Source organism: Semicossyphus pulcher, unplaced genomic scaffold (assembly GCF_022749685.1).
Source record: "Semicossyphus pulcher isolate SPU_LCO1_2020_fin unplaced genomic scaffold, fSemPul1.0.p SCAF_16, whole genome shotgun sequence".
NCBI classification, from domain to species: domain Eukaryota; kingdom Metazoa; phylum Chordata; class Actinopteri; order Labriformes; family Labridae; genus Semicossyphus; species Semicossyphus pulcher.
The window spans coordinates 16,137,735-16,273,146 of NW_027211670.1; the positions used below are offsets into that span (position 1 = coordinate 16,137,735).

At 44.0% G+C, this 135,412-nt stretch overlaps 1 protein-coding gene across 16 annotated transcripts; it reads right to left on the reverse strand.

Annotated features, from left to right (window-relative positions):
* Nucleotides 1–34,409: 34,409 nt before the first annotated feature.
* Nucleotides 34,410–121,637, reverse strand: tcf7l2 (transcription factor 7 like 2). 16 transcript variants are annotated; one of them, XM_069664557.1, is made up of 15 exons: nucleotides 121,131–121,637; nucleotides 120,906–120,972; nucleotides 120,600–120,724; nucleotides 90,794–90,895; nucleotides 82,864–82,923; nucleotides 50,984–51,116; nucleotides 48,594–48,696; nucleotides 47,611–47,697; nucleotides 42,833–42,958; nucleotides 42,582–42,744; nucleotides 42,347–42,454; nucleotides 41,635–41,683; nucleotides 40,851–40,901; nucleotides 39,770–39,842; nucleotides 34,410–36,627 (listed from the first exon to the last, which is right to left on the reverse strand). In XM_069664557.1, exons 1-15 carry the CDS (start codon nucleotides 121,317–121,319, stop codon nucleotides 36,171–36,173), a joined length of 1,893 nt encoding a protein of 630 aa, XP_069520658.1. In that variant the 5' UTR covers nucleotides 121,320–121,637; the 3' UTR covers nucleotides 34,410–36,170. The 16 variants fall into 16 exon arrangements, with proteins under 16 accessions (XP_069520658.1, XP_069520657.1, XP_069520665.1 ...); XM_069664556.1 differs by lacking the exon at nucleotides 39,770–39,842 and adding an exon at nucleotides 39,180–39,252 and having other exon boundaries at nucleotides 41,635–41,697; nucleotides 42,346–42,454; nucleotides 42,833–42,973; XM_069664568.1 differs by lacking the exon at nucleotides 82,864–82,923 and adding an exon at nucleotides 38,607–38,667 and having other exon boundaries at nucleotides 36,541–36,627; nucleotides 42,833–42,973.
* Nucleotides 121,638–135,412: the final 13,775 nt, after the last annotated feature.

The window sequence follows — 135,412 nt, forward strand, 5'->3', positions numbered from 1 at the left end:
AGCCGGTGACGCAGTAATAACATTGATTCACCAGCTCCATTCTGAGGCCTGCACTATATTATCACTCCTGCAGACTCTCTGTTAGAATACTTCACAAGGCACACTTGTATTTTTGATCGAATATGGAAAACACACTTTTTCGAGGCTTGAAATTTACTGCCTTCAAATTTACGATGTTGTTCCATCGTCCTTGCTGTAATTGTCATTTTCCGTCTTCTCGCTGCGGGATGGAATTCGTACTTGAGTAATGGCTTTTGCGGATGCCCTGATGTCTTTTAATTGACCTTAAATTTCTGTCTTTCTTTGGGCTCTTCGTGTTGCAACAGCACTATAAAAAGCAAAGTATAGAATCTACTCAATAATATTAAGGTAGAAATTTGCACTTTATTTGATTGAATACATTTTATTGTTTTGAGCTAAGATAAGGTCAATTCTACTTGACATTTCTCATTAGATTACACAACTAATAACTTAATAAAAATGAGTAATAATAACTGTTAACACATAAAGACAGACAACTTTTCACACTCACTCTCCTACGTGCAATTTAGAGTAACCAATAAACCTCTGTAGACTGTGGGAGGAAGCCAGAGTACCCGGAGAGAACACATGCAAACTCCACACAAATAAACCCCCTATGTCTGAACAGGGACTCGAACCAGGAACCTTTTAGATGTGAGGTGACAGCGCTAACCACTGCAGCACCGTGCAGCCTTTTGGGAATTCAAGATGCCCAAATAAAAATAAATTATAATTAACAACATTAGCCTGCTCGTGTTCCCGTAAAATTTGCCTTATAAGACGCACTTCTAATACTTTTTTTTTTTATCTAAAGAGTGGGCTGCGGCCTGTATACCAGTGCGACCAATATACCAGTACAAAATGCAGAGAGGGGTATTTTAATTTGAGTGGGTGGTATAAGCTAGCTAACATCACGACCGCCAGTGCAGCCGCTACCCTCACAACAATCTACGTCACTGTAGGCCGAGCTCAACTACCACACCGGGAGCTAGCAGGATTGCAAACTTGACATGGTAAAAACAGATAGGCTGTATTTTGTGTTTTGAATGTGTTTCAAATGAAAATAAATTGAAATAGTGTTGAAATAACTTGTTTTTTTTTATGAAAAGCTATAGAAAACCTTTCTTCCCCTCTGGGATACCCCTCAAAATAACAGTGGGACTTATATTCCAGATTTTACAGTAATTTACTAACTAATATTCAGGAAGGTCAGCCAGTGTAACCACCAAGACAGGGCTACAAATCATGTGGTATATCAGACTAATAAATATATAAACACTCATTTTATGATACACAGCAAAATGTCAAACAGGAATCTAACCCTTGACCCCGATGGCACACCGACACCGACGATTAAACCAACCCCAGCCCTGCAGCCAAGAACAAACGCTGACGTGTGTGCACTTTGCAGTACAGGCCCAATATATTTTATTATGTTATTTTAGGTTGCAGTTGTTACTGTTGAATCAATATATATCACTTTGTGACTTATATACTTTTAACACAATTTGCACGGATTTTATTTACTACCCTCAAAAGTTTTTAACAGTGAGCTAGATGCGCTTTGGTTTCAGGAAATTTACCTCAAATCTAACTTGCTTTTTTAGACATTTTCTTTCTGTCCATCACTTGTGTTTTTTGTGTCATTTTCTTGCTTTTTCAAACGTTCAAATTCTCATAAAGCTCTGCCAGAAAAATAGCAGGCAATGTGTCTGATCTCATCTCCTATTGGCTCTTTCCTTTTGGGTACAAAACTTCTCGGGAGCATCACTCTAACATGTCTCACTTCCCCTCTTATCCAGCTTCTATAAGATACTACTTAAGACCAGAGGTATAAATTAACTCGTTATTTCATGTCTTGTTATTGGGCTTGAGAGGACAACCTCAGACCTTTACCTCCCTGTGATTCATTTTAAAAGCACTTCCCCGTCATTTCGCTCGGCTCTCACTGCTTTGCGACACTGTCAGAAAGGGGCCACTTACTGAAGTTGCGGTAATTGTACTTGAGTAAAATATTTCTGCACTCTTCCACCTCTATTCAGCAGTTTGATATATGATAGTGGTGAGAGGCCATAAGCTCCTCTATGACGAGCAGGAGGCTCATTTCTAGAGGCAGAAAAAGGAGGGTGAAGAGGCTACAGCTGCCATTGCTTAATGGCTTGCTGGAGTGCACACGCGCGCACACACATACATGCACGTAAACACACGCACACCTATAAATATGGGGTAAATGAGGAAGCTTTGGATGTATGCATACACATTAAACCGCTCTTTTTCATGCACGCTCGATTAATGTGCAGGAAATGAGGAGAGCAGGCTTTGGATGTACATACACAAAGTGTGTGAATGCATTCCCCCTGCAGACATTCAAATGGAATCCCGTAAACACACACATTCGCTGGATTTGTACACAGATGTACACGCTCTCACACAACATGAATATGTATTCTTTAACATTCAGAAGGGAGTACACATGCAGCCGAACACACGGGTGGCACACACTGTATAGACACACCTTCACACGCGAAGCAATGCCTGTGACAGATGTTGGCAGGAATATTGCCAGGAAGAAAAACGCTTTCATTTCTTTTTATTCTCTGTATTTTGGCATGTCTATCTCTGAACACAGTGTGGCCATGTCACCGCAGCTTTTCTCTCTCCAGTTCCTCTGTGCATGTTTCTTCTCTCTCTTTTTTTTTTGTCCCCCATCATCATGAAATTGAAGTCATTTGTGCCAAGAGAGATTAGAAGCGAATCGGGGAAAGCGAGGGGGGACATTAGCAAAGATATTTTTGTCAGTAATGAGCTAACTCTTTGTTATGCGCCGGGCTAAGGAGGTCTAATGATGACGTTTGTACCAAGAGGAAGAAACCGAGTCTCCAGAGTCCACACACAACCAGAAACCACGGGGCTTTGGTGCAACTCTTAACTCTATTCAATTATGCAGATGAGCCCGTTGGCCGTCACTTTAATGATGACGTGGGTAAACAGACATCGCTTCCTTTTCTGTCTTTAGACTCCCACCCCACCTCCCCCACCCTTCTGCAAACCCCTTATTTCTTATTTTTGCACCCGCAAGAAAGTTAATTGTCTTAGTCATTAAAGAGGTATCAGCTGTCACGCCACTGACAAAGACATAAAGAGAAGGGAAGGAAAAGGAGAGGGATGTGAAGAGTTGAGAGCGATTTATTTTCTGCCTTCCAGGCTGATGGCAAAGAATCTCCTAAGATGCAATCACGATATTTTGATGCAGGATGAGGAGTGATCAACCTCTCCAGGCTAAAAAAGACTCTTTGGAGTCTCTGTTCTCCCAGGCGGCCACCGGGTGGCAGAAGAGCACAAGGAACAGGCCGCTCCTTTAAACGGCACCGACTTCACTCGTGAGAGGCGGCGAGGGGAGGCTTTTTCTTACTTGTGTGCAAAGCAAGTACAAAACAAGAAGTACCCAAACAGCCCTGGAAATTATTGTTAAACTTGTAGTCTAGTGTACAGATATGCTTCATGATCACATGACTGCTATTGTGCACATGCAAGTCCATTCATTTGACCATCCTGAGAGGGCCTTTTGTGCAGAAATGTGTGCAATAATGAAGCAAACAGACAGACGACAATCACATTGAAGCACATAGATTAAACTCAGTTGTGTACCTATATGATGCAGTACATTAATAAGATTAGAGGCTGAAAAGCACATGACTGTAGGCACGTACACTTTGGCTTGCTGGGGATAAAAGTGTGAAGATAAAGTGATGTTTCCATCTGGACATTTTAAGCATTTTTTTGCATTCATTCTGGTTGCTTTTGAAACATCTTACAGCCTATTTCTTCTTACATTTTGATGACAACAAAACATTACATGAACAGTGTGCACTAATAATTTATTGTAATATTACATTAGTCCTGTTATGAGCTGTTTTCATCCAGATATTTTACTTTGAAATGTGTGCACTTCCTAAAAATGTAAAGCTGTTTGCACATCCGACGACAGCAAAAATTGATGTTATATTGGCATCGCTGGCCTCTCCGATAGCACACTTCCTTTAGCAGCTGACACTCCGACAAAATGCAGCCTGCTCCCTCTCAGATACGGCAGATGTAACTTTATCCAGCACTCATTTATCTCAACAACATTTTCCTCCGCCTGCACGGGACCGGGCGTGTATCCAGGAGTGCAGGAATTGATTGATGCATGTGCGGATATTGCATAACATAACATAACAAGCACCGACTGACGCGTTGTCTTCATGGATCTTAACTTACAGTGTAGCCTTTAGGTGGGCACCGATCAACCGGCGTATCAAAGCGGGAACATTATTCAGGAAACATTTCCCTCTGTAGTGTTTCTTTGTCTTTCTGCTGATTGCACGCTGGATGCCCTGAGCACTTGTGACTGAAGACAAATTAACTTGGGAATGATTGTCACATCAAAGTCTCCCTCTCTCTCTTTCTCCGTGCTTTTTATTTAAGACTGTGGGCAGGGAGACCAAAGTTGGGTCCTCAAAGTGGTATAAAAATATCTTTGGCATGGGTTCTAAATTTTGTTTGTCGCGATTGTCTGCTCACTTGTATTTATCCGTTTTTCTCGGATGAGCCGTGGCCACTGAGCACCAACGGTCAAACCCTTTCTCAAGTATCCAAGGATCGAGGCTGCATTTGTTTGCTTCAATGGCTTTTTATATGACAGTAGTGTCACTTAAGGTGTTAGAAAGTGTTTGCATTGGTAGAGTAACCTCCTTGATCAGATCATATACAGCATGCCGATTCAGTTACTTTTTAAGAAGGGGCAATTTTGAAAGAGTCATGTGCCAAGGGGCCGGACGTTTTTAATTCTTATGTGGGACCTGTAAAGCAAGGAATGTCATTTATTTTTTAGCCATTTTGCCTTTATTTGATAGCTGAAGAGAGACAGGAAATATGAGGAGTAGAGAGTGGGGGATGACGAGCAGCAAAGGGCCAAGGGCGGGCGTCAAGCCTGCGGCTGCTGCGTCCAGGACTGTAGCCTCTGTTTAAGGGGCGCCTGCTCCACGGACTGAGCTAAATCAGCGCCCTGCATTCTTTTAAATCTTAAAGGACAAGTAGGATGTTGCTTTAAACATCTTTTTTGTTCGGGTTGATTCTTTGAAATTCCAGCAAAAGGCCGATTTCGGCCCTTTAGCGATCTCAGCTGAATAGGTCTGATGTTCAGGGAGGGAGTATTTTTCTATTTCTCAGACAACACGTTTTCCGTCTGTCCCGTCTGGGCAGCGATTACATCCTGAACTATTCTTAGTGTGGAGATGTGACACCATACCTGGACCCGCATTTGCATCACAACACTAGCCTCACAACAAAACAACAAACACGCATTAAGGTGACATCTTCTAAATCAGAACAACCTCCCCCCCTCCCGTCTCCCCTTCATAAAACAACCCTCCGGGGAACAAATACTAAGTGAAAGCATGTAGGTAAGCGAGACAAACTGTGCGGCAGAGACGTGACCGTCGTCGGTGTTTATTGGACGCCATCTTTCTTTGTGATGTGACAGGGGGGGTCCGAGCCTCATCTCTACAACCGAGCATCTCGGCGCACTCAGCGGGGAGGCTCTGCGCTCTCCTTTCTCCCCGGCGCCCACTGCCAGCCGTCTCTGCCGAGGTGGCGTGCTAATAATTTAAACAGCCCAATCAAAGGCAATGCGATGTTTCACACAAGGGAGAAAAAAGGGAAGGGAGGAAAGTGATTATTAGTGTTTGGGAGAGGCAGCCAGAGTGATTGAGCTGAAGGGGGACTTTGATTCTCGGGCCCTCTCCTTGTTTTTCACAATGGCATTGGGTTTAGCCGCCAGGCTTCAGGAATCCGGTGAGCTGTCAGAGTATGACGGTTAACTTTTTCTACTCAAAGCAACACACAAAGAGACACTTTTAATGGCTCATTGTAAGTCCATCCTTTTGGAGGGGAGAAACTAGGTGTTTGTCTTCTAGGGTTTGGTGTTGAAATGTTATATTTTATTGTTCTTATTGTTTTATTCTGCAGCGAATCAGAGGAGAAAAAGGATTTTGGGAACTTAAAAATCCCTTTTAAGGAGTAGTGGCATGTTAATGTTAAGGCTCAATTCAAATCATGATACAATATCTGGGATGAAAACATCCACACGCAGCAGACACACACACACAAGCACAAAAATCAGACACACATGCGGCACAGTGGAGATGAATCACCTTGGCTTGTCAAGAGGTTGGTTAATAGACACATTTGATGTCACGCAAAGCCCAATGGTGTTGAAAGGGTTTTGTTAGTCTGCAGATATCACCTCCTGTGCATAAAGCTCCACTTAAAACAATAAATAGAAATGAGCGCATCCAAAGCCCCTGCAGTTTAAACTATATCCCTTTGATATGGGATACCTATTACTGGTGGCTTTATCTAATGGATTGGATTCCCACACCTCATCCCTCCCGTGTTTCAAAGCAGTGAAACCTTCAAATGTAATGTGTTATCAGCACATTAGCTGCTCTAGAGCCGCCATCAATGGCTAATTTTCCTGCAGGGGGACGATGTCGCACAGTTTGAAACAGGGGAGCGACCTTTGAACTCGATGGATTCACATCGTTCGCTTTGCTGTTTGTCCGACTTGTTTGATACCAGAAAGACTTCTCAATTACTCTGTTTCATGAAGCAGTAAGTTCCTGTTTAGTCACGTTCCTAAAACAAGCAGTTCCTCGATACCTGCAGGATACAATCGCATTAGCTGCATCCCAATTCGGAGTGCTGCGTCCTTTGAAGGATGTATTTGAAGGCCGATTGCGTCACAGCGACGCGTCGAAGGCTGTCCCATTTCGAAGGCTCCTTCAGATGCGGCCGACAAAGGCAGACTCTTAAACGGCGAGGAATACACTTTTAAACACTCTAAAACGTTTTTGGTTTCAACTCAGTCGAATAGCTAGCGATACAATGTTAAAATAACAAAAGGGGCCTTCAAACTATCTTTAAAATAATCGCTTAAGTTACGTGAGGTTCGTTATGATAGCTAGTTGCTGTTGCTAGGCGACAGAAGCGGTGTTTAGTGGCGCTAGGGTAAGGGCGGGAACAGCTGGTGACGCAAACAGGAAATCCTCCGTAGACCAGAGCATTTCAGTTCGGCCTTAGCGTTCTACCAAGGCTACGAATGACTCATCCTTTGTAGCCCGCGTCCTTTGAAGGATGCAGCCCCTGAATTGAGACACAGAAGCCCAGTTACATAAAACAAACTTAAAAGTTAACATGATATAAATTGCTGGTTACTTTCTCCCATATGTGATGAGTCCGTGGGAAAAGATGAGAGTACAAAATGAGTCAATTGATCCATTAGAAAGCCTCAAAGTGATAGAACTGTAGTCAAATCCTGCTCTCCTAACATTTTCATGTACAGCCCTTTTTTCCAGTTCCTGTCTATTAACCATTTAACCAAACACTAGTTGTATCTTCTAATTTTTTAACAGCGCCTTTTAGATTACAGCAGCATTAAAACTGCAAGAGAGTTTAAAGAGAGTTTCCATCAACATCTACAAGAAGGCAGGTGGATTCACTGAGCAGCTGCAGCTTTCCTCTATTCTTCAACAGCTGTGTGTGGCTGGAAGTCAAACAGTAGCTTAGCTGCTGATGTAGTTAGCCCTAATCTACGGTTTGCTTTGTAAATGCATCCAGCAAACGTGACACATCAGGCTGTTGAATCGGCCTGTTTCCCTGATGTGGTATACATTATGTATTTGTTATACGTTCTTATTTATTTATTGGGTTAGGGTTATGAACATAGATTCGTTAGTTACAAAATACTGGAATATTTCTCTTAAAAATTTGGCTTTAATTAACGTAACGAAACACAAGCCTTTTCTCACAGGAAATTCATTCATTTTCACTCTTATTCAAACTAAATGATCTTCTTATTATTCTAACTGGTTTGTACATGTGTATCTAAGCAGGATATTACCATTATAAGTGGTTTTTACACCTCTAATACAAATCCAACCGAAGATAACTCGGAGCATCTTCTCAGTTTTCTCACTAACGCTGCAAAAATGAGTCAAATTCTGCAGAAAATTTTACCGTAATGTTCCCTGTCTAATATCTAAGGCCAGATTATAATAAAATGATTATCTAGTAGCACGTTGACTTCACTCATCACCGCACATTCCAGCTGTTTTGCTATTGAGCCGATTAAAACACAAGCGACCGTCTAACTCGGGCCACAAAAGCATTACAGTACACGGCACGCAGATTAAGCCGTCCACCACCTGTAATTTTCCCTAGAGGGAGGCAGATGTTTCGTATCCTGTCTGGTTTTGTCGTGGCGTACCACAGATATGTTTTGTTGAGGTGGCAGAGGAGGTTTCCTGTACACTTCTCTTTCCACCTCTCCTCGCTTTCCCTCTCTGTCCCTCTTCTCTAAAATAGAAAAGTGGCCTGACACACTCCAAGTTTAGCACCAGCTCGGTACTTTCGGTCAGCCTCAGCGGCCCGGTGATTCACTTTGAAATGATCCAATTAAAATAAAGGGCTAATTGTTAGTTAGCTCTACTGTTTCTCTGCATTTCTACCTTCTTGTTTTCCATCACACTGAAGAATCCTCTCTTCCACGTCTATAGGCAGGCACAGCTAAAATTACACGTCCGAATGTATGCCGTATATATGTTTATCCTCTTACTAGAGTTATCATTAGGAAGTATGCAGTGCATGTGAGGTCTTGCATGATAACAGGGTTTGCTGTTGTGCACTCTATATAGAGCGCGCCTGTGTGCGCTGTGCTGTGATTGTGCTCGAACGCTGCAGCAAAAAAAGCGAGCAGACATCTCCTGCAGCAGCCACCAAACAGCTCCTGAAGGGGCGGTCAGGCAGCAGCTGTTTGTTTATTTAGATCTAACTTGTAATTACGTCTGCGACAGACTGCACCACGTCGGGGAAAAAAAAAGAAGACATATTTGGCTCGGCTCAGCAGCCAATCGTCGAAGGGCGCTCGCTGTCCCTCTTGATTACAGTCGTGCGCTGTAGCCGTGCCATCCCAACGGCTCTGCGAGAAGAGAGCCACCGGGATCTTATTTAAGGAGCAATTGTAAGTGACTCAAATGTCCTGAATGTGTTTGTGTAAGTTAATAAGTCACATGACAGAGGGACACTTTAATTTCTCAGCATTAAAGCAGAATCTGAAAGTTTTTGTGCTTTAATTTCTTTGAAACGTGACAACACTTTCTGTCCAGGTCGCAGAGGATTTCTGCGTCTGATACAAACTATATGTAAATGTCCCTCTGCTCTCAAACATGCTTGCTGTGTTCCCTCATTTGGCATTCATAAGCAGTTGTGACGACCTCATCAGTTAGACGGCGCTGACTCCAAGACGAAGGCGACAAAACCGCAGACCTCAAAATGAGGTGAGCAGGAAGACAGGGAGTGAACTTCACAGGAAGCGTGCAAACTGAGCCAAATTCTCCCTCTCTCTCTCTATACCCCGTCTTTTCTTCCCTCCTCTTTCTTCCCTCGCTAGTTTAAAGTTGTCCTGGCTTTTATTTTGAGAAATATTAATTTGGTAGAAGAGTGGTGTCGTATCTGAAACACAACACAAAGAAAGAAAAAAGAGAGAGAGAGAGGAGAGTGAGGGAAAGAAGGGGGGAAAGAGGGGAGGAATAAAAAAGAGGCGCAATGCGTGCACATTTCCCTCGCTTGACGTTTTGCTGAAGTTTGTACGCCACTTGAGCCCGCCGTTTCCCTCGCTAATGATACCAGCGGAGCCTCTCTGGGGAATGGCGTCCGTCGTGCGCCTGGCTTTCACATTTCCAGCACCAGGTATTTTGGGATACGCAAGCGGGGACTATGAGGCACATCATTCCAAGAGCTCATGTGGCTCTCTCTCTCTCTCTCTCTCTCTTGCTTCCTCTCTCCTCTCCAATCGGCTTCACTCCTCTCCTCTTTCTTGTTGTTGTTGTACTTCTGCATACGCAGACATTCTCTGTCTCACTCTAGTTCTCTCTGTTTCTTTCTTCCTTCCTCTCTCTCTCTTACTTTTTGATTTGGTAAGGATGATTTCAAGTGCGGAGAGAGAGGGGAAAAAAAATGCGTGCACAGGAGAGGGAAGGAATCTTTTTATTAACTTATTCATTGTATGTGAAATCAAGAGATTTCTTCCTTTCTCCCCCTCCGCTGCCTCTCCCCCTTCCTCTTGGTTAAGGCAAATGAATGTTTAAAGAGGTAATTTACTGGGCCCTGGCAGGATCCACATTGTGTATTACACAAACAGGCAGCAACAAAAGGAAATTCTAATCTAGACAGTAACACGACTGCACAGAGGATCCTCAGCGGGGGGTCCAGATGAATTATACAACAATCTGTGTTCTCCCTCGTTTAATTTAAAGGTCTGTTTTCAAGGCTATCGCCGGCTCCCACTTCAGAGGAGAGACTTGGCCCGCTGAGGTCAAGCCCATATTGACAAATATCAAGAGGCAAGAAAGGAGCGCCCAAAACGCAGATATGAATAAGTAAAGGCGAACAGATAAGCAAACATAAAGCAATAAAGGAGAGGGGAGGCGGGCAGACAGGCGTACACACAACAACATCTCGTTGGCCATGAAACACGGGGGCCCAGAAGAGGTTTTCCAAGGAGCTGAAAGAAACATGAAAACTAAGCATGTGAAGGCACTTCTTTTTAAATGGGAAATAATCGTTTGTTTGATGGCGCTGCATGCCTGTCAGAGTCTCCTGGTCTCCTCACACATGTACAGTAAAGAAGGCGTCACGGCTGACACGGCGCTCGCGGGGCCCGGTGGACTTTGCCCTTGAGGTTTTTGTTAGCAGAGGAAGTGGAAATAGCTCGCACGCATAAATTTATCGAGATGATGCTTTCAGAAATAGTCCAAGGCGTTTTATGATTTTTTTTTTCTTTCGTCGGTTACATAACAGCTATGTGATTGTGCCAGGTACCTCATGGGGCTTTTATTTTTAACTTCCACTGATGTGTTTTCAAATAACTCTGAATGATGTCTGACTTCAGATGCTTTGAACTAAAATATTCTTAAAAGAACAGCCCCCTGCTGGACATATTTTCTCTCTCTCTCTTCCTCCCTTTCAACCTTCTTTTTTTCCCCTCAGAGTTTTAGAAACGGCGTGTCAGGCGGTGACAGAATCGCCCAGCCACCCCGAGCCACCTCTTGTCACCACTGATTTCCTTCATAGTTCACGGGAGCCACACACGCGGCGGCCTGACCACCATCGTACCTCAGACAATCAACAGGTCACAGCCCCCTAACCCCTCCCTGTGGCTCGCCACCAGCTTGCTTCTGACAGGATGAGTTTGACCTTTGACCCCTTGAGGAGACAGCTCAATCAGCTTTTTATGGCAGGCGTCACAGCAGAGAAAACGAGCGGAGCTGCGTCCTTTCTTCTTGTATCCCTTCCTCCATCACTTAGCGGCTCCTTTTTTAATTTGATACAAATCACCGTGGGCATTCACACCATCCTCACCTCCTTTATTTCCTCATGTCATAATCAGTGTTCTTTAACAACTAAAGCTTCTCCGGCTTTTATTTTGTTTGCCCATACCTGGAAAGTCATAACCTCACGCTGACGGATACGATTTGATTTTTATTATTTTTTTATAAAGGAGAACTCTGATGCAAATTTGGCCCCTCGCTCGCAGCAGCACCGCCACTGATGTTTGCTCCCATAAGTCCTCCGAGCTCCACCGCTGATTTAACCTCCAGGGATGAGCAGCCAGTGATCACAACGCTCAGAGGAAGTTAGCGGCCTCCTCTCTCCAGAGGCCAGCACTTCCTCTTGATTTCGCCTGTTCTGTCGAGAAAGAAAAGGAAGGTAAAGATAAAAAAAAAACCACCCCTGCTATGCTGTGTGTGTGGGCTTCACACAACTGTAAAACTGCGTCATCAGCACAAAGATAAAACTCTGAGTGTGTGTGTGTGTGAGCGCATGTGTGTGCATGTGTGTATTTTAGACAAGGTGCCTGCCCTGGAGCTAGATAATGTGAACAGAAGCAGATGGGGAAACTTAAACGCACACCCACTAGGGTATAGCAGAGCTGGCACAAAGTAAGAAGAGGTCTTAGAACATCTCCCAGCCCTAGTGGATGCCAGCACTGAAACGGGATGACAAAGAGAGTGAAAAAGAGAGCGAGAAAGAGAGTGAGTAAGTGAGAAAGAGAGAGTGTGTGTGTGTGTGTGCGTGTGTGTGTTTTGTACCGAGCCTCTATTTTTTGTTCTTTTTGCATATTTATTCTTTTATGAAACTGTCGGCCCTCTGTCCTTCTGTTTTGTATCTCATCTGTTGTGCGCCATCACTAAGGATGTCTGGGTTTTTGGAAAAACAGCAAACCCTACCGCCCTGTAAAATCCATATAAAAAACCTTGTATTTATATTTTCTGTTGTGTGTTTAAGATAACAAAAAAAATTTGCAGCGTTAGAAAAGGAGTGACTGGAAAGGCAGAGCAGTTTGATGCTGATTGTTCCTCATGTTTGAAATTCTACTCTAACACCAAATCATTTACGAGACTTCAAACACAGATGTCTGGCAGGAGTTTGTCATCAGCCTACTCGTTTTAACTAATATGCCTAAATTAAACTTACATAGAGGTCTTATTGGAAAAATTGTGTAAAGCGTTTTACAGGTAACACATAGGCCTAATCATTTTGGGGCTGATAGAGGTTAACCAATGACCTTCTTCCAACACCTTTACTGTTAAAAAATACCAGTGCTTAGCTAACAGCACACTGTGATGCTGTGTTTTCATTTACCCTAAAATACATACATGCTTTATGTATCGAATAATGGTAATCTAAATCTACTGAACTTCTTATTATTGCTTGAGAAAATTGGTGAGTGAAACTTCAACAGATTTCCCTACAAAACAGAATAAATATAGGCCGGCTCAGGATGTTTTTTGCTACCTTTTTTTCCCACTATTATTTCCTGTTAGCCTATACCATCACAAGATGATAACGACCACTCACAACTCAGAGGTCTCGGGGGCCCAAAAAACACTTTTGAAAGATGCTTTTGACTACACGATGTCCTTGCACATATGAAGATACTGCAATTGCATAAACAGTCTTACAGGTATGACATTTGGCAGGATGTATCCTGCAACTTATTGGAAAGTAACAAAATAAGATCCAGGAGCTTGCTGCCATTGTATTTTGAAATACTGCCCTCAACAACTTCAGAAAGACCAAAAAATTCTCATCAAAAATTATGATTTTTTCATTAAATTCTGTTCTTTCTGATTAGACGTACAATTAAGCATCTTGGTCACAGCAAGGGTAATTTAAAGACAGAAAGGTCATCTTGGGCTCAATTTGAAGCTTATGAACTTGAGTTTTGTACATAAATTTAAGACACTCATATTCAACAAAATGTGCTGAAAAATCAAAAAAAATGGTGAAACATAGGGGGGCAAAGCTAAGTGCTGCACTCTTGCAGATCCATCCAGAGGCTGTTGATCACCACATTTTATCAAATAAGCTCCTTTCTATGAATTTTGATGTTTCTGTGTACAACTACTTCTAACTGTATCTTTCAATTAGAGTTTAAGTTGTTGGTGAGGATGGTTTGACTCAAATCGTCATAAAGGTGTCCCTCAAGGATCGACATAGGGCCCACTGGAACTTCCACTCTGTACATACATCTTCTCAGAACTGAAGTGCCCATTTTTATGCTAATGATACCCTACTATATCCTTTTCCATGACCTCAAGACCTCCCTGTTTAATATTACCATAAAATGTGGTGTATAAGACGCACTTTTAATACATTTTTCATGATCGCCAGTGCAGCCGTCATTCCTCACAACAATCAATGCAGCAGGATTGCAAACCTGACATTGTGAAAACAGATGGTAGGCTGTAATTTTTGTGTGTTTTGAATGTGTTTCAAATGAAAATACATTTCAGAAAATGTTGAAATAACCTGTTACACGTTTTAATTAATAAATGGCTATAGAAAACCTTTTTCCCTCTGGGATACCCCCAAAACTAAGAGTGTGTCTTATATTCCACTCAAAGGTAGAGAAACTCTTAGAGACTTTCAAGCTATACAGCTTTCTAATAAGGTTTGTAGTTGTTGTAATTAGTGTGACCACGACTGCTTACCTTTTTCACAACCTATCTTTTTGTAAAGAAGTGCATGTGTTACTTTTTCTCAGGTTTTTCTTGTATAATAGATCTTAATCTCATTTCCTGAATAAACGAAGCATAACTAACTCTCACTGCTGAGCAATGCAAGAAGCACTTGCGCTGACCCCTTAGTCATACCTCACATTTTGCAAAGCATCCGAGTCACTTGGGACCAATCTGTTAGGCCCATAAATCAACTCTGGATCTCCACACGAGCCAGCCGAGGGGTGGGGGGGTGTGGGGGCAATGATTCTTTTCACAATGAGATGCACATGTTTCTGCCTGGTGGGTGGGTGCTGCAGAGGTCAGAGGGGGTGTGTAGGTTAATAATGAGGTGAACTTGATCTTCTCCAGTCACAGAGAAGACTGGTCGCTGTTTCTTCCCAGAGGGTTGAAGACCATTATCTCAACGGTTTACGTAAGAAGAGGATTGATTGAGAGTGATTTTTTTTAACCCACTGGGTCAAATAATGGTGAGAGTGTAGAAAAGGTGATTATTGGTTGTGCTGGTGATAACATTAGTAAAAGAGTAGATAAAGAAAACAGGTACAGTGTTTTGTTTGCAAATCAAACATTTTAATTGACAGTGTTTAAAAATACTCCTTCATCATTTCTCGCTCCGCCGAGTGGTCTGTTTGTCTGCCGGTATTCCCAGAGGTGCTCTCTGCCATGATCAGCCTGGTTCATTTATGAGCCAGTGGGCAAAGGTGATCCAAGTGCAGAGTTGCTTTTGTGCAAGCAGAGCCTGATCTCTTCAGGCACATTGTTGCAAAGCTTAATGGTCCTGACAGAAGAGACTTTTAACACACTTGACCTTCAGTCTAGACTTTGGAATGACCAAAAGGGTCTCGGTCTGAGGTCTTACTCACACAGAAGAAGCCTCTCTGATCTAATATTTATTCTAACATTAGCTCTCCACCTCATATGTGCTTTAATACTTGAAATATTGGATTCTCTATTTACTATCCAGTACCTGATATCTACTGCAGCTCAAAGCCTGCATTTGGGATGGGCTCAGTTGTAAGAATGATCCAACAGGTAATTTGTACGATGGAAAACTCTCCATCAATCATCTCCATGTGAAAGGCCCGGGGCGAACCATTCAGCACTGTTTGTGATTACCTTAAATGTATATTTAAGCAAAGAGTGTTTGCTGTCCAAATTCAACTTCTTTAATGGCAACCAACTCCTCTTGAATCTGCATGATTGAAGCTGAGACTAACGGCAGTTAAAATACTGTATGTTTAAAATGTGGAAAAAGTGGAAATGTGCCAGCGGCTAAGTAGCTGTTGATAGCAGATAAAAAGTTAGGACTGCATGCATTAAGCGGCTCTTTGTTGAATATAGCAGGGATAAAATCTACCGGTCAGTTAGAGAATCTTCTATAAAATACAGTATATTTAAGAGCCAAAGGCGCATTGAGTTCAAAACAGCTCAACAGCTGAGTGCTCTGAAGTTACTGATAGCAGTGCAGCCGGAGAGGCAGCAGGCAGCGTATAGGCTGTTCTGAAAAGACGATAAACTCCAAAGTCTTCTGTAAGCAATGTTTAAATTATACAGTATTATGGCTGCAGAGGGAATTAAAGTAGGTTTTAAAAGCGTGTGTTTAAAGATGGCGTAAGGATTTTTTCTCGCCGAGAATCGACGCCATGATGTTTCATTAGACTGTAAGTCTTACAGAGCAGAGGAGCTGATTGCTGCACTCTGTTGATGCCACTTAATGCCCCTCAGGTTACGTCTGCAGATTGCCGATGCTTCTCTGTCTCAAGAAGACACACATATGCAAACACACACACACACATATCTCACCCCCTTGTAACGCTGCTCAACTTTGATTGATGAGGAAATAGATGGCAAATTGCAGTGTCCATCCTGATGGATGACATCATTTGGCCCAATGTGCTGATCACGTACGCCAAAACTGAGGCCTGCCTCCCTCCCCTCTTCCTCCCATCCCTTTTGCCTACAATTGATCAGTGGGAGTTTTCGTACACCGGCCTCCTTTGAATTTAATGCATGAGGTGGGAGAGCAGTTGACGCGGCTCTTTTACCGCCTGTCCCAGTCCCTCGGCTGCCCCCCTTCCCTCCCTCCCCTCCGCTCCCCCATCCATCTTTATCTAGAGGGGGTCCGAGCCATGACAGATCCAGTAGCAGTCTGTTTGTTTACCCTGATACGCAGACAATCAGTCTGTGTTAAACGGCCCTTCTGCTTTCAGATGGATTATTGTTTACACAAGTTCAATTATAGGGGGTGGGGGTTTAAATGGAGACTTATTGAAGGGGAGGCTAAGAAAGATGGGCAGTGATTGTCAGTGCTTGATATTTTCCGTCACTGTTTGTTCCCATCATCAAACTAGAGCAAATATTGTAGTGCCTTTCATTTCTAGCCGCCTTGTTTGCCAAGGAATTCTATAAAAGCCTTTTTCAAACATTGTGTCAACATTAGAGGCTCATTTCTAAATTGATTTCTAAAGGCACGACTTTCTCAACCAGATTACGAGATAGACCTGACAGTGTGTAAATAAACGCGGAGTTTATCCTCTGTCTGGGGGTGAGAGGGGTTGTCACATCCGTTGGCACGGGAGAGCTCTGCATATTCCTCAATCAAAATCCCGACACGTGTAAACAGCTTTGCCAGGCTGTGTTCTCCCAACGGGTTATTTTGTGGAAGCCATCCAAGCGCCACCTCGTATTCAAATAGGCTGACAGGTGAAGAAGAGTCAGACAAGAGTGGGGTTAAAAAAAGAGGAGGGGGTTTTGATTGATGGGCCAATGGCACGCGGTGGCGGCTGAGTTTATGAGCCAGAGCAAATCTGAATATTGAGAAAGCGGCCATCGTGTCACACTCGCCATATTAAGAATTATTTGACAATGCATTATGTTGGAGATCTGTCACGCAAAGAAGATGAACATGCCCTCCCCCTGCGGCTGAAATTACAACCTGCGGTGCAGCGAGGAGTGCAGCTCCCCGCCCCACTTTGTGAATCCTATGTGGACGGCTGTGACACGGGGGCCCATTGACAGGGGCCCTCTTCACTTACTCAGAGTTAGCGACTGCCAGAATAAATGACACAAAACATCAGTATGCATGGATTCCCTCGCTGTTCTGTTTCTCAGGTTCGCTCTGCGCTGGTGAACATAACCTTAACTTTGCATGCATTTTAGTGCTCAGCAAAAGTCACTTTTACACTTTTTTATATATTGAATATTTATTGACATACTTTGAAGAACAACATATAAACCACACATGAATCAATGCCTAGAAAATGTTCATCTTTATTACATGACAAGGACGATATAGCAGAACATATTATTAAGATGCTATTGTTATGTATGAGTATACGTTGACTCAAGGTGAGTCCAAATATTTACAAAAGGGAACCCAAGTTTCTCCCATTTAATCCAACAATTCATGTAAACCCGCCTTCAAAATAAAAGCCCAAACCGAACATTACATAGAATAAATAGAAATGTTAAACCGTATATAGAGCTATTTGACGGTCAGTGTTAATCATCACATTTTGACATCTTTTATTATTATTATTTTAAATTGTTGGCTCTTGCCGTTATTGTATCGGACAGCTGAAGAGAGACAGGAAGTGTGAGGAGGAGAGAGTCGGGGATGTCATGCAACAAGTGATCGGCAGGCTGACCCCGAGTCGAACCTCCGATCAGTGCATCGAGGACTGTCGCAGGTGAATGGGGCGACCGCTCTACCAAGTGAGCCAAACCAATGACTATATGTAAAGGAAGACGTGTCTCCATCTGCTCTCATTGTACGAAATTGAAGCCAAAACCCCCGTGAGGGGCGCTGCCATCTTGCGAGTCAGAGTGGCGCAAAAATAGTCTGACTTGTGCTAACCAAAACACACACTTATGGCGTACTCAGCAGCAGAAGCAGACATTCACAGATGTGTAAACTTCAAAGACTGTAGTGATTGTTTTAGTTATGTCTCCTCTCGCCGTTCCTCCTCTGCTCTGCTAATCCGGAACAGATCGGCTGCAGGAGCCGGATTTGTCAACATAGCTGTCAATCATCATTTTGACAGCATCAAATAATTTAAACGTGTCAGAAAAATGGACACTTGGACATAAATCAGCATAATAAGAACTAACTATATTCTTTTGGCGTGTATTTGATTTTATAGTTTGACTCATGTCCCATCTGTTAACATTGAGGAGGTAGGCTTTATGAGCTATACTGCAGCCAGTCAGCAGGGGGCGACAGAGAGGTTTTGGCTTCACTTTACGTTAATTGTCATGTCGTCCATCTTAACCAGCTCCTCTAATTTTTGTTTCTGTCATTTTTAGGTCTTCACACTTTTACCCAACATATATTTTACTTTAAAATATATCGGCCTATAGACACGCCACCAAAGGTTCTTTTCCGCAGCTATTTTACGCTGCAAATAACATCGTGCTAACAAATATGGCTTCCACCTGGGCCTATTGGATAAAGATCATCCTTCCTGGCTCTACATTGTAGCTAATCTTAGCTTTCTGAGCATCACATGACCACCTTTTGACTATAACGACAGCTTCATCTGGTTACAGGCCTGACTAGACTGCTGCTAACGTGACGGATGAACAGGTGATCTTTGACTCCCGCGAGCAAAGCGTGTGCGTATGTGGGAGGATGTGTCATTACAAGGTGTCAACCTGTTTTGTATTTGTATTATAATTTAGAGAAATGAACCCCGAGGCTGTTTCTCTGCTCTTTGTCCACTAAAAACACACACACACGAATAAAATAACACTTCATCTTGTGTGTTTGTTTCCAGTGTGTAGCTTGCTGTGGTCCATCGACTATGAAGAGCGCGCCGTAATGACTTCAAGGTGTTAATCTGATATTCATTTAGATGTGAGCCGTGTTCCTCCAAATGGTGGAGGAAACAAATCATTGGCCCTTTAATAATAATCAATGCCTGATCCCCCACCCAGCATCACCCCCCCCTCGCTTCCCCCCCGCGCATCATCTGGTGTGCTGTTTGTGTGTGTATACGGTATGGTGTGTGGTGTTTCTAGGTGTACTCTGTGAGCCATGTTTTTTCCTCTGGGGGTCTCTTTGGCTGACCCCGCGACCCCTCTTTCTCTGAGGACAGCCAGCTAAGAACCAAGCAACATATCAAAGAGTAGGGGGGCACAGCCAGGCCACTGGGTTTCTGGCAAAATCATCTCAATAAATAAATATCACAAGACACCGCTGCAGGGAAAAGCTTTGATGTGGGGGGGTTGAGCCCCATTCTCTCTTTTCTCTCTCACTCTTTCTCAACTTTAATACCGGCGCTTCTCCTCTAGTGTCTTAACTCACCGCCAAACCCTCACCGCTTGCTCTGACAAAATGGCTCATGTGTGCTCCTGCTATACACATCTCTGCAGCGCCAAACGTTCAGGGGCTTGTAGTTTTCCTCTCAGAGGAGGTGAGAGTTGGAGAAGCACAGTTTTGTTATCAATAGATCCAGGGCGCCGGATTGGTTCTGAGCAGAGAAAGGCTTTTATTTTCCTCCACAATGTCGAGAGGCTCAGGTAAAAAACAAGCGCTTCCACTTTGAAAAGATATTTACCAATGTCTGTTTCAGTTCCGTTTTAATTGTTTCCACAAGGTAATATAACAAAGCATTATTGTGTGAGAGTGCCCTGTCAATCACTCTTTTGATTCCTTATATCACAAGCTTAACAATAGTGTGTGAGTAAGTGAGAAGTAGTGGGAATAATGTCCATGAAGCTTCTCCTTAACAATCATTTTCTTCGCCTCATTTTCTACAAAAGCTTTATCAACATTCATTCTGACTCTTATTAAATCATCATCCAGATAAATTAACCGTAATCTGCTCTCATGTTTAACAAGCAGCGCGGCAGTGTGTCACCGGGGAGCGTAAAAAAAAAAAGATAATAGTTGAAGAAAATCTCCTGATGTGAGTGTCCCAAATTTGTTCAAGGGAGTTTCAACATTTCCCCGGCTGTTGCCTCAGTCTGTCACTAAACAGATTTTTTTTTTAGAGTGACCCTAAGGGATGAATCGCAGCGTCTACTTTACGCAGGAATAAACACACACACACACACTGGACAGCACTAGGCTATTATGTCTTCTCCTTTGCAGCGTTGCCTCATGCCTGTGTCTGCAAACACTCCAGCTTGATCACCGAGCTCTGAAAATAGCTGACTGCTCTAAAACATATGTGGTTGCACTTTCCAGCAACCAAAAAAAAAAGATGTTGGGAAAAGTGTGTAATGTCAAACGCTGTGTGCGGGGAACGGCGAAGGCTGACGGCAGCATTGTCAGGTATTTAGTGTTGATGTGGAGTGAATATATACGGAGACTGTCTGAGGAGGTTCAGGTCAGTGCGTTATTTCTGTCCCTTTGTATTCCTTTAAAGATCATTTCTCCTCAACAAAACTACAACAAATCACCCATTTTATTGAACTGTTGACAAGGAAAAGACATTAAATATTTTAGTATTTCTTCTTTGGGAAGAATGCCGGTGGAAATCATGCCACAAATGCACAAAAGAAGTATTTAGAAGCCTCAGAGTACGCAGGCTTATTCTAATGAACTGGAAATCTCTTCAGGAGACGGAAACAGCAGCTGCCGTCCTTGCTCCAACTTGAGATTATTAGACACACACGTGTCCCCTGACAAGTTTACTAAAGTGTGGTCTCCATTTATTTAATATGGAAAGGACTGTTTGATGTATCAAGCCAGTTGACTGATGCTTACGTGTCTTCTTTTACTTGGTTATTCTCCATAACTGTTTCAATTTCACATCTTATTTATTTTATTTCGACTTTTTTTTTTTCTCTAATTCGCCTAATTTCATTGTTCTTCCTTTAGAGAGCGCTCTTGGTCCCAGGGGTGGGGTAATGGGGTGGGCACAATGTGGTGTTGCACAGTAGTTCAGACTGTAGAGTTCAGTATGTCTATGTTTTTTAAATCTTTTTTTGAACATGTTTAAAAATAACAAAACATTCAGGCAAACAAAGCAAACAGCAAACTTTCTATAAAGACTCGAAAAGGGTGTAGGATTTAAAAAACAGGGTGTAGGATGAAGTGGAACAAAAATTCGCACCTATTCCTACCCCTTTTTTTCTTTTTAACTCTATCAGTTGAGTTGAGGCTGAAGCAGTCCAAGTAACACCAAAGAATACAGATATGTAGCTAATCAACAAAAAGGCAACAAGATAAGATGGAACTTTATTAAACTCGAAGATAAATTATAGTACCAGATAGCTCCAACAATACAGCACAAAATGACTACAATATAAATAACACAAGGCACACAGTTAAAGGGATGTTCGTCCAGTTGAGCCCGTTGTTTAAACTTGCTGATTTCTTCACTACAGCTGTTCCACAGATTAGCCCTCTGTGTCGTGACACAATGACGTTTCACATCGGTCCCTCCTCTGAGATTGTGTTTACTTTCCCTCTGTTTAAAAAACTCCTGGATACTGTTTGTTCATTTTTTTACTCTGTACATGATTTGAATCGTTTTGTTCCTTAAGTTTTGGTCCAGGTCTGAGCGTCGGTTCTTTGGATTTATTTATGATTCTGATGGCTCTTTACTGACCGATGAAGATTGTGTTTGTTTTGTAAGTGTTCCCACACACTTCCACACAGCAGCTAATGTATATAAAGTGTTTATATATTTGACTTTATAGATCATATTAAGATCACATAAATGATTGCTTTTGTTGGATTATATTTCATCCAATTAGGGCACGCCATATTGATATATGTTAAAGCCTCAATAGTTGCAACGGCAGTAATAATTGATCAAGAATGTCGTCATTCATCAGTTTGAGTGAGATTGTAACATATGATAATATTGTGTTACAGTTTCACCAAAATCTGTATTTTTGCAAAGTGGAATTTAACACAAACCAAATAGTTTGACGCATATTTTGTGTGATATTTCACAAATTTGCCGTATCGCTATATTTTCAAAAAGTGGAAATATTCTTACTAAAACACATTATTTAAAATTATTATATATTTAAAGCAGATTAAAAGAAAGAAGAAACATTAAGATATTTCTAGAAAAAATCTCAAAAGCGTTGTTTTCAATCGAGCTAAATAAAGCCAATATTTATGTGTGCTAATCTCTTGAGTTAAATAATTCACCGTAATATCATCAGGTTGGTCTGCTCTGTAATAACTCCGTCACTGTCTCCCGTCACTGTAAAATTCCTGTTCGGTGCTGCAACATGAATAAAAACACAACATGACGACAGGATAACATGACAACGGGATGAAAGCGGGTGGAGGAGGTGAGAGTGGATCGCCTGGAGGGTGAAATGTAGGCACATTAGGCTCTGAAAATTGGTCAATAATGCTTCCCTCTCACTATTGAGAGGCTTCTGAGTGGAATGTGGATTGTGTGTGCGTGCTCTAATACACTCAGCAGTATGGGGGTTAAACTGCGTGTCTCCGGGGAGCACGTTATTGACTGTTGACCAGCCCAAATTAATTTTCAACAAGCCTCTTCAGGGGAACAATGGAGATGGATTATGGCTGCAAAGGGGCCTTGTGCGCTTTCTTCCAAAGTCCGCTAAGTGGATGACTGGCCTCTTAATATGCCTCCACCTCCGCTCAACTACACTGCTTTTGTTACCCATTGTTATGCTGTGATTGTGAGTAATATGCATCCACTTTGGATTCTAACACGGAGGTATGTTGACAGAAAATAGCTTCTCTTTTTTTCCGAGTCGCTGAGCGCAGTCGTTACTCCTAAAGTCTCGTCCTCGCGTGGATTTAAATGTGCCTGTGTAGTCGCTGCGCCTCTGCAGAGGGAAGTCAAGCAGCTGAGTTAAACAAGAGGCCTCATTGTTAATTTGAGCATCCTGGCTTATTAGTTTGGTTTTGATCTATCGGAGGCGGCTGGGTGTCATCCCATCGCTTGTTTTCCCTCTCCCACTTTGAATGGTACAAGTGACAAAAGGCCTCCCACACACAGTAGCTGGCGCAGTGTGATCACTGCACGCCGAGACACAGGGAGGTGTCAGCACTAATCTTCTTTAAAATGGCTCTCTTGTCTTACATCCCATGCTCGCAGCGTATCCCCGGCACTGTAATTGTGTCTACTCGATGAGACTTGCCGTCCCACTTTTTTTACGCCACTTTTGTTTCATACAGTGAGCGCGCCGCCACTGAAGTTGCGATACATTGCACTTGACTGAGGAGTTGAGAATCAAGCGAAATGTTTTTACCTGCTATTCTCAGCCACATCAGGGTGTCGTGTGCTTTCTAATCTCCCATCACTAAAAGAGGTAATAAGAAGTAATATGCAGTACAAAAACACAATCTGCTCCCATTGTCAGCCCCGGGATGAAAACCAACTTGTTAAACATACACTCAGGCAAAGTGATCGAGACTGTTGAATTTCACAGGGGCTTAGGGATGCTAATTGACGAGTGACGCTTCTTGGAGGCTTATATTCAGCACCTGGGAGGGAAGTAGGTGCGGGGTTTGAGGATTTATTTTAAGGACTACTTCAAGTTTTTCCTCGGGTAGTAAAGAGAGGAAGACTGCCGCCACTTTTAATTGATTACAATGAGGTGTTTGCAGCCAGTGCATCACTCCTTACTTCACTTTTAAGGCCTCACTTTGGCCCCTTTCTCTCCTCTAGTTCAGTAGCGGGCGCTTCTCTTTAAGGCCCTTCTGGGCCTGCTTATTATTCCTCCTAAATTGGAAGACCGTTTTGCTTTGGTGCTTTTAATTGAGTCGGATTAGATTTAAATTTAGCTTACCTATCGCACTGTTTCTTTAAAGGTGTCCTGTCCAAATAGAACGTCTACGTTACAAACAAGTCTTGAACTTTTAAGTGTTTGCTTCATCTTCCTCTTCCTTCTTTTGCAAATAACACTCAAATATTCTTGCAGCCGGATAGACAAAGAGGGCAGATCTTTCACATTGGAAGATGCCTGAAAGGATAAGGTCAGAGTTGGCGCAGTGACATCAGGGAAAAGAACATAAGCCACTCCATAAATATTATAATTAACAGAAGACAAAGATGCAGCCGTTTGGCATTTCTTCTCCAAATCCCCAAGCAGCGAGCATGGGCTTTTCTGCAGTATCTGTAAATGTGCGAAAAAGGCCCACAGCTGAGGTAGTTTTCCCAAGGTCACAGCCTGTGATGATGAGTAGCAGAGCTGACTTGATGCATCTGGACTTCATTAAAACGAGGCTGGAACATTCTCTGCTATCATTCCTGCTATCTGCTGAGGGAGATGGAAGACAGCCGCAGAATCCAACTTAGCAGGGGTTGTCTTCCATCTTCCCTCATGTTTTAGGGGGGGGGAGGTTCGCCTTCCATCTTCCTCTCATTTTCCCCCTTTTGTTATTCGAATAACTTCATCTTCATCTCCACGTCTGCCTCTGAAGTGCTGTGTGTTTATGCAAAACCCATGTTTGGCGTACTTGTCGAGACTGAAGTGAGCGTTGAAGTGCTCGTAGCTGCTTTAACTTCAAGTCTGCCTTGGATACTTGGATGATTCCCCCCCACCACCACCAGCACCACCTTCTCCTCTTATTCTTCCCCCGTTTTCACTTTGCAGAGAAAGTTTCTTCTTCCTCTCCCGTGCCTCGTTGATGCCCCGGAAAAGTCGGAGCTAAGTCAGAGCTCTCCTCCGTCTCGCCCCCAGGACAGAGAGCACCTAGCCACATGCCTTGTAGGCTCGCCAGGAGCTCAGCGCTTCTGAACTGCCTGATTACCACTCAGGAAAGCAAAAAAAAACCACCCACACTGTTGCCATTCCGGCGTTTGCTGTCGTGTGCGCAAACATGGCGCACATCAAAGCAGCGAATTCACTTACCCCCCGCTCCCCAAATGCCCCCCATGTACCCCTCCTCCTCCTCCTCCGTAGCTCATTGTACATTTCGCACGTGAAACGAAACGGACTAATTTTCATGTGTGTGTCAGAAGCGGTGCGCTGGACTGTGCGGCTAAGAGGAAAAATCAATGCAGCCCTAAGTGGGAGATCAAACTCAATATGTAGGTTCGAGATTGAGCCGTGGCGTCTTCATTAGTATCTATCATTCATATGGAGAAACACCAGGGATCCATTATTGATACCTGGCAGCTAAAGTTGCATCACCTTGAGAGTTCCGAAGGTGAAAAACAACACAGCACAACTGGGTGTTTTTTTTTTTCTTGTATTATTTCTTTATTTATTTCTGTTCCCCTCTAGTGAGATGTCACTTCAAAAAACTCCCCGACCAAGGAGTGTTATTGTGCTGAAAGAATGTCAGCCAGTTACAATAGGCTGCTTAATGAGGTAGTGTGGCAAACTTTCAGGCAGGCCATAATATGAATTATTTGTCATTGGCTCTGTGTTGGTGTGTGTGTGTGTGTGTGTCTTTGGAGAGGGCCCAGTGTAAAGCGGGATGAAGGCAGGCCTTGATGGAGAGATGTGGCACTAGCCTGGGGGCTCGCTCCACTGTGAGGGTAGTTAGCTCGCTGCACACCGCCATCATTAGGGACTAGGGCACTTGGTGCTGGGAAGGTGACACACAAGCCGGCATTCAGACAGCAGCGCATACACACAACACCTGTATATATGCTGCACCTCTTATCTGAGGCTCTCTCTCTCTCTCGGTCTCGGCCTCTTAAGTTGTTTCTGCTGAGACTCTGAGTCCACACATAGAGCGCTGTTTAGTGAAAACACAGAATGCGGTCCTTCCAGTACATTTCCAATGAAGGTGTGCTGAATCGGTGATATTGGATGCCTAACGAGGTCTGTATTAAAGTTAACAATCAAAGGATCTTAGTTTCTTCTTCTTTGGCAGCTACTGTGGCAGCAGGTGGGAAGGTTCGATTAAGGACCGCACTCCAACACAGATCTAACAAGTGTCCTTGCTGAAAGTTCCCCTTAATTTGATCAACAAATTTGTGTCATCTGCACTCATCGATCATTTCTTTGTTTGCGGGCGCAGTAACCATTTAGAGGCGGGAATAAGCAGGACTATGCGGCCGGATGATAGATACCGCTGATATTCCTCGAGAATGTCGCCTTGACAGCCTCTTTCTTATACCAAAGAATACTTCAGTGCAAAGGCTTTCTTGAACTCATTCAAGAAAATACACTGACCTAACAGACAATTGTTCAACTAAAATGTTGGGACCACTTGGGAGCAATGGAAACAAGCGCAGAACACAAGCTCGACCTTATAGAGCACGTCGCGGTTTGGCTTTAAGTAGCTTGCCGAGAGGTTTACAGACTGTGTACAAAAAATCCAACGACAATAAATGCTCCTTGAAAGCCTCTTCCCACTTCAGTTCGATCAAATGCACAGAATACACTCGATAATATAGAGTTTTGAAAAACTTAGATAGGGAGGAATTTCAACCAAATAATTCATTTGAGACCAAATACCAGGGCAGGTAGTGTGCAGTGAGTTTGTAGAGCATTTTTCTGTAACAATTGCAACACGGATTAATGGGAGTGACAACAATAAAGTGGTCGACCAGAAAGCCAAAACATTGAGCGAACCCAGCTAGCAGGGAACGTTCCCTTATTGGCTAACATTACCTACAAGTTCGTTTGAAAGAAAACATTTTAATCTAATATTCAAAGAACGTTTTAAGGATGTTTGTCATTTCAAATAAAGTTCTTGTAACGTTAAAACTTTAAGACAAAACGTTTTAACTGCGACCTCATGAAGATATTTTCAGGATGTTATTGAGGCCTGGGACAGCTTCTATAAAACATTTGCTCAATGTTACATAAAAACAGAGGTAAGAACGAGCTAACATTCTGAGGATCTTTTCAGGATGCTGGTACGGCCTGAACTATCAGAACGTGATTTATAAAATGTTCCTGAAATGCGATTTGAACATTCTCACTGCAACTTTCTGAAAATGTTTTCAGAGAACGTTCTCCTACTATTAAAACATCGCACGTAGCATTCTCAGAACAAAAAAATTCTAGCTAGGAAAGACACTAAAAAACTCCTTAGAACTAAGAACTACAGAGTCACATGATTATTATTTGTGGGTGCGACTCCACAAGTGACCCCTTTTTACACACAAATAACAATTTCATCCATTGTTTATATATAAAGTAACATGGTAGCAGCTTTATGTTCAAACGCCTTAAACAAAAGACCTCAGTCACATTCAGGAAAACCTATTGATATTTGTAGCATCGGCTAAACATTGAACATCCTCAGAACTAGAAACTACGGCAACTTGCGTAGTTCTGGTGGCAAGGTAACATTAAAGTTCCTGTGAGGAGTTTTTTGCTGGTCATGAAACAGACTGAAAATAATTCTGATTACTCTATATGACCTACAAAAGCAAACCAGACCATCAGCGACGAGATTGATTATTTCTACGTAGTTATTTTTAATGCCTGAAACCGCTGGCGGGGAGGGGGTAGGTGTCAGACGAAGCGGTTAAGCTGTTAAAACCACCACTTAAGTATGTACAGGACAAAATCAGCATAAGAGGTAAAAGTTTTTTTTTATAATAATATAATAATATACAAGAATATTATATTCGTCCATGTGTTGCTTTTTTGTCCGACCAAAGTCAAATCAGTTTAATCCCACGTTTACGAAGATCTATTCGATTATGTTCTTACGTACCTCCTAAAGAACGACTTGATTGATCGTCCCAATTGTTGTCTATGAATTTTCTGATAATGTTCACACTTGAGGATGCTCTGGAAGCCACTGCTTGAAATCATTTGAAAACATTAAAATCTCCTCTCCTTTCAGTTCTGTTATTGGATAACTGTCGCCCCTGTGCTTTCTTTACATCAGACGTTGCAGCTTTATTTTTTAAAGAGGACTTCAGATTTATGAGCGACCCAAACTGAAAAAGAAAAACTCTCCATGTTCTGCTCTTAATTGCTGAATATTTCCCTGTGATGGAATAGACCTCCAATCCCTGCAGCTTATTCATCTCCTCTGTTTACTTGAACGCTGCTTTCATTGTTCCTATTTTCAGAATCTATTGTTGTGCAATACACACAATATGGCCCTAATGGATCCAAAAATCTTTCTGATGAAGATGGCCTTGTTACTGGCACGCCGCAGGATAGTCCTTTAGGGAAAGCATTGTGCACCAAATTGTACCAAAATCTCCCTTGTGTGGTAGCCCCTATTTATTTCTCAGATAAAAGAAACCCTTTCATATCGCAGGACAGGAAAAATCTCTCAAAATACCCGCCTTTCATGTGCATCATTTTGTTCTTCAAGGTTAAAGGACAATTGTTGCTGAATAAAGAGTGGGATGATGTGTTCAAAAACTAGTTCTGGAAAACAGGAAGGTTTTTATTCTACAAGTTACTTAGTGGTGTGTATAAAAACGGATGAAAATAGGTATTGACAAGGGGTTTTCAGCTTCAAAGCTAATTAGATGAGAAAGTTACCACTAACAAGTCTAAAAACAAAATGCTTTACTTCACAGGATTGTGCCATACAGGAGTTTTTTCGTTGAACTGGAATATGATTTCAGAGTTTCATGTTTTCTGTTCAAAGTGCGTGCACCTTAGTTATTTGTATTTCTGAACAACAAAGTCTGTGGCAACAGATGGCAAACATGTAGCAGCATTTAAGAAAGGGACAATGTACAGTGAGCAGGTTGTTGTTTCTATTTCAGAATGGAACCCCTACAGGGTGAGCAGGTCTCACTCTTATTACACAGCTTTTTACTTACAAAATCAATTATCTGACACAAAATATTGATTTGGAAATTATTTTATTAATTTAGAAATTATGATCTTTACGTTTCCATTTAAAAATAGTCCGTTACACTCACAGTGAGAGCTGCGACCATAGCAACGGTTAACTCTGCCTTCTTAAAATAAGCTTACCTAGATGTTTTTACTCACATTAAAATGAGCTAACCTAGCTGTTATTACTCACATTAAAATGAGCTAACCTAGCTGTTATTACTCACATTAAAATGAGCTAACCTAGCTGTTATTACCCACAAATGAGCTAACCTAGCTGTTATTACTCACATTAAAACAAGCTAACCTTGCTGTTATTACTCACATTAAAATGAGCTAACCTCGCTGTTATTACTCACATTAAAATGAGCTAACCTAGCTGTTATTACTCACATTAAAATGAGCTAACCTAGCTGTTATTACTCACATTAAAACGAGCTAACCTAGCTGTTTTTACTCACATTAAAATGAGCTAACCCAGCTGTTATTACTCACATTAAAGTGAGCTAACCTAGCTGTTATTACTCACATTAAAATGAGCTAACCTAGCTGTTATTACTCACATTAAAATGAGCTAACCCAGCTGTTATTACTCACATTAAAGTGAGCTAACCTAGCTGTTATTACTCACATTAAAGTGAGCTAACCTAGCTGTTATTACTCACATTAAAGTGAGCTAACCTAGCTGTTATTACTCACATTAAAATGAGCTAACCTAGCTGTTATTACCCACAAATGAGCTAACCTAGCTGTTATTACTCACATTAAAACAAGCTAACCTCGCTGTTATTACTCACATTAAAATGAGCTAACCTAGCTGTTATTACTCACATTAAAACAAGCTAACCTCGCTGTTATAACTCACATTAAAATGAGCTAACCTAGCTGTTATTACTCACATTAAAATGAGCTAACTTAGCTGTTATTACTCAAATTGAAACGAGCTAACCTAGCTGTTATTACTCACATTAAAATGAGCTAACCTCGCTGTTATTACTCACATTAAAATGAGCTAACCTAGCTGTTATTACCCACAAATGAGCTAACCTAGCTGTTATTACTCACATTAAAACAAGCTAACCTCGCTGTTATTACTCACATTAAAATGAGCTAACCTAGCTGTTATTACTCACATTAAAATGAGCTAACTCACATTAAATGTAAACATTTCCACTGATGGTGAATATGACAGGGGAATGGGACAACATGAATCAGTGCAGCACCTGATTGAGGTTTTCTGTCTCGTCACTGTCAGAGTCTGTTGACATTTTCTTTTCTATTTACCATCTTTAAACACTGCCATATCCCGCAGTGTTCTGTTTAATGTTTACTTCATGTGCTGTCTTCAGTTTTGTAGATCTCTCTGTCGTAGCCTACAGTTTTTGCATCGTTTAACCTTTAATGCTTTCTTTCCGCTGTCTTTTCTTTTTTTCCCTCTGTAAACCAACTGACGTCAAATGTACTTCTTTTGATGGATTGATATGATTAAAGTTAGTCCTCTGGATTGTGTGATTAGAGCCGCATCCCTTGCAACAGTTATCAAGAAATAACAGACCTCAAATGCCATAATTAACCAATCAGAATCGAGTATTTAACACAGCCGTGTTATAATCCTGATTAATTCATTTGCAAACTTTTTTTAAATGACGATATCATGATTTCTAAGCCGTGCTATCTTCTGCTACTGTTTTGCGTTTATTTTTGCACATTTTCTTCAGGCCGAAAAAAGGCAACATCCACATGCACACTCTGACCTTTAAGTGATAGATTTCAGAGTTTTTATGATATGGTCATGTAGGCTGTGCTTTTTTATCCCAAAAATCTAAAAGATTTCCAAAAGGCCTTTAAATACCTGCACTGTTCCACTCTGAATTAACTTCTTTTTCTGCGAATACAACATCATCTGAAACACTCATGGCTCGCTGCATTGTATTTCTCTTCTCCGTCACCTTTGTTGCCCTCCTCTTCACCTTCGCTGTAGAGTGCCAGCTTGTAATAAGTATTGACGCTACCTCAGAATCCTTTACCTCTGTGTTTTTCTCCTACGTTCGAGCGAAAAAAAAAATCAATTTACTCCAGTTCATCCTTAGACACATGACTTAAATCTTGAGATCATGATGCACGGTCAAGAACAGCGCAAACAGGGCACTGGCTCCGTATTCCAATTCCCAAACAATTACTCAAGTGCTTTTTGAACCTATGAATTTTATTGGCCGTGCAGTGGTCTTCTTTAGGGAGCAGAATATCAAAGTGCATGAGGAATGAATGAAGGTTTTGCTCCTCCATGATGAAGGTCACAGCGGGGCTTTCGATGAATTGGAGATGGTTTCAATACGGTCTTTTGAACTCTCTGCGCAATTCAGGCTTTTTTAATTGTTTTGCTTCAAGAGCGTTATGAGAAGTCCTTTAACAATAAGAGAGAGAGCACCTTCGAAAACTCGTCTGCGCGGAGAAACCCAACAGTGACCCTCCGCCCGCTTTTCTTTTAACTTCATAATAAACCTAATTGGGGTGAAAAGGGGAATGTCATTATGGAGGACAATATAATTCTGTTAATAAGAAGCTGTGTGAAAATGTGCGGCCACTTCATCTCCAGCAAGGGAGATTGTAGGTGTTTATGCTACTCTGCAGCCATTTCTTCCACCTTTCAATTTTGTGATCAGGGTCAGCGCTATATACATCTCTGTTTTTGTTACATCCGAAACATTACCTTTTTGTGTCGTGTTTGTTGAAACGGAGGGGACGCATTTAATGTCCTACAATGTTGTCTGATTTGTATGCCCGCCTGCTGCAACGGCCTTCAACATTGTCCCTCCATGCCACGCTGACATCAAAAAACATAATTTCTTTGCTCAGGTATACAACGCCTTTCCTCCTTCCTCAAATGTAATAGAACCGTCATGGACACTCGCATGGTATACATCGCTTGTCTGACGGTTAAAGGTTCAAGGATAAACCCCACACAGATGCATTAAGTGTGTATGTTGTATACATTCAAAGGGAACAAAGAAGAGTCCCACATTTGCTTGATCACAACCAAACCCATCCCCCTGGTTTCACTTCTTCTTTGCTTGGTATTCAAAGAAACCGGCCTTGTTCAAGCACAACGCGCACGCTGTGTTCGGCTACACTTTAATACAGTTTTGTTGTTTGCTTGAATACTTCGTGGATTTAAGCAAACTTCAAATAAATAAGAAATCAATTCAGCTCTCCGAGGTGTATGCAGTGAATCCATAAAATGTTAAGAGTGTATGAAAACATGCAGACTGTTTTCTTGCAAAGCCGTTGTTGATCCATTGAGAACGTCACGTTTCGTGGAGACCAACCCAAACAACCCTGGCTGCTTTGACTGCAATGAAACGCCCGTGTGCTGTTTCTAATACTGAAGATTTGTACACAAAATTCCTGACATAGCTGCTGAGAGAACTCCACAGAAAACATGGCTCTTTAACCCAACCTAAAATGAAAACCCTGCCATGATAAACCAACCAAAATAAAGCAGTTTTGAAGTGCTAAAATCGACCTTATATCACTGCCAGAAAACTTTGATTCCTTCAGCAAAGACAGCTGCAGATTACACAGTTAAGTACAAGCCCCTTTGTCAGCAAAAGTCACCTTTTTAAGTGTAACTGAATCTCGACCTGCTCCAGAGGTTCTTCTCCTAAACTTTGACCTCCTCATAGACAGACGGAAGCAAGGGAACCAAGGATTTCTCTGCAGGGATTTGTCAGGTAGCACGTTATTATTAATTTAGAGCTCGGGGTCCATTTGCATGAGACACAGGTACGTGGATTACGGTCAGACAGCGTAGGAAAAAGGGGATTTGCCCTGTGCGAGATCAACTTTTTTTGTGCAATAATTCTCACATATCCCTCCAACTTACAGCCTGGTTCTGCCATCTACGCTGCACATTTTTTCCCCACAGTTATATGCACACTGTAGCCTTGTTTTTCGTCTTTAAAAAACACAGTTGATTTTTCTTCTGCTTACAACTTCAACAGGTTCAGTGCGTACCTGATGGATGTTAACAAATCCACACCATGATCCTCCTCTCTGTCTCTGTGTAAGGCCTTGTGCAGATTTGTATTCTGTTCCTTTCCTTTCACAGGCTCAACTGAAGTCTGTCTGAGATGGATCCAGACAATCTGGTCCTTATTAATATCTGGATACAGGAAAGATCTCTGAACAAGACAGAAAAATAGATGATAGATTGTAAGCTGGAGTGTTTTAATATTTGTTAATGGATCTCAGATGTACTCTTAAGCTAACAGAGCACACTGCTTTATCTCTACAAAGAAAACGATGAGCAGTCGTCACCTTGAAATTGTGAAAAAGATGAGCAGAATTAGATTTCCTGATAAGGAACAAACATTTACAGATAATAAACTAAACTATATTTTCTGATATAGGTCAAAACATTCTCTCCAGTTTTGTCCCCCTTTTTAACTCACATTTGCCTGCAGAAAGTGGACATAAATACACATTTAGATTGAGTGCATTCTCTATTATCACGTCTCCTTTAAACAGGCCGAGGCACCTCTTTCAGACAACAACTCCTCATTTCGTAAAGCTGGTGCACGTCCCATATGCAGAGGCAACAGTCCTCGATGCACCTCCCTGGGTTTGACCCACCCTCTGCCCTTTGCTGCGTGTTATCCCCACTCTTTCTTCCCCTGTTTCTGACACTATCCACTGTCCTCTCTCTCTCTGAATAAAGGCACAAAAGGCCCCCAAAAAAGAGGTTAGTAGATGGTGTTCAAGTGTAGGCTTTATTATTTTTATAATAGCCAGTAAATGGCATTTTGGGGTATTCTCTCTCGGAATGAGTCAACAAAAACTTGATAAGAACTCTGTTGTTAGCTTATTAGTTTACTAAATGTTTGTTGAGAGAAAGAGTGAGAGGCTGAAGTGTCCTGACAGGATTTGCTTGAGTTGAACAAAACTAAAAGTTCCTCTTTGTCTTAATTTTTTTTCTGTTTAACTACAAACAATCAGAGTGAGGACTCAGATGAGCATCTCACTGATCAGTGTTTGTGTTCTGCTTGTGCTCACACAGGTCACACTGTGAGGCCTCCGTTTACAAGGTTACTATGTTCAACTGTTGTCACTGTCTGGCAGAAACCTTGTATCTCCAGTTTATTATTATTTTTTATTACTACTACTATTACGACTATTTCCACCGTTTACGTCTGTGCATATTATGACACAAAAAGGTTACTGACTATACAGGCAGGCACAACAACAGTTGTGACAATGCAGTGTTTAATTATTTAAGTTGTTTTTTCCTGAAAAGAAGTGGTTTTGGAGATACAAGGTTTCCACCTGCAACGATATTAAAAAATTTTTTTTATTTTTTTTAATTGAAATTTGCTCTAAAAATGCAACCAAACGATTACAGACTATTACTTTAAAAATGTAATTTGAAGATGATCACTTGGTCATATTCCTCAGTTGTCACGGTAACGGTAAACTTTTTACCTGCTAATTTCACTGAGGTCGTTTTACCTGCCAGTGCCTTTCAGAATAAAAGGAGGACAAAAATGTGCACATACTAAGTTGCTTTTATTAATACAGAACTGCATGCTACAGAGACTGTACAGCATAAACATTTATTCATTACAAAAAAACATGGTTTTGGAACCATTTAAAATAACAGGAAAAAACAAACAAACAAAAAGATAAGAGCATAAAATAGAACAGGAACATCACAGCCGTTAAGGAAACATTCAAACTATTTATCATTAGCATCTTAATAAACCAGAGAAGAAATCGACAGGTTACAGTCGCGTCATGTCAACTACAATGGCACCGAGTGGATGATTCTCTTGTAGCTTTTTTTACAGCCTCTTGCAACATCAACATGCCTATTTTTTCTATCTACCTATATGTAGTAGTGTACTTAAAAGTGGCAGTTTGTGTATTTTTTTGTATTTAATAGTTTTTTTATGAACCTCCTAATATACATAATTTGGCCCTTGTGGGTTTATACAGTATGATGTCCGCCTTTTTATTAAGTTTAAATTTTAATATTTGACAATTTGCTACCAAACACATTTGTTATAGCAACATTTATACTACATACATAGCAATCTATGTAACGTCACAGCAAAGAATGGTATGGAAATGAAAAAAAAACAAACAACAACAGAACAGAACAGAAAGAGATCCCTACAGCGTGGTGAGAGAGGGGCAGAGAAAAAATTATCACAAATTTTGGCACGGAAAATCTGTACACGAATCTACAGTCTGAGAGATGTGACTGTGCAATAAAAAAGAAGGGCTTTAGACACGTTTCCAACTACTGAAGACACGGTACCCACTGCCTCTTGTTTCAAGTTTTTCTTCTTTTCTTCTTTTTGTAAAATGGCTTATAGACGCATTTCTTGAAATGAAGTTGTGCATACTTCTGTTCATGAGATCTACACAGTACACTGAGTGGAATCCGGGGTTTCAGCGCGGAAAGAAATCACTAACAAAAGATTTAGCCTTTTGAAAACCTCCTTTGTAAAAATGGATCATTCATATATAAGTCGCTTACCTTAAGAAAAAATATTTGTACAATGTATTAAGAAAAAAAAAAGGTCAAAAAGAGACACGTACAAGATACAACAAGCAATCTCTAAAGCAATAAATACTACTGGTCCTAGCGTTGTGACATTTTGAATTTAATAACCCTCAACCCTCCCACCCCGACCTCCCCTCAAGCCCACCCAACTTGCCTGACTCCGCCCCAAAGGTAAACAACAAAGAAAAAAAGACAACGCAGTGGAAGAATGCATATTTAACACAGTAATCCCCCCCTCCCCATTATTCTGTACATTTAAACAAGAACAAGTAACATCACAATTAAAGTTGTTCCTCAGAGAGGTGTCACCGCTAGCCTCATGCCCTCCGAGAGTTTGAACAGATGTCAGATGATTGGTTCGCGAGCTCGTATTTAATACAAATAAAGAAGGAGAACCAACTCTTTCAAGAAAAGGGCTCATTGAATAATCTAGCCTACCTTTTTATATCCGTCTTTTAAACATTTTGAACTTGAACTAAATAATTTTTTCTGTTTGCACTGTTGAACACTACAAAAAAGACAAAAACAAAAAAAGTCATAAAAATTTTGGCAGATTCACAAAGCTATACTACAGCTCATTGTATCATTTCTTTATAATAATTAGATTTTTTTGATAATGAAGGGTCAAATATTGACCAATGAACTTTAATAAAACAAGAACTAAAATTTCAAAGCCTTATGGCACAGAAACGAAAGAGAAAAAGAGCTGACGGTCAGTGAAATATAGCAGAGTGAGGGCCTAGAAAGGTGTGTGTGTGCAGAGCTAGAAAAGAGGAGAAGAATAGGGCAGACTATTCTATAGACTTGGTCACTAGCGACAGAGGCTGAGGGGCCGAGGAGGGGAGGAGCGAGTGGGAATGACACAGCGATGCCGAGGGCCGGGCCATCGAGGACGCCACAGAGGAGCCCGGCTGCCGCGAGGACGAGACGTCGCCGCCGTGCTCCAGGGCTCCGTTGTGGGAGGAGGCGCCGGGCGTTTTGCTGGCCGCGGCCGAGTTTTCCAGCTGAACCAAAGATGGCGGAGGCCCAGCCAGGAGGTGCGGGTGGTGGAGTGGCTGGTGGGCCGGTTTCATAGTCAGTGAGAGAGGTTGCATTTGTTCAGTCTGAGGTTTGGACTCTTTTGAGGAGGGGGAGGGGACCACTGAGGAGGGGGAGGATGGGGGGGAGTCTAGTAAGCTTCCGTCCGTAGAGGGAGGACTGGCACAGCTGCCTTCACCTTGGATGTAGCGAATGCACTTTTTTTTTCTCCTGAGGGACAAGGCGAGAGAAAGAAAACATTTTTTTAGCATCAGAGCGTCGGAGTGCATCGCTTCTTAGCACGTTTGCTCGCTTAAATGCACCTTTTCTTTCCAAATTAAAGACTTTAAACTGGTTTCAGATGTTGCAGGTGCATTTAAGAAGCTTTGTCAAAAATGGTGCTAAGAAGAAAGATGATGGAAATATCCAAATACAGAACCATCAGACAGAACAGGACAGACATGGAGGAAAGATCACCTGGACAGGAAGCAGCAGGGAAATGAAACGCACACATAAAGATAATGATGAAGATGAGGGATGTGAGAGGACAAAATAAAGCAGATGTAGTGATGGTTGCTCTCGGTGTAAAGCTCCGCCTCTCTTACAGGCTGAGCTACAGCTGCGGGATCAGCCTTTTTTTTTTTTTCTGGAGGTTACTGGACCTGTCTCGCTCCTCTACCTCTACTCTCTCTTCTCCTGAGGGGACAGAGTTTGGATACGAGGCTAAAAAAAAAAAAAGTCAACAAGATCCTACACTACTCTGCAATCTGCCCCACAGACACGACTGTGTGTGTGTGTGTGTGTGCGCGCATGTGTGAGGGGTCAAGGCTGCGTGTTTGCATTCTCGCCAGGGGTCGGGACCCTCCCCCCCTCCCCTTTCTGCCTGCCGAGTCCCGAGGCCAGGCCCGTTTTGCGCTCGGTGGAACCCGATGGACGAGGGAAGGAAGGAGGAGGGGAGCTGGGAGAGAAGGGGATTGTTGCATTTATGTGCGGTGACTCTGCTGCGTTCGGATTTGGTTAAGGGGGAAGAGGCTATACGGTACATCTGCCCACCTCATCTTTAGCCTGACCCTGGCAGTGACCCCTCTCTCGGCTCTCCGTTCTATCGTTTTAAAGCCTGGAGGCCTCGAAGTATTAGTATTTAAAACTCGCAGACGGTAGGTAAAAAGAGGCTCGTCAAACATCTAAAGTTGTCAAATGAAACCTTTTTCTTCTGATTCTAAAGCGGGTGAAATCTACGTAAAGACGAGAAAAGAGAGCAGGTAATGGCGAGTAAAAGGAAAAGGGACATCAACAAATCACATAAGAAGGGCTTACGAAACTTTAAATACATGCTAGGGTGGAAGACAGGCATGCATTTCCGATCAGCACACAACACGGGACAGTAAAAGAACACTAGAAAAGTCTGGAATAAAAGAGCAGGGATGAGGCTTTTAAGTGCATCCTACACCCATCCTGTAGCAGTGGGTGGTGCGGCGCATCGACCGGCCGTAAAAAGGTATCGTTTTGCCACTACATACGCATCTTGCCCTCGATAACTGTCTGTCAAACTGCAACAAATGAGCTAATATCCATTTTTTAACAGACATATCGATTCATAGTATGTGCCCGTGTATGTTATTGATTTCTGCGTCTCGGGGGAAATTACACCAGATGCATCTTTTAGGAAATGGAGCCCAGAGAGAACTTTTAACCTCTCGGCTCCTAAGACGGGATCGTAGCGCTTTTTTTTTCGTCTCCTGATGTCATGATGTGTTATTATTGTTTAAGGAATAATGTAGTGTGTTTGATGAGGGGTGTGTCAGCTTGAAGGGGGATAAGAGAGGAAAGCAGGAACGCCCAAAACGGCTGAGTTTGGAGGGGACTAAGTGTGACGTTTGTCTTATTTTCAGGGCAATTTAAATGCAAAAAACTACAGGTTATGTATTAAATTCTTACTGGACATTATGACGTTTTAAGTTGTGGTAAATGCTAAAACAAAATGTCATTGAAATTGGTTTATAAAGCTAAAAAAAAATGGGACTAAATCTTGCTAACAAGCCGGCCCCTTTAAACGCTGGAAACATGAAACGTGTAGCAGCAGAAACGATGGGACAACAACGTGTTGCGATGGTTGATGTTGTGTGAAGAAGAGAGTGGTGGGGGGGGGCGGGGTGTGGTGCAAGCCAGACACAGAGAAGGGAAATTACTTAGCAGAAACAAATACCTACCATGAAAATATTCCCAATTCAAAGACTGCTTGTGTCAGAACAGAAAGACAACAGGTAGGGACTAAGTAAGGGTTATTGAAGAGGAGTTTGGAGGAAGAGGAGGTGGAGAAGGAGGAGGAGGAGGAGGAGGAGGAGGAGGAAGAGGGCACAGAAAAGAGTGTCACTGAGCAGGCCCTCATAGGAAGCAGGGCTAAATTTGTAAGCATGACATTGTTATTAAAAAAAAGACGCCAATTAGAACAAACATGACAGTTAAGATGGGAGGGAATTATCCACGGCCTGGAGAGGAAATGGATTTCACTCGTCAGATCGTCAGACATGTTACTCCAAATGACATTAAGGAAATAATTGTTGAGATAAATCTTATTCTGAAATCCATTTTCTGCCACTCGGCTCGAGTTCAATGAGGGAAAAAAAATCGCTGTGAGGGAATTTAGAGCAGGAAGAGCTCCTCAGTGAGGACGAAGGAGCGTAGAGAAGTTTGCCATCTGTTACCACACTGATGGAAACATAAGAAGAAGAAGCTGCTCATTGTGGATGTCTTCCTCCCATTTGCTACTACAGCAGTTATACCTGCATGGTTTGCACCATAAACTCAGCTGGTCAAGCCCGAACAAGGCACGACACTTCTTTGGGGTATTTGCATCTGTTAGCCAAAGAGGTAGACACGAACAAACACACAAAAAAAACAAAGAAAAAGAAAGAAAATGGACACGTCATTGCACGGACAAAAACATGTAGCCAGGGCTTAGGGTCAGGCTGGTAAACACTGGGATGTCCTCCATATTTGACTCCAGATCCTCCAAGCCCCGACCTGCCAGTTTCTGACTCTACTTTACATCCTGCAATAAAACCCCACAAATTCCTGCATCACACACAAACACTCACACAAACACTCCTGCATGTGCTGTTACACCCTTCTTCCCAAACAAAAAAAGGAGCTAAAAAATCAAATAGTGGGCGCCTAGAGATAGACCGGCAGGGCGTGGCTGGAGGAAGCTGAGAGGTCACAAAAGCCTGGCGGGACAGACAGAAGGGAGGGGAAGAGAGGAGGAGGAGGAGGAAGCAGCGGCATAGAGCGAAAGGAAGGAGGAAGTCCCAGTGTACAGTTACCCAGCAGCCTTCACCTGGCCCCGGCCGGTGCAAGCACACACCATACACACCTGCACGGGCCACACCAGTTATTCTGTTGGTCGAGCCCAAAGCGCGCTCGACACTTCTTAGGAGCGCTCAGGTCTGATGCGGCGACAGGGAGGGGGGGAAGCCAGCAGAGAGGAGGAGGTAGGAGGTAGGAGGTAGGAGGAATAGAACCAAAAACCATAAGGAACAGAAATCAAAAAAGGAGGAGAGAAATGAGGAGAAAAAACAGGTAACAGTGAATCTATGAAGCTTTGCAGTGGCTCATTGTGCAAGAAACCCCCCCTTAAAAACCCCTTAGAGAGATATTTTAGACATTAGTGGAATAAAAACGCATGCAAATATCAACTTAAAGCATTAATAAGGAAACTTTCAGGCGTGTAATCTGAACTCTTAAAGCTGAAGATAAGGAAAGCTTATAAACGGAGCAAAATGCAGATTGGATTAATTTGCTGCTAGATGTTATCAGTGCACTATGCTTTCAAAAAAAGACAAGGTCAGGAGTGGTGGAGCTAGGCGGCAGCGGGGCGGCTACAACAGCACGGTGGTGAGTTAGCCTCAGCCAGGGGAAGGATTAAAAAAGGCTGGAACCTGAAGAGGGAAGCTACTCTTTTAGACCTGGCATCAAACAGACTGACTGTTTTTTCCGTCAAAGCCGCCAGTCACGTGCTCGCGCCGCACGGTAATGCGGGGCCGAGCAGAGCGACGGCAGAATGCTACAGAAGTTTGAGTCCAGGTCTGGTTCGAGCAGAGGAAGTTTTAAAGTCGGCCAAACTCATGCTCGTGGCCTGTAGGAAAGGCACAAGCGCGGCTACTATAGATTAAGGAGGTTTACCCTGACGTCACATCCTTTAGCTCGAGGACTAAGCTCTAAACTAAGTAGCAACATGAGTAACTGGAGGTAAGCTAGCTTGAATTCAATAAACATTAGCAACATTTTAAGAGAAGAAAGCAGCAAACAAAGCAAAAAGCATAAAAATGTAGATATTTATCCTTAAACTGGCTGAAATTGCACATTCATTGATAAATAAATAAACATTAATTAAGAAAAAAAAGAAGAGATAATAAAACAAGTTAGTAATTTAATACTCAAAATGACATTAGCACCTGTAATCGGAGGGAGTGAAAGGCAAGGGTTTGGAAAATATTCTCTGTGTTCTGAAAAAAAAGAACAGATAGAGAGGCCTTCAAGAAGAGATCCGTCACCAAACGAGCGCAAAATACAGAAATAACAAGTCGCCATGTCTGCTCAACAAACACGATCAGAAGAATATGAATCATGAGAAATAAAAAAAATAAATCATAGAAATTAGCAAACCTCCTTAATTTTAAGGTGTAAGTGATTTTTTTGGGGGGTATAAAAGCATGCATGAAAGCAAGCAAGGGGCAGCCGAGCAAGCACACACGCACACACACACAGTACTGTAGTGCAGGCTATCTGCAGGCATTATAAAACGGGGAGGGGGCGCACGCACACACAACACTAGCAAAGTTAATGGCTTTCACAATGCTTCAACTTCACATTCTCAAAACATACATATCACAATACCAGAACGCTAAGGGGCAAAATGGGGAGGGGGGGGGTCAGAGGGGAGGTGAGAAGGAGTGTGGGGGGTCATGCATATTCAGTTGTTATTAGCTGGGGAAGGCTAAGGGGGGAAAATGGGGGGAAAAGGGAGGAGGGGGGGGAGGGTATTACAAGCAACTCTACCATTTAAATATTGCATTGGGTAGCATATCTATACCAAAAAGCCAGGCACAATAACACACACACACAAAAGAAACACACACACAAAAAAACACTAGCTCGACTTTTATCTTGCAAGATGTCACATCTGCCTGACACATGATGGGGCTCTTCTAATATGAGAGATAATTGCAGCTCACTTACCATTGCTCTCTGCTTGCTGCTTTTCCCTTTTTCTCTTCTTCCTTTTCCCCTGTTGGTTAGCCGCCAAAAAAATAGAAAGAAAAAAATAGACACAGACAGGAACCTTAGTTATTATATTGCAGAATGCCCAAAACATGAAACAGAGAATAGGACTCATCTTTGTGTTTACTTATTTATTCATTCACTCTCTCTCTCTCTCTCTCTCTCTCTCTGCCCTCCGGTTTGTAACAGCCACTGCAGGCCAGACCACAACGCTCCCTCCTCTCTCTTGTTTTCTGCTCTTTTATTCTTTTTTTTTTCTCCTCTGTAATCTTTTGTCTTATTTTCCTCTGCTCTTGTGAACATCTAGACATCTTGACGAGCTTTTGGAAGGCAGATTTCTCTAAGGCTGCTCGATCCCGGGCAGCTTGATCCCAAAAAAAAAAAACTGGACAAAAAAATGATGCGGACCTGCGCGCTTTATGCGCCCGAAACAAAGCGTCTCGGGAGCAGAACATTCACATGAACAACATAATTGTCAGACTTTTGTTACATGTATTCCTTCACAATAAGATGGGCTAAGATTAAGGCAATTTGTCCACTCGTGGATATCAAAGGAACATTACAGGAAGAAAGTGATGCCTCAGGCTCGATTAAAAAGAATTCTGGTCACCTTGTGAAGACGTGGGGGGGAAAAAAGAGTCCGTTACGACTTGTAAACTTAAAAACTTACATAGTTGTCTCGTGCTGACCAGCCGGGGTACAGCTGCATGTGGAGCTGTCGCTCTTTCCTGGCCAGCTCGTAGTACTTGGCCTGCTCCTCCCGTGATAGGGCGTGCCACTGAGGAAGAAGACACAGAAGATTTTCAACATGATGTTGAAAAATATAGGACTTGAAATCGCAAAATTAATCTTCTAACAGGCCTTTAAAACCCAACTATAGTCCCTATCCATCCATCAGGACTCACCCTCCTGCCCAGGATCTGGTTGATGGCGGCACTCTCCTTCAGTGTACACTCAGCCACCACCTTGGCCCTCATCTCCTTCATGTACAGCATGAAGGCGTTCAGAGGCTTCTTTATGTGGACCTGTTTCTTCTTCTCCTCTTCCTTCTTCGCGTCTGACTGTTTCCTGCGGAGGACCAGAGGGAAGACGTGTAAGCCGCAACACTAAACCACGTGCGATTTGAAACAGTTTAAAGCAGTGAAGGTGTACTCACGAGCTGTTGAGGGAGCTGATGTCGCTGTGGGAGGATTCCTGCTTGACGTTGGGTGTGACGATGGCTGGGTGTGGGATGCCCGTGGTGTGCAAACTGTGGTGGGGGGGCACCATGTGTGGGGGGAACCTAGAGGACAGAAGACTGTGTAAATGGTCAGAATGGACACGGGTGAAATGAGAAATGGAGCACATATATACAGAAGACAAAAGGGGCTCGATTCCACACAAATCTTTACATTACATGTTTCTTTCAGTAGCTCTTACAGAAGTGGAATCGGCCTTTAGTCACAAAAAGACATAAATGCACAGAAACAAACATCCACATGAAAACGTCCGAGGCTGATTCCTGTAGCATTTTTATTATTCACAACCAATTATGACAGATTTTACTACTCAAGATGAGCGTTAGGTCAAATGTCACACTGTTTAATCTGAGCACAGGATCCAGCCTGGACAGCTAAACACTTCACACAAAGATAGAACAGCAAACAATCAGTCAAATGTGATTTGAATAAGACATAATGTGTGCACAAGAATACATCTCTTCAACCCCCCAAAAAACACTTCTTTTGAACCTTGCTGTAACGACAGCCTTATTGAGATAAATAAATGTTCCCATGAGGCATCAAATCATGATTATTAAGCTTGATAGAGTCAGAATTTAGAGGCTGATATATATATGAGGTTTTAAAGTTAAAGCTGCTGTGAGGAACTTTCAGTTTGTGTTGATTTTGGCGCCCCCTGTGGACAAAGCCGTACCTCTTATCCCTGTGCTGATTTTGTCCTGTACATGCTTAAAGTGATAATCTCGAAGATTTTCATGTAAATAAATGTCTGTTAAGTCTCTATCTATGGCAGAATGAGGTAACACAATGGTGATTGAGCCTATGGCCCACTGATGAAAGCCTTTGTATTTGCAGTTTTACAGACTGGGTGTCTGTGGCGACTTTCACCCAGTTAGTGACGCGTTTTCCTTCACCCAGCAGTGGTTGGTCTGCCAGAGAGGGTAGGCGGAGCTAAGCGGCTGCTTTTCCGCTCTCTGCAAGTGTTGCGAGTAAACAGTAATCTACTATGGCTGAACAAACAAAGAAAAGACAGTCTTCAGGAACAGGAAAGCGACCGTGGACGTCTGATTAAATTTGGACGTATGTGCCTGCAATTCCTCTTTTCACCAGTAGGTGCGACAAAGAGCACGTAATTAAAATCTTCGAGATTACATCTTTAAGTGGTGTTTTTTAACAAAACATCTCCTCCTTCTTTCTTTAACAGTCATATGTATCACTCACTTTAAATTTTAGCTCAGGAAAATGTAAACAAAGGCAGCGTGCAGTTAATCGCTTCATCTGACACCTACCCCCCCACCAGCAGTTTCAGGCATTAAAAATAACTTAATAGAAATAATCAATCTTGTCTCTGACGGTCTGGTTTGCTTTTGCTGATCATATAAAGTAGTCAGAATTAATTTCAGTCTGTTTCATAACCAGCGGAAAAATCCTCACAGGAGCTTTAAAGTTGGTCCAGCCTTGACAAAAGTCACTTACGACTTCGTCCTTAGACGACAAATGTCAATCGAATACCTTCAAATCAATTGAAAAAGCTTTTTAGCAGCTACATCCTTATTTTTATAAAATTTTATGCAAACTAGATGAAATTCTCTATCAAAGTCTCGCATCACTACAGGTGTTGGCTCTCTTTTCTGCCCATTCAGCACCGTCAGCAGCACTGACGTTTTTATCTCCACGCCTCTCCTCTCCTATCATCATTTCATCATCTCTACCCGCTCCACACATCAGGGCCACAAACCCTTATTTTGAAATGGTTTCACAGGCCGGAGCAGCCGTACGACACCGCCGCGCCGTACGTGTCGGCGTGTGCGCGGCGACGCTAATTATTGGCGTCAGATTATTTGAACTTCTTTTGCGCGTCTATCTGCATGTGTATGTTTACATCCCGGGCGCCTCGGCTCCACGTGACCGCACACAAATTTACGAGAAGAGAGGAGGATGAAGGAGAAGCGAGAAAAAGGAGGAATAATTCTTTTTTTTAAAGCAGCTCATTATCTGGCTGTGTCTGGCTGCATGGCTCGGAGCCAGAATATAATGATGAGGATAAACTCGCCAGGAACAACTAGTTTCTGTTGGAGGCCATCTCAGGGGAGTGCCAGTGCGCTCCCCCCTCAAACTCTTTCCCTCTTTTTCTCCTTTCCCCTCTTCTGCCTTCATCACTGACACACTGGTGTTTGTGCCATGTCATGCGTTGATGGGGAGCTCGGCAGCACTGGCTGCATATCGCCCATCATTAGAGCTGCTGCATTTCCTCCGTTTCCTCCCTCCTTCTCTCTCTGTGCACTTGTTAAAATTTCCTCTGTTCCAAGATCTATTTTTTCTCCTCTCCTTCTTCTTCTTCTTCTCTACTCCTCCCTGTCCCCTCACCACCTCCACGCTCCTTCGCTTCCTCTCCCTCCCCTTCCCCTCCCTCTTCTCCCTCCCTGCTGCCACTGCATGGCCCAGGTTATGGTTTAAACATGACGGCCATCCCTTTGAAGCGCGGGGGCATCATCACCATCATCATCATCATCCGGGCTCATCAGCGGCGAGAAGCGCCTTGGACCAATTTAGCCAACACAGAAAGAGGGAGACGCAGCGGATAACCCCCACCCATCCACCCACCCTCCCAACAACCCTGGGGCTCCTACGTCTCAATCTGAAAGGTAAGAATGGCTGGCGGTGTTGGGGAGGGGGGTCACCGGCGCAGCAAGCCCAGTGTCAGCCAGTGCCATTTAATTGCCAATGCGTAGCAGTAGCCCCCGTGCCTGTTTAATGTATAATGATCCGGCCGGTGCACTCCTCCCGTTCCCCAGGAAAAGAGACGGAGCGGGATGATGGGGGAACATATCAAAGGGCAAGCTTAAGCATAAGGGGGCAAAGGGGGCCTTCACATCCTCCCACCTGTCACACATACATTCACACAATATAGGGGACCTGCACTGGCTCCAACCCCATTATCAAAATAATGTCTTTCATTTGCTCCACTGTCTGTCTCCTTCCCTCTTCTCCCCCTCCTGTCCTAAAAGTATGCATTTTTTAACAGGACCCTGGTGTAAGGTGCTCATCGCAGGACTACGAGGTACCACACTCGTTCCCTGCATCCTAATTCAGGTCGGCGCGGGGGACTGATCGCGAAGCAGCGCGGCTGCTGCAAAGAGCCCCGACAAGAGCGCAAGGCCAGGACGTCTTTTTTTTTTTTTTTCATCCGACTTCCTCCTCGTGCTACAAATCGTTTGAGCCACCGCGACAGTCTGGTCCTGTTCTTTTCAACAAAACCAACTGGCTGAAGGCTGCGCATGAAAGGATTCTGCCACAATTACAAGATTTTGTCAACAAATTGCTTTATTTTCTCTCTCTGCTCTGTCAAAATCTGAATTTAGGATGTTTTTTCTCCCCTCCCTCTTTTTTTGGAGATGTGTTAAACCCTCCCATTCTCCAGAGAGCTCCCAGAGCCCTCCATCTATTCAGTTATACTAATTCAATTAGGGGCCTCATCACAGGGCATTAGCTCTTCCCCATGGCCAGTCTCTCCCCCTCCCCGCCTCCCCAACACACACACACACACACACACACACACACCCCAGCCAGTATATTCAATTAACTGCACTGGAAATAAGATGATCACAATGTAGAGGCTGTCATTAAGGGACCAAATTAGCAGTCACTTAAAGCGCAGGTTGGCTGCCAGATGCCGACGTCTGGGCAGACCCGCCGTCTGACCCTTTGTGGCCTGGAAGGAAATCCGACTCTAATCCAGACACCCTTCTTTTTTCAGGTTTTTAAAGTCCTGTTTGATGCATTTAAACAGCTGCAACTTTTCTCTCCGGTTGAACCTTCAAACTTCCCTTAGTCTCAAAGCTACACTTTATAACATAACTCCCCCCCTTGCGACTCCTCCCTCCCTCCTTTCCTCTCTGCCTGCATCTACATGATCCATCAATGTCACAGAGGTCCAAACACGCCGCCCTCAGGAGCAGCTCGTCCAATCAGGCTGTAATTAAACTAAAGCTTGGCCTCATCCCTGGACTGTTAACCAGCCCCAAACCCGAAAAAAGTCCCCTGCTGCAAGGGCGTGGAGCGGGGAGGAGAAAGAGGAGGAGCGGAGGAGGCTGTTTGTTTTTGGTGTTGTTGCTTTTTTGGCTGCTCCGGCCCCAGAAACCATCCAACATTAATTCCTCTCCCACCCAACACAGAGGACATGCACCCCCTCGAGGGAGCGGTAAGTAGTTTAACACCCACCGACAAACACGCACACATGTATACGAGATGGCAACAAATACACATATACCCCCCATGGGTGCACTAATGTCCACAGCGGCACTTGAGCTGGACCCTAATGGGGCTGGACCAAAGCGGCAGCCAAGTGTCAGCGCCCCGGCTTCTATCGTGCAGTCCCCCTTCAAAGTGCTGCGGTGTTTGTTTGTGTGTCTGGCTGCTCAAACTCACAGCGAGGACATGCCCCGGCTCATTTCAGATGTGCCTGACATGCAGTGGGGGTAAATGTTCTTCAGGGGCCTCATTAGAAAATGATAAATATAATTAATATTTGAGCACGCTAGCTGGAGCGCCACACTGGAGGATTAGCCTTTTGAACACACAGAGATGGGGAGTGTGAGCTCTCCTTAAGGGAGAAGTTGCTGCTCTGAGTGTGTGTGTGTGTGTGCAGACACAAACACAGCTGAATGTAAGAGTGGAGTGAGGTGTGTGTTTTGCTCCTAGAGGCTCAACTCACCTTGACATGGATGCGTTGACAGTGAGCGCAGTTGGGTAGGGGTGTCTGAAACCCCCTGTTGTGATTGGATAAACAGGTTGACCTTGCCTGTGAAGGGGGGAGGAAAGGAGAAGAAGAAAGGCGTGTAAGGTAAAGGAACAGGGCTGATGGAAGAGGAGAAGGTAAAGCCCTCTGTCTCGCTCCTCTCCCCACCGTGGGCCTCTTTATTCTCATTTGATCAGGACAAAAATCTAGGGGATTGCAGAGCGCAGATCAAAGGGAGGAAAACTCTGAACAATTTGAATGCCACAAATCTTGATAGCGATGGCTAATTAAATTTCATAACCCTTCGCTCGGTGTCGACAGAGTGGGGCCCTGTTCCTCCCCGAGCTGGAACTAGGTGTTTTGTTGTGATAATTAAAGACGAAGCGCGGGTCTCTTTAATGGAGCCATCACGCTAATTGAGGTCTACACATTCAAAGACAAACAATAATGAATGTAAATTTATACCAAAATAAAGTGCAGCAAATCAAAGGGCGCCGTGGCTGCGCTCGGGGCCTCTCTCGGTATTTAGATCGCGGTGAGAAAACATTAAATTAACAGAGCTTAATTTGTAGCCTTTTGTCATATTAACAAGTGTTGACAAGAGTTACCAGGGGAGAGCCCCCGTGTGGAATTGTGGGTAAAATACGGGCAATCACGGTTCATTACTCTAATTGGACCATACAGAGACATGCAAAATAGTATTTGCCACAAAGTAGCAAGTTGGGGTTGGTGCAGGCCTGAGGAGGCTGCAGCGGGCTGCCGGGGTCCACCAGTGAGTGCTTTACAAAGTTAAAGGATCAAATGTAAGTTTTAGGGGCTTCAGAGAGAGGACACACTCTGAGGGAGAAGAGGAGACGGCTTACATAACCCACTCTGCATACATATAAATACACACACACAAGAATGTAGAAATTAATGTTTTTCTCTTCATAATAAATAAGAAAAGCGGGTTCACTTACTGTGGTACTAACCATCCCAGCGGATGGGGGATCTGGCCGACAGCGCCAGGTGACAGCGGGTAATAAGGAGATATATCTGGAGGATGAGGAGGCCTTGGAATTCCTGCAGAAGCCGAAGGAGGATGAAGGAGCAGAGAGGAGGTGGACAGACAGGATGATGACAGACAGAGAGAGAGAGAGAGAGGGAGAACCAAATCTTTGTCAGAGCCCGATTCGATTCTTTGTCGAGAGTTTCACATCTGAACGGGGCAGACATCACAGGAGTGCAGATGGGAGGAAGAAGAGGAGGAGGAGGAGGAGGAAGAGGGCTTGTTGCTCGCATGTACACACGGTGCTAAATCACACTTCCTGATCAAAGGCCTTTGAGGCGGCAGCAGCAGCGGCGGCGGTGGCGGCGGCACAATGTGTTGGAGGGTGAGAGAGGTGAGGAGAAAACACCAACACGATTCTTGTCACATTTGTCTGCTGATTCAGGAGACTAATGATGTAAAATGACGGAGGTTTAGAAGTTAACAAAACACAACAATATAATTAAAGGCTTCACCGTGATCAGAGAGCTGCTAATGCTGGGCTAATGTTTGATTCAGGCTGATTTACACGAGCGTACAGGCGGGATGTGGGTTTGTACCAATATATTAAGTTTGAAGCTTCTGCTTTCAACTTTGATTAACAGTTGAAACATCAGGACTTTGTCCAACCAGTCCTCAGATTTGACATTAAACCAGTAGTAAATTTTGTGTCTTATCCCCCGCAGACGAACGCTGACAAAGATGTCCAACGTAAGGACAGCTCTCGTTGCGGGCATCGCCGAGCGATCGCAAGCATCCGCGAAGTTGCCTTTTTCTTCCCGTGGCAGCTGACAGGCGACGAAACCGCATTGACAAGCTGCCCTGAATGAACGCCTCGAAAAGGTCTCGCGTGTAAAAATAACTTTCCCTCTCATGACAAACTTGAAACAGGCAACACTAGACGTGTGTAAAAATCACAGCGAGGGAGGTGTGTGCGCGCTCGGTCGACGAGGAACTGGAAAGACTTTTATTTTGGCGTCGCCTTCCGCACAGCTGGTTTTGCCTGAGCAGCTGTTGTTGGAGATATATTCTGACCTGTGAAAACACAGCTGAAGCGGAGCCAGATCAGCCTTCATAGTTCAGGACTTGGCCGCTGTTGGTGGTTACACCCAAAGTCTGCAGCTGATCTGATCCAGGTTATACAGGAAGTGACTCTAGAGAGGGATTCTGTTACTGATGGACAATGTGCTGCGCAGCAGTTCGCCTCTAAGTGGAAAACTTCTCTTGGCTATAACAAAGGCAAACTCTATTAAAAAGGAAAGCCTTAGTACATTATCCCATCGCCACCCAGCGCTGAAGACCTAATATGGCTCATTAATTAATTAAACACTGAGCCCAATTAAGCAGCCCCATTAAGCACTACATTAAACAACAGCTGGTGCATTATTTCCCTCTTGTAAGGACCATCATAATAAGGGAACATTATTACCTAAAACATTGACTGAATACACCAGAGACCATTGGAAAATGCATTAACCTGAAAGGGCGGGCTGAGTGACGGTTAACAAAATAAAGCGCGGGGTCAGGATGCTTACGGAAATGAATGAAAGTGGTTACGCTGAATCGTGTGGGAGCAAATGTGTGGGCAGGATCCGACTGATAAATATGGAGTGTGCAGGATCACGAACTGCAAAGACGCAGAGTCGATCAGCGAGGAGTAAATCCAAATATTCAGGTCACACCTTCTCTTTGGAGGACTTTTTGTGCGCTTAATTGACGTTACGGTTCCAGCCTCGAAACGCTGCAGATGTGAGGAGGCTGTGGGACGCGGTCGCGAGACGTCACGGCTGAATTCCATGTTTTTACGATACGTTTTTACGAGCTCAGGTTCTTGTTCTCGAATGTTACGGGCCACGTTCCGCTGAAGCCAAACCACGTTCGTGAGCGTGATGGCTCAATCAATCAGTAACAGGCGAGAGCAGCAGCACGTGGGATGCCTCTTCTCTCACTGTAACTACAATTAGAGCGATATCATATAGCGTGGCGGTGCACACAACACCGTCTACTGTACAGCTGACTTGCATTCTTTGAATTACGTTCTAATCTTTAGATGTTTTTACAGGAATACGTGAGACAGACTGACAGACGCCATGCAGACAAACAGAGTCCTGACTCTGTGAGGCATGGTGGCAGGGCATAATAAAACATTTACACACCCAGCAGTGCAAACAGTTTCTGCAGCCTTATCTAAGCAGAGCTGCTTCTGCGGCTTTCTCAACTTCTGAGACGTATTTTCGAAGCATATTTCAGTTTCATTTTGACACCTTTAAACAATAAAGTGCTGCTAACTGAAAGTCTGTGCATGCACGTGGTGGCCTTTACCTGTTTTGGGATCCACGTCTGTCTGTAGGTGAGGTGGGGGGTTCCCCGGTGTGAAGTGCTCATTGCTGTAGGTGATCAGAGGCGTGAGAGGGTGCACATGGTGAGGGTGCTGTACCACTGGAACCTTATTAGACTGAGAGGAGGAAGGAGGATACACGGAGAGAGAAAGATGGACAGAAAGGGGGGAAGAAAAAAAACAAGGCATCGCTGTTAATATCTGGGAGAATTACAAGTCAGTCTGGAAGCTCTCGGAAAGAAGAGCGATCAAATTCTGGGTACTCTGGAGGCGCCAAACCACCAAACCACAGTGAAAATAGTGTGGTTTGTAATTAAAAACACTTCTGCGGTGTCACCCTGGAATCCGGTAACACAATCTAAGAGGCTTTTGGGAGGGGGGGGGGGAGGTTGCCAGTTCACATTTGGGTCTGCGGCGTGATGGGGCACTTTTAACCACGGTTGCAGTGAAGTAATCGATCATGTGTAAACCACGAAATCAAGGCAGCACGTGTAAATCCACAGTCATTAGCAGATCCAGTCGGCGCTACGCTTTTCCTCCTCCCTGCTCTCCAGCCTCCTCTTCCTCTACTCCCCCAGGGCCCCCGTGGTTCACGGAGAGTAAGGGGTGTATTGTAATAAAAGGGTTAGCGGAGAGGAGGTGGGGCTGAAAATCCATTTCTGCATTTTTGCCAAATTAGTTTTAGCTATGTAATCTTCTCTTTGTGCTCCTAAGTGGTGCAGGCCCCCTTTTTTTTCAATTACCCAAAGATTACAGTGGAGCTTTAGGGGTGTGCTGCCGTGGGCCCCTGCGTTAACCGGAGCTCAGCCCCCTCTCTCGTCGGGTGCCGGGGCCGAGACAGACACACACACACGCACACACAGTCCCCTCCGACCACGAGATAACCAGATTAGAGCTGTGCTGTAGATTAGACCGGTGGAAGAGGCTGCTCTCGCCTCTTTACCCACACATCCTTATCCTGCCCTCAGCAGTCAAAGAAGCAGCACTAATCAGGCTTATCATAACATGGATGATATGTTCAGGAGGAGGGGAGGGGAGGGGGGTGAGGAGGGAGACACCGAACTGCTTGTGTGTGTGTGTGTGTTTCTGTTTGACGTATGTGCTCTCTCTGAGGCCACACACCCTCATTAGCGACTTTAACCCGTGCAGGAAAGAGAAGAAAAAACAGCTCCTCTGTGGCACATTTGCAACTGACTTTGAAAAACATTAATGGGACTAGATGTTTGGAAGGGGGGGGGCATGCATACATATGATGCTCATTGACGATACAAAGCTGTAGGCTGAACGCCAGACAAACGTGAGTAAGCGCTAATCGACTCTTAAACACCCAAAAGATTTTTCCTGCGTAGCTCAAGCTGTCCGACTGTATCGTCCGTACAATCCCGGCCTTCTAGGCCTCCATTCTGTCGTGGCGGTGGTGGAGGAGAGGAGCGGAAAGTGTGTGTGTGTGGGGGGGGGGGGGAGCAGGGAGACGAGGCATTCCCTATTGCCATGGTCCCAATGAAAGATTAATGAACCCCAGCAGAACTCCAGGGAGGCAGAGAGACTCCTGGGACTCATTCACAGCCCTGAGCTGAAAGGCTATGGAGGGGAGAAGGAGAGAGAGAGAGGGGTTGGGGGGGGGTGTATGTGTTTGTGTGGAAGGAGGGGGGGGGGGGGGGGGATTGGGTTCGTTAAAAAAAAAAACCGAGGCGGTCCTCGTTCCCGATCTGATCTGCACATGGAGAAAAGAGGGATGAAGAACAGAAACTGGAAGAGGATGGAGGTTCTGACTAGAAGATGGCCTCTGTCTCCCTCTTTTCCTCTCGCCCCCCCCCTCCCTCCCTATCTCTCACCTCCTAACCTCCTCCTTCGCGACTCCCCGCTCCTCCCTCGGGGTAATGATGTGAAAGAATGTTGTCAATTCTTCATCTCTCCGTGCTGAAAAGCTTTAGTGGCCATTTAAATGAGTTCTTTTGTCCAGGGGCCCCGGCCATTGAGAAGACAGTTCAAAATGCCCATCCACTGAGTCCACATTTAGACACAGGGTGTTAGAGAGGGTGTGTATGGGCCTGAGAGAGACGGCGAGAGAGCTAGAAGGCAGCCGATTTACATCACAGTCACTTGTGGTCTAAGAGTGTGCTCTTTTCTTTTTTGCCATCCTGAAAAGGCCCAAAGCGAGGCAACTGGACTGACTGCTGCCTCCACAATCGCCTCAGTCTGCTACAGAAAGAGGCTGAATGTGAAGAAACCAGGCACAAGTTCTGGTAGGAAAAAGAGTCCAGGAGATTGTCATAAACATTCCTTAGAGGTCTCTTTTTTGGGGATCTATGCTGACATGAGCAAATCCAAGAATTCCTGCAGGCATGGTCAGCTGACTTCCTGTCTTCAATCAACTACCCTCCTCAGCATCCACTGACGTCAAGCTAGCACCCGGTGGTCCCCGCGGAACAAGAAGGCCCAGCACCTGCCCTGTGGCCACTGTGGGACAAAACAAGCCCAGGACTCGTCTGGCAGGCTGCTGGGTTGCTTCAGAGCCGCCCATAGAGCGCCTGAGAAACAAAAGCAGGCAACGTGGGAGGCTTTACTCTCCCTGCTCCACAAAAGCCAGGGGAAAAGAAAGAACATTTCCTGCCCCTTACACCCCCGCTGACTTGCATCCTTCTCACCCACCTCCATCATTACAACAAACAAATATAGCAGAAGACAAAACAGGCACGCCGCTCTGTAGTCATGATGACCAGGTTTTTCACGCCTTTAAAAAAAGAGATTCAAAAGACCCCGCAGGAAAAAAAATTTTTAAGAGCACACTCTTGTTCGAAGATCAATGAGCACATTGACTTTCTCACGTCCAGGACACATACGGCGCCTGCTGCTGAGGAAGGCCGGGCAGCACACTGAAGTACAGCAGACAAAAACAAGCAGTATTTGCCTCCTCTGGTTATGCTACTGATACTCCTTTGACTCTATTTATTCTATTCTTCTCTCAAGGCTCATATGCTTAAAGGAAAAGACGCCGGAATTAATCGCTGCGTCCTTAAAACACCTGCTCATTTAGCCAGAGTTGGCCAACAATTGGCACAATTTCTTCCGTCTTTAAAACTTCTAACAATAAAACTTTGAAACTTTTTGCTGGTGTGACAAGAAAGCTATCTCAAGGGTAAAATATTTCCCACATATGCTGATGACTAACGCTGTTCCGCCAGCGTGTGAAAAGAGCCTCTTGGAAGTGGACAACTGAATGAGCTGCTTCAAGTCCGACCTCTGGGGATGGAGAGGGGAAGGAGGGAGGGAGGGGGGTACAGGAGAAGGCAGAGGGGGTGAGAAAGTGACAGCAGGACGGAGTGAGACAAAGGGAGGGAGACATAGAGGTGGAGGCCCGGACAGGAAAAAGCTGTTGGCCTTGCATTTCCGCCTGGTGGCACCTCGCAGGGCCAATTTGAGCCCTAAATGTGAAGGTGGCGACCTTGCGGGGCCCAGGGGGTCGGGGTGGGGGGGGGGGACGCTCGAGCCTCTGTCTCTCTGCTTTATGTCATGATATGATGAGTTGTCACAACAGCTTGCGGGGCGCTAATGAGCTGTAGTGAGGGCCGGGGCAGGGGACGGGAAGAGAGGAGTGAGATGAGGGGATGACAGAGCCGTGATGGATTGGGGTCCTCTCAGGCCTCCAAATTCCAAAGCAAGCAGAAAAAAAAAGCTGCCAGAGCGCCCTGAGCCTCTCCCAGAGCGTGCAAGTGGCCCACATCCAAGGCACATGGAGTGACACCACGCACAAAACACACACACACACTGGGAAGTGTCAAGGAAGAGTAATTTGTATGTGCGTGCGAGTATTTGATTTGAGCACAACAAAAAGTACAAACTGTGCTGCCACCGATCTAATGAATCATCTGGTACCGCTCAGTGTCGTCCTGTTGGAATCTGTTTACACACATGAATGCTGTTTTCCTTTGGGAGGTGCAGAGTGCCCCCTCCAGGCTTCCATCTTCATCTCCTTGCAAATATCATACCAACATTCAGACACACACACACAGAGTCAAATCAGTCCTCAGATTCAAGCAGACAATCTAAAGGAATACCGAGAGATTAACGCCAATGGAATATGAAATGCTCCTACAAATTAAAGGCTTATCACAGCCACGATCCTGCAGCACAGCACGCTGATTAAAAAGCATTTCACAAATCACATTTCTTGGTTAATCATCGGAGAATTAAATAAAAAAAACTCCACAATATTAGGAAACCTGGGAATTGTAAGGAGGAGCAAAAGGATTTAAAAAGCAGATATGGAGGTGTTGATCAGTTTTCTCTCTCTCGCTGAGAAGATGCGTCTCTGAGGGCAAGGGGCCCCCGAGACCACAGTATATTTAAAAGTTAATCTATTCACTTTGCTGCAGTGACATGCCGGCTGCTTGATCAGAGTGCTGAACAAAAATATTATGTGGGCCAGAGCCTTTGCTCCCCTTCCTCCTGCTCTCTTCTTCGCTCGCACTCAAGTCGTTCGTCACCATTTATTTTCGCTTCCCATCTTTGATAGTCGGCACATCAAATGGAATCGCAGAAAGGACATGTTCTGACATGTCACAGATAAATAAAAGTGCGCACAAATAGCTTAAATATGAAGTGGTATTTGGTGGAACTGTTGTATTCTAGTGAAGACAAATCGCCTCTTAGACGCACGTGCGTTGGGAGCTTTTTCTTTTCAATGTAAACAGCCCTCTTGAGCTCTCATACATACCTGAGTTAGAGGGGGCTTCTCTGAGAGGTGATATTGTATCACAGTGTTAAGAGCCACGCTGAATTCTGCCTTTTGAAATGCAATCAGCCCCTCAGAATTTCAGTTGAAAGCCGGGCAATTAAGAATTTGAATTGGATGGCAACATTAACAAAGGGATATGTTAATCTGCGAGGTTATTGAAATCTTATTTTACATGTCATGGTTAAGACATGAGCTCCATCCAATCGTGTTTTTGTCGAGTAAATAATATTCCTCTCGAGAGAAGATGATGCTTCTGAAAATGTCGTTTTTTAATTAATCTGGATGTGGATGCACTTTTTTATCGTATTTATTATTTAGGCCTCAAGTTAAGAGCATCAAAAACAAGTGTTTGACATTAAGGAAAGTCAGTGGAGCATCAATCGTTAGCAATTAGCATGCACGTTAACTGCACTTAGCATGCGCAGACGCTAACGTTCTCTATTTTTTACACATACAATCAACTGACCGCCACTCTCTCAACCCAAACACCCACCCGCCCCTCCCTTTACGACACCAACCTGCACCACCACAACAACAACAACCTGTCAGAATAAAGCTAAAAGCCGTCAGACGTAAGAAAAAAGCAGAGACAGTGAAGAAGCAGGGGAGCAGTGCTGCGTTACTCACCCAGCTGCTCAGATTGAGGTGCCAGCAGCCCACCTGCTGGAGGAGCGAGAGCCCGGGGCCCAGGACTCCTGCCTTGGCTCCCGTCTCCTCCGGCCCGGCTGGAGCTCCATCCCGCGGGTACATGACCCCTTCAGTCCCACCCCCGCCCCCGTCTCCTCCTCCTCCTTCTCCTCCTTCCACCTGGCCCCCCCGTCTCCTCCTTCCCTCTCCCTACGCCGGGGAGAAGCCCTTTTGCTTGTCTTGGCCGCTTCTCTCCTCCACTTCTTCTTCTCCTCCTTCTTTGTCTGTTTCTGCTTTGGCTCCTTCCTCCACTGCGTGCGAGTGTGTTGCTGGGCATGTGTGGTGTGAGTGCGTTTGTGTTTATCGTCCCCCCTCTCTTTGCCGCGGCCGGCTGACCATTGTTCCCCTTTAGGTTTTTGACACTAGAGCGTGTATCTCTTGAGGCGTCAGTTTGAGGCCTAGCTTTCTCCCATGAACACACACACGCAGTCACCACAAACCTCCCAACCCACCCACATCCACTAAAAAAAATCTCCCAAAATCCCTCACTCTAACCACAGAAGCCTTCGCTCTTAGCGGCCAGCAGTCTCCTCTTCTTTCTCAGTGAAAGTTTAGATGCCGGTGACAAGAAGAAGTAGAAGAAGCGGCAGACTGAGAGAAGGAAAAATTACTGTGAGCAGCTTTTCAGCACTGCAGCAGCCGTCTTCCCACAAGCTATACTCCAGAAAAAATATATACTCACAAACACACACACACACGGCAAAAAAAAAAAATCAGTTATTACCCAAATCCCTGCTGTATGTTGGGTCTGTGTATGTGTTTCTTAGAGGATGTGTGTGTATGTGTGTGGGCTCTGCTGTGCCTCCAGGATGCCCAGAGACGAACTGGCAGCTTGAAAAGCTTTGGCTACAAGGTAAAGCGAGCAAGGCGAGAGATGGAGACAAAGAGGAGAGAGCAGGAGAGGGAGAGAGAGATAGAAAAAAGGAGGGGAAAAAAAAAAATAAAGGAACAAGACACAACAACATCCACAAAGGGAGGGCAGGCTCAGCAAAGTGTGGCCAACAGTCACTTTCTGCGTGTGATGCTGACAGTCCCCTCTTCATACACACTTTCCGGGGGGGGAGAGAGTCTTCACTCTGACATGGACGTGGCACCTTTCGTCGCATTCCTTTTTCTTTCTCTACCCCTTTTTTCTAAACAATACCTTAGAGTGGAGAAGAATTCATCTCTTTCCTCCACCCCCCCCCCCCCACAACTCCGCCGCCATTCAAGGTTCATGTGAACAAGGCCTCAACACCCCCTCCTCTCCTCGCCGCCCCTCTTCTCCCCATCTTTAAACTATTTCACCTTCAAATCCATTATTACTGCAACACAAACAAGCTGCATTAAAGGGGCATTCCGTCAAATACGAGTTTAAATGTCACGTTTTAGGAAATATGTCGCTTAAATTTGACACACTGTCTCAGAAAAAATGTGTAAATAAAAACAAATTTAAAAAAAATGTTGACTTGATTTTAAAAAATGTTTTACCCCTAAAATGGCCAAAATCCTTTTTCCCCCATATTAAATAATTATTATGCAATTTTTTATACAATAAAAAACGTGAAAAAAACATTTTTAAAGACCCTAAAATTAATACAATTTTTTTTTTTTTTTTTTTACTTCAATTGTTAAACAATGACACAATAAACAGTCTGTAAATGTCAGTATAATCTCCACTGTTACAATCTATAATTAACTAGGCTTGTCATCCTTTAATTACCTTTAATAACCTCTAACAACCTGAACCTGACTAATGACCGTGACAAATTAAATATTTATAGGGAAAATTATTTCCATCTTCGTACGTTTAAATCCAATATATTTTTAATTTAAAATCTGAGGAGGTTATTAAAGAGGGGAATATATATTTTTTAAAAAAGGAAAAATTTTGAAATGTTAGAAAAATAAAAGAGAGGTCATAAAAGCAAAAAGCTGTATTTTTATTGTTAGCTGCTTCAAACTCACAGACTTCTCCTCCCTCTCCTGCCCTCGCTCAGCGCCTCTGTCCCTGTGAGGAGCCGGCTCTTCCCCTGGCCTGCAGCAGGCAGTCCCGAGGCCCTTAAAGCCAAAACAAAGCCCTGGGAATGTCCTTTACACAGCTCGGACAATAGCGCGGGGGGCTCCGGCTTGACAAGTAAAAGAGCCCCGACAAGGCGGCGGCTAATTGCCTGCCCTCCCTCCATTCAGCCGGCCTGCCACGCTCCTGCCATCTCCTTTTGTCCCACATGCACTTTCTTAAGTAAACTGCCAGTTCACCGGCGAGTGATGGACAGCTCCCAATCACCCGGCCACAATGGCATCAGCGCCACGACACAAGAGCGCACAGGGGGGAAGAAAAAAAATACTCTATCCCTCTGTACTGTCTGGGATTGTTCGCACGAGACCCCGAAAGTGTGCGATACAAAAAAAAAAATGAACAAAAACTTTGACAAAACAAGCGAACGGAACGGCCTCTGACCTTTAGAAACTCATTATTCCTCCACATAAATTCAAACAATGCGTCAAAAAAACAGCAAAGAGAAAATACTGCCTCTCTTCTTTTTGCATTCACTGTAATAATTATGGTGTGTTATTTACAAAAGTCATATTTAATGAAAAATAACAGATGAGTTATAATAAATATTGAGCGTGGTTTATTAACAATAACACACGCAGAGAAGCAGAACAGATGAGACGTGCGATAAAAACGCCTTAAATCTAAATGTTATTACAGCATGTAATATTTTAAATTGCCTCAATATAAATAATGCCATTTATTAATTAGATTTAAAGCAACAGCATTTCACAATAAAATAAACAATAATCATATTTAGTTTGATGTCTTATAGAATAATACACCCCTGTCAGGCTGTCAGGACAAAGCAATCAAACACTGCCTTTCATTATCCAAATTGTCAATCTGTCACTTAGCAACATAAGTGTTATAAATTGCCAAACGGAGCCCAGAAAAATATCCAATGAATAAATCCAATCTACACATTATATTTAAAGGCAAACAAGCAGCAGAAAATAAAGCAGAGCTGTAATTAAAATGTTGAAAAGTCTTACCATTTAAAAGAGCTGTATTTGGGATGCTGCTCGGTTCCTGGTTAAAACAAGCATGCTGGCACTCGTGGTAGTGCACAGACTCCAAGCAGACTCCCACCACCATGTCAGCCACTAATCCACTGGGGGGCAGCACCTCATCTACGGCAGCCCCCCTCGCTAACGCCCGATGGGTTAAGCCGATAAGAGAAGCGGCCGGAGGAGCCAAGGTACGCTGGAGCGACTTAGGACGGGCAGCCCCTTCGGGTCCCAGAGCGGAGAGAGGGACCGGGAGCGGGTGGCCGGAGCCGACTGTTCACTCTCAGCCCCCTCACGCATTCAAACGCACACTCAGGCTGCGCTGCTCCTCTCCGCGTCTGACCGGGACTCCCTCTTTTCTTTCCCCCCTCGCCCATCTTCATATCCCCCCTAATAAGCTCTTTTGTGTCCATCTCTCTTTCTTTGATAAGTTGAAAGAACAACAAAAAAAAGAGGGAGAGAAAGAAGAGAGGCTTTCATTCAGCGGGCTTGGCAGACATAAAGGTAGTGGAGTGCCGTCTATAGGAGTTGCCCTAACTTGGCTAAACTCAAGCAGCGGGGTGTCTCTCGTCATGTCATTAATCCCCAAAAACTAGCCACGCTCCATTCACCGCTAGTCACACTAAATTAAATGCAAAAACACAAACGCACGGCGGAAAAAGTGAGAGGAGAAAAAAAAAAGGTGAGCATTCCGATCCGGGGCAAAGGGTGTCAGTCCTGCCCGTCGGTAGCACCCATTTTTCACGTAGGAACCCCCGGAAAAAAAACAGCCAAACAAAAGCCAAAAAAACAGACATTTATCACCAAAAGAGCGCGACACTGTAGAGCAGCTTTTGCACCGCAAACTCTCGGCAGCGTGAACTCTCTTAAGACAACTGAGAGGGGGAAAAGGAACCCCAAAACTCCAAAGTCAGAACCTGCCACACAACAAGCCAACAACAGCAGTTAAAACAATAGCAGAAAAAATAGCAATAAATGGATACAAGCCTTGTTTTCAGGAGAGCTGGCATTAGAAAAATTCAACCCGGCCAACTGGTGGCTTGAAGAGAGGAAGCCCACTCTTAAAGCCGTGATCCGACCATCCACTATACCACCGCTGTGAGCCTTTTAACCACAGCAGAAAAAAATGACTATTGATCTTCAAATAGCGATAATTGAAAAGATCAAAAAGATTAAACAAAAAAACGAGAATGTGCTGACTTACCATGTTGTGCTCCTTTTTTGTTGCAAGGTTTTTTTGTTGAAATAAAAAAAATATTTGCTCAAAGATGCAGCATTGGAGGTGTCAAATTTTTGTAGCCGTCTCTTGATCGTATTACTTCCACAGTCCTGGTTTCCAATGCGTCTGAACTTTTTCCCTTTCTCTTTTATTTTGTTTGTGGTACCTAGCCTTTTTTTCCCCCTGCTTAAGACTTTAAAAGCCTTCAGCTCAGCAAAGCAGCACAAATTATCTTGCCACCTTGCTCAGCTCTGATGCTTTGGCCGCTAACTTTGGAAGGCCCTTTACTACTGCATCAAAATTAGCATTGTCAAAGCAGTTAATGAATATTAATATTGTATTTGTCATTGGAGCTGGCCCATTGCTGAACTCCAAGTCATCCATCAGGGACAAGATTAAGCACACAATTATTTCTGACTGACAGGGACCAAATCTGGAAGATTTTTTTTTTTTTTTCCTCCAACAATTTAAAGAAAAAGACACAGCATCATCTTAAGGTACCTCCCATGAGACGAGACCAGATTAATACACTTTTAATGAAGCAAGATTTCACGGTGCACGAACAGCAGGAAGCTCGAGAAAAAAGGAGGAATATAGAAATATTTTCACTCGTAATTTTAACCATTTTTCAGGGATTGAAATTACTAAATTATTTTGATGACGGCAAATTTAAATCAAAAGATCTTTTTTTTTTCTTTTGAAGAAATATAACGGATTAATTCTCCTTCATTTCCTTTCTTACAACACGATCTTTCACTCCATTTTTCACCTTTTGTCGGAGAAATAAGACGTAAAAGCGCTGCAGCGTGAGCGACGCCGACGCTAAATTTAACATGAAACATTCATTAAAAAACCCGGGACCTCCAGCACTCTCTCTCTCTCTCTCTCTATGCAGAGCCCGGCGGAGCACCGACCGCTGAGGACCACACAGGCAGCCTCCATCAGCACCACCCGCTGCAGCAGCGTTTCAGCTCCATCCAGGAGCTCCGCCACCCGCTTCCCACAGAAACAGCCTCACACCGGGGAAGCGCGGCTCTGTCAAACACGGCTCTCTGCACAATTTGCCAAACTGTCATCAAATATGTCACAATGCACAATTTCAGATTCCTTCTAAACAATTATCACAATAAATTTTTCAGTTTCTGGAATGTTTTAAAAAATAAAAGCCCTCTTAAATCTGTAATTTCTCCCTGAAACAAAAGCGTTCCTACCAGTACCTGTCTTGAAAAATTAAGCAGATGACATGCCATCTTCTTCACTCCTCTGCACACAAAGCGTCTGCGGATCTTTTGCATGTTTTTCAAAAGCAAATACTTTCCTCTTTTCTCACAAACACAGAGCTGAATTTCAAACGCAGCATCCCTTTCTCTCCTGCACTTATATTTTCTCCCCGCTCGACGATTTCCGTCGGAGAAGCGGACGATTTTAAATCTTATTTGGGTCGAATTAAAAACGTATTTTCTATTTTCTATGCAGCTGTAAAATAAAGGGGAAAGTATTTGAGGGGGTCGCACAAAAAAAATGGCAGATGTGGGGCACTAATGCCAGCAGCCCGGTGAATTGGTGTGAGTGCGGGGGTCAAGCTGCGGGCTCACCTTGGAGCGCCGGGCCCCTGCCGACCACCCTGCCGGCTCCATAATACCATTAGCAACCCTTAGATGAACATACTAAATTGGGCTTTTGTTCTCCAGGTGCTGATCCAGCCCGGGCGACTCACGGAACCAAATACAGATGGTGCTGCCTTTTTCTGGAGTGAAAAGCGCGCATAAGAAAGCGCTCCGTTTTCCTGATTCCAACAAATCTCCAAAAGCCGTCGGCATCGCCGTCGTTTTTTCCCCCGGCTCTGTTTACATTGAAAACTTTTACAGAACTGGATAATAATTTATTAATTAAGTTTCCTTTGTTAAATGTGGATTATTATAATTTTATAGTCAAATTTAAAATGTATATTTTCAAAATAAGATGTCCAGTAAATTCTATCGGCTCCAATTCAGCAGTAAAGAAAGATAATATAATTTAATTTAACTGGATTGAATCAAAAGTAAATTAAGACATTTTATCCCTTTAATTAGAGCCTTTTAATAATTATTTGGAGACAGAACAAATACATAATTTGAAGCTAAAAATATCAGAGAAAAAAAATATCTGCACTGCAGCTCAAATGGTAAAAAGCACATTAATAAATAATGCCTTTTTTTTATTCAAATATACATCTTAAATATAGTTCCTAAAATTCTGCTCTCTGCAAAGGCATTCTGTAAATCAACCTCTAATTAAACAAATGATCTTGTAATTGTTGTGCCACCAACGCAGGCTCTAAATAAGCGCTCATGTCTATGAGAACAGGCAGCGAACACAGAACCCCGGCGCGGCTTAATTCAAGCTGAGAGCCTAAAACAGGTCCAATCTAGGTGAGGAGGAGAGACGGGGGAAGAGGGAGACGAGAGGGAGCGGCTCTGTGGCCCAGCGTGATCACATCAGCGCTGGTATCAAATTAACTCTCTGACTTTGAAACTTATTGATCTGCTATTAAGACACTAGTGAACTTGATGAAGTGAGTGCTGTAGGTGACTCGGGGACTTCAAAGTGTCGCACCAGCCACATAAAACAAGCCACTTTGATCCCCGCTCTGCTCCTCCGATCTGGAGAGGGGGCTTCAAGAGAGGAGAACTCCCCAATTCGACTCTCCTCTTTTCTCCCGCTCACCCCGGGCCCGGTTCTTCTAGCTCTCTTTTTTACCCCCTTTTTTTTTTTTTTTTTTTAAACACGTCTGCCGCTGCCCCAAGAACCGGCAAAGCATCACAATTTAACAGAACAGTCAGCAAGTGGTGCAGACAGATCTCCTTTTCTGATTCTGGGAGAAATAATAAACCAACACACACACACACACACACACACACACACACAGACGCAGAAAAAATGCAATATGATGTCAAAACAAGTGCTAGAATAAGGCGGCCATCTAAGCGTAGTGGCATTAAAATTCAGTGCCGATAAGAAGGGGATTCTTCATGCCAAATACGGCATGTAATAAGGTCGGCGATGAGAGAGACAATGCAGAGAGCGAGATAGCAGCACTATTGTGTGCTGAATACATCCCCCTCTTCGCTTAAGGCAAGTCTTCCCACTACATTAAATACTGTGCGCTGCCAATCACACCTGCCTTTTTTTCACTTTGTGCCACTGGGTGGAGGTAGTAGTTAATGTTTTCAACATGCGCCGTATCACTATAATACACTGAAGCAGACACAAATCACAGCCGCTGCACAGAATGCTTCTGTTTTTTCAAAATAAAACCATCATGGGATAAATGTCAAAAAAAATAAACACTTTTTTTCAAAATAAAACCCGAGCTTCACCCTCCACTGAGCTGCTAACTTAGCAAGACAGAGCTAAATAAATATTAACGGCTAAATTAATCATCGGCAGGACAGTGTTTGCGCTCAGGCTCCAGTGCTCACAGGCAGGGTGTGTGTGCGTGCGTTTGTGTGTGTCTGCACTTGGAGTGCCGGGGCTAAGCTGCGTCTGTTTAATTAAGAGGGGTAAAACAGATGACAAATGCGAGACAGTTAAACATTTAATGTGTGCTTATCTCCCCCCTCATTTATTTCGTTGGGAGAGATTCAGAGTGGGTGGCGTTTAAGAGTGATGCGCCGGCGAAAAAAAGAAAAAAAGAAACTGGTGGAATTAGAAAAACGCAGCGCCGTGTTGCCGTGACAAGTCAGCGAGCAACACGCAGCCATTTTTTTTCCTGACAATTGTTTTGACGTTTTGCAACTTAATTCTGTTTGATGAGAAAGAAAAGGGATTACGTGATAAATCAAATAAACACGAATGCCGATTCTGCAGCGCAGCTGTTTGTGAAAAGTGTGCAAAAAAAAATAAATGAGGGTTCAACGTAAATGACACGGCGTCGCTTCATTATGGATGCAGTATTTTTAGCAGCCTCGTCCAAATTGTCAAAATAACGCATGCAATTAAAAATGCAATGTATCAAAGGCCTGCGTCTCCTTCATTTCACCTGACAAAGATGTAGTGTTTTTTTCTGGATGATCCCCATTGTGTAAATGTGGTGCTGCTGCACATTGCCTAGAGTCAATGTCAAATCCCAGCTCCAATAGTCCCACAAAAAATACAGAACGAACAGCGCCCGCGGCACACACATCCCTTTACTCAACCTGCTTGCAATATCTCACCCAAAGTTATCGCTTCCAATGTGACAATGTTAAAATGAAAACAAAAAAATATATAGTTTATATATATATAGGAAGAAGAGAAAGAGAGATAAAAATGGGTGGCGGAGGCGAGGGGGGGATGGATGGGGGAAAAAGGAGCTGCTGCTAAAAAAGCAAAAAAGAGGGAGAAAAAGAAGAAAAGGAGGAGGAGGAGGTGGTGGAGGAGAGGAAAAAAAAAAAAGCCCTGTGCCACGAGCATATATAAGAGAAACCTTCACCAATTAGTGGGGAGAAACGGGAGAGGGAGCTGCCGCGGCGTCGGCACTCAAAGAGCCGGGCCTCGCGGCGAAGCTGTCATGTCGGCAGGATTGATCAACAGGCCTGCTATTTCTAATGGCATGTTGTCATGAAGCTGCAGCCATGGGGAGCCACCTGCCTCAGTCCTCGCACAGCACTCTGCATGTGTGTGCGTGAAAAAAGGGGGGTACTGCAGCAGCCATACCTTTTTCTGTGCCCATATATCTTTTACTAACAATTTAAAAACAGCCTGGAATCCTCCTCCCACTCTCTGGCAGGCAACCTTGCCTTTCCCTGAAGGTGGGAGAAATGTGCCATCCTGGATTGTTCTTTATTCTCGCACTGCAGAGCCAAGCTATTGTAAAACGCAGCACAGCGGATACAAACGTATACAGTGTGGAGGGGGAATGTAAATAAAAGCAAACAGAGTAAGAATAATTCAGTATAAATACATATAGTTTTTTTAATCCTTGTTCTTATTGGTGGATATTCCCGCCGTTCAACAAATTAAATCTTCAATCATACTGTATGAAACACCGCGTTACGTATGACTATCATCTGAGCTATCATCTGAAAGCATGACATTGGATTCAGGCCGTTCCTTTTTATAATAAAAGCTATCAAAAAAGAAATCAGCAGACGATAAAACCCCGTCTGCTAAATGTCAACAATAAAAAATAAGGATATTCTTTAATTAAAAAAAGACGTAGCGCTCATCTTATCCTCGTTTTCAACAACGCTGCGATAAAGAAGGCTTCATTCCGGCCTTGGCGGCCAAACAAGCCCGGCCTCGCTAACAATAAAAAAGTCAAATAAAAGTTACAGAACTTGAGAGTTCAAGGTAGCGCGGGCTGCTTGGAGTGCGTGTCACGTACAGTTAACCTTTTTATCGGGCATGCCTGTGGTCTCATCAGTCGATGAAATTCTTCGCCCGCGGCGGTGGCTTAGCCGAGGGACACGGACCAATAGAAAAATATTTCATTGTGTTAGCATTTCAAATGGCGAGTGGAGGGTGGAGAGGAGGGCATTCGGAGGGGCGGCGGGGGGAAGACGCTCTAACCGATCGTTGCCAGCGGAATTAATTGCCTATTCTGAGAATAATGTCCCTTATCCGCGATCCTCGGAGGGCCGAACGCTAGCAGAGGCCACTTTTTTTTTTTTTTGTTTGGTGTCTTCAAAAAGAAGAGCGCTTAGGGGTACTGGCCGTATTAGGGGTTTATCTCAGTCCCCTTTAGGCCGGGAGAAATAATCAGAAGCACTGAACCAAACTCAGCTAATCCGTGCCCCAATTAAAAACGCAGGACCCATTATACCTCGCGTTAATGTGAAATAACAAATAACACTTTTAAACGTTAGATTATAATTCTATTAACAATTAGAAGTCTAGAAATAGTTTGATTATTACGTAAAATTCGCTTTAAGACAAAGACCCTGAGAAGTAGAGCTACATTTGGCTTTCAGCCAGCGCTCGATAAATGGCTCAAGATGGAGCGACCCCGGTGGTGCTTCTATCCCTTTATTTAAGGGGATTTAAGTTCAGGCTCTGTTACACATTGGCCAAACATATGCAATGACCCTAACTGATATTGGTGCATCTTTTAGCCACATCTTAATCTAACCCCTATAAAGCTCTGTGGCTTTTCAGACTCAAAACAGCATTAAGAACGAGCATTGTTTGGAAGGACGCGGCCCTGGGAGACGACTCCGCGGAAAAGCCGGGAGCAGGAGAAAACAGCTGCTTATGCACTCCAATCAGTGGGAAACAAAACTCGAACCCAAAGCTCAGAAGGGACCGGGAAGAAATAGAGTTTTTTGATTTAAGCGGAGGGGGCATCCCAAATGCTCCATCCCTCCATATCGACCTCTACGGGCCCGTTCCTGCTAGGTGTCGATTTCATCCCTCGGCAGATGGACGGGCGAATTCGCAGCAGTCCCCATTACACGCCTCTTCTTTCGCTCATTGTGAATTCAGTCAACGAAGTCAATCTTATTAACTTCCGCGCCGGTTCACACATGACATTTTCTTCAATTTTCTCGCCGACATCAAAAACATCAATTAGCAGCTCGAAAATGGGAAGGAGCGAATGACAGAGTCCGATAACGCCGACTTATTTGAAGCCGAGGGTAAATCTATTCTCCGGTTTTGAATGTGTTCATTACAATTGCGTTTTCAAAGAAGACCTCCAAATAGCAAAGAAATTAAATTTATCTCCTAGAAATGTCCAGAAATTGTTTTTTTCCCCCCTTCTTTCTTTTTTTTTAATCCTGTGTCTATCTCTCAGCCTCAGTGGGTGACACAAAGCATTGTGGCGCTGCATTTTCTTTTTCTCATTAGCACAGATCACAACTCCCACAGAAGTTGAAACCGTATACTGTAAACTCTGGTGTAACCCGTAAAAATGGCTTTAAAAGGAGGCCCACGTGTCTTTAAAAGGAGGCGATAAAGACGTCCGCCAGTGACCTGCAGTGTTAACTAAAATAGTAGATGCTGATAAATGCAGTTTCTATTTTTACCCAACAAGGGGAGCTGTTATCAGATGAAAGAAAGAGAGCGTTTGACAGGAGAAAATATTTAACTATCTTTATACTAGATCTTCACAGAAGCATTTAACTGTATCATCTTTAAAATCTTATTGATGATTTTTCTGCTTATGAATTTTATCTGTGTAAACAAATTCGGACATTTAAAGACATTTTTTTTTAAAAGAAAAAAATATATATTTTCTCATTTTTACTAACAAATCCTACATTTTTTTATCAACAAATTTAAAACTGCATCTCTTGGAGAAAAACAAAAAAAACAAAAAACAAAATCAACATAAAATATTGTGTTTTTTATAATCCCTGAAATTTTTCCCAGGATTTTTTAATCAACAAATCTCTGAAAAAAAGAATCCCAATTTTTTTTTTTTTTTATAATTCCTGAGATTTTTTCTCGCATTTTTTTAATCAACAAATTTAAAACTGCATCTTTAGAAGACAAAAAAATAAACAGCGAAAATATTTTTTCGGGCCTTAAAAAAAAATTAAGAGTATTTTCTTGCATTAATCCCAACGTCCATCTAAACTCCCATTTCATCCACTGCCTCATTGATCACTTCCTGCTCCACATCACGGCTACATCAAAATGTGAAATACAAACCTCCACATTAACGAACCTCTCTCATGGCTCGACTCTGCCGCCTCCCCTCACTCACGAACATGTAACTCAATAAACCTCGGCCCGTAACCTTTAAGTAAAAGGCTATTTTTTGCCGATATCCAAACATTGTCAGACGGCTTCCTCATGCTTGAGTTACATCTCCGAGGGGGTGAACAAAAGCAACTTTAGTGGCTGTGGAAAGACACTCTTAATGCGTGGGCGAGCAAGCGGGCGAGGGGGGTAGAGAGAGAGAGAGAGAGTGGAGAGAGGGCCGGTCGGAGCTGTGCGGATCACGTTCCTCCGGCCCCATTGATTTCTGATCTTTTGACATTATTTAGTTGCTTTTTATTTTCTTGCCCGTCTTTTCTTCCATGTCACAAAAGACAGAAATGTCCAAACAAGTGATGTTGGGAATATCTACTATCTGTCAAAGGAGCAGGCTTTTCCCGGCATTAAAAGCGACCGAATGCTCTGACGCAGTGCCGAGAAGCGGCGGGATGAAAATATCACTCTTTATAATGGAGGCTAATCAGATTTCGGATGCCGTTTGCCTTCTAGCTAAAGGGAGATGGAAACGCGTGGAGCAATGGAGCTGTAACCAATACACTACTGACCTCGAGACAAAAGGCCTGCACTTGTTTTCTCACATCTGATGGACACAAAAAATGCACAAAATGGGTCAAAACGTACATAAATACTCAGCATAATTCTAACCTAATTTCTCCTCTAAATAGACACGGCTGAAAGGACTTAGCGAGCATGCTAAAAGCAGAACAAGACAAGAGATGCATGTGTAATACGACTGTCTGCTGAATCCTGAACACACAGTAGTGATCAGTTCCATTAAGCGGGGATTTGATCATCTCCCCCGCGCGCTCTCGCAGCCCGGCTTCAGATTAGATCACTGTGAAAATGGTCAAATGGTGTGTTTATCTCCCTGTAATTATTTTGATGCAGATGACAAAGAGATTGGTTGTTTGCATGCGGCTTGATGAGTGTGCACAGTGTGAGCCGAGACATGCACGCACATGCATGCATGTGAGACGACACGCCAGACACACGCGCCGCACATGCTGGCGTGGAGGGAGCTGAATGGCTCCTCTCAGCGCCATTAACCCATTAGATAGTTTCAACAAAGGCCTGGGAATGATGTGCTACGTGCAGGAAACGGTGCACATGCAATTATTGCAGCCTAATCTTGAACTTATGAGTTATATTAATGTGGGTGGAACAAATGGACTTTCAATGAGATCGAGAGAGAAAACCCCAGGTAACAATTGGGTGCAACCAAAGCAAAAAAAAACACCACTATGCAACGCTCGTTCTAGAAATTTGGCGGTAAAAATGGAACTATTTTGCGCTCAAACTACTCATGAAATATCTTGTGAGTTTGCTCAATTTCTAAGGCAGGTTTTTGGGCTCTTAAACTTCATTTCTTTTGCCATCAAAGCAGCTATTTACATGCTTTAATCCAACATGGCTAAAAGCCATTCTGACAGAAAACGCTTCAATTAAACGCCAACAAACGGAAAATTCTGGACTCTGAATTTTGTGCACAAATATTTTAACGCTGCTGTCTGACATAACTGTAACTTTGCCACTATATGACCTGACTTTTATTGTAGCGACCTTCAGGGAAATCGTCTTAATCCTAAAGGGGTAACTTTCAAAAAACTTCTGCCCTTCCGCATCTGATAGAGTTTTATGAGTTTGTCTGTTCTCAATAATCACCCCTACTTTTCACTTCACTCGAGTTAGCCCCTGTCACCAGATTACTGGCCCTCCGTATCTACCTTTCCAATTACTTTTAAGAGTTTTGGATGGACAAATTTGCGCTTTCATGTCCCGTGTTAGCGGATGAGTCGCCGCTCCTGGCCATGAAAGGAGAGTTTTTAATGAGCTGAGGTGAGGTTAATTGGATCGCTAAGATCCTCCGAGTCATGTGCCTCTATGTGAAATTAAAGTCCATTTCCTGGAGTTTCCCCTGGACGTGTTTAATAACAAACACTTCAGGCCAATTTTACCGAAGAGAGGAGGGGGGGGGGATGTAGGGAACGGGTGGAAGAGGAGTTCGGTTTGGTTGTTTATGCTTGTTTTAGTCGCCTCCGTCTCCCGTTCAGACTTCTTATGGATGCTCTGTTGCTGCAATGTTTCTGCAGATACCTAAAAGCTAACCCTAAAAGTGTTTAGCTTCATTTCTGTAGCTATAAAGGTGAATGAGCAGCAGTCACGGGCACGGGAGGCGCTGCAAACACGCCACGCTACGCTCATCCTCCGCAAATGACCGGCCCTTTCACTTGCCATTAGGAACTACATGATGTGGATCTGCCCCGACTAAAAGACCTTGTAATCAACGCTGGTGCGAATGTGTTAAGTTCAACGTCTGGTTGGGGAGGGGGTTCAATGGTCCTGACAGTGTAATTACGGGTTGCCACCGCAATGCAGCGGCCAGAGCACTCAGCGCTAATTCAATCCATCTTCATTTCCACCAGCGACGCCCCTACCATTGATGGATAGTTATCATTAGAGAGTGACAAAGCACTGAAACAAGTGAGGCGTGAGCTGCAAACTGTGTGTGTACACGTGTGTGTGTAAAGTCAAGGAGCAGTAGGATGTGTCCTCTCTGATACACACTACTGCCCGAGACAGCAGGATTATATATGACTACAGGGATGAGTACGGAGAGACGGGATGGGGAAGGAAGCTTTGGGTCAGCGAGGGAGGTTGCATCCTTCTTGCACACACACACACACACACACACACACACACACACACACAAATAAATACCCACATGGAGTTTGTGTACGTGTACTTGCACAAACAGTTTGGCTCACTGTGACCCCGACACACAGAGAGGCTACGGCTCGACTCGCCAGCCTTTTATAGCATGCTGCTCAGACTGCTGACAGACACACACACACACGCACGCACACACTCGCACAGGCCCGGGCACCGTCTGCAGCTAAAACCACAGGCTGTGATTGAGGCCGACTGCTCTGCTCCTCTATATTTTCAGTCTATATATTCAGTCCACCCTGGGTTATATATCTTAATTATGTGCTCTGCCTCTTTCCCTAAAAGAAGGGGGTGACCGAGTCGGCGAGTCGGGCCCTGGAAGCAGCAGCAGGCCGCTGAAATGAGGCCCTTCCAGTCTTTATGGGGCCTCCGGCTCAGCCACTGCATCATTACACGACTTTTAAGCTGGGAACAAAAACACAGTGCATGAATCCTTCCCTGCGTGTTTCCTGGCGTAACCTGCTCGCGCAATAGAAATCATCCTGTTTGTGGTATTTTTTTTAGTATCAACCTTCAAAACAAACTGAAGCAAGGAAAACTTTTTCCCCAAGACTAACAGGCTGTGAACGGCCGTAATGAGTAAATAGCTCAAAGGGTAGAAGGGGAGTTTTAGCACAGTGCTGCGCTCAATGTGATTATCTCTGCGTTTTTCCTCGCGGGTCGCGGCTTTAAGGGTCACCGGCGTCTCACACACAGGTTAGGCTTTGCCATTTCAATGACTCAATCGCATCTGGAGCTCTCCATCGATTGTGCTCAGTGACCCCTGCAAAGGCCCATGCGGCGAGCGTCTGCCCCACCTTCCCTGAATTAGACCACGTTCGACTGGGAGCCGATACCCCCGCTCGCCCCCGTCTGCTAACCAGGAGGTGGTGCTGCTGGGATGCGGAGCGTTGCATCACCTCTTAGAGAAAAGCAAGCAGGGATTTGTTTTTGTCGGGGTTTTTCGCAATAAAAGTGGGGATTTAAAAAGGCTTTTCTGACACCTGCAGTTGTAGAAGCTTCCTCAAAGACACAGACGTACTCTGTTTTACTGTCGGTGTCGATTTAGCGGCGGCGGGCGCTCGGAGACTCTCAGTCAGATGATGCTGCCTGCTTGAATGCAAAAGATCCTCCGACTTGTGAGCTCTTGTTCCGTTGGCTCGCTGCGAGGAATGAATGGTTTGCTACATCCTCCCAGCGCACGTACAGCCATGCAATTAAATGTGTTGCTTAGTCATGGACATTCCTAAATTGCGCCATTATCCCCTCACATGCGCTGCATTTACACAACACACTTTGCAGATTTGTACACATGCATGCAGGCATGAGCTGGGCGGCCAATGTGCTGCCGTTAGACTGGCTGGCCTGCTTGCAGACCCTGCAGTTTGTTTAGCAACACTCCTTTTGACGACGCCCGAAGGGTGCAATTAAGCCCAATTAGAGCCTGTCAGTTTTATTAAGAGGCACAGACTGGCCAGGCTCGGGGGCAGTGAGGGGTAGAGGAGGGGGGGGGGGAAGAGGAGAGGGAGGAGGAGGAGAGGCTGCAGCAGCAGCAAGTTAGCGCTACTCTCGAGGAAGCTCGCTTGAGAGGAAACTGGGGTAAATATAGAGGATGCCAAATACACAAAAAGGACAGCTGCGACTGCACAGAGCGTGATGAAGTCTTCAGGTTGTGCAGGTAACCTCAGGTGCTCTCAGGTTAAATACGCAGAGATTACCGTCATGATGCTGCATAAAAGCGACTTAAAAGTGCAGTTTAGTGATCAGAGAACCTGCAGGGATCAATGGATGACAAAACCAACCCGTCTATAAATACTCTCTGGCTGCAGTGAATGCAGACATGTGTGGATGCAGATGTCACAAAGCATTTTCGGAAGGGGGGATAGGGGGGTGGTGGCTGTGTAGTTATGTGAGCCTGCCCTGATGTATTAGTGTGGCTGTGAATAGAGCAATACAGCTGGCTGGGAACAAAAAACTGCAGCATCCCTTTCATCAGCGAATCAAAAAAAAAAAAAAAAAAAAAAAGAACGCAAATGAATGTATCATTCCCTCACAATTCCTTTTCCGTCGACCCCTCGACAGAGATGTTTACAGATAGCTATCATTCCCCCTCTTTTTCACATTTGCGCTTGGACATGTTTCAAAAGACGGGGCCTTTTCATCTCCCCTCTCGCTGTGAGGAAATTTGCTCCTTAATGGCTTTCAAAACAGGAAGCGCAGACAATAAAAAAAGGAGAAGTGAGAAAAACGCTCCGCTCCCCCCAGTCCTCCCGCACCCCACCCCCCCACCCCCTCTTCAGTCGACGCATCCTTTAGCGGAGCTGAGTGCTGCAGGAGCACGCTGCTGCCGTGCCAAGGTGCCAACTGTGCCAGTCACACTGACCTCCATCTGCAGGCAACTTGATACCATCTCTCCAACCGCCGCGCACTCCTGCTGAATGGGTTCGCTCAGTCACAGTGGAGTCTGAATGCCATTCAAGGCTCAGGCTCGGAATTGTGTTTCGAGTTTGTGCGCTATTGTGTTCTTTGTTCACAGCTGCTGTGTAAAAAAATCCTTTATCACTACACTGAATACTAACAGGCTTGTATTGGAGGAATGCACACAGGAATACATTACTGCCAATGTGCAAATCATTCCACTATCAGGCAAATTAGAGCTGATTTTTCACAAGTCTTTATCAATGACCCTCAGAAGAGGGAGGTTGAATTGCTACGGACCAGCTCAAATTACTACTTAAAATGGTCTCTTGCCACGTACTAGGCTTACTATTTTAATAGTATATGTAGGTGTCTGTTTACTCATGTTGTATTCATAATTCCGCCTCCTGCAGGGCATCCGTGTCCACCGAGTGCCCTTGAACATGCCATGAGTAGTCTTTCCTCGCCTCGACTAAAAAGAGACCTGAAAGACAGCTACACACGCTTCCGCACAGTTGGATAAAACAAACCTTAACCACACAACTCAACCTCACCAAAGAACTTGCTTTTTTCAAAAGATGTTCAGAAGAGTGTTTTTTTTCTCTCTCTCTCTCTCTCTCTCGCTCTCCTCGTCTTTGCTTTTTCTCTCCCTGGGTAAAACAAATGCATCATTTTTCAGTTAAAAAAAAAAAAAAAATCTTTACTCCCTCCTCTCCCTCCCATTGTGCCGTTTCCGTGTATGGAAGTGTTCCCTCCCATTGATTTTCTCCCAGCCAGGGCCCTACCCAACACGAGCCGCTTCCTCGCCGGTGTCATCTCCTTGTGCCTTTCTGCTTTTAACTGCGATTTTTTTGTGTTTTTTTTAACTCTTGTGGCAAAATGTACAACTGCCAAACTGGCTGTGGGGAAAAGGAGGGGTTGGAATGAGAGGAAAATCTGATACATGCGCTCAAAAAGTTTCGACTATTGATTTCTTTTTGATGCAGATGGGGAAAAAAGAGAACTGTTCAAAGCTGCGGAGAGGCTTTTTGATCACCACTACAGTTGGTAATGTTGTCGGTAGAAAGGCATAAGAATTGTGCTTGTTTGTGCGTGCATTACATTGCAAGGTTACGGCCCAGACGTCTAAACATAGTGACCGACATGCACTTTTTTCAGGACGTGTTTGCATCATTAATGGCCTGGAGAAAGTGTCAGGAAAAGCGGGAAAAAATCTGCAAGGAAAGACGCAAAGGAGAGAGAAAAAGAGTGATATGTGTCGGGAACATCCTCACACTCAAGACAGGACAGACAAATCAAAGAGCCATGTGCACACATCCAGTGATGAAGAGGAAAGCTAGCAGGAGTGTTTTCCAGCCGCTGCAGCTCCTGCTCTGCCGGGCCCCTCTGTGATGAGCGCCTGTGTCCACTGGGGGCTACAATTAGCCCATCAAACTCATTCCAGCCGGGAATCCACACCGCCTCTCCAATCCCCTTTTCTGGCTCTCACCAAGCCCGGGCTCCTCCAAAGAGACAGGCAACTTGTAAGACGAGGGGAGGTAGCCTTTGATGTGCCAGGTTCTGCCCGGGCCTCCCTTTTTGCTCATATCAAGGCTGAGGAGATATAACAATTAAAATGGCGGGAGAGGCAGGCTGACACGGCGGCGTGCGGCTCGTGTGCCACGTGCTCGCCCTGTTCGCCTTACAGGTACGGGCTGCGGATCAGCTTTTAGAGCAGATTTCCAAATAATGAGTGAAGCAATGAGAAGTTTTTGTGCCAGTGCTATAAATCAGTCCTGTGGCTGCTCCCGGCTTCTGATTGGCTGGCGCTGCTTCCTTATGTGTCTGTCAGTTAAGATCTTTCACAACATTTCCCTCCCTGCAGGCCTGTGTTTACTTTAGTTATATAATGATTTATAAGTCAATAAGTACATCTTTAACTCATTTTATCATCAATTAATTATTAAGTATTTTATTACGGCAAAATGTCTGCAGTTTTTTGTTGTTTTTGGCATCTTTAATGTCAACATTTCTGCTTATTTTTGGCTGATTTTTCTAATTTCCTGGCATGAACATTTTTTGCAGCCCTAATTATTACCATAATTATCATGACCCCAGCAATTAAACATCATTTTATATTTCCTCTGTAATATTTTATTTAAAAACACAACTCAGAAAATTAAAGGAACATTTTTCAGTTACATTTTGTGAAGCTCAATGCTGTTTTCTGCTTGGATCGCTGTTGCTGAACGTCCCCTGTCTTACATCGGACAAACACAAATCTGCTCTGTGTCTCATTTTGGCAATAAAAACATTAAAATTAAATCTTATTTTGATTCATCATCTTAACAAATCTCCCCTGACCTCGCCTGCGTCCCGGTAGATCCCATCTTGTGTCCAGACCCCGAGCTGGCCCGTCTCCGGCCCAGCCGGTTCAGATGTGCTGCTGTGTTACGTTGTGTAAGACACACAGCTCCGCTTGTGTCTCTGCTCTGGTGGGGCTCAGTGGCAGACAGCCAGGTAATTACACAGCACTGACTACCAGCCCTGAGAGAAAGGCCCACTAACAAACACACACACACACATGCACAACAACACTTATAGTATGCAGATCACACAACCCCACCTGCGCACACACACACACGCAGGCCGAGCCAAACACAAGGACTACATTATGTCAAGCAGGATTACAATGACTCCAACCTGACCCGGCTCCGCAGCTGCTCTGCCTCTGGCGTGAGTGTGCCTGAATTTACTGTTTGAGGTAAAAGACAGTACACAGTTTAAACAGGTGTGTACTTATGCAGATGCGCAGCTCGAGCATGTGGTTTGCATTAGTGGCTGCAGCGGAGCCAGAGCGAGCTTTTCGGCGGAGCAGGAGTCAGGCCAAACGTGTCATTTGGGGTTGGTGATCTATGCACTTTCTATTCCCTGGATTCAGGAAGTGGATGTTTCCTGAATTCCAGGGAATAGAAAATTCCAAAAAGGTGCATCACGAGTACGACTCAGGGGCGCAGATTTAATGTTTAACACAGGATTGCATTAATTTCTATTGGCACAGAAATGATAGCTGTAGTTGCATTGACTCTGAATATTAGAGAATAATACTGATATTTTCCAACCCTTTTTGCCGATTTCAATACCGATATATTAGACACATGTTTACTCCACCTAATAGCGAAGAACAAGTCTCCTCTGTCGTGATTATTGTAGTGGCCCAAAACTGCCATACCGCAGACATCTTGTGGCCTTCTTTACGCATGACGGAAGAGGCGTACAAAAGGTCACGTGTCTGAACACTCATGTTTCTGAGCGCACCTGAATGCAGCATCCCCCCGAAACACGGCAGTGAGGGAGACATGCCCGGACTTGTTTACTGCACCTACTACAGAGATATCGGTGATCGTCGACGGACTCTTTTTATCGAGTGTGCGTCCATGAATATGTAAGTTAGTTTTGCACTGATGTTTATGTTACACTCACAATGTGAGCTAACTGTTAGCTAGTCAAGAGTTGTGAAAGTTCTATTTATTGGCTCGAGTATCTGTGACTTTTTAGTCTTTATTTGTATATTGTTGATAACTAGTAGCATTACGCAAAGCTTTTTTAGGGAATCATCGAGCATTTAGGCAGAATTAAAGCGTTGTTTTATCAGCGGAAAATATCAGCAGAAAAATTAGCCGACATATCTGCTGATGCTGATGTGTAATTTTCAAGCCATAATCTCCAGATACCGATAATGTGTCAATAATATCGTGCATCCCTCCTCCTAATAAAGTCTTTTTAATCCTCATGTTAAACTGGCTGCTTTACAAAGACTTCAAAATGACATCACTGTTTCTAGAAGCGCTTCCAACAGCTTTAAACATCCTCACACAATGGTGCATATAAAAGTCAAGACACACAGTCTGAAGATAAACAGATATCCCATCACTTTGAGTTATTCTTCACTAATCCCAACACTCCCTTTGAGTTAGCAGATTGTAAAATAAAAACATCAAGAATGCAATGATTTATTATGCTAATGGGATTACTCCCGTTATCATGAGCATATTTACATTCCAAAACCGCCACATGACGTTGCAGCGTGGCTGAATCTATGGCGGGGACACAGCAGGAACACAGGTGAGCTGTTTTATTCTGACGTTACGAAACAGTGAGCCGGCATAAAGGCAAGTAAATTGCACCGACGAAACAAAAGGGAAGTCATGCTTCAAGAAAGCCGGAGGTATTCTCTCTCTCCCTTGTTGGTTATTCCAGACTTTTTTCCAAAGAAAGAATCTTGTTGGAAAAAAAAAAAAAAATGCCGTGGATTCCAGTGAATGCCAGCGAGAATCAAGCGAGCTATTCATGCTGCCAGTTGATTTAGGCACGCCTCGCTACACACCAATCAGCCCGGCCCCCGGCCCTCGCCAGCCACTCACTTGTCTGCCATTCCAACACAAGATGGAGACAGTGCCAAAAGTTCCAATTAAAATATCCATTTGTGATGTCTGTGCGGAAAAAAAGAAGCAAAAAAAAAAAAAAAACAAGTACCGGGCTTTTTCGATAGCGTAGGAGAAAATACAACAAAAGCTGCCAAAATTCTGTGGACAAGCCACATACTTAAGAGTTTTCTGTCTACACAAACTAAGTATGAGGAGTGTGTGTGTAGGCAGGATGTGTGTGTGAGCGAGAGAAAGTGAGACAGACAGAGCCTGCATCTGTGTGTGTGTGTGTGCATGGGAGAGGGAGCGTCTTGTTATGGAGGAACAGAGCATGTTGCAGATAAGAGGGCGACGCTGTTCAAAGAAAAAGGCAGGCCGGTAAAGTGCGCGCCGATTCGACATCATCGCCTTACTGTCCCTTAATGAGCCTGGAGAGGAAGTCTGGTGTCCACAGAACCGTCTCCTGTCTCGCTCCAAATCACGCTGCCGGGCTTTTTATTCAAATCTCACACACAACTGTCACACAGCCAGTCTGGCCGCGCTGTTTATCTTACTCCAGGAGGATGTTAACAAGACAAATGAATGAATAAATACACAAATAATGCGTTTAGGTAATGTTAATAATGTATGAAATGGAGGCTGCGTTCTGACAGTAGCGCTGCACTAAGGATTCTTCCCCAACTTTGGTGACAGGCTTGTTTATTCTTTTCCCAGAATGCAATTCTCTGCATCTTTTGCAGGCGATGTCTGGCCAAAGCGAGGCGTCTATATCTCGCTGATGAGAAAAAGTGGTGACACATTAGTTTAGACTTCTCTCCCATGAAAAACCAGACCGTCAGGATTGAGTCTCCTTTCACACTTTCTTCCTGCTATTACGTGACCGATTTGAGTGACATTTTTTTACCAGGCCATTCAAATACATTACCTTCTTTTATTTTAAAAGGATGGATAAATAAATCCGAAAGCATCCGCGCACCTGCACAGGTATGTGAGAGCAGTCAAATCGCAGCATCACCTGCCTCAAAGAAGTCTCCCAAACTTCTAGGACTATTAGAAAAAACAAAACAACAACAAACACAAGCAGGGTGGGGGGGGGGTGGGGGGGGAATGCTCAAAGAAGCCGACTGGGTAGGAAAATAAAGTCTCACATCTAATTCCTTCCCTGGGCCGAGACAAAAGCAGGGCCTGGCACTCAGGCATCGTCGACTACACAGGCTTGGAAGACGGAGAGAAAAAAGAATAACAACACGCACATCAAACCCGGAGCCAAACAAATCCAAGGAAAAGTTCAGATAGGTCTTCAGTGGAACCGCCAAGAGGAACCAAATCAAATAAATTGGGGGGTTAGTCTCGTTCAGGCTGGCCCGACAAACCTGAAAACACAGTTTGGAGTATGCGGGGAAGGTGACGGAGGGCGATGGTAAATGACTCAGAAAGCAGATACCGAGTGTTTACCCGGGCAAACTCCAAAATAAAAGCCCCCCTCTCCTGTTAAAACACAGGCGGGAACAGAAAACGGAATTCAAGGCAGCTTAAGTGCTCTCTGGAATCACTCAGCATTCAACTCCCTTCAATACACACGCACATATACACATCCACAGAGTTAAAATGTAACGGTGACAGTGTATTCATCCATAACTGTAAATTGTTCTTTGGGGAATTTGGCGGGGCTTGATATTATTTCCCCCCATCTTTCATTCGCCACTTTAGTCCCCTTCTTCTCTCCCTCTCGATGACAAGACAGAGGGATTCAAGAGGTCACAAAGTGATCTGGGGGTCAAATTTAAAGAGGGGGTATTATGCTAAGACATATATATAGTTTTACACTGCTAGGTGTCCAGACTAAACTTGGGTGACGTTTCAAATCTGTAGGTAAAAGTATGTTGGAGTAATCCCCAGGCTGCTGTGAACGCCAGGTTTCACACTGTTTTTTCTTTCACTTTGTGATGTCACAAAGTGCAGCCTCAGCAGACTACGGAGAGCTGACCAATCGGAGGAAAGTGGGCTTGTAGGGGCGGGGTTTTCTTAAAGGGACAGAACTGACTGAGTCTTTTCAGGCAAAGGCTGTATGAAGGCCTGCACAGAGCACCAGTGTAAATTATGCTAAGCTACTCCACAGGTATCACAGAGTGAAATATGAAGCTTGAAATTAGCATAATACCCCACCTTTAAAGATGCACATATACCTTGTTTCTGTTTCTAAAATAGCTTAGCAATGCACCTGTAGCCTACAAGGATATCAGCACTAGTAAAAGGTGTATTAAGCCCCCACTGTGTTATCATGAAAGGTTACCAGTTGTAAGACCCCTTCTCTTCTCCTCTGCTACTTTCCACAGTTTAGTCTGGATGTTGTCGTGACAGCTTCCTACATAAAGAGACAGCTTGACTTTCCTTTGTTCTGATTGGCCGACTCAAATACAAAAAAAAAGCATCCTCTGAAGAGTTTTTCAACTTTAGAGGAGCTGTCAGTTTGAACAAAGCCTCCTCACTAGTTGAATATTTTCCACCCTCTTTCTCAGCTTAACAAATGTACCTACTGTACCTGCGCTCTCCGAAGCCGCTACCCGCACGTGCGTGTGTGTCAGCATCATAACACTCAAGAGCCAAAAGCTACTCCAAAAATCTGCAGGCCCCCCCTGGGATATTCACTTAATCACTTCAACCCCTTCTCAAAAGTTCACTTTCAATCTTCCTGGAAAACGAAGCAGACTTTTCTGAGGAAAACAAAGAGGGTTAGCGCGAGTAATAACATTGTGTTTAATCCAACACAACAGAAAGCCAAGAGGGGGACTTAGACCAAAAACAAATCAACGCTCCTGCCGATGGATGTGTGTTAGCAACGCGGAACAAATCAAGTGTAAGGAGTTTATCCTTGTCAAAATACCGCAAATGACCTAAAATGTGCTTATTTACCAAAGTTGAAAGACCAGCACAATAACTACAGTTAAGTTGTCCTGTGTTTCCTCTGCCCTCCTCTTCTTTGTGGCTCTGCTCAAACCTCAGCCGCTTCTGGAGGCGGGGGGAGAAAACGAGGTCACGTATCGCCTTACCCCAGCCTGCCTCCGTATGGTCACAACACCCCCTTCTCCTCCCTCCACACCTTCCCCTACCAGCACCTCTCACTCAAAATCTCATTCCATCACTGCGGCCAAATCCGCCTCATCCCATTCCCCCCCCCTTCGTTTATATTTCTTCCCCTCCCCTCTTCTCCTCTTCTCCTCCTCTCCCACCCCTTCCTGTGCCCTCAGCCCAGTGCTAATTGGTAAATCTGTTGAACCATGCCAGCCCCAACAATGAGACACCTGGAGTTCTGTCAAAACAAGTTTCCCTGTGAAACGGCCTCCAGTGTTAATACAGTAGCGTAGGAAGCTGCTGAGTGTGTTGTCACTCACGAGGCAGGCCGCAGAACGGAGACGGGACTTGTGTTATCTTGGGACATTTGATAAAGATGACAGCACTCTATTAGGAGTCGTCCACCATAAATAAGATTATTTATCAAAATCGTTTCCGAACCTTGACCTGAGATGTTTTTTGAACGCCACGCTCGCCTGCAAGTCAGCACTCAGGGTTAAACTAGTTCATGCTGTTGTATGTAAACACATGAAACTTCTAACCCCGCCTGACCTAGCTTCCAGTGCCTGTCATCCAAAACTCAAGTCGCACCCTAGACGCAAGGATACTACAGACACGCTAGTGTAGACAAAGGTGTGTTTGTAAGACACACACGCAGAAAGACAGGCACACCCAACAGCGATCCTGCCAGACCTTGTCAAACAAGTTCTAGCAAAGACGCTTGTATAAGAGCGGGAGGGGAGGCAGGCAGCAAGTTGACATGCAGAGAGGAATGTTGTTGTTTTTTTATGCTCCTTTTTCTTCCTAATAGAACAGACCATCATATTAATAGCTGTTTGCACAATCAAGAATGATTTACCTACTTCCTTTCTTTCTTACTTCCCTTTTCCCTTTCAAGGACTCGTGTTATTTACTGGCAACAAAGGCCCTGCGGAGTGTGCAAAATCAACAAGCAATTGATTAGTCAAACAATTCAAGTAGGCAATCCACAGAGCCACGGTCGCCTCAGAGGAGATTAATAAGTTATCCTCTGGGCTTCGTAATGCGTCTTCCCGCCCGGCAAACCAAAACAAGGCTTACTGATGTCCTCAGCGCGTCAAAGTCTGCAGTTATATCAACACTTTAAGTTTGTGTTTAGGTTCGCAAAGGGAGAGAGCTGCAGGACAAAGACAGAGGAACTATTTTGAATTAGAGAAAGACATGCAGTGTTATTTTACTTTCAGGTTAGATCAGATTTAATCCACATCTTCAACCAGTTGGAGTAAACACTGCGCCTTAATGCTCCGTCTTTCTCCCTGTTATTCATTCAGACACAGATGCTGTTAATAAAAAGATCTCTCTTCAAAACAGCACAGAAAAATACAAACAGAACAGCAAAGACTCCCTTCTCCTGCTGCTGGATTGTGGGCTAATTGAAACCAAATCCAACCACAATGACTCCCAAAGCTAAACCATAAACAGAGACCGTTTGGGCATGAGACAAATTAAGGAGGCAAACAGAATTCTTAAGGCGCAGAAAGCAGCTAAAAGTCAAACAAAAGCTGGACAATAAAACACAATGGGTACCCAATAAAGTTGGACAATCTCTGTTAAGTAAGCACTTTGGTCAAAAGTATGACACCATGTCAAAAACATCCCTCCCCCACAGATTTTTCCCATCATCCGGACAGGCATTTTAGACATTAAAGAAAGCACACAAAGCAGCAGCACTGAATTAAAAGCACAAAGCACAAACAACACAGCATGATTATCAGCAGCATCACCAAGATTTAGGGTCTTCATTCATTTTTTTTTTTTTTGCTTTCAATCATCAATTATCAGGTGTTAATTTGCGTATGGAATCAACCAAAAATCCAACAAGACATTTTTTGGAATTCAAAGGTCTCTCACCAAATGAAATTGGTGAAGGCTCAGATCTGACTGTCCGGGGAATTCCCAGCAGAAGGACCCCTGAAAGGCAAAGATGGACGTTCCCAAGTCACACAATTATATCAGCTCTCCACCTCACGTTTGCTCTCTCTCTATTACACACACATATATATACACACACATCTGCACACAATCCCAGCCGGCTAGGTTTTATGCAAAGGAAACATGTTCTCCCTGGAAATAATGCATCCCCTGGCTTTTTAGTTATTTAAACTACTACCTCATCTCTGCTGGCTCAGCGCTCTCCTGGGTGCATGTTCGGCCCCATTATTACTAATTTTACACAGAGAGAACCGGCTCTGCTCTGGTTACATGACTGTTGGTACTGGCTGGCTGGTTGTTAAAACAATATTTCACTTTGGTAGAACATTTTATCTCCTCAGCATTTACACCGTCACAAACGTTCAGCTGGTCTAGGGGTCTAACACCATCACCACTGATTTTAACAGCTTTAGTAATCTGTAACAGAGCAGTAAATAATTCATGTTTTCTTCATGTTCAAGCTCACAGTTACCTACCCTACTAATAAACATAATAAAAACATTACTTTTTAACAGCTGTATAAAACTAACCTTGTATGGATGTGATATAACTGCTGTCAGAATCCTAACACAAAAGCCAGCTGAGCACCTAGCAACAAGTTAAGCTAACGTTAGCTAGCAGCCTGTCTAGACATGTTGTGTCTGCTAGAGTCGGTGAAACATAGATTTTTTTTAAACCTAACTGCTTTATTTTGTGTTATTTACCAGATATAATTATCTAAACTTCATAATAAACAAAATTCAGCTTTAAAATGTGTGCTAACATTTTGCTAGCATTGTGTATACTCTGTTGTTGTTTGCCAACGCCACATGATATATATGATGAAGTCGCTCTAAAACATTAGCTGCGAGTGGCAGGCATAAAATACTTCTTTACTGAGTGAGCTACTTTTTAAGAGAAGAAATAAGCTGTTTTTGGGGCGCTACTATGTTAAAAAACGTTGTTTTTTTTAACCTAACTGCTTTATTTTATGTTTTTTAACAGATATAATTATCTAAACTTGATATTAAACAAAATGCAGCTACAGAATGTTTGCTAACGTTTTGCCAGCTTTGACTCTACTCTTCACTAGCACCGCACTGTTGCTGTTTGCTAACGCCACATGATAATTTACCTGAAACTAGCACTTTAAGTCGCCCTAAAACATTAGTTGCTAGTTGAAGACTTTTTTTTTCTGAATAGGCTACTGTTTTAAGAGAAGAAATAAGCTGTGTTCAACATTTTGCTAGCACCGCACTGTTGTTGTTTGCTAACGCCACATGATCATTTACCTGAAACTCCCTCTAACTCACTCTAAAACTTGTTGTTGTAGGCATAACTTTTTTTTGCTGAGTAGGCTCCTGTTTTAAGAGAAGAAATAAGCTGTGTTTGGGGGGCAGAAGAAATAAGCTGTGTTTTAGGGGGCACTACTATCGTATCAGATCAGGGCATCGACTGGCATACTGGTCGATGCCTGATAAGAGATTTTAGGCTCTATCTGAGGAATTTTCAATACCTGTATCGGTAACGGAACAACCCTACTGCTGACTACGGGTCCCCAGAGCAGTCATTTTTAGATATTCTCCTCACCTTACTGTGTACTAAAACTGAAATTGTGACCTGCCAAGTCTTACTCGCTCTTCAAACACAGGATTCTTCAGAGGATAAGGCATTCAGAGGTTAACTTGGCACATTTGTATCTACTGCCCCTAAGAGCAAAAAATTCAGATCTCACATCCCTCCTGACAGATATCAGGAGATGATAGAGGACAGGAAAGGAAGAAAGAGGAAAAAATAGGGAAAGGGAGTTATTGATTTCCTAAGGAAGAAAGGACATGCTCGTAGAAAGTCTCAGAACATGCAGAGAAAAGCAACGGGGCCGCAAGTTTACAAAAGGGCTCCACGAGCTACTGTGCCGGTCGCTTTCTCTGCACAGAGATCACTGGGTTCTATTTGTACTTGTGCTTGACCCAGAGGCCAGCGAGATAACTTTTCCTAACAGTGAACACTGTGGGTATTGGTGAAACACACACACACACTTTTACAGATACACATGTATTGTCCTGTTAAATGTGCATGTCCGACGTAGAGTCAAACGTTCCCTGGGGTAGCTTAAGTTCAGCGGGGTTATACGACGGTCAAATACCACAGCAAGCAAAATACACAACTATTTCCCTGGAGCTATTAACACAGAAACGCACAATAGACAATACAACAAACTGGTATTCACTTTGCCTCCAATCACATGTTCTTTAACAACGTTTCTGCACATTTATTCGACACATTTGACAAAAGAAAATGTGCAAAATTTGGCATTTTGAATTCTGCTTTTCTGCATTTTTAAGCTACCTTTACTTTGAAAGGCTTAGGTTTTCTGTTAAGTCCATAAAGAAGCAATAAGACTCTTCAGTCATTGTTGTGGGATTGTTGCTGACTAAGCCAACACTGAGTGGATTGTCTGTGTAGAACAAGCGACCGTCCAGACTGCCGGACAAAGACCGAGGTGCTCTCATTTTCATTGTCACAGCTCCCGGGCCTGACGCCACGTCTCGACTGGACCTCAGATTTTTGGCCCCGAGCTGATGATGTAAGCGTGACCCCGTGAACGGGCGTCTTGTCTGGGGAGGACAGAGGGAGACGGCTGACAGGCACAATGGTCTCTATCTGAGGCCTGGATCACTGATATGGATAAGTCTGTGATATTGTCCAATCCTGCAGGCCGGGAGCATTTTGCAACCCGGTTAAAAAAGTGACCACAATAAAAAATAAAAGTCTCAGATTCGTGCTTTCTCTAGCTGCAAAGGTTATAGACGTATAGGGGGATGCATGCACAGAAAGAAGACAAAAGATGGGGAGAGGGGTTATGTGGGAAAAAGCTTTTAATGCAGAAGGAAAGAGCAGTTTAAGGTCGGGATAAGTCAGAGAGAGAAAGCCTTCTAGGTAAAGCCTGTGGACAGTGTGTGGGTGGTGCCTGCTGACCATGGGGTCGCTCATTAACAGCTGAGGAGGCCAGGCATCCCAGAGCTCTGCGCAATTGTCTGGCTAACCCAGGTGCACGGCCCATTCAGACCACAGGAAGCCCCCTTTATCCCCATTCCTACGAAATGGACAGAGAAGCGGTCAAGGAGGGCGACTATGATCGTTATGTGTCTTTTCTAACACAAACCGAGAGGTGCAGTCGCTTGTTGGGCTCCACAGTCATTGTGCCATGTGTTTCTGTTCCTTTTTTTTTTTTTTAACAATATCAAAAACACGTCAGCTCCTTTCACTCAGCCTCTTTCCAGCACGCACTCTTCAGAGGAACGAGTGAATGGGAATAAAATAAGCATGTTCAGTAGTTGTAAAAGGCTCAGGTGGGAGGTCTTGCAGGCCATAAAAATGGCCAGATTCCATCACTTCCTCCACACTAATTACCATACACTTGGAGCAAGTGCCCTCCCTCTCTTCATCCCTGAGCCCATGCTTCACTACCTCTGACACACACACAGACACACACACACACACAATAATACACACTGAGGCACAGTTGGGAAATGGTTAACACTCCAGCCGTCCCCTGCTGCCAGTGAAAGCCCACAAAACAATGGAGACATTGTTCGAGCGGGGCTAGGCTCTAGACTCTAAGGCTGTGTGCGTGTGTGTGTGTGTGTGTGTCTGTGTGTGTGTGTGTGCGCACGTGAATGTCAGGAAAGTAGTTTCTGTGTATATGCTCTTAACATTTGCATGTTTCTGCCCCAATTCCCAGAATGGCAAATTACGAAATGTGACTCGATAAGAAGAGAGATTTGGATCTTTATCTCAACGTGAAGTAAGTTTGATCACATGACTGTCAATGAAATGATGTCATAGCAATACATAAATGAGTCTGCTCCATTGTTGATGCCATAAACCACATTTAAAGAAGTAACTTGTGGCTTAATTGAATATTCACTTAAACAAAACCCACACACCACCATCCTTTAAGCTACTTCCTTCCAGTCCACAATGTCAAATTAAAACATCACAATAAAAGCCGAGCTGACAAAGCAAGCACTGTTTATGATCTTTCCCTCAGGAGCTGCGTGAGGCATAAAAAAATCTTTCTTGGAGTCTCTCCCTCAAAAAATACACATCAATAGGAGGATAAATATTGAATAACTTTCAGCCAATGGCATAAAAGTTCAGCGGCGGCAGGTTTTGAGGCAGCCTGCGGCGTGGTCAGGCACTTCAAAAGGGTCCTGCGTGGCCCCCTTTGAGGGCATGGTAAACAGGGGCATGCAGCATGCCCTCAGACAGACCGGCCTGCGTGAGGTCACTTCCTCTTTTCTCAACTGCCTGCATCTCCGTCCCTGTCCCGCTCTCCTCCATCCTTCTACCCATCCCTAACTTTCTAACAGGCTTATCTGCAGCCGGCTATATCTTCCCTTTAATCTATCACAGTCTTCTGTTGTTGTTTCAGCTGTCTGAGGGTCACTCAGGCTTCAGATCGCCGTTATCTAACAGGGCAATCGACGGCTTCTTATCACTGAAAATGCAGCCTGCGAGCGCTCCGGGCAGCGAGAGGTCAAGGTGTTTCTTTGCATTTGTAAACAAAAAGAAACTACTGTTTACAGCCCAATTTATTGATAAGGGGCTCACATACTGAAACACACAGGCCTACATCAGGTAGTAAAAAATAAGAGAAAAGTAAAGCTTGACTGACTGAGTGACACCGGCAGGAGACCGTGTGGGGTTATCATCGGCATTCACGATGCTGTCCGCAGTTATCTGTCTTCTCTGTATGTACAACAGGCAGTATGATGCAAACCAGGGAAACATTCAATCACACTTCCCTCACAGTCAGAGGTGGAAGCTGGAGCAGGATGGTAGCAGCGGCAACAATACAAGCTGCAATTCACGTTCAATTCTATCACTCCTGCTAACGGAGAGTTGTGTGCCTGTGCAGCCATGCTGCAATGCCTCTGATCTTACCAGGCTGTGTACTCTATCAAACAGATCACACTATAGGGCCGGGCAATAAGAATGGGGATATTACAATATATTGTGCGATATTGATCGGCGTCAGTACTCGTTAGAAGATGTGTTTAATTGTGCTGCTTTCTGCTTTTGCGAGAGACAAACCACAGGGTTATTCAAATGTCAGATACTTTTCTTTTCTCCATCATCAATCTCTGTTTTCTGTTGCCCCCGCAAAGGCACTCTTAGAGTTTGGACAAGTCTCCTAAATGTACTCTTAATTGTGGCTAAAATAGCAAACTACATTTAGTCCGTGTCTCATTGGTCCAAATCCCACATGTGCCGGAAATTGATCAGAAATCAGAAGAGATCAACAGCATCGAAGAGTTCATGTGAATATTATTTCCCCATTGTTTTACCGGCGCTTGGTTGTAATTCGGTACTACCGCCAGACGGTGGCTGTAGCGCATCTGAAAGCTGTGAGCCGCCCTTAAATAACAAAAGAAGAAGAAAGCATAAGCGCCAGGTGTCGGCAAAACGGGTGTTGCGGTGTGAGATGAGGAACCCGAGAAAAATGCAGACTTCTGCAGACGTCAAAGAGTTCAGTGTGGAACTTCTTCGAAAAAATAAACAAGTGCAAACTTTACCAGGTAAAACTAGCATATCATAAGGGGGTGGATGCAATCTTCATAACTGTTTTCACAGATATGTAAGATTCTGTTACCTCTGAATCATTAACGTTACATTAAACTGGGCTTCTTCTTCTTTGTCTGTCTTTTATCTCAAACTTATATTCTTTTGTGTTCGGTGTTAATCTTTTACAGCATAGGAACGTTTTGCAGTGATCAACGCACGCTCTTCAAAACACGTTGCTGCTCAGTATTTTGAACTACAGTCACTCCATTGTGTTGTCGAAAATAGGTCTGCACTTCAGCAATGTGCGAGCTTATTTTTTCCATCTGTCTGCTTGTCCATCTTTGTTGTTTCAAGTTTGTTTTTCGCCCCACAGCCAGTTTCTGTTTTGTGATGAGAAGCTGGTGTTTGTTCCAAGCCTTCATGTGTTGCACACTTGGCTGTTTGTATTACGTCGCTCTGCTCTCTGTCTACACTGTGAAAAAAATAGATGCTCGAATTTATTGACCCAAAAAAAAAAAATACAAATAAAGGTCCTGTTGTAATTATAGATCATTTAGCTCGAACACGTCATGGCGCTGTCATATTTGAAACATTCTGTAAAGTGCGTGTATAAATTGTGTCATGACATCACTTATGCTTTCTAAAAAGTTAGAGCGTTACACGTCAGTCTGTCTTTAACCTTTAAAAGTGAATTATATAGCAGGAGTTGAGGTGGTTGTGAGGTGGGAAGTATTTACAGCCACATGACTCATACCAGGATAAAAACCTCAAGTATTTACCTGCAGCTTTTTGCTGCCTACGACCAGTTTAATGACTTCATAGGAGTTGGGACTCTTTTCTCAGCGTCTCCTAAAATAACGGAGTACGAAAGAGGCCCCTGAACTCTTTGGTATAAAAATAACAGCAGCATCGCAGCGAAAGATAAGGAGGGCCTATGCTGGGCTTGTTTTGTTCAAAATAACACTGTCATCGCGAGCTCTTTGTCTTTAAACACAACTTTTGACAAGGTTTCTGTTTCAAATAAACAGCCATGTCGGCTCCTGCTATTTTAAGACGTGCTTAACTTAAACGGGCAGAATACCAAGGAGGCCGAGGCTCGCCAATTTTTGAGTAACTGCTGGGGATGGTATTTATTACGGACCGTAAAAGTAACTGAACTGATCAAATGTCAAATGTGACTCAGAGGGACGCCGTGTCTTGACAGTGTAATTTGTGTGATAAAAAATCATCACCACCTCCTGAGTGAGCCGCAGAGCCATGGCGACTGCTAACTGTGTTGTTGCACATAAACAAAAAGGGTCAGCGGAGTATTATTAGCTCCTGCGCTGAACTGTTACCACAAGAGACATTGTATTCATGAGCACACGAAGGCTTCGACATTTAAAATCATTATATACGCTTCTTTTTAAATGTTCATTTTCATAACAATATGTAGAAAAGTCCAAAACAAAGTAAGAAATGTGCCGACGGTGGCCCGAGGCGTCCGTGATCACCTCACTAATTCTGCTCAAACCCCACTCTCATTGATTTTCCTGGCTCGCTCACCCTGTGACCACATACGCACAACCTCCCTGTGCTCAACCTTTCGCTGACCTCCTGGAAAGTTGATGCCTTTGGCTAACTACTAAGTTCAACTGTTCACTCTAGGATGCTATAGCCTCTTAGATATTGACATGCCTGGGGTGGATGCTCTGTTATGTGTATGTACTCCATATGCCCCTATCGCTGTCCAGCTAACTCTGCTGCCTGCCTCACTACTCCTCCAACTCCACGGATAGGGTAATCAATGCTGAAGAAACGCCCACACTTCCCTCAAAGACAGCACGTTAGCAGCCTGGCATTAGCTCAGTCTCAAAAAGTCGCCAGTGTTTTCTAATCTTCCAGCTCCATACGAGGCTGGTTATCATCGTCTCTGGGATTACATGCGTCGTGGCTGTCCAATGAACAACTTATGCACCTGAATTCAACCCATTCACCACTTATCGCTGACTAGCAGACAAAAGCTCTGCTTTTTGGGATCCACAAACTTCCTTTGCCAACATATAAGAGAACAAGTTCACATAAAACTGCCTGCCCTAGTGCGTTAGTGACTGATTTAAGGGTAAATGCAAACAAATATGCATTTTTCCAGTCGAAACATCCACTCATGGGGGAGAAAAGGGAAGTGCTTTAACACTGAAGATGTTTTCAGCATGGATGAGAGAAGAAAAGCAGGGGTTGTTTGTCTTTCTGTCATGAAACAAAAGGAAGAAGAGCTTGGGAGAAAGAGGGAAAAAGTACCGAGCGGAGTGTTACTTACAACGATGTGTGCCGGTGACGGGGACCTGGCATCTTTAAGTGCTTGTCTACTTTGAAGACCTCCTGGTTGAACATCTAGCAGGGGCCATTTCATCTGTAGGTACTGAATGGCAGAAAGGAAACAGAATGGAAAGAAAGAAACAAAACATGTTAACAATGCAGAAAGCAAAAACCAAAAAGAAACAAAATTAAAAGTAAGACAAAAAAAAAGGGAGACGACATTTTCTTGACGGATGTACGGGTGTGGGAACTGAAAAACATGGAGAAGCAAACAAAGATCTTAAGGCGGATGGTGGATGAGGTGAGGATGGCCTCGAGCATGCATCTGAGAGTCCAGCAGGGGTGCACATAGTAGATGTGTAAACCAAACATACAGCACAAAACTTCCTTTTGGTAGCCAGGCTCCAACAGAGTGACCATGAAAACAAAAAGAAAAGTGTGTGTTTATCATTTCTGACCGCTAAATCTGGATTCCATTATGTCACATATTTGGAGTTGAGGGAGGGCAGAGTTTAGGGGTAGTACTGTACACGAGTCATGGCTTTAAGATGACCTAACGTCATAAATGTGACTGTTGTCAGACTTTTATTAGAGCCCATAAAGAGTAGGAAGTGTGGCGTCTCACCACGCACCTCTGAGGGTAGACCTCCTGACTGCGTCCATAAATGATTGACTTGGCCTCCGCCAGGAGTCTACCTGTCTTTCTCCAACCCTCTCACGCACACATACAGTCGAGGAACACAGATAAGCAGAAACAAGGGTCATGAGAAGCATCTGTCTTTGTGATATAAGCTGGGTGGAGACCTTTTAATTTGATGACATGTGATGTGTTGACAGTTCTACCTTGAATGGCCTACCTTCCCACCACCTTCATCCTTAAATGACCAGGAAAAGCTCTGGTTCCCATCATCATATATTCAATCATACAATAACATGGTAAGACATTAAAACTGGCAGTCATTAAAAAACACTGACTCATTGAAAATGTAACCTTTAGGCCACACATGAAGTTCCCTGTGGTTGGTGTTGACCAGAGTCTGCTTATCAATGTCACAGCCACCTTACAGGGTGGAACGGGGTCACGGCAGCTGAGGCCTTTGGAATTGGTGCCATGCTAAGAGGTGAAGGGCCTCAGCATTATGAAGAAAGGAAACCACTGAGTAACTGAATATCAGACGCAACAGCCTTAAGCCAGTCAAACCAGTGACCTTTCAGAAATGCTTGCAGCAATCAAACGTTTGCCTCTGTGGCAACTTGGGTGATGCTAATTCCCTGGATTTGGATGCAATGAAAACTGCAAAAGCAATAAAAATTGGTGATATAACGGTGATATAACGAGTTTGTCTTATGAAAACAAATGAGGTAAGAGGCCTAATTTGGTAACCTCACTACAGAGTTATTCAAATTGGAATGGGGTAAACTCTTCATTAAGAGCACCGTAACCAGTTATCCCCCTTAAGAGTCTTTTCTATTTGGACATAAACATTCAACAAAATCAAGAAACCTTGGAGTCCCTTTCTTTCCAGCCCCTGGTATCCACATGTTTCAGATTGTTGCTTCATTTCAAGATGATATCTTAAACGCATTAAATTATATTTCCTGTAAGATTGAGATCATGCACTTCTTTGCAACAATGACTTAAGACCTAAGAGGTTCGTGCTAAAATCCTTCAGTTCCAAAAGGAAATGCTTTGTCGTATTCATTTAAAGTAAGTGCAACCAATGTCCGCTCCCCGTCTAACACAGATACAGATGAAACTTGGCTGTGGCTCTCTGCAAGCAGCCTGGCAGTCCTGTGTCGATGCAGGTACATTAGATTCAATTTCTTTGTCCTGTCATTCTGCAAGGGTGGCCGCTAGTTTGTATGCATGTCTGAAGGCTTGTGTGTGTGTGTGTGTGTGTGTGTGTTCAGTATGTGTGTCAGAGCTGGTCAGAAAGTGAGTATGTCGCGACCCTTCCTGAGACTGTGTCTAAATCAGTGGTAATTAGCGAAGAGTTCACTGTGGGGTGCCTGCCAGTGGTAGACGCTGGAGGGAGTTATTGACTCCATGTCCTCGGTTACAGCCCCTGCAAGGGAAAAAACTGTTTGCTGCCTGGTCTTTCTCCACAACTACCACTCATTTATGACCCCAAGACGGCTTTTACTGCTTAAAAAACTGGTTTTGTTTATGCTTGTTTGTATGTTCTGAGAGTGGAAAAAGGAAAGGTTGTAAAAACTCCAGAGTTGAGGTCTTGTGGGTTTTATGGACCCCCCACACTGGGTATTAATTGCCATGAAGGGGGGAAAGGAGGAGGGTGAGGAGGAGGAGGAGGAGGAGGGGGTGTTGTAACCGTAAAAGAGGAGGAAAAGAGTGACAGGGTTGCTGTCATCTATGAGGTAATTCAAGACAGTATCCATGGGTGCCACAGGGGGCTAGAAGACGGGGCAGTCCAGGGGAAAAGGGGGGGTAGACTGTGAATCCAGTCATGGGAAAGTCCTGCCGTGGCGTGTGCGTGTGCACACATGCTCACACATGCAAATATTCAAACACAGCTGCAGTCGGGAGAGGGGTCGAACAAGAGGACATTCTGAGTAGGTGGGTAAGGAGCGTGAAGGTGACACCCCTGAGTGTGGCAGTGGGGTAGAGAGACATTGAAAGGCTACAGAGAGAGGGAGGGTGCCGCAGCGCATGCCCTGACAAGTGGCTCCACTTCAGCCTCGCTATTGCAAATGTTCTCACACACTAATCTCTCCTGCAGGTTTTACAAGCATGCCAAGGAAAACGGAGCCCTGGCAAGCACTGGGCTTTCCGACCACCCCCTTCTTGGCGTCCTTCCTCTCTCTCCCCCACCCAGCCGCCTGCCCTGCTAACGGACGCACCGCCCGGGCTTGAGTAGGCCATGACCTCTGACCCCTCTCGGCTGCTCCAAGCCCCTCCCTGTTACCCACTCTGCGACCTGAAAACTCTCCTGCTATGAGGGGGCCCCCCGGGTAACTCAAGAGCCATTCCGATGTGACAAATTGCTCCGGAGTTCCAGGATAACTCTCTCTCTTTTCCTCTGTCCCTCTTCCTGCCCCCCTCACACACACACACACACACACACGCACACACACAAACACTAAGCAACCCCCCCCTTTGACAGACCCCCACCCTGTAAGAGCCACCCGGTGGTGGAGCTCCGACTCCGGGTCGTGCACCAGACGGTTTCTCCTTCTCTCCTCTCCCTTTCAGCCTCCCCACCCCATCATCTCCCCCCCACCACCAGTTCTCTTCCCCTACCCTGCGCCCCTCCTCGCCTGGCCGGCCCCACAATGGGCACTGAATGACTCAATTGTCTCTGATGAAGTGAAAGACAAGGGAGTCCTCTAAATCCTTACACAGGGATGAACTCACTCTCACTGTCCCGATTTTTCCTGTCCTCTGCTGCTTTCCCAAGCTCAAGAAGAACGGGGGTTGGTGGTCCAGAAGTTTGAGTTGTTTATGATGATTAAACGATTAACTATAACTCCAATACCTAGACTTATTGGACGGATATTGGGCGATACCAAGTATCCCTCCAATACCATCGCAAAAAAACCTGTTATCGGTGGAAAACCCTTATTGGTGACATTTTGCTAGCTTTGGTGAACCGCACAAATTTACATTTTTCTTTCGGGGGTCTAATAAATCATGGAATCCGAACAGTGCATTCACTAGCGTTGTCGCCGATACCGCATTTTAGGCAGTTTGGGAGGCTGCCTCTAATAATGGTATCGGTATCAGTCTAATAAATGTATCCATTTTGGGTTACGTGTGGCAGAAGTTTCCAGAAGTTCCCAAGGTGATGTCTTGTTTGACCAAATATCCAATGCTCCTACATACCCATTAAAGAAGCAGAACCACTACAGATTGTCTAACTTCCGCTGATCAATTAATCTATTTTTTTCACTTTTACCATACTATGATCAAGCAGGTGTTTTCTACCTGCAAGCCCAACCAATTTGCTTTATGTGAGTGACTGCCACTGCGCGAGGCTTGGCATGTTATGAACCACAGAATGCTAACCCAGATCCTCGCTGACTGTCATCGCGGTGGAAACAAGAGGGGGCCCTGGTCCTGGTGTCACAGCTCGTGGCAGAGGAGAAAGTAGACTGGAGACAAATAGAGGGTCACCCTGAGCGCTCACACATCATCCTCACATGTCTGCAGCCCGGCTTCCACCGATGTTTTTACTAATTCAACAAGCTGGCACTGAAGCAATTTGGCTTAAAACACTCCTTCCTGGTAGCAGTGCTCAACTCTGATCCTTCCAAAAATACACCATTTTTTCCACATCCTATCAAACATTAACCAAACGTCAATACCTGCTATTGACAAAGAAGAAGGGGGAAAAGTCTTGCTCATAAATTTTTTAGTCTGAATGACAGACAAGTGCAGGATTGCTCTGCCTGTTTCTGGTCAACAAACCAGCTATTTTTTTTCCATCAAGCCCCCATCTGATGTGTTTATCACATGCGGCCCAGCGGCTGGAACAGCAGCCACCGCACGGCTTGTTCGTTTTGTTTTGGATTAAGAGCAGAGGGCTTCAGACCAATCAAACAAACAGGGCTCCTTATGTGCCAATGTGGCTCCCAAACACTGGTCCAATGGGCAGATGATGAGGACCACTGGGGCTCCATCAAGCATTCGAGCCATGTGAGCAATGTGCAAGAGAAGGGGGGGGATGGACACAGAAAGACAGACACATAGCAGCTTGGGTTTAGAGTCAGCATATGGATGCTGGGTGTTGCTCTAGAGAGTCCAGCAGATCTTTGACCCATCTGTGGCAGCCTCATATCGCAGACATGACATAGCTCTACACAGGCATTACAGGCAGCATACAGATAACACATGTACATTAACAGTGACCCCCCTCTTGACATACTTCACATGCTTACTCACTCGTTCACACCTGAGCAACAACGCTCACCCACATTTGAACATTCTCCGGTCGACAGGCCCGGCAGCTCCTCTGGGAGAGCGCTCAGAGATGGGATTGACAGCTTGCAGATTACACCAATCAGACCGATACTATAAAGAGCTTTATTTAAGTCTGAAATGATCAAGGCTAGTAAGAGGAGCCCATTCAAAGCTCTGCAAGTAAACTGCACAGAGCTTAAAAGATTAGTCCCTCCAGTTTGACTACAATTTTATCCCTTTAAAAAACGAGAGCCGAGCATATTGTCTTGATCTGTTGCAGATATTGCCAGCAGTCTTTGTCCTCACTCACAAGTGCAAGCGACAATGCAAACAAGTGCTTAGATAAACACGTAATTTGTTGAGGAAGGGACAGTATTTTTCCTGCAATTAAGGGAGGGAGAGGCTTAATGTTAAACAGACCTCTGAATCCCCCTGGGTAAAAAAAGAAAATCACAAGCCCTCTCAGCTGTTTGACAAATTGACATTGATCCAAGGAATTCTTGCGCCCCTTGGAAGTAGCGCGAGAGTTCCTCTTCAAATCTGGGAGAAAGTTAGCTGACACAAGGGGGCCCATCATGGCTGCTTTGGTTCTACTAATGCACATTTTATGAGTAAATATTAAAGAAGAAAAAAAAACACCCCACCTGCTCTGATAGCCTGAGGCGTTTTGCAACCAGGAAAATAAAAGTAGAATGTGGGAAGGCCTGGGGTTTGTGTGCCCTGGGGCTGGAAGGGGTCCGCTGGGCCCATATTTACTCCAAAGCCAGAACCGCTTGGGGGTTCCACTGGCCCCGACAGCACTGGGGCTGCAGACCTGATCCAAAACCTCCCCTTCTCACCTCCTGCCCCTACCCCCTTTGCCAACCATCTCCATCTCCATCTCAATCTCCCCTCCTTTCTGTCTTACAGAAAGGCTCAACCTTACACTTCCGTATAATACTGTACGTCTTTTTCTCACATTGGGAATGTGCGCATGACCTTTCCTTCCACTCAACCCAACCCAGACTTTACTCACCCGCTAAAATGAGGCAACAGAAACAGGCTTGTGAAACCACTATTGTCTACAAAATCAGTAAGTAATGCATTCTTTGACAAAAAGGGCAGAAATGCTTGTTTTTAATTGATCTGCTTGGTGCCTTCCTTGAGACTTTTTTCCACGAACACTTGACTTTTATCTGGCCAGTTTTGAAAGTAAGTTTTGGTCTGTTAAACACCGGTTCATGAGATAAGAATGGCTTTGCTCTGACGCTGTTTACTTAACAAGTGTGGACAAATGTGCTGTTCAAACACCAGCTGATTGACGGAAATGTTTCAAAGGATTGCGCAACAAGTAGTCAACACATTTTTCTACAGCTGTAGAGACAGGAGACAAATTAGTAAAAAAAAATAAAGCAAAACTGAAGCTCCCTACTCGTAATTAAACTGATTATATGATGATAGACAATAAAAAAGATTATACACCTGGATGCACATACAGTGCTCTTAAAGGAAGTGTGAGGGTGACATAATTACAGTCCACATCACAACAACTTCTCAACAAGCCTCAGAAAGTAAACAGTGTTCCACTTCTGACTTTTGCACCCCCTCCCCCTTTCCCACTGTCCCTCTCCCCGTGTCATTAAGAGTATCTCTTGGCTGCTCTATAAATATTGTGGCAGGGAGGGTGAAGGCCAGCAGGAGCTGGCTGGTCTTCCATCAGCCCTGCTAATGAACAGGCGCTCTGGCACCTTTAGCACCAGGCTCTGCTGCAGAACGCTTCTGCTTTCAGGTGCTGCTCCTGCTTCACAGGGCTACACTTCCTGCCCTTCTATCTGATGGACGATTTCTTTTTGTTTTTTTCCCCCTTTCTGCCTCAAATGTAACTTGAGTTTTGAGTTGCTTTTATAATTACTAGGGTGACAAACTGAGTGGGTTACATGTTACTGGAAGTTTTGATTATTACAAAGGTAATAAATGGAGAAATGGGGTCGATATCACCAGCAAACAACAACAGTAGGTACTATTTGCGAATATCTTACTCTAGAAAATACCAGCTAAAGGACCATGTTTACAGTAGGGATGAGGACGAATACTCGAGTACTCGTTGACGTCATTATTCGGCTAACGTAGTTTAACTCAGTTAGCTTTCATGCACCATGTCAGCCGTGACCAGGAAAGTGATGTCTGGAAGTATTGCGTGCTGTGAAAGCTGGTGTTAAACTTGTATATCATAGAAATACTAGTTTGATGTTTAACCACACGCGCTCAAAGCACAAGGAGAAGCCAGCGGGCAGTCTTGCATCACAGGCAGTCTTGCGTCGCATCATTTGTTGGCCCTGTTAGCACACGTCGTTGTGATGATACCACAGCGGAGAAGATTAGCCTGATAATAACAAACATGGTGACTGGAGATATGCTGCCAGTAAGTGCTGTGGAAGGAGAAGGCTTCCGTGAGCTGATGGCATTTGTTGAGCCGGAGTACAAGCCGACATAACGCCGGACAAAACAGCTACGAGAGTGGAAGTTGAACGTATTATTCACGGCTCATCATTGCGTGATACTATATCTTTTTCGAGGGAAGTTAATTTAATATTTATTTTGACTTGAAATGTTTGACTCGGCTGTTGATTTAGAGTGACATGTTAAGGAACACAGAACAGTCCGCTACCGCTGTGACATTTGACAACAAAATGTTACAACAACGTTAATTGAGGGCCTGTTAAGGTTTAATGCATTTGAAATTGCACTTGCTTTCTATTGTTGGCTATTTATTTACATGAATGTGAAAGTGTTAGTAATGTTCTCTTACAGGCATATAGCCTACTATTTCTGGGCCGAGAGGTCCGTGTCAGACGTGTTTTCTTAACGGTAAAAAAAGATATATTTTGCGAGTACTCGATTACTCGTTCATAAGGTAATTAGATTACTCGAATATTGATATTACTGGAAATTCCCATCCCTAGTTTACTGTACAAAAGGCTTCAGTTTCTAGTAGTAGCACTAGTGTTGCCATGCAGGGTTAGCATTGTGAAGAAAGAAATGTTATTGGAGTTTCTCCAGTTTTGATTTTGTGGTACAATTTAAGAAAAAGTGTGGCTATTTTTTCAGATTTGATTTTTTTCTATGTTTAAATATTTAGGCTACCTCAAATCCCTCCAAGCCTCAGCATGAGTATCAAACAATAATAATCTTGCTGGCATACAGTCGAGGATTCACAGCTCAGTGCAAGTAGGCTGCTGGATTGCCAGGCCAAAGATCAGGTCCTGGACCTTCCTGGTTTGAGTCTCGTACACACTGACCTACTTAGAGGCTACATGGAGGTGAACAGGCACGCCTGCAGGCCTAGGTGTGTCTGAGCCCCTTACGCAAGGCGAGGGCCAGGGGAAGGGAGGCAAAGAGGTTGGGAAACTCAAACATTCGCTCCATGCTTACCTTTGTTTGCAGGAAATAGGGTCTGAGGCGTGGAGGGGAGAGTTAAAAACGTGAACTGCAGCTGAGCTCTGCTGAGAGAGAAAAGTAGGCTGATTGCAGCGCCCACATTGCGCTGGAGAGTGCTGTGTTTGGTATTGTGCTGGAGGAGAGCTGAACGCTGCCCTTGATGTTGGGTGTCTGGTTTTGTTCTGCGAGAGTTCACTATGAATTAGTTAAACGGTAGACTGGATATAAGGAAGCTACGAAACATGCCTCAGAGGGAGAGAATGTGTACACTCACCGGCTTCACAGAGACTTCCGATATTCTGAAAACACTACACGCTATCACACAATTCCACCTACGCACATTCATCAATCAGAAAGCATTATGTGGAAGGCATCACACACACATACCAACAGGCAATTAATCTTCACAAAGCATCATACAACTCAACAAACACTCTGACTGTTTTGTGTCTATTTCACGCTTGCACATACACCTTGAAGCGCTTCGGCCTCCATATTCATGAAGCCTACTCCCTCAGCATCCCTAAAGCCTGCAATTTTAACAGGTTTCAACTTAAATCTCAAATATGGTTTCAGGTTATGGACTTGTTACCCAACCACCTGAACTCATCAGCTTTAGGCTAACCGTTTTGGGATCGATTAGCTTTAACTCAGCTCGTAATTGTTGTTACAAAACATCCAAATTTACAGTGATATCATGCATGAAAGAAGAGAAAAAATAAATTCCCACACAAGCAATTACACGCACACTCACGCAGTGGGGTACTGCCGCTTTGCCACGGCAGCTTAATGAATAAATAAGTAATAAGGGCTTGGTTATTGGGGCTCATTAAAATGGGAGATGCTTCCATGACAAAAAGACCTGAGGAGGGTCAGGGGAGGCGGGTGCGTAGCCCCCCCCCCCCACTCCCCATGCCTCCATAACCTGACCACATGCCCCCAGCGCTCACCTCCAAATCAACTGTCAGCGATGCGCCCCCCCCCTCTTTCAGCCCCCCTGCCTTACCCTCTGTATCCCCGCCTTTTCTGACACAGCAGCATCTTCGTGCATGCGCCGAATCCAAGACACACACACCTCTCTCATGGTTAATTACCACTTAGCTCAATCACAATGTGATCGGTCCATAAGAGCCGTCCCCCCTCTTCCGCCCCCCCCCCTCCCTTGCAACACAAACAGCAGCACACATGCCAATTATTGATGAATCTTTAATATGGCGTTTTAGAAAGTCTCCATCTCATTTCCTTCCACTGAGCAGGTGATTACTCCCCCAACAAGACAAGAAATCTTAACAGAAAGCTGCTTTAGCGTCTGATTTATTGCATGCATATTGAGGAAGCATAAATTAGCTTAATGTAATATCATCACTGGGTTGAAATAAAGTGGCCCGAGCCATTTACAGAAGACGGCTAACTTTTTTTTTGCTCCTCCTGCCTTGCATCTCCGGCTAGCTCTGTATAAAACCCCCGCACAAAAATCCCACGCCGCGATAACATGTCAATAATGAGCTGAGGCCATCTATTGATCAGCTTAATTTTGCATCTATTAGCTAGGGAATGGCTTGCTCCGGGGGCGAGGGAAGCCAGGCGCTAACACGCACCGACAGGCTGGATGGAGATCATTACAACTGATGTTCACACACACGCTGTGATTGACATGGAGATAAGGCAGGGGAGAGCCCGGGCTCGCACGCCTCCCCGCACACTAAGCTAATGATACACCAAACGTGTGCTTGGTGTGTGTACGGCAGTGTGTGTGTGTGTGTGTGCGATACAGAGCGTCTATCTGGAAAGAGAGTTGGAGCAGGATAAAAAAAAGAAGAGAGAGAGAGAAAGAGGAGAAGAAAAGCAGGCCACACGCCTTTGCTAATTGGCACAGTCAGACAGGGAAGCTCATAAAAGACGAAAAAGCATTTAGTGGAGCACCTCGGCTTTCTGGATCGCCTTATCAAGTCGGTGTCATTTAAATACCGTCGACTACAGCAGAGAAAAGCCTGGCTTTGACCTGGAATGCACGGCTTCATCTGATACTTCCTTAATTCAGAGAGTTTGCATAAGAAACTCAGCTGAGGCATTCATTATGAGGACGGTTTGTTTTCCTGTGAACGACTGATTGCAAACTTTACGTTTCCCTGTGTCAACACAGCAACCAAAGAAGAAGAGCAGAAGGAAGGTGTTTCTTTCCCTTTGAGGATCCAAAAGATGACGCGTAAAGAGCAAGGATGGATTCACACCGGGAGTCTGCGCAGAAAACAATACGGCGTAATGCCCTTTTCCCTCCTGCTAACCTATCCACCACCGCTGCACCAACGGGCCTGGCTCTTGCATTGATGCAACCAGCTGCAATATTGGATGCTGCATGTCATTCACACACAGTGAGTGGGAGAAAACAGAGAGAAAGGGAAGGGCCGGGCGCTGGAACTGCACCTTTCACCACACCATCAAAAAGAGACGGCTGATTTTTTTGTGTACACCATCTGTATATGTGCTTTTTTACGGGGAGGAGGTCTTGTTTAAAGCCTATAGAGGTGAGGTCAGATGCACCAAAAAAAAAAAACCCTTGGCTACAAACTGTGTGTTTTTGTCAGCTGAGGGATGCAGCGAAGGGATCGAGGGAGCAGCGGGAGGAGGGAAGTGGGGGAGGTAGGGAGAGAGAGGAGGAGAGAGGAAAAAAAGCCCTCAGCCAAGCCATCAAGTTGAACATTGAACTTCACAGTAGTAGCTGCCTTTCTATGCCTCTCCTTTTGATGTTACCTCCAAAGCAAAGGATCAAAGGCTTGGAGTGTGGCGTGGGGAAGTCCCAAGCTCTTAGCCTGCCAGCCTGTGATATATGCAAAAGTCTACGCCAAAAGAGAGCGAGCGGGGCAGAGGAAAGAGAGAGAGAGAGTGAAAAAAAAAAAGAGGAAGCTTGCATGGAATGTGGCTAAATAGTATGTTTGGCTCTAATGAATGACAAGAGGGTGATGCAATCAGCCGGGTAGTTACAGTATGACGTAGAGAGGGATAAAGCGCACACACACAAGTTTTAGAGGGTAGACTCAGAGAGGGCCGGGCTTGGAAACAGGGGATGTTTTAGGGTGGAGCAGGGGGTGCTGGCAGTGTTTGTTGCCCTCACAACTTCCCCCCCTTCAACCAGCAACATGGGACAGCCCTTCCACCTCCCCCCTCCCCTCCACTTCCACCTCGCACCAACCCCCAGCGCCTCTCCAACATCAAGGGCTGGAGAGGCTGTGTCGTCTCGACATAAATATACAGTGTGCCGTTAAAGCGAGGACTACAGTAAACAGCGTGGGCATAGATCCTGGTTGTGTCTCACACTCACACAACAACACACACTCACAACGTGGGCTCAGCTGGGCCAAAGAGGGGAGCAGAGGTGTGCTAAACTTGACAAATCTCTACGAGACAAACACACACACACAAACGCGCACGCAAACTCACACACCCTTTCCCCAAGGCTGTAGGATTAAGAGGTCCAGCTGGCTGACAGCAAGCCCTTCCTTCCCACGTATCCCGTCGATCTCACTCCCCCCACCCAACCTCCACCACTCGGCAGCCCCTCCCACACCCCCACCACCTCCACCCCAAGGTCTGCCAGCCATCCAGCTCGCCAAGCATGCCAGGAGGACACACCTGAATTTGACATCGATCAGCCCTGAGTCAGTTTTACCTCAATCTGTCCGACGCACATTCACACAACGATTGGAAAATAGACCCAAGAGCACTCAGAGACACAGGAAGTCCTGGATGTTGGGTTGATTCAGAGGATAAAATAGGAGGTGCCACCCTGCCTTCGAAGGCTTCCCATCATTGGTACTATCAGTGCGGATGTCCATCCATCGAGTCCTTGTGGTTGTATTCTTCAAGGTACCGATTCAATTATATTCAAGGCCATGAGAGAAGGAGGAACTAGTGTGAGAATATCCTGAAGATAACGTACAATGAGCCCTGTTGTTGGAGGAACTGGACAAAGTAAGAAAGAGATGAGAAGGAGAGATCTAGAGTAGGAGAAACCCCCTCCTCCCTCCTCGTCCCAACTTCTCAACAGCTGCCAGGTCACTTTACGAATGTCTGCATGAAAATATGCAGCAGGGTGTTGTTTGAGTGTTATATCATTTTGTCGACAGTGAAGTATGTACGCTTAAATGTTCAGGAAAATAAGCGTTTAGTATTCCAATATGTGAGGCGACTAAGAGTTTGGGATTATGTTACTGGAATGGGTTTAGCACGTTTCTTGTGTTAGCATGCATCGAGCCCTGGAGGGAACGGAGAAGCAATTTAAGGGCCGGTCAAAGCAGGAAGATGAGTAATGAGCCCAGATGATACAAGATTTTAGAGGCAGATATGGAGAGAACTTATTGTGGAAGAAGTAAAGTTATCAGATGATACTGCATTACCATATTTCTGGTAGGATAATCTTATTACACCATTTTAGTTCTGCTGTATTGTCTATCAAATGATCGAATCCCAACGTGGAACTGCTTCCAAGCTTAATCCAAAAGGCAACCGGACTTGGTTGAAGTTCTTGTAGACGTGTCATCCGAAAGGCTTCTTCAGGTCTGGCGAGGAACTGCTAACGAATGACATCGGCACCAACCAGCTATTCTTAAGAGCGAAGGGAGATTGTCCACTTAACAATCAATCGTCAACGGTGTGTTTTCTTGGATGGATAAACAAGACTAGGTCTAAACCTCGTGTCTGACCGCATCAGGTCAAGGTGCGCTTTTTTGGGCAACGTGTTACAAAGACTGTCCTTATGAGGCTGATGACAACGTGTTTGAAAGCAGGTGCGCGCTGTGGACGTAGGTGAGGACAGCGGACAAGCAGCCCCGGCGACTCAACGAACAAAGTATCCAGAGCCGTATAGAGAGACCAATATGCTCCATGATCTGCCATTGCGATGTCGCAACTCTCTCTCTCAGTCAGTCACATACAGACCCATGTGGAGGGCTGACCCCAGCGGTCAGCCAAAAATTTGAAAAATGTTATAATGGGTTGCTAAATATACTTTGGCCCTCAATATACCTGGGCAACCCTCCCGAGTAAAGTCGTTGTGGTGTGGTCTCCAAAATGGTTATTTAGTCCTTACTGGATAAGGTTGTGTTCACTGACATTGTCCCAATAGTCCAAGGCTACGACAACAAAACATGTAACCTTTCCTGATACCTAAAGCCAGATGTGAGTGACAGTTCTACTATAAAGAATATGCAGGATTTAGGTAAAGTTTGGGTGAAGACAACACCGTTCTTTCGGCTGCCTTGCCTCTATAGAAAACTAATGAGAACAGAGAAAAATCTATCGGCCAATTCACCGTGATACCTTCAGCAGAGGCAGATCAGTACGGCAGATCGTGTTGGGAGGAGTGAAGAAGGAGAAAGATAAAAAAAATAAATACAGACAAGGCTTGGTGTAAGAGAAGAATAAGAATTAGGGAGTGAGAAATGGAGAAAGGAGAGAGCAAGAGATAGAAGGGAGGGAAAAAAATTCACAATGATGACACGTAAGTGCAAAGAGCGATTAAGGATTTACTTTCAAAAGGACTCCCATTGATCTTTTTTGATAGACCTGCAATAAATCAAACCGGATTGACTCGCATGAGAACCAAGCCTAATCCTTTAGTCAGATCCAGGAGAACTCCAACCAAACCAGCTGTTAATTTAGGCTTTACAAGATAAAGCAGGAGAAATCCAACCTGATGTACCCTAGGGCAGGGGCTTACATCATCTCTGTAAAGCAATCAACTTATTGCCAGTTTGGAGAGGTAATCAGAGCACATACTGAGAGAGGGGAGGGAGAGCTGGGGAGGAAGGAGGGGGGGTGGAAGGAGAGAAAAGGGAGACAAGATACGGCTGAAGAGGTTAGAGAGCGAACAGAAGGGAAGAGGGGAAGAAAAACTGAGTCCACTAAGAATGTTATTAGTTACATTTATTTTTTCTGCATACAGCTCTTCTGACTGAAGCTATAAAACTTAACTTTGAAACAAAAAACATGTTTACACCAAGTACATCTCCAATTATCTCGAGGGGGCGACGGATGAAACGGAGAGGAGCTAGCTAGCTGCAAACAGTAGCTCTCTGGGCTGACAGCAGGGAGTGGAGGCAGGCTTCAGCTCCCCCCCTCCATCCACACCACCCTGTAATTTCCCTGGAGGGCGGCCCAGACCTCTTCCCCATCCCCAGTGGCCGGTGCCACCTCAGCCGGGTCCTGCCAGCCGCGCTGTGGCCGCACCATAGCACAACCATAGTAATTAAAATGGTTATTTTTGTTTGGGGGGAACAAGAGGGATTTTTTTCCAAGCTCTGGGCGGAAGTATTGCAAGACACCATCCTACCCACAGTGAGTAAACCATACTGATGTCTTTTTCAGCTTTTGAGTGTGTGTGTGTGTGTGTACTGCACGTCATCAGAGCACTATGGGGGTTTTAGTTCCTCTTCTCGGTTGTGACACCGCAACAGAGGCTGCAGAAGATAAAGCCTAAAAACCACACAAACACCACCGCCCCCCCTCATATGCACACGCTGACACAAAGGCTCATTAGCTCGCCATATCCCCGTCTTTAATGTCCTGTTTACAACACAAAACAACCAGATCAGGACTGAAATCCAATCACGGGGCTTTGCAGGGCCCTTCACGTCGGCCTCGCAGGAGAGCTGAGGAGAAGCAGGCCTTGTAGTCTCTGGACACTGTCCAAGGGAAACCAAACCTCAGGAGTCAAAACAAAACCACACATAAAATCAGAGTTAAAGCAGCAGCCTCTATTCAGCCGTCGTGACCCCGCCAGCACACACACACACACACACACCCATTGGCCCCAGGTTACACTGTATGCACACAGGGATCACTCCGACTTCAGCCGGGCTTCTCTCGTATCTCCAAATTGTTTCAGGCTTGGTGACTTTGGGGTTTTGACACGAGTTCGTTGGTGTGTGTGCATACACTCACACACAGGGTACATCCCTGTAAAGGAGACTGCCACTTAAGCTCAACTCACATCAGCCTATGCTATCTTTAGCAGCTGGGCTAAACTGTTAAAACCTCACAACAACTTCCCCCCTTCCCTTCCAGCCGACTACATATAAGACGGCCTGGCTCTTTGGCAGTGACTGCCCACTGGCACCTCCCTCCATGGCCACAAGGTCACACGTTTAATTACACAGAAAGTAGTAATCTCACCAGACAGATGGCAAGCAGGCCGCCTCTCAATTACTTTATGCCCAATTGAATCATTACGGGTGTTATTTACTAAATTGTGGCGCACAGAAAAGCAACCAAAAAACTGGATTTGGGCTACAAGTGGGAAGGGAGGAGGGGGAGGGTTACGGGGTCGTGTCAGTGTTAGGGCAGAGAGGCAGATGTGCCGCTCGCCAAGCAACTGTGACAGAGATCAAAAAGGCGTGAAGAATACAAGCGCATGGCTGTGTTAGCTTTTGGAAAAAATTGGAAGTTTAATACCGCAGTGATCAGTGCCAGACAAAACAGACCCTTATTTTTCTCGAAACCAAAACCGGCACAGAACATTGGCCTATGTGGAAACAGTCGGCTCCCGGCAGCCCAGTCGAGGAAACCGCACGACAAGGCCAATTTAAAACGTGAAGAAAGTGTCTGTCTCTTAAAAGTGAGCCAAGGAAAAAGAGTTTAGGTTTCTTGATTTTTTCCTTTTCTCTTTAGGACAACCAGTTTTGTCGTTGGGGAGCATCCCAGTGGGCTCGATTTCTTTCCTGAAAAACCCAGAACAGCAAGTGTGAGCGCCCTCATCTCCCCTGTTGATGCCTCACTCATCATTTCTCAACTCCTCCTGCCAATGGCTTCTGTGAACAATTAGAGGTTGACTTTCCCAGCGTCTCAGACCACAGCATCTCAATCTCCGGCCAGGAGAGCCCCAACAGTCGATCCGGCCGGCCAAGAAACAAGATTCCCTTCAAAGTTCAGGCCTCAATTTTGCTATTTATTCATCACTGACTGTTGTGAGGCCTCTCTCGGCCTGTTTATGATTTAACACTACCGCATAGCTAAATAACGGCAAATTAACTGTGCTGCCTGGCCTCATTAATGTCAAGAAAAGAATGCTTTCTGTGAGATCATCTCTCAATGTTGACTCAATTACCAAAACTTGGTTTTTGGGCGTACCGTAAAAGATCATGCTTGGGCCTACATGGCAATATTTCTCCAGTTGACTGGCTGCATACTTGGGTAACTTTGCACATTTCTTCTCCGTAATTTACAGCTGTCATATTTAATCTCAACTTAATGCCATGACTACAGAAAAAGAGGATTAACAGGTTGGTTTGCTGGCTTGAAGAACTTTCCAACCAAGCCACATAGCATGAAGCAGAGTGGAAGTGAAAAGCATTTGTCCTACTGTTGACCGTAATAAGACTGGCAGCTCGCCACTAACTGGGAACAGTTGTGTTGGGAGGCACGTCTACTGATGTAAAATGATCTGTGGGAGCATATCGAAAACTTCCATGCGGTTATTTTTCTGAGTCAGGGTTAGGGATTGCGCTGGCCTATAGACGGCAGCCGGCAGTTGTTCTCCCATGGGGGTGGGTAAGCATCTGGGAAGAAGCGAGCCGGTGGATAAGGAGAGGCTGATGACTGGATCTGCGTTTTTACAGCACTGGATTTTCAGATTGCACTCAAAATGATCCCAAAGGCAAGTGTAGAAAATGAGTAGAAGGGTCCATGGAAGTTCCCCTTGAAGGCTCAGAGGGCTTATAGTAATGGCTCCCAGGCACAACCCCACTATCCTGGGAGGACGGGGGTTTCCTGTTCCACTTTTCAGCTGTGCCATTGCTCTGATGGGGAAATAAACTGCACTGCTGTTTAATACTTCAATGTTCTCAATGCTTTACTAAGATACTAAATACTTAACAAATAGGAGTTCTCCAATGCTAATTGTGGGGTTAGCATTGGGTTAACAACTTCCAGTAATCAAGTAATTATGTGTGCAAATGCCAATTTCCCAAAATTCAAATCTTTTCCGATGCTTGCACACTTTTTGCTGTTTGATCCTCAGCGACTGCACCGAAATTCCAGATCCTTCAAATAAAGCTGCATAACAAAACAACAGATCAGCTGGACTTTAAATATTTGCACAAAGTTTTATTTGAACTTGTAATACTTTCAGCAGAACTGTTAAGCTGTTTACGTTAGGTTTAAGATTTAAACAGAATCCAGTGGTTGTGTTTTCCTATTTTGGTGTCACCTAGGCAACCTAGGGTTTGAAGCTTGAATATGATCTTTACATTTGGAAGGTAGCTTCAGAGCAAAATAATATCCCTACCAATTGAAGTGTAAAGACAAGAGTATAGCAAGTAGTAGGGGAAGGATATCAGTCATCCAGGTCATGGTAATTCTAATCTTAATCCAAAAGGCAACTGGAATTGGTTGAAGTTCTTGAGGACGTTTCACCTCTCATCCGGATGGTTCTTCAGTTCTAAACTGACTGGTGGACGGAGCTTATATTTTTAGCTCCATCCACCCGTCAATTTAGAAGAGAAGAAGCATCCTTCAAGAACTTCAACCAAATCCAGTTGCCTTTTGGACTAAGCTTAGAAGCAAGTAGTAGGCGCATAAAGTAGGTGTAAGAGGTGTAAAAAAACATTGATTTGGATTTACAAAGTATGTATCGATTCAATACAGAGTGAAAGCATTGATCCATTTCGTCAAAATAAGGATCCGGCTTTATTTTGATCAAATGGCACATCTGTGACATCCAACCGCCAAGTGGATCATGACTAACTTTCATCAACTTTCATCATATCTAAGCTGATTTTGAGTGTTTAAATGAATCTAACTGATACCCGCAAACATCATACTGTTGTCCAAAGAATCTACATGATATCATATCGTTATCTGTGCAGCATACAGCATGTTTCAGCCTTAATCCGCAGCACTGCAGTGAGGCATGTCCATTTGATCCCCCACCGGCAGGGAACTCTAGCTGATGCTGTCTCCCAATGGCCCACACTTCACTGTGGGGCTCTTGCGGTCTTTCCCCAGCTGCTGTACGGCAGGCATGGGCTGCAGCGCTGGCACCTGTCTTTGACAAGCCTCAGCATTCACACTGACTCTGGTTTCCTGAGGCCCGTTTGCCTGGCAGTCAGGTGACAAATGCTAACACACACTGCCTCGGACACAGCCTGCAAAACACGCATGCACACGGCGAATCCAAATCTACTGAAGCAAAAGGCACTCGAGTGTGATCCCAACCACTTAAAAAGCATCGGCATCATAGTGAGAGAGGTCTTACCCTCTGGTGTTTCTCTGTCTGATAGCGTAACCCGGCCCTGATTCAGGCTGTGGCTTGGAGCTATAAACCAAAGCTTACCTCAACGCCTCCCACCCGCTCTAACCACTGTTTTTGCATACCGCTCGGCTTGTGTAACCGTTGAGTGGTTTTGCTCGAGCGAGACAATGGCTGTGTAGCAGACTAAGCAGAGCGAAGCCATCTAATGTCAGTGAGTTGAAAGAGTTGATAAACACATTTACATCCACGCTGCACCAGAAAAAACAAATGAAGTTGAAGCAGTTGAGAAGCTTTTTTTTGATAACAGAATGAAGGTGACGTAGGTGAGCCTGCTGGAGGTGGAGGCACTGCATGGTCACCATGTAGACAGCTTTGCTAACCAACAGTAAACATCAGCATTCAGACTATAATTAAGTTGAAACGTCCCTGAGTTCAGAGACAGTATCAAGGTCAATCTGAGTGAATAGTACAGTCAACATTAACACAAATGCTGTGTCAATATTAGCCACTCGTTTGTAATTACATAGCATTTAAAATGTTTGTTAAGACACTAATTAAAAGACACACTAGACATGAGAAGCACATATTAGGATACAGGTCTGCTCTTTAAGGGCATGTAATTACTCGGACTGGTTACAGGGTCGCCACAACTGCCGCATATAGCAGGATGTTTAGGTGGCAACAGCACCTGATTGAGCTCTCAGCACAGCAAAGCATGCTGGTACTCACTCTGCCGGCCAGCAGACCACAGCCACGTTTCCCCACCTCATTTGCAAAGCAATCCCGCTTCCCGCCTACCCAGTGCCCTCAGTGCATCTTTTTGTCATTTCCCTGTCCAGGCTCCATTTGTTGTGTCCGCTGAGGCAGCAAAGAGGCAAGGGAGACGTGGAAGCAGGTCTCAAGGAGACTGCTCTGCAACCAAAGAGCATCTTCATATACATGCGCAAAAAAAAAATATACACACCCACTGAGCCAACACACACATTCACCACTCCCCCGCCTGACTAATGTGCCCTGACACTCGTACATCACCCGTAAATTGGCCAAATGAATTAACCACGGCCCCTGCTTAGCTTTACGGGCTTTAAATGGATTTTCTCCTCTCCAGGTCTGCCCAATAATTGCATTTATCCATCTTGTTGAAGCCGGGTTTACACACTCCCCAAGATCATGCCAATCCCCGGATACATTTTCCGCTCTGGTGGCAAGACCGTGAGAGATTTGTCATCGGATCATAACAGGTAATTCAAACAACAATTAGCTTGACGACTCCGCCGTATGTCAATGTCTGGCTCCTTGTTGGACAGGACCTTGGTTAGACCGATGACGTGCTCTCTATCTCCTCATCTGTCTGTATCTCGCTTCTCGCTGCCCTTCCCTTGTATCTCAGTGTGATAAATCGAGCCTTGTATTACTTTTTATCTATCATCCTAAAGCCTGCAGGTTAAAACAGCAAACACCCACAGTGGGGAGGAAAGTAGTGCCTATAAGTCTTGCACTGTTTCATTGTTCACAAACAGACATTCAGACCGGGAGCAGAGGCAGAGCTGTGAACGCCGGCATCAGTGGGGGTCATCTGCGCACTTGTGAATGTTTGAACAGAAGTGCATTAGACACTGGGGGGGCCCACAGGACAATTCAGCTATGTAAACATGCAGCAACTTCCTTCCCTCAGCTCCTCCAGGCCCTGCACTGAGACAAGCCACTGTTTAAACAGCGCACACAGCATTCCTGTGCCTGGGCCCCGGCCAGCTGCTGCATCCTCACTGCAGGCCTGCCCGCCCGCCTGAGCAGAGACAGATACAGGCCTTACAACAGCCAGGGTCATCCACAACACACAAAGGGCTTTTATAGACATGCAAAACTGGACTCATCTGCTAGAAATGCTCCAAAGCACTACGCTGGCTACTTAAATGCTGACTGCCAAAGTCCAACGCAGACCTCCCACGGAAAGACAGATTAGCTCTTCCGAGTGCTTAAATCATCACGTCGCCAACGGATCCATCCTGAAATCTTAGCCACTTGACGCCACTGTAATGACGAAGCTGGAAATTTATCTTTATTGATATTTCAAATATGCAAAGCGAGGCGCCCAATAAAGATAGAGGAGGCCGTAAAGAGGCGATAAAGAGTGTCCTGGTTCTAAAGGGCAAAGTGACGTGCATCACATGACACAAAGGCCAACAACGCTCAGCGTTGCCAGTCTCTAATCTTGACTTTCATTATGACTGAACAAGTTTCGTTTCCAGTCAATATGGGATAATAACCTTTAGCTTACATTCCAAGAAATAATAAAACAACATCCATTTGATCATAACTTATAAAATCAAAACGCTGGGATTTGGAGAGAGCCAAAGAAAGACTGGAGGTGTAAAACTTTAAACAGAGTCACAGGCCAGAGTCTTCTCACTTGTTTATCCACCAAAGACAAACTTTGGAATTCTGCGCTGTTAATTTTGGACTTAAATTTTGCTCCATTTAAGCATCTTCCAAACTAAATAAGAAACTGAACCTCTCACTCCAACACTGTTTTGAAAGGGGACGGTCACAGGGGAACCTGCTGGAATAAGACTCCCACTCTGGATCAGGTCCCATCACTGGGGAAACCAGGATGGATTAAAATCATCCGAGGAATATTCCCCTGCCAGAGGAAGTGAGGGAACATGTGCAGCACGAATTTACATTTAATATTTAACACAGAGGTCTACTAAACCTGCTGTCATTCAGGGTTGGTTTTATTATAGGAGTGACTTAAATCATGACTTCCTCCCTGTGTCAAAGCCTCTGAACACTGTCTTATGACAATGAAAATTCAAGCCATTATTTCAACCAAACAGATATTTCAGGGGCTCAGTTTGCCTTGTTTTCCACCTCCACAGTGTCTGTTTGTCCGCCAATCCATTTCGTCTCTCTATCCGTCTCCCTGTCATTTCGTCTCTTCTGTCTGGACGTCGAAGGCCACTCAGTCATCTCACCTCGGGACAGTTGTCCAAACAAGACACTCCATTCACTCTGACCCCTGGAGGGAGGGAGGCCACTGACAATACACCCTGCGAGTCAATTTGTTCACATTTGGAGTTGACCCCGAACACCGCTGACCCAGCGGCCTCCCACATTAGCGACCTGAATATGTATTACTGATGACGGCGTTGGGACCGGAGGAATTTCTTTGAAGAAAACATGCGAAACAATGTCCGAATATCTAATTATATATTTTGACTTTTCCAGTTTTTAATGCAAAGATCCATTTTAGGAAAAGAAAAAAGAAGGAAAATGTTACTTTAATATGTGATTACTCTAAAATATAAAGTCCCCTGAAGTGCTGTTTACACACTGTATTCAATCAGATTGCAATCTATTTAAATTTGCGCAACCAATCATGTCGCTTGATGCTGCATTTTCGGGGCTAAATAAACACTCCATTACCTGCACAATGGTTTGCAATTGAACGCTGACGGGCTACGCGTAGGCCATGTGTGGATGTGACAAGCTGTTCACATGAAATGTTATCTCGTGCTGTACACAAGTTGACAGCTGTCTCTTCACAAGAGGCGTATTATTATTGTGTTTAAATAGGTTTGTAACAGCTGGTTAAAGAGCTAACATGGGAATTTACTCTTAATCTGTTTTCCACTGGAATTGGTTCATCAGCCGGAGGAAGAAGAAGAAAAAAAAACAAGGGGGAATCTAACGCTGGCACGCGGCTCGCCAGTCAGTGTAAAGGGGTTACATCTTATTAGCCTCCTGCATTTTTGAGTAATCTCGCCAACAGTTTTTTTTCTTTCCCTCGAAATCCGAGCATAATCCGCAGATTAGTAGATGAATTTATTTCTGCCTCGCTCTCTAAACCCTCCCTCACCTTTCGCAGGCGGTTATGAATCCTGCACCTTTAACGACAAACAAGCAGACGATCACCTCATTAGTGGACTCACTCCGCTTCCCAAACACACACACACACACACACAGCCCTTGGAGCTTATCCTGCTACAATTAAAAGTTTAATTAGTAGATTAAAAATACATTGACTGGAGTTTTATCACCTAAACTCCTCTATTATGTGTTTAGCACACACAAAGTGCCTGCTTCCCATCTGAGCCATTTTTGAACAGATTATCTGCATACAGAAATTCCCATGGCTACTTTAAGACTGGAGAAACAAGTAGTTACAAAACAAGGTGCTGGAAACAACATCTGCATAATAAACTGTGCGATTTAGCGTAAAGTTTGATATTATTTTTATATTATTTTATATAAAATATTGCAAAATTTAGGGGCTCAAACTACCACAAGATAAGCTAACACAACGTTGTTTTCATTTTGCTGACTTAACAGGAAGTTACCAGAATTTTCTACCACTTTTATCGGATTATTTATGTATAATAACAATAATAAACAAACGTTTTTTTAAAGAGATATTAGCATGAATGGCATTCTTCCTCTGTGGTACGTTCCAGAGCATTCTACCACATCCATAAAAGGCTGGTGTACCACAGGTGTTCACTGCACGCTGGCACGGCTAGTCATTATCTAGCCCAACATGATCATTAAGAGCTGTGATGGCAGTGTGGCACCTCCTCCCCGCATGCACACACACACACACACACACACACACGCTGGAAAAAGAGACTCAAGCACTCGCTATCAGTCGTAAAAAAAAAAAAAAGGGGTGAGAGGGGAAGCTCCTTTCCTCAACGAAAAAGCATGTCAGCGGCGGTGCACTTTGACCCTTCCCAAACACACAATCCAAACAGAGGGCCGGCACCGCCAGAATTCCTCCAGCGTCACAGCGGCCCTCTTGCTTTTTACGGCCGATGACGAAGAGGGTGGGAAGCGCGGAGAGCAACGTGGAGAACAGGTTGCCTGAAACTTGCCCGTGTCCAATCCCTGCTGGGTTTTATTTTTTTTTAAACGGGAAGATAAATGTGAAGCCTAGGGGCACTATTGTTTGGACATCTAACCAGGAACTGTCGCTGCTCTCATTGCCCCGGCATTAACAGCAATTATGCGCTCTATTCAGACGGCTTTTGTGCGTCCGACCCCCAGCGCCCCCTCCTCCCCCCCCCCCCCTCCACTCACACACACACTCAGTCCTAACACACATTTCCCGCTTTTCTCTTTGCCCCCTCCTACTCCCGCTACTGGTGAACTCATTTGGCTACTGGAGCACTCTGGTCCCATTATGAATGAACTTAGAGGAATATGCACATTCAGGCGAGGAAAGGACGAACGAGAGAAACATGGCAGAAGCATTTATGGCGCGATACCTGAGCTCAAACAATCTGTGGGTTTCTTCCACTGCTGTTTAAATTGGTTTGATTCACATTTACAGCCTCACCATTCAAACTGCCTCGCTGGAAATCACCTCATGAAAGTATCTGATGCTAACCTTAAACTTTATATATAAAAGATGCAATCAATAGTTACTTAAACCTTTTCAGCTCAGGTGCAGCGCAGGAACACTGCAAACACAATCTCCCCCAATGATCTCATCATCATTTTCAATAAGCCTTTATTTATAACGACTGAATGGACGTTCACTCTACTGGCTGAGAAGTGAGAGGAAGCCAGCTAACACTGTCAACACATGTATTTGTACTGGGGGCCACTTGTGACGGGATGAATGGAGCAGCTATGCGCTGTCCTTCAAGAATTTAAAAATCAAAAAGAGCATTTTATTTTGAAAGTACTGCCAGGAACTTTGTCTAATGTTTATGTTAAAACATTTTTAAACTCAATAGAGTTAAAAACCACATTTTGCGGGGGATCGTGTGCATATTTCTGCACTGATTTTTAAATCAAAAAATGCTCTGAACCTGCAAGCTCAGCCCACCAAAATAAAGCTAAACGCTCCGTGTATGAAAACAAACAAAAATGGTGGCTACACACGCACGCACACAATAATTTAATTTCCATGTTTGAGGGAGCCCCCGAAGCCCTGTGGGCCAGGAGCACAGCGAGCCTATATTTAACAGATGACAAAAGTTGCATTCCAGATGTACAGTACTATCTTTGTGTCGAGCTCTATAGAAATGCATGGGAGAAAGAGAGGGAGCAGAGGGAGGAGGGGGGGGGGTGCTGCTGCTGGGAGAGCGTGCAGGGGGGAGTTGGGGGGTTACACTGGGGGGTTGTGTGTGAGGGGGGGGGCACCAGTGCACAGCTGCTAAACTAATGCCTTTTTTTCTCTCTTTGCTCTTGCACAGAAAAGCAGAGTGTGGTGGCTCACTGACAGGAATAAGGAAGGAGACAGGAGGTGAAAATGAATTTACCCAATCTGATAATTATTCGCTAACATAAATAAATAAGAAAAAAACATGCAGGCTAATGGGTAACAGGCGTAATCTGTTACACTGAAGTCAGAATTAGGCCTCAGATTAGCTGCTATTACATTAAAAACAATGAAGTCAATGATTTAATTAAAAAAAAGGTTCAGCCCAAAAAAAAAAAAAAACACTGACTTGACTGCAGCTGAATGTTGCTACACCCAAACCCGGCTCGCAGCGCCACCAGGGAGCCGCTGCTCCCTTTGCACTAGTTAAAAATCTGATTAGAAACACACTCACAAACTCACTGTTTCTTTCTGCCTCTGTGGTGACAGATCGACGGGTAAGCTCGCGCACGGCTCAGCCTGCCAGCATCATCAGCATTAGACAATTAAGCCCAGCTAGCTAAGAGAGAAATATATATATGTGTGTGTGTGTGTGTGTGTGTGTCTCCTCAGTAAATATTTACTGCACAAATCTTTTCCATTCATTCAGCAGGCGCTAACAAAACCTTACTGTACTCCCTCTGCCTCTCTCTCTCTCTGAGTCCCCCTCACCACCACCACTGCTACCCCCCTCCACCACCACCCCTACATCTGCGATTCATTGACTTTACAATTTACCACATGTCGAGATGGGAGAGGTCGAGCCTCCATCTGAATCACGGCACAAATATGCGAGTGATTTATTGTTTTAAAAACCCCGGGCCGATTTAGTGCAACTCCACTTTTCCTGAGCATTACTCCTATTGGCAGACCATGAACAATTACAGTTTGGACTAATTAAGCTCCGAGAATGTGCTGCGCACCGCTAATGTCTAGCAGGCCCCAATTTCAGTTTAATGGTGCCAAACTTTGCTTCCCAGCCCCCCTCCCCTCCTTCCCTCCCTCCCTCCCCCCCTTCCCACCTCCCCTCTTTCTCTAACTTAACTCCTCAAATCCAAAGCAGATTGTGCTTTTTATGACTGTTTATTGAGTCGAGGAAAAAATAAGGACCTTTTCTTTCCCCCTCTCCTCGCATAGGATGAGAGGAGCAGCAGAGAGAGAGAGGAAGAGAGGGAGCACAAAAAGGAGTAGTGGGAGGGAGAGAGAGAGAGAGAGAGAGAGAGCGGGAGCAGCTTCCGCCATACTTTGTAAACAAAAGTGATTTGCAAGACAAAAGGAGCGCAACCTTCCGACTAAATTCAGAGTGCATTTTGCGGCTAGCGGCACAAAATGCGGCCGCGCCGTGCCACCAAACCCCCCGTGGACACCAATTAGGCCCTATTAACATGTAAAGCCAATTTGATAAGGTGTGGGCCCTATCCCTTAAATCCGCATTAAACTATCTTTCCTCTTGTCACAGCCAAAAATCCATTTACAGCAGCCAAACACACATAATCCATATGATATACCATTGTTATGCTTATGCTGCTGCCACGTTCAGGAAAGATACTGTCTGTCTGTGTCAATTAGAACAGATAAGGCCGGAGCAAATGTGTGCACGTGAGCACAAAGAGCGCCGATGTTGCATTCACTTACTGCACGTTCATTACAATAATCTGGCCAGAAAATCCTCCATTATTTCCTCCCCCCTAAAATAAGAAACGATAAAAGGAGGAAGTCAGGCGCATTTATTTTTCCAAAAGGTGAATCTGCGGCAACACGAGCAATCCTGGAAGTGAGACAAAGAGGCAAAAGGGGAGAAAAGCTATTGTTTCAACCACACAAAGCCTTTCCAGCGTCTTGTAGTGGAATCGCCACGGGTTCTGGGAGCGTCTTTTTTCACTCTAAACACAGCAGTGGATGCTTGGTGTTGCGTTTTCATCCCCTCCTTTCACCCCCCCCCTCCTCTCCCTCCACCTTCTTGTTCTTTTTTAAACTACTCGTAATTATACGTCGAAACTCAAAACCTCCGCCAAAAGTCTCCAGGCCTGGAGAATTATGGGGCCAGGGGTGGCGTCAAATATCTTAACATTCATAAGTCCGAGAGGCAGTAAATAAAGCCAGCGGATTTACGGCCCTGCAGCCCCCCGATGCAGGAGAGCCGGCCGCCCAAGATCCCGCTCTCCCCTCCCTGAGCCTCTGCGGTCTCTTAGACCTGTTGAGGTGTGATGTTAGCCCACAGCACCGGAGTTAACCCGCCGCCTTTTTTCACAAGACCTGTGTAAGCAGCGGCAGGAAACAAAAGGTAGACAGGGAGAGGAAAGGGAGATAGAGAGAGCAAAAAAAAAAAAAGGATGGGAAAGCGGGGTGAACTGGGCCAGGCCACTTCTCCAATTCGACCTGCACCCAGTGATCCAGCAGGCCTTTGTGTGAGGTTTAGGGAGGAGGAGGAGGAGAGGAGGAGAGGAAGGCTTTTAAAGCCCGGGCACAACGTCATGTCAAATTGCTAAATGATGCTAAATTGTGAGTCTCCTCGGACGAAGGTGGTAGGAAAAACAAATTCTAACTCATTATGGCTCCCAGAGGTCAAACAAATTATGGGAGCCGCCACATGTAGCGTTTTTTTCCTTCCCAAGACATATTTAAAGAGAAATTAGGGAAACGAAGTAAATAGATCAGGATTAGTGCCAGCTGATGGGAGAAAAAAACCTTGATTTAAAGGAGTTTTGCTTTGAAAATTTTTCAGAAGACAAATATCTCCATTGAAATCAGTGAAATCAAATATAAAAATACAGATTTAAAGGCCTTAATTTTGAAATCCACATCCTGAAAATACAACCACAGCATCGCCCAAAACCAAGAGGAGCAGGAGGAGCGGAGAAATGAAAGGAAAAGCAGCGAGAATCAAAGGACTCAAAAGACAGAGAAAAGAAGTCATTGCAATAATACTAGCAGTCATATTCAGTGCCTCACATGACACGTTAGGGAGCAAGACAGCTAATCAATGTCCAGGTGAATTATTTATGCCAGCTTTAAGTCTAATACATTTATATTACAGCGACCGCTGACTTCAAAGCTCTAATGGCTGGACACACAGGGCGCTGCAGACAGAGGGGGCCGAGGCTGTGCAGGAGGAAGATCACCGCCAGCCGAAAACCACGTTTATCCACAGACAGCGCTCAGGTAGATCTGTGAGCTAAGGTGGAATAAATGTCGTCTCCTAATGTGCAAATAAGGCGTTAATCCTTCATAATCAGGCGGATTTTGTGTTGGCTTTTTTTGCAAGAAAATGGCGCAACTTAAAAAGAGGAAATCAAAGATGTTTTAAAATATGTTCAACAAGATCCTTGATGTCTAAAATACGGCTGAAAATAGGATTCACAGGTGGAAATAAGGGAGCAAAGGTCACCCCCGTCTCGCCGCAGCATCCTCCAGCCATGCCACACAATTTACTGCTTTCCTACCTGCTGCATAAGCACAATGAAGCGAGCGCTTCACGGGCTGCAGCAGAACACAGCGCTGCGTTAGCCACAAAGAAAAACTACAAACCTCTCTGCCACCGAAACAAGGAAGTGCCTCAGCTCAAATCATGTGTGTTGTTGTCAGTGTGTGTTTGTGTCAGCGCTGATGAGAATAATGAGTGACTAATTCCAAATAGCAGCCGGTAGCGTTAACAAGGCCGGCTGACTAAGAGGGAAAGAATGGCAGAATGTTCTTGCATATGCCGGGAATGATAAAATCTGTTCAACTATAAAACACACACACACACACACACACACACACACACACATAGAGAGAGAGAGGATTGTGTAAGCAGCAGAAATAATTTCAGGTGAGCATGTGAAGTCAGGAATTGTGTCAAACACAAAAGAAGGCATTATGTGTCAGGTGTGCGTTTATTTTGAAAGAAATTCAGGTGACAAATATCAGTTTCGTTAGCCAGAGCTGAGGTGGAGGTGGTGGTGGTGTCGGAGGGGGGGTGGAGGGGTCATATTTCCTAATGCCTGGTCTTTGCCTTAACCTTGTAAAATGAGATGACAGGTCTTAAAGTGCAGACTTGTAATTGCAACCGTTTAAAATAGGGGGGCAAAAAAACACCCGTGGTTTGAGAAAATTATTCCGCTTAAGGATTGCACATTGCCCAGTGGGACCAGCGAGGTGCTGAGCAAATGAGTAAGTGTGCATAATTACAGCACGGCTGATTGTGTCTAAATAACATGAATTTATTTATAAATATGGGTTTACATGGCACATGCGTTTTTTTTTTCTTTTTAAAGGCGGTTGTTTCCTCATTAGAAGCAAATGTGGAGCACATGCGGAGCACAGCATCGAGTTGCACAATCATTTCCATTCAATAAATCACAATTAAAATAAAAAAAATCAATTAAAAAAATATATTGTTTGAAATATATTGTCAGATTTTAATGCATGCACCTTTTGCACGTTTTGACACATGCAAATCACTTGGAAACGCTCATTTGCATATTGATTTTTTTGTTTGTGTACATTTTACGTTGCTTTGCACGGCGTGCAGGGTGTCAGAAAGTCAGTGTGAGGGTCTGAATGCTCATGCAGCTTGTGTTAGAAAAAAGGGCATGTTTGATGAGGCTGTGCAAACATGAGCCAAGTGCATTATTCAGAGGGTTAAAAACATGCACTTGTAGCGTGGAATACAGCAGAGCCTGCTCGTTAATCACGGGGTAATAATAACAATGCTAATTACGACAATAATAGTAATTTGACAGTTTTCGTGCATTAAATTTAAAAGTTGTTAAAATGAAAATTAAAGTAAAAAATTCCACGTGTACATGACATTATTACAACCAAGATATAACTGTTGAGTCCTAGCGCTTAGCACAGTTAGCATGCTAGCAGCCGTCCACACAGACACACAGGCTGCAGGCGGACATGCATGCCATTGTACTGTACACTTCATGAGCAGTTGTAAAACTTGGCTCTACATTTTTATCGGCTGCACTTTCTGGGTGACAACTCTCCGTGGCTGTCTGCCTCCGCGTCCACCCGGGGTCCGTGTGTGTGTGAGAGAGAGAGTGTGTGTGAGGAGTGTGTGTGCACATACAGTAGTAAATAAATGAACTTACTGTGCGTGCTGTTGGAGAAAGTGATCCATTGGGAAGGTAGGGGCTTGTGAGATCGGGGATCATTATAAATGGATAGCCCGGGTACGGTGGGCTCTTGAACAGCCCTCCATCTTGCCTTTTCGCAGCTAACATGGCGGGGGGGAAAAAAGAAGAAAACTTTTTTATAAAGTGGCCTTGAGAAGTTTATTCTTTCCCTCCATATTTATGCATAAGAGGAGCAAAGCGGGGGATATCCCTCCGCCGGGCACATGTAATGTCACGGTGCAGAAAATAAAACAAGAGAGGAAGAATAAAGCAGAAACTCACCCTCCTCTAAACTTTCTCTTGTTTTGTCTCTGAAAGTTTCAGATCTAGGCGGAGGCCGTCTTTCCGCCTTGAAATGCAATGAAACACAGGGATTGCGTTAAAGTTAACACAACGGGCGATGAGGGCGACAGTAAAGTTTCTTTCTCAAGTGTTAACATGTAACAAATGTAGGCCCCTAACTTAACGTGGGGACGATCGATCCCCGCTTCTCAATGCGCAACTTACCTCTGAATCCGACGAGCTGTTTTGATTCGTTTCCGACTCGTTTACGAGAGAAGATTTGACATCGGCTAAATCCCTTTCTGCAGAGGAGTTCTCCGAAATTTTCTCTTCCTGCTCCCCTTCGTCTTTGAAGGAAATCATTTCATCGTTTGCACCCAGATCGTCCCCTCCACCGCCGTTGAGTTGCGGCATTTTTCCCGTGCAAAAATTTTCTTTTTTTTAAGATTGGGGGCAAAAACACGAAGTTTTTAAACCCTTGATCTCGGTGATCTAGAAAGTCCGAGTTTAAGTTTGGGGTCTGTATTGGCGTTTTCCAAAGCTCTGGCCGGTTGGTAGAAAACTCAAAAAAGAAGGGAATCTTGGCAGAAAAAGGAAGCCGGAGAAGGAGCCGAGCCGCTCGGATTGAGTGAGTTGAAGTTGGTCGGAGTGGTTTTCAGTTCAAAGGCGGCGCTGATTGACAGATAGAGAGGGATGGAAATAGAGAGAGTCTGGATTCAGGATTATTGACAGGGAGAAACACACAAGAAACTAATGAGATTCAAACAGGGAGGGACTTGAAGTGACGTTTTCATAAATAGGAGGAAAAAAAGGAGAGGGGGGGGGGGGGGGAAGAGAGAAAGGGAGAGAGAGAGAGAGCCGACGGAGGACTGCGGTGGAAAGCATGTGAGGAGGAAAAAGGCAGTTTGGGAGCAGGCAGGACAGTGATGGTAAAATAGGAGGAAGATAGGAAGTTGCTAGAAAATGTGGATTAAACGCACATATGGGCGGTCTCCTGGTGGGGAAGAAGAAAAAAAAAAAAAGAAGGCACTTCCTGAGGCTGTTTGCAACCAGTTTGACTCCACCAGTCTGTCACACTGGAGCCAAATTAAGTTACCACCACAGCTTAAATTAAAGTTTTTATTTTTTCACAACCTTTCCTTCACATTCATCCTACTGTTTTTTTTCTTCTTACTAAATACCAGAGGCCTATCAAAGCAGAATAAAGCTTTTTTTTTTTTTTTTTCACTCCGAGCTTGTTTTCCAATTTTATCTGCTTTGTCAGATCCTTTAGATCTATTTTTCATTATATTAGATAATGTTTCCTCAGATCTATTTTTTGGGACGGAGGGTGTTATTGCATCCTGCTTTTCTTGACAGGTGTGATGTCCTCTGGGACTAACCTGAATTCCTCACTGGCAGCACAGACTGTATTATTTTTATTTATTTATTTAATTTTTTTTTTTTTATCTTCTCCCTCAGCAGACAGACTGGACACAAATAACTGATGCAGATTTGGATGCTCCAATTCTGTGTCTTGGATTATAATAGAAATACAGCTCGACTAAAATAGACATAGCCTATAGAAGATACTGCGTACTGTAGGAGATTGCCTTTTTTTTTTAAATAAGGTAGAATTCAGCCACATTATATTCTCATAAATTATAACACATTCCTTACAGTATATGTCTTCAAAAACATACTTTTTTACCTGCACACCAGTTATTCTAAGAAGGCAATAAGGCATTTTTAATTCATTGTGCTCCTATTAATTAATACTCAAGATAAAAACAAAAAGAAAAAAGCATTAATGTAAAATATAAACAACTTCCTTTAAATAAAAAGAGGTTAATTAGGGGTCAACAAACACAAAATAAACTGCCGTTTCCCACCTGGAATATATGTAAAAGCACTAGAGGGAGGAAAGCCTGCATGTGTGTGTGTTTCTATGTGTCTCTATGTGTGTATGTGTCATGATGAGCTCAGCAGCACTGATTCACTAGCCTTATCTCATCAGCTCAGGAAATGCGCGAGCGATATTTGATGCAGCAATCACAAAAATCAACAATGAATTTCACATGTAGAGCAGCGAGTGAATGGAGCTGAAACGCACGCATGCAGGTGACACTTACACTCTGCTGCAACACGGCTGGCTCCTCTCACGCAAAATAAATCAGTGTAAGATCAAAAGGAGAAGCAGAATAGCTGATTAAAAAATATTGTTTCATGTCATCACGCGGGTAGATGCGTAAAACCAAATATTATGACAGTAATTCCTCTGTTTCTGCTCGTGTCAGACAGCAGTGATGAGGAATTATGTGCACAGTGTAAAAGGCGTGTGAAGCTGCATACAGACGCACCTACACCAGGCAGCACCATGAAAGCAGACTATTCCGCTCCATGATCACTGATGTGCTTTATCTGGATGAGGTGAGAGCGTGTGTGTGTGTGTGTGTGTGTGTGTGTGTGTGTGTGTGTGTGAGCTGGCTGCAGACCAGGCAGCAGTGTAAGGGAGGGAAAGGGAAAAGGGGGGGATCGGCGTCTCTGGTTCTCATCCAGTGTGTCCGCCGGTGGAAGAAGAAGAGGCACCCCGCCGATCAGGGCCACTCCAAAACCCGAGCCCCACACCGACCAGACCAAAGCAGAGGAGCTCCGAGCTGGCCTCTCCCCGGATCGCCTCAGCAGGTACCTGAGAGTGTACCGGGGAGGGGGGGCTTCTGGCAGCGTGTTATCATGCCTACCGTGGGGACACCTGCCTCTGATGATTCTAATCTACAGGACCCTTTAATAAGATGATGATAGGCTGCATCCATCAGCACCACCACCGCCGCCGCTGCTGCTGCTGCTTTCTGCACGCCTTTCTGTTGGTGTTATTTATATTGTTGTCATGGGCTTTGCATGCTCACCTCTGCTCCTCGTGCAGATGTGGTTTCCGTGCAGCAGGGGGATCGTCTCGTCCACGCACGTCCATGTGTCAGACTGTGGAGGAACTCAGAGGCAGCAGTAGACTGGAGCTTCATCAGGCCTCATGATTGATCCTGACCTCTGCAATAATCAAGCAGATTTAATTATTGATCAGTTCCTGTAGCCTGTACACTTTTATATTTTACCCCTCATTGTGTTGCTTTGCTGACAGCTATATTGTTTATTATTGTATTCTACTTTAAATGTTTTTCAAAAGTACACAATGTTTTTTTCACTTTCAGACCCATATTTATATGTTTCGCCTCACCGTTTCTCTCTTACGCTACTTCCATATCGTGCATAAACATTCAATCATTATAATAAACCTCAAAATGAAGGATATTATCGGCACGTTATCGGTATGTGCAGATTATGGCTTGAAAATGACATATCGGCAGATATGCGATTTTTCAACCGATATTTTCCGCCAATAAAACAACAAACAAAACGCCGATAGTTCTCCTTATATTGCCCAGTGAATGTGTACATTTTAAAAAGCACTGTATTATGTTATTTCTGCATCTGCCAGTGGGCCACCGCAACAAGAGTAGGCATGATATCAATTCCACTACAGGGGAGGCTTGATGCTCTCTGCAATTAGGCGGAAAAAACGTGCGCCTAATATATCGGTATTGAAATCGGCAAAAAGTGTTGGAAAATATCGGCATATCTGATATCGGCAAAAAATCAAATATCGTGCATCCCTACTCAATATGTTTGAAAATACATACGATACTTATACAGGAAGTCTGAGTCATTTTGGCATAATTTAGGCTTTCCCTGTTACACGTAGTAATCTGTTTACATAATGTATAGTTTAATTTTCATAATTTTTAGGTTACAATTCATTCTAGTGACATGGTTTCTGTAAATGAATAATTAATCCATAGCCAATAAGCAGAGGGGATAGAGTATCCAAGAAGAGGGGTGTGTGTTAATGATCAAGAGCCTCTTTAGTCCTCTGCATGTTGTACAGCATTTGTAGGTCATGTGATTTAAATGTTAAAAAAAATAGAAAATATACATTTAAATTAACCTAAAATATAATATGCAGTCTGTATGTACTAGTACAGCTTATAAAAAAGATGACACACACGATCTGAGCTCATTTAAAGATCTATCTTCGCTGACTGTTCTGTCACAGCTTCTTGCCCCTACATTATGTGGCTAAATGTTTTTTCTCTATTAAAAAACAGGTAAAAAGAACTTCCTGGTGAAATAAATAACGACTCAAAGACACGGATTATTAAAAAAAAAAGCCTCACACTGGGCACCAAACTTCTTTGAGAAATCACCCACTTTTTCTGTGAACACCCTCATTGTTTCATCTCCTGCGAGGCAACAGTGAGTGCACATCCTCTGCGTTTGCAAACAGTTAATTACCCATCATGCATCCATGCTGCAAACCACAGCAGCTAAAAGGTCTCTCATCGCTGATTAACATATTACCGCTGGACATTTTCCCCCCACAAAAACATGCTTGTTTTACTGCAGCTGCGGTTTGATTTATTCCAGTAATGAAGTTTGTTTTGCTTGATAATAAGAGAAACTTAACATTTAACTTTAGCTGCATTTAGTCGAGTGCTTATTTCGTCTATTGTCGGGAGGGATGCTGTTAAGTATTTTGGCATTTATTGTCTATCAGCTGGATAATACTGTAGTTAGACATAATTACATGTAAAGTAATGGTGCTCATCGGGTTTTAGAGTGGACAGGATGCAGAAAGAAGTCTGATTTAGCTGATTATGAAGAGTTTCATGCTCTATATTATTCATAAGAGTAAAAGCAGCACATATTGTTGGATTGTGCTTGTAATTGTGTGTTAATGTACTCCTCCTGAATCGTATTACTGTGCTGTTAAATTAAGCACATCAGTGTTTTACATGCAGATTCCGTCTTTGCATACTCATTTGAATCACTCCGAGGACGTATTTGTTGCCTCTGCCGGCTTTGGATTTCACTCCCATACATCAAAAAATGCGGCAAATGATGAGGACGAAGTGAGAACTGAATCACTGTATACGAGCCGTATACACTCTATACATACATTCTCTTATTGTACTTGCAGAGGAGCGGCTTCTCCGCTCCTTTGCCCCCTCTGCACTCTAATCATGTGTCACAATAGAACAATACAAATGCGATAAATACAAATAAAAGCTTTGTACGCAGGAATTGCATTCTGAAGTCCTTGAATTTAAAAAGAGCATTATGTTGACCAAAGCTGTAAGGGCTTCATTATATATATATATATTTAATTGTTAGCACTGACATCTATGCACAGAGATTCAGAGTGTTTATGCTTACAGGAAGTCAACAATAGTTGAGGGACTACTTTTTCAAGAGGATTTAAAATCTTAAATTAATTTCCTGGCTGTTTGCAACACAATAAAGGGAGAAATAGTGAAATGAAGAGTGAGTCACACTGGCCTGTGACTCCACACTCATCTAAAATCAATATTAACCCCTGGAGACGTTCAATGTTAGACGATTACAACACGCTTTACATTTTAAGATCCAAAAAATCAGTCAAATCTAAGGATGCAGAGCCGTATACTTCTCCCAGGAGCGGACTCAGGAGTTTCCATATGACACTCATGATTAATGTATGCACCCTGCTTTGTCGTATCACTGTAGGTTTTGGACTCGAGCAGCAGCACACTGTCTCCAGAAATCATCCACACTGCATCGTGGGAACCAAATCAGGCCGGCTACGTGAGCCGTCTCCCGTCGCCTCCAAAACAAACAGCCGAGCGCTTTTCAGAAACGGACGCGATAGTCATTAATCAAAGGTCCCGGGCAGGGCCGTGAACTCTCTAAACACGGAATCCACCTGAGAGGCGAGGTAACCTACAGACAGCGTGGACTCGGCTGGTGCAGATCTGGGCACAAATAGCGTCCACCTGTCCGTCACGGCTGCACCTCGCTAGGCTGGCTGGTAAATGTTACCGAAAGGTCAACGGTATAGACGCCGGCGGGTTAATGGTTTGAGTCTTATTTCCACACTGCTTTTTACAGGTAGCATAAGGGATTTTTATGCCCTGATTTATGTCTTGAAGGAGGGGGAGAAGATGGTGTGTTTTCGCCGCAAGATTTCTGTGGACTCATATGCACTGCAATGCAATAATGTTGATTTTATCACACAGAAAATCACTGTCAGACTTTATAATTAAAGCCGAAATAGGGATCATAGATGGATAAACCCCATGGGCAGTTCTTCTTAAGATTATAACCCCGTGCGAGATAAGATATAGGCTCTTATCTCTGTGTTTTTAGTCATGTTTGCAAGATCCGGATGGATTTAAGATGTTCCTGAATGAGACAGAAGTCAGAAAACAAATTAGGGTTTTCAGAAAAGTAGTTCCCGTTGACCCCTCGCTTCAGTAACTCTGCCTTGAATGCAGAGGCCAGCACGTCTCTTAATGGGGAGTGAGTCTTTCTGAAGATCTCACAGAAGCAAACAGGAAGCAGGAGGCCTTATTGTGGGAGAAGAGAAAGAAGGAACAGTGTCTTCTTCATGCTCTTGACAATGGCGGCGCAATTAAAATCACAGCGTCGGTTAGTTGACCTTTTGGGGGGGGCCTGAATGTGGGGTCATTGTGTGTGCACGTTGGAGGCAGGTTGAGCGACGTTTTGCCGTCCAAATTGGCATGTGTGTTCATTCTATTCACTGCTGTTTAACCAACTTTGTACAATGACTTTAATCATATCATATTGATGTCAAAGTGCTCCTTGATTTCCTTGAGCTCTGGGCTATTTTTTCCAACATATTCAAAGCACTTTAGTTCAGTGACGGTCGTATTTTGGTTGCACACATCATCTTTATATGAAATTACATCAAGAGGGAATTAAGGATATTATAGCAACATAGAGAGCACTACTTTCTTCTATTGGCGTTCAGCTCTGGTGCTCATTTGCTCGGCTGTAAAATGCCTCTTTTTCCCTTAATGCTATAAATCACTGGAAAAGCTTCCGCACACAGGAACAGTCGCACCTTTAACGCTGCACATGCACACTTATTAACGAGCGACACAATGGAAGCCGCGACCTTGAGTCAAATGAGTTTCCTCTCGGTACAAATCAGAGCAGCGGCGTGTTCATTTGGCTATGTTTTCATTAACAGAATGGAAGACGAGCCCATTAATGAGACATCAGTCTGCGTTTTCTGTTTTTACAATACGAGTCAACAGAAAAGGTAAACATCAGCCAAGGTTAAGTTGCGAGCAGGTTATCGTTGATGCAAAGGCTCGCGGCTCGCACATTTCTGTCACCGTCCCCTAACAAAGGCAGGAGGAAGAAATCTCATCTGTGGAAACATGCATGTAAACTCGTTTTGTCGGAGTTTGAGGCCGTCTTTTCTCTGTAAAGTAATGTGACAAAGCGGTGTCTGTATTAGATAGTTTACACTTTAAATACAGTAGAATAAAAGGTGCAGAGCGTAAATCAAACATTATTATGCTCCGTAGTTTGTATGCACGTTTACACGCCTACTTTACATTATACAAGGCTACTACTACGTTATACAGCAGATATTGTTATTCTGCTTCAAATTACAGTATTTCTTTATCAATATACACATAAACCAGCCCTTTAACCCCACATTTAACATGCTTTTATTATGTATTTTTGTGCAGGAATACGAGCACATGTATAACTAATTTGTTGGGAACATCTGGTCTGTTTTAGGACAGAGAGATTTAAACGTGTGTTAGCATCAGTGTCTGATACAAGCCAGACTCAGAGGAAGAGAGTTCCCAGATTCAGATAAATGATTAGATCGATGAGTGGGATTATTGTTACTGAGGCATCAAAGCAGCATTTTAGTATTGTAGCGTGTTGAGTCGGGTTTAATCCTCGGATTTTATGTGCTATAACAATGCATCTTCTTTTGTGAAATGATGCAGTGGTGGTTGTAAGATCTAAAACCATCCAGCCATCCATTAACTTTACCTTTTTTACACTGCGGTTCCGCCTCAGCGCTGTAACGAAGCTCTGCCCTCACGCCACCTTTGTCGTTCTATTCTGGACCACGCAATGCGGAAGCCAAACGTGTGCAAGGTGTAAACAAACAGCACGTTACGACTCCGTGCGTTCTACATAGAAGACGGAACGTAACAGAGGCGTTATATTCCCGCCTTGAACTGGCAGTGTGAAAATCGCTCACGGGCAATTTGGAGTCACCAATTAATCTAACGAGCATGTCTTTGGACTGTGGGAGGAAGCTGGAGTATCTGGAGGGAAGACACGCATGCACGGCGAGAACATGCAAACTCCACACACTCAGGCCCACTATGGCGGAACCAGGATTCGAACCAGGAGCCAGGAACAGCGTTAACCACTGCACCACAGTGCAGCCAAGAACTTACTCAGGAAACTAAAAACTACACCTACCATGTTAAAGTAGTGATGCAGTGTGCATAGCAACTTAAAATGTGGTAATAATACATAAGTGTTGCTTTATATGTAGAAAGAACAAGACGTGAGTTAGCTTACAATGTAACACAACCTTTTGTAATTGCAGTTATCTTCATAAAGCCGTGAGAGACGAGGTGAGGGCAGGAAAGTAGCTTTAAATAAATATATATATATATATATACTGTATATTTTTGTGCTTTGGTGCCCCGACTGTTTTGGAGTGCAAACACTCAACACTTGACGCTGTTACAAGCCAGTCAAGATTTGCTCTTGTTTGGCCTCTTGCCTGGTCACGCTCCACTACCTTTCTAAGCTTCCTTAATCAACGTCCTGTATGTCCAAGACGAAGACCAGTAACAGCACAAGTTTGCCTTCTTCTTCTAGGGGATCGTACACCCTTAACCTATAGTGCAAGAAAAAGCATTCAGGGCGCGGATTGAGAATATAAGAGTCACTGTTCTCCTTATTACAACTCATGGCACCATTAAAAAAGGTTTACAAGTTTTGTAATTGAAGGTTAAATTGTTACATAATGTTGTTTTAAATACACAAAGGCACATAAAGGTGGCTGCACACTGCCCAGACAAACGCCAACCAACACCAACTGTTGGGTCAGTGTGCGCCCACAGCTGGTGTTGGTTGGAGATGGTTGGATGGAGTTGTTCGAGTCGTGGAAAGTCGGAACAATGTCCCGTCTTTTCCCGACTCAAAAAGCTCCCCGCTTTGTTATTGTCATGATTGGATGACTGGCCGTCAGTCAAACTTCTCGCTATGGCAACACGCAACATCAAAGCCCCCAGCTACCTGATGTTTTTTTCCCCAAAGAGAAGCCTCATCAGTCGTACTCGTTACTACTCAACACGGTCTCAGACCAGACCGTCATCATGGCTGCCTCTGTGCCAAGATAATACAGATACAATTTGTCGTCATACTTTTTGAACAGGTTATATAAATTGGCCAATAATATCATTATTAGACGAGCTGCTAACACCTTGTCTTTTCTCTTTATAAAGACCGGATACTACAGGTGAGAGTGCTGGATCTTGGGTGGAAAAAAAGTGACTTGACTTGAGACTTGACTTGCCTTAACTAAGGACTCGACTTGACTTGACTTGCCCAAGAAACAATGACTCGAGACTTGCTTGGGACTTAAACAAAGATGACTTGGTCACAACACTGGTAATTTGTTATTATTCCGGATCTGTGTTTGTAAAAAAATCTAGGTTTCAAAAATTGGCTTCTTCTTGTAACAGTGGTTTTACCAGTGTTTGAGGTAAAATAGGAAAACAGCACCAAACTACACGTTTAGTGTTGTAATTTCTCTCTTTGTTGAAATTCTTCTTGTTGTCAATATCAGATCGTCTGTGAGCTTAGAGCTGCTCTTAAAGCTCCGTCAGCCTTTTGTTCTAACTCTGACGGAGGGATGTGAGTGTGTGAAGTTTAAGGGCATAGTTGTTTCAAATATTGATTACCTCTCAGGTATCCTTTTTTCCTAAAAATTGATCCCAAAATCGTTTATAATCTTACAGATAGTTTCTGTGTTAGGTAGATCAGATACAGCGTGGACACACACACTCACCATTAAGGCCCCTTCAGCATCAACCGGAGTTTTTTCGGCTGCGGCCCTCGTGGTCTCCTTCAAGGATCCTAATTGAGAAATTAATGCAGAAAAATCAATTGGCCTCAAGTTTTGCGTCCAATAGACTCCTGAAGGCTTCAAGCGGGCAGCAATCAATGCTTTCCACATGGGTGGCTCCAGAGCCCCCTCACTCTTTTGTTTATGTGTTCATAGCTGGAGGATTTTGATGTATGAATTTCAATGAAATAAACACATATTTCCCACCTTTTATGATCCCCATATGATGCAAAATGTATATTCCGCAGCATGAAATGATGTCTTTGGTCGCCACTTAAGTATCACTTAACGAGAACGAGGAGATTTCTAAGAAGTGGAATACATTGTGCAGAAATGGTGCCCTCACCGCCAACACTTTTGAGCCTGCCTTATTTACACTTCAAAATGAGGATCTTTTAACATTCTGTGATCATCCGCCGCATTGTTGGTGGATGAATCGGCTTGTTTTGTGCATCCCTCTTGCCCAGAGGACAACGGCTGATTTGGGGCCATTTTTAAAGCACGGCACATCATCATCAGGTCAATGAAAAAGCAACCTTGAATTCCCTTTGACACAACTGTCTTTTACCAGCACTCAAACAGCATGAGTGTACATTATGACTCAAGGCAAAAGGCAACATGGAGAAAAGCTGCCATAAGAGGCTAAAATATTTAAGCGCGTAACATTTCCAGCTGCATTTTTCTCTCGTTTTAGGTCCGAGCACGAAACGGACATTTGCTTGCGGTTGTTGCAAAGGGAAAACGAGTGCCATGTTCGTCTTTGTGCTCGTTAACCACCTTCCAAATTCATCATAAGCCCCGAGATCAGATCACAGTAATATTTGATCAATATTAATAAGGATAGGCAAACTCCTCCAGTAATTACCACAGTCTCTGGGCTTTGATTTCGACCATTACTAACGCCTCTGCATCTTTAGATTAAAAAAAAAAGCGACCCCCTTTTATTTCATAACATTAAATCCCCGACATGCATCTTCTAAAAGCTCTAATAAGACAAAGATAAGATTTGCATCCCCATACAAGTGTCTTTTTCAATTGATTATGAAGCCGCCATTGATGTGCGAGAAATTGATGTTTTCCTCTGTTCTTAAGGGCGGCTAATAGAAGGGGCGGGCTTCGAGGAGGAGACTTTGCCACTTTGATCTTCAATCAGTAAAAAATCCCACTTCTTCTTTGTCAGACTATATTTGGTAAATAACAGTGACAATCTGCAGGGCCTGGAAAAGGAGAGAAGGAGAGAGGGAGAGGAAAGGAGATGTGTGGAAGCGATAGAGTGAGGTTGGAAAGTGGGAGAAAGAGGGAGTACAGTGGGAGAAAAGTGCATAAAGAGGAAGCTATCTCGCTTGTTAAAGTAGGGTGTTAAAAACTTTAACATCGCTCGCCAAAAACACCAAAGTATTGCCTATAGCAGTGTCAAAATAGCTGAGGCTGTTTGGCATTGTCACCCCACACACCTACCTTATTTATTTCAGGCACAACTGCCCGTGCGTTTCTGTGACTGACGTACATTCATACATTATGACACACACAGCAGGCTTCTAATCAGGCCCTATGAAAAACAACAGGTGGATGCGAGAGAGTAATAAATCACTCAGCAAACATGGCTGCCAACAAACTTGTTGCATTCTCTTTGTGTGCGTCTGTGAAAAAGACTTGTTGGTGGACATGCTGTCTGAGCAGATTCGTTCCAAGTGTGTTTTACAGCACATAATGTAGCCTATGTGTGGCATTCTGTAATCAATATTTGTTCTATAGCAACTAGCTATATGAACGTATGGCCCAGGAAAACAAATCTTGTCTGCAAATACAATTAATTCGACAGACAAAGAGTTAGCAATCGCCGGATGCTACTGTAAGCTGTCATCATAGTGGTTCTACTTAAATTAGAGGAACACACATTAGCTTTCTTTCCAAGCGTTGAATGAAAAGATAGACACCACTCCCATGTCTGTCCAGTGAACAAATAGCTAGAACACGCAGTCATTTAGCTCATGACCTAGCTTAGTTAGCTAGCCAGCTAAAACTGGAAACAAGGGGAACAGCTAACCTTGCTCTTTCAAAAGTAAACAAAATCCATCTGGAAGTTCATTAATCAAACATGGCATCCGGTTTGTTGAATCTGAACAAACTGGTTAAGAAGCCTCGGTGTAATATTGATGCTTCAAAGGTTAGGTAACCATTAGCAGAGCTGGCTGAGGGATTTGTATTTTAGCCTGTTACAAGGAATCAGCAAAGAGATAAAAAGCAGAACATTTACTGAATGACAGCTATTTTCTAATTTATTAATAAGATACATTGCGAAAGGTAACTGTAATACAACTGGATTTTAACACATTTTATATTGGCTTTGCTTACAAAGCTTGTTGTTGGCCTACTCTTCACAAAGCCCCTCCCTTGAACGGCCACTGTCCAATCCTACGTTGGCAACCGTAACTAGGCGCGGGAGGCCTGTCAAGCTTCCAGAACAAGGAGAAATGCCGAAACGGTGTGCATATTGAATCTGCGAGTCCGACAGCAGATATCCTCAAAATTTAGAGGCTGATGTCATATTTTTTCACTTTTCCGAAGCCAAAAAATCGAGGAGAGATGTTGGACGTGGATTATAAATTGTGGAAGTAACTCCTTTGTTTGCTCCAAGGTAAGACGCAAACTAACTTGGCTAGGTTAGCATGTTAGCAAAGAAAGATGGTTGAAAATCAATTATAAGTTAATACAGATCCAGTGTATGGATCAAGCCCACGATATGTGAACAACATCCTGACGGGCTTTAAACAAAATGAAAAAGTGGGATGATTTAGTTTTGCTAGCAATGGGAGTCATAACTAAACATTAGCTTCAAATAAAACAACATATTGACTTACCCTGCTGTACCTCCCCTCCGCTGACTAATTATGGATGTAGCTTTCAAATGCGTATTGTCGTCCTTTCTGTCGACTTCTCTCTGATATTTGGGAACTATTTTTCCAGAAATGTGCTATTTTTTCCCTTGGAACATCTCTCACTGTTATAGTTAAAAATTCCGTGCCATTTATATGCCGGAGCAAAAGGCTTGACAGGCATAGCAACAGTAACCAAGGAGGGCGGGACTTAGCGAAGGGTCATTTAAGACAATGAGGGAATATTGATAACTTCAGCTTTCTCAGCAAAATGAGTTCTACAGAGCAAACGAATTTGTAAGTTGTAACATTAGCTAACATGTAACGTTAGCTTACTAGATGTTTGGAAGTTACTAAAACAGTTAACTTGCCCATTGGGATATTCCAGTAATTAATCTTGCAGAGCCACAGATACATACATTACCTCATGACTACACATCCTGCAAACAGCGGTGTTTGAAACAGAAACAAAGATGCGTCTTTCATTCACCTGCTTTCTCAACAACGTGCTAGCTGGGTCAGATCTTTAAGACACGTGGCGTACCACTTTTTCACATGGCCAACCAACAACAGGTGATTAAAATTAAATTTAATTATTGCGCCTTTAAGGTGTGGATGGATTTTTTTTTTTAAACTGAGGACAAGGTAAGGCTCCTTGTTTCCCCCTGCTTTAACTGCCAACAAATTTATATCATGCTTAAGAGTGTTCACTTTTTAAAAAATGGTGTAACTCCATGGTGTGCTATCTCAAAAACAGCATGTAGCCTACACTAACGTAATACCAGTTACGTAGCTGTAGCCTATACCAAGAGCAAAACCAAGCTTTAAGCAATATATTGTTGGTGCGTCCTCCATTTCCATCTTTTGAAAGTCACCAAGGAGGGTAAAACGGGCAGAGAGAAGGTGAAAAACAGCCATGAGAGTTGCGAAGTTGACTAGTTGTGGATGGGAGACAGAAGAACAATTTGGCAGTGAAAATTGTCTAAACAAATATAAAATTAAAAACAACAAAAAAACAAAACCTTCCAATGCAAAAGAAACAATAAACCAAAGCCAAAGTAAGATTAAGAAAAAACAAATACGCAACATAGAAATGAGAAATAAGAGAAGGTTGAACAACAAAGGGTTTAGTGGAGCTGATAAAAAAAAAAGAAGCAGAGTTTAGTTAAAAGGGACATGAGACAGGAGGCGGGAGCTGCGATGGTGAGCTGGATAGACAGAGCTGCAGATGAAGCCGGAGACAGAGAGAGCTCAGTGGGAGGTGGTGGAGAGGCTGGGGGCAGGCTCCAGGCAGAGGAGAGGGCAGGGAAGGATTCATGGCCCAGGATCAACAACAGCACACTCAATAAACCCCCACGGACACCAGGGAGAAAACCTAATATGCCTTCAACACATGCAAGCCCTCATTTACAAATGTTTACAACCTTTAAGGAACAAAAAAAGGTGATTTGATGCCGTTCGATATCAAGCCTGTAACGGCCGAAAAGGAAACTGGGGATAAACCTGAAACAAAGGGCAAAAACAGCAGACTTTCGCTTGTTTTTTGGTCTTATTCTTTTGGACTTTATGTTTTTTCAGCTTCCCTCAAACAGAGGAGAAAATGAAAACAATCAAAAAAGTCCAGTGAAAAACTATTTAAC

What these genes read in the sequence shown, in the direction of transcription:
- tcf7l2 (XM_069664556.1), bottom strand. Translation starts at nt 121,319, where the DNA reads ATGCCGCAACTCAACGGCGGTGGAGGGGACGATCTGGGTGCAAACGAT. An exon ending in GCAGCAAGCAGAGAGCAATG is followed by an intron (nt 40,902 to 41,634) that starts GTAAGTGAGCTG and finishes CTTTTTTTTCAG; the next exon opens with AACACAGAGAATATTTTCCA. An exon ending in TTCACTCCCTCCGATTACAG is followed by an intron (nt 39,253 to 40,850) that starts GTGCTAATGTCA and finishes TTTGGCTAACAG; the next exon opens with ATGCAAATACCCCAAAGAAG.